Source organism: Coenobita brevimanus, chromosome 111 (genome assembly GCF_032717465.1).
Source record: "Coenobita brevimanus isolate Jiangsu-jjx chromosome 111, ASM3271746v2, whole genome shotgun sequence".
Taxonomy (NCBI): Eukaryota; Metazoa; Arthropoda; class Malacostraca; order Decapoda; family Coenobitidae; genus Coenobita; species Coenobita brevimanus.
The window spans coordinates 2,249,122-2,393,300 of NC_137064.1; the positions used below are offsets into that span (position 1 = coordinate 2,249,122).

Consider the following 144,179-nt stretch of genomic DNA (forward strand, 5'->3'; position numbering starts at 1 on the left):
CCCTTATCACCGTCTTATCACGCCTGCACATGCCTCTCGTCGCCTCGCTGGCCGAACTGGTTATGTTGGTACAATTAGAGATAAGAGTCTAATTCTCCACTTTATATATTTTTATTTAGTTGTCTATTTTAAAGTTGCTTTATTTATTTACTTTATCTCTTTATTTATTTTGCTTTTCCCTCCCCAGCGCTTGCCGATTCGAATCTGTCTATCTATCTATCTATTGCCAGACACCATAATCCCGCAAAGGGTGGCCATTTGACACTGAGTTAGTTGTTTTACAGGGAGGGGCACCAACCCTCCACCAACCCACTTGTTGACACGTAGGGAGCACGTATGGTTTGGTTATATGGTTACCACCCAGCGTTGTAAATGGTTTCTTGGCTTACAGGAAACCATTTGGCTTGTCACTCAATGTAAAGCCACCTGTAAAGGAAAGAAAAGGAATAAGAAGTGACAGGAAAGATAGGAGAAATAGGAAGAGAGGAGGGCAGGCACAGAAAAAGAACGATAAAAGCTAAGGAAGTAGGCAGCACTACATCAAGTGAGTGGATGATGGTCGCCACCACCTACCACAAATAAAGGTAATCACAAGTCTGGGATTCGATGGACTATAAATTATCAGTCCCGCTCCTCACCCACCATGCCACAGAACCAATGTATTCGAATCTGACTAATGTTTAAATTTTTCTGTTTCTCTCTTCCCCTCTGCTTGCTAATTCTCTTCAAGTGATACCGAAACTGCGTTGCTATGTAGTCGGGAAACTGTATTATCACCCAGGCATTTTGAGTTGAAACAGGACAATCATAAACACCTGAAAAATGCACTAACCCTACGCCCGTAATAAAGATACATACATAAATAAATAAATAAATAAAGTTGTGATCTTGAAATCGGGTGGGTAAAGAGACGAGAAAGGAAATTGTTCATCCCGGTATCTTACGCTGAGACTTGGTATGTTTCTCTCCCCGTATATGATTATCTTTTTTCTTTTTTTTTCTTTTTTTCGAAGTCAGTGATAAAACTTTCTTTCAGGCGATTTAAATTCAACTTAGGAGAGCCTCTCGTTGTGAAGGGGTTTAAGGCTCTACTCTCTCTCTCTCTCTCTCTCAAATCGACCTCGTAAAATCCATTATCGGCTCAGTTTTTTGTCCTCTGCTCTAATTAATGTTGATATACAAGGCGAGCTGCATTCTTACTTCCCCACAAATTATTACTCTTTCAATTTACATACGGGGTTTAATGATGCTCTTTTGTTTTGATGAGCTACGTAATTATGTATGTTATTGAAATCATCTATTGTTTAAACCTGTACTGTCTATTGTTATGAGTTACGTTGCTGTGGTACGTGGTGTGTGGTATTTATATTTGAGAGCATAAATAGATAGATAGATAGGTAGGTAGGTAGGTAGGTAGGCAGATAGATAGGTAGCAGATAGATGCACATACACATATCCGTACGTACATGCATGCATAAATACATACGTACATACACACAAACGTAAATACACAGATACCTAAAAACGTACATAAATATATACACATACACATTTACGCATTCGTACACACATATGCATCGTACATCCACACATCAATACATGCATACATACCGGCACCCATCTACACATACCCATACATCAGGGCTATTCACCTCCTGTAGACGTAGTGCCGAATTAGGAAACTCAGATTAACTAAAGGACCATACATTACTTTATCTGTATTTTCTTCCCTCTATCTACTGTAAACACATACACCGAAAGAAAAGAGAAATTCATAATATTATTTGCCTTTACGTTTTCCGCTAAATACGTATATAAAAAGAAAAACGCAAACCTTTCTGCTTTATACTGTACTTGTTTATTTGTTTATATTCATTCTTCTGAGTCGGTCAAAGGGCCAGACCAAAAAGAATCAGGGCCGGATTTGTCCCGCGGCCCGTCAGCTGAATAGCCCTGCCCTACACAAATACTAATCCACCAACACATCCAGCACACATACACAAATACCCCCAGACACAACGCACAGAATGACACATACACATCCATACACATGCATCCAACAAGCAAACACAAATAAAATGTACAGCCAGCCATTTACACACACACACACACACACACACACATGCATCCAACAAACAAACTCAAATAAAGTGTACACACTGTACAGCCAATATATATATATATATATATATATATATATATATATATATATATATATATATATATATATATATAGCAAAGTAGTGTACTCTAGGATGAAGATGCCTTTAGTCTGCAGTCCACCATCCTCCTTTGGAGGGATAGGAAGATGAGGGTAGTTTGTATTCATTTATATCGGTGGCACCACAAGAATGCATCCCTCACCAGCACACACACACATACATACATACAGAAATACACACATACATACATACATACAACTATACAGTACATACAGACATACACAGAAAAAGCTGCACAGACAAAACCACATACGCACATCGACAGGAATACGTCAACGGAATGAAGGGGCTATGGGTAAGTGACGGGTGTACCCTGCTGATGGCACAACATGAGCCAAGAATCACCAGCCGTCCATCAGTTACTCCACACCGCACCAACACAATCAAACCTTACCTCAGCCGCAGCGCAGAGGGACAGGCGCAGGATCCAACGCTTCCTATGTGTGTGTGTGTGTATGTGTTTGTGTTATGGTCACTCACACTAATTTGTTCAGCTCCGTAGTGTTAGTCATCATTAACCACTTCACTGCTATATTAACCTCACTACTGTGCTTCACCATCACAGCGACTTTTCTGTTTCATGTTGGTCACTTTCACACGGTTCCGTTTCAGTGGTTAGTGTTCAGCGGCCACTTCACTACGGTTATGGTGTATTTCGTGCCAATATTAGACGATTTTGTTTTAGTAGTAAAGCTCTATCAATCCCTCCACTTTTTCGCCTTTATTTTTTATACTGGTTTCTGTCACAAGGTTTTCTTTCAGTAGTCAATGTCAGGCGAATTATTTCACTGCGATTATTATTTTTCTTTTTCCTTCCTTCCTTCCTTCTTTCTTTCTTTATTGTATTTTATGCCGGTCACTGTCACACGATTTACTTTCAGCAGTCAATCTCAATCAACTATTTTACCTCGATTATTATTTTTCTTCATTCATTCTTTTCTTTTCTTTTCTTTTTCCTTTTTCTTTTCTAGCTGGTCACTCAGACGACTTTCTGTAGTTAGTCTTCATCAACCATTTCCCTATTTCACTGCGCACTGGACAAGAGTTTTTAACACCGTATAATATATTTTCGAACGCAAGTTAAGAAGTCGAGGTGGTGAAGGAGACGAAAGAAAGAGGATAACTGGGTGACTGGGGAGGTTGGGTGGGGGGGCGGAGGCTGGCAGGGGTGGATGGGTGAGGGGGAGGCCCGGGGGGGGGAAGGAGGCTGGGTGGTTTACTGCTTCACCCAGCACAGTGAACCAACGAGGCTCGCAGCTTCGTTAAGGTCGCTCCCTAACACCTCACCTAATCTATTCGTTTGACTCATTACGGCCTACTGTCCTCTTGTATGTTAAGTCCTTCCAACATCGCCATACTTTGCACCAATAATGTAGAACAGGATATTAACCGGCAACATCAAAAAGTAAATCACTATGAAAGAGGTATTAGGGAGCATCCGTAATCAGCGAGAATGTGGGGGAGTTGTGTGCGTCACCCTTGTTGATGTGCTTCATCCTCAGAGGCCCGGCATGAGTTCAGTGAAGCAGCGAATCACCTTTATCAAGCGTAAAGAATTCCAAACCTGGTGATGTGCGGGTTTAGGGGGCCGCTGATGTACGAGTAGTGATTAGTACGTCCATCTTGCAAAATTTGAAAGACTGCAATTTCAATTCACATACTGGTTAGATTGGTGGACTCATTCTGTTTCCCCCTTGGCCCCGTTCACACATCATGGGACTAGACGTGAGCCAGCTGCTGCGGGTCGGCTTTTGCGGGGAGCCTGAAGTTGACTACCTTACTGAGCCTCGTGTAGTCGATGATCATTATTCAAAACCATTTGCAGGACAGGACACCACTTCTTTTCCTTTTTCTTTCTTTCTTTTTTTTTTTTTTTTACTTGGCGTCTTCCATCTATCTATCTGTCCCATCTCTTCCTCTTCCCGCACACCTCCCGCCAGTAATAACACTGGAAACGAGGACGATCAGAGGGTGACATGTTTTATGGGCGAGAGTTGTATCAGTTAGCAAACTCATCTTCCCACTGTAAAGAGTTCAGCCTTTTTTACATCCCCTCATTCAGTGTCACCTATGCCATCCCCCTAAACCTTTGTTCTTATTCCTAACACCTTGTCAATAATGATGTACTGTATGTATGTATATATATATATATATATATATATATATATATATATATATATATATATATATATATATATATATATAAACAGGAGTCCCGAAGGTGACATGGTCAACAGAGCTACTGACCTTGCGACCCTGGCATCAGTAGTTCGGTTATTTTGCTTCCTCTCCCTTATTACTTCACTTCCTCCGCCTCTGCTTCCCACCCAGTTTTTATTTCCGCCCACTCCCCGCCAGTAATGAAAAACCTCGAAACAGGCGGTCCGAGTGTGACGTATGGGGTACAGTGCTACCAGGAGGCGAACTCGTCAGCCTGGTGTGTGATTTGCCGCCCTTCCCGCCATTTCCCGCCTACCTATTCCCTTATCTGCGCGAACATCTTGCCCGCCCCTCCCTTATCTCGCGTCGGGATCTCTTATTATTACCGCAGCGGCCGACATTTGGAATTCATTTGCGGAAATTAGCGAGTCCATGAGGAATGTCTCTCCCTGTCTTCCCTCCATTGGGCCCCGGGACGCCTGTAAATGATCAACCCGGCGCCGTAAATCCTCCTTCCGCGTCATCAGGGAGACCATAATGACAACACGTTCTGATTCGCCATTACCCTGACCACCTCGCGCACAGTTTTCACGCATGTAATTTTCATATATCACATACACACATATAGGTAGAAACAGACGCGGTAACTCACGCTTGTCCTTTCATTTTCACCTTCAGCGGCGCCCCTGGGATGACAAACGGCAGCCAGGTATTAATTTTTCTCCCGCCGATAAGATCAGAGACGGTATTTGTAAATTCTCCTAAACTTAAGCTGTGTCTTTTCCATAGTTTCTAGCCAACAAACATTGTACAAGAATATTAGCGAGTTTTTACGTGACAAACTAAAACGATCAATCCACTGTCATGGGGATACATTGTCGTTAAAATTGGCAAGGTTCTTTTATAAATACGCTCCTTGTACGCTGTGGCCTTCGGTATTGCACCCACCTCGACGCCTTAAGGCCCCAAAAAAGTGCTATGGGATTTTTTTTTTTTTTTTTTTGTGATTCTACCAGCTATTCGGCAGCATTCTCTATATCTGAAAGAGAATTCGTAACACCTTTTCCTCAGCGATTCATATTGTATATTAGACCTTTAACCCGTCCAATCAGGCCGTGTATTCTATTGGCTCATCCTTGGTACCTTCCAGACGATTTTATTCATCTGATAGAAAACCTTTCGTAGAGAATGAGTCGGTGAAAATTATACCCAACCCCCCAGTTCGCCCGGAAAGGCTCTCCTAAGCTGAATAAAATCGTCTGGAGGTAGCAAGAACGGAAAAACAAACATGATCAGAGTGCAAATGTTTATATTTTCTAGTATGTTATTGATACAAACTGTCGATATTTATGTGAGATGCGTGACCTAAAAGACAATACTTAAGAAGTAGTAGTTGTAGTAGTAGTAGTAGTAGCCTAGTAGTGGTAGTAGTTGTCGCATCCCGAGGTTCATTTGAACGCGAACCCGATGGACTGCATGCTGAAGTTGCCGCGTACCTGCAGTTAACTTTTTTTTTTTTTTTCGTTGCTAGGGAGGGGAATGTCGGCCTCTGTAATTTGTGTGACCGGGCTGTTCCGTTCCCCCGCCATGCTTGTGCCACCACGTGAAGACCTTCCTCTCCATCACCATATCTGAGGAAGGGTTGTTAAATGGTACTTAGATTTCGTAACGCCTCTTCGTGTGCGATTTATTTTGTACATCACTCCTCGGTATCCTCGCATGTCTTACTGAAGCAAACTTTGTCCATATTAAAAAAAAAAAAAATGTAGATAATCAAGAGACTTTTAATGTTTTAATAATAATAATAATAATAATAATAATAATAATAATAATGATAATGAGCAGCGAAGCCTCCTATACCACCCACAACACCAGCCAAGTCTCCTATACCACCCACAACACCAGCCAAGTCTCCTATACCACCCACAACACCAGCCAAGTCTCCTATACCACCCACAACACCAGCCAAGTCTCCTATACCACCCACAACACCAGCCAAGTCTCCTATACCACCCACAACACCAGCCAAGTCTCCTATACCACCCACAACGCCAACCAAGTCTCCTATACCACCCACAACACCAGCCAAGTCTCCTATACCACCCACAACACCAGCCAAGTCTCCTTTACCACCCACAACACCAGCCAAGTCTCCCATACCACCCACAACACCAGCCAAAGTCTCCTATACCACCCACAACGCAAGCCAAGTCTCCTATACATGAAATGGGCTGCTAAAGAACGAAAATTTGGGCCAAGTTAAGGCGAAAGGGATATAGCATCATATTTTAGTGCAAATCTGTAAAACTCAGCGTTCATGTGGGTGAGATGGCAGTTTTATCCCTTTTTGAAGAATGCAAGAGTGACGAGGCATGGAGAACGTTCCCATTTTTCTTGTTTTGCGTTCCGTTTCGTTTATAAAGTCTGTTCCCATGTTTCTTGTTTTGAGTTCCGTTTCGTTTCGTTTCGTTTGTAAAGCCTGGGTTACTTTTTGGCGGCTCTCCACGCTGCTCGATCTCAAGCTGCCTCTTTGTTCAGACCCTTATCCCTGCGGTCACACTGGATTACCTCGTCCCAAGTCTTTTTCGGTCTGCCTCTCGCGCCTCTACCCTCAGCGTTCTCACCTCTCACCCGCCACATCCATTTGTCATCCTTCTCCACATGTCCGTACCATCTCAGTCTACCCTTTCTCATCATATCGCAGCCTAATAAAGTTCCATCCTTTCTCTCATTCCCTCTTTCGCAACCCCCCCAAGGCATGTACAAAGATGGGCTAGAGAGAGGCGCCTTCACCTGTTGGCACTGACATGAATGGGTGAGTTCACTGCCCATTCATACAAACGTCCTTCAGTTTGGGATAAGGCGAAAAAAAAAAACGGAGATGGTGTTGTTAAAATTAATTCACTGTACTTCATTCATATAGCGAGTTTTTACTGTTTTTCACTTCGTATATCCATCTATTTGTCTATTAACTGCCTAACGCCGCATCCTATAAGGGACAGCCTCGACAAACAGAGACCTTTCAATAATTATCGTCATTCTGGGGTTCGTCCACACCTTTTCACTCTCTGTTTTAAGAAAGCGTCTCTGTCCCTAATCAGTAAAGAACTCTCTCCCTGTGACACTGCCACCCTCCCTTGCACACTTGAATCTCATCTCGTTCTCGCCCTTCCTCTCCCGGACACAACACCCTCCCTTACACACTGCTGCATCTTATATCGGCCTCCTCATTCTCGGTCTTCCTCGCCTTGTCCCATTCATCTCACGTCTGTCCTCGTCTCCATTTGCTTTACAACGGTGTGTGTGCCCCCATATCAACCTCGACATCTCATGCTCTGCCAGTGTACATGGGTACAATCAGAGCATTTTCCCATTCTGCTGGCACAGTTTTACTAATCCATGCCTTCTTACATATCTCCAACAAGCACTTCATTCCGCTCTCTCCAGTAAATCATCTCTGCCTACACCTCCACATAAATCCTTTTCATCACTACATCCATTCTCTACCATACTGTACAGAATATATGTTTCCTTGATCAACCATACCAGCTGACTCAATGTTTATCAGTGATCACATCTTCACAGGTAATACCAAACATACTTTTCAATCCTATTCAAACGGAACTGGGGATGAGATACTAAACAATTATTTGTCACAGTATTTACTTCACACAATTCAGTTATACAGTAGAAAATGTATTGCAACATATAACAACAATTTCTATGTTGATGCTCATCACACCCTGCGAGAGCAGTACCAGTATTAAATAATGGTTAGCAGAAAATCCATGTTTCTACAACCTGTCCAAAAATGCAGCATTGCTGATAATCTTGCACACCTACAGTCACAACTGTAGCTGATTAATGACTTTCTGTATTAGTGATTTTAAGTTTCCTGCACGGTCTTAAAATGGAGCCCATTAAATTGTTAAAAGCTATACTTATAGTACTAGAACCATCTAAAGAGAAACAACGAAATAGATCTGTAACGCACATCACCCCTGTATGAAAACCTGATGTATCAATCATACATCACAACAGTCACCATCCAATACAGACTGCGGCACTTTATCATCATCAATAAGTCCACAGGATCAGTACCCACTGAAGATGTAGATTTTCTGAGTCTTGGGCTACACATATGCAGGAGGGGGGAGGGGGAGGAATAAAATAAACAAATGGTTATGCCTGGGAGTCAATGCCAAGATTTTATAGGCCGAAACAATGTCTGACTGACAGGTCTGTTACACTGTGCATGGTGTTTATAGTTTTCCCATATTTCACAGTTCCTCTTTCCTTTCTACCTCATCCTATCCTTGGGTGGGAAAAAAAAAAAGGGGTCACAATTATGATGGATGATGAACACATTTTATTCTATCAACACAACTTCCACACCACATAGTTGGGTAAATGCAATTAATGCAACCAGGTAGGATGGGGGATGATAATTGGGTGAGGAAGGTGAGAAGTGTTAATATTGGGGGTGGGGTTATGAGGGGTAGACCGAGAAAGACATGGGACGAGGTCATTAAATGTGACCTTAGGGTTAAGGGACTGAACAGGGAGGCTGCAATGGATCGTGCAGCATGGAGAGCCGCCATTAGGTGACCAAGGCCGACACATGCAAGCATGTTGGAACCTTTAAAAGCGAAACGAAAACGAAACGATTCTATACTCTGTGATGTCTTAACGGGGTTCACAGCAATAATGCACAGTTTCTAATAACACACAACATCATTCACTGATACGTAGGATACAGTAACTTATCAGTAACTTTACCAAGAAAAACTTATAACTGTGTAATGCAGTTATTCCTGAAAGGAGGAAGAAAAAGATTCATAGTCCAAGGACTGATAACCTCACCCCATCCTGGTACTGGCATGGAAATGAGGCAAACACACAGCTGGGCATCTGCTGTTACCAACTCCACAGCTATGACTTGGGAAATATTTTTTTTTTACATCCTTTGATTCGAGTCAATTGGGGACACTCACTCGATGTAGTACTGCTCTTGGGTGGCTGCCCTTTCCTCTCTCCCTCCCTCTTATGTCCTTCTTTCTTTCCTTTTCTTTCTGTCTATGGGTGACTCTACATTGAGTGACAAGCCAAATGGTTTCCTGCACACCAGGAAACCATTTACTATGCTAGGTGGTAACCAAATAACCAAACTATGGCACCTGGTGGTTTAGCAGCTAATTAAGGTGCTCCAACCAGACTGAGCCTGCATCAGTTTATATACAAGGAGTGGCTGGGGTTTATTGCACACATAATGCCACTCAGGGATGAGTGAGGCTGGTCACTCTCATCTTAAATGTCAGGACCACCTTGCCTAGCCCCAGGCTCCTACGCTCCTCATGGAGCAACACAGGATTAGATGATGTATCTATGTAAGATGTCATGTCCTAGACACAAGAGACAGAGTAACCACTGTGCTACTGTGACTCAATGATTGCTGTACTGGTTTTTAAAAGCTTAGCCATTTACCAAGTTCTTACAGTATGATACATACAGTACAGTGCCATACCTCCCACAGCTGGTAACAGTAACAAGTACCCGGTACCGTATAAATTAACGTGAAACATTTTACAAAAAACTATGCAAGAATTTGAAAACCCTATCTTCTGACAACACTCTTCAATCTAATGACTTTCTATTTCTATGCCTGGTACCTTCTGACTATTCAGTTCAGGGAGACAATGATGAGTTAATGAAGACTGTAACTCTAGATTCTCTTGCCAAAGTTGAACAAATCTACCCACCACCCCACCTCACCCAAAAGAAAAATAAATAAAAATAAAAAATCATTGTACTGAAGAGGTTGTTCCATGCCATGAAGACAACCTCATGAGGAAAAATGAAGGTCTGCACAAGTCAAGCTGCAAGCATTACATGAGGTACGATTTAAAACAGCTGTAGAACAATGACTTGGGGAAGATAGCCTAAACTACCTTACAAAGAACCAGCCTGGCAGGGGTTAAGAATACAACTAATAAGAAATAATAATAAAATACTGCTTCCTTTCACCTCTCCACTTAACGAATTCTCAGATTAAGCTGCTATGCTCACAGAGCTTTTACATCTGCACAGCTTTTTCAAATGCTATATTTTTTTCACTTGTTAATTTTCCCAGTGGCAACCCATAAGTTCTCTTAGCCTTTATGGCTTGCAGCTTCAATCCCCATTTAAAGTTTAACCTCTTCAAGCAAAATGACATGCTTTATAGTTTATTCCTGCTACCACCAGATGATTTTACACATCTCAGGAGAGACTTATTGGACTGAAGAGAATATACACTGTCTTAATCTCCTCATCACAAGGTCTCCCCTTCATCTGTTTAAACAGTTGGAAAAAAAACAATAAAAGTTGACTGGAAATAAAAACAATAAAAGTTTAAAATCTGTCACTGAACAGAAGTTAGTAACTTCACTACTACGTCATCCAATGCCTCCATAGCATGTCATGAAATCATACCCTTGGCACTTTGGAAAAAAAATCTTTTCAGTTTTATATATCTCTTCACTGACTAATGCCAGAAAAAAAATTTTATTGTACTTTATGGGTGCTTACCTTTACATCTATTTCCTCCTCTTTTGTTATTGTCATCTCTGCAATTTTGTCCACTTCAATACCTATTAATATTTTCACCTCTTTTAAGTTAATTTTTGTCCATTTCATTACTCTAAGTTTACCAACAGCAACCAGTTCTAATCTACATCATCTTTACCTTTTTCACAGCCACTCCTTGTTTGCCCATACAACTCTTTGTCATCACCATGGCATGGTAATAATTTTATCTATATTCTGAATAACTTTTTAGCCATTTTAGTCATTCCCTGTTTGCACGTACAACTCTTTTATCATCCTCAAAATATGGTAATTATTTCACATATACTTTGAATTACTTTTGGCCATTTTAGTCTCCCTGTTTGCCAGTGACAGTTTTCCCCTTCTTCATTGTCTTCATCTTCTCAGTCACTCCCTGTTTGCCTAAACCATTTTTCATCTTCTTTACTTTCTTCTTCTCAGCTGCCGTCACACCCTGCTTGCCAGTATCATTTTTCCCTTTCTTCATCTTCTTCACTTTGTTTTTCTCAGTAGATCCCTGTTCACCAGCACCAGTTTTCTGTATTTTCTTTAATTTCCTTTTCTTGGCAGCTAAGGTTTTCTTACTACCAGGGCTATCTTGCTGTACTTTCTTCAGTCTGTTCTGCTCAAGTATCAACTCCAACTTCAGCTTCTTATGCGCTTTGGTCTTAGCCCTTTTCATCTTCACAATCATCTGCAACAAACAACAGGTGTGTAGTTATTATCAATCAGTCAATTAAATGATGCCAAAATTATTATCAACCACTCAATTAAATGATGCCAAAGTCTCTCTTTAGAAATCTCCAAATTGATGATGGCCATGGTACATATGATGTTTTCCATGAACTGGATAATAAAAAATGTGCCAAAATGAGCACATGACTTCCAAACTGTCGCCGGAAACTATTAGGGAAGAAAAGAAATTTCGATGAGTAGTGAGATATTTAACACTGAGAGACTCTCAGGATAGACTTGACTATTTACCTGCAGCTGAATGTTTCCTGCCTGAGAGTGATGACTGCATGGCTAGTTATCGAGCTATAGTCACATTTCACTCTTATGGTAGTACCTTCTAGGGTTACTAGTACACAACCATCTACTACCTTTCTACAGTATAATGTTTATAAGAAAGCTATAGTGGTAGGTGGTGGCAACCACCATCCACTCACTTGATGTAGTGCTGCCCACTTCTTCTTAGCCTTAATCATTCTTTTTCTGTGTCTGTCCTCCTCTCTTCCTATTTCTCCCATCTTTCATGTCACTTCTTATTGCTTTTCTTTCCTTTACAGGTGGCTTTACATTGAGTGACAAGCCAAATGGTTTCCTGTAAGCCAAAAAACCATTTACAACGCTGGGTGGTAACCATACAACCAAACCATACGTGCTCCCTACGTGTCAGCAAGTGGGTTGATGGAGGGTTAGTGCCCCTCCTCGTAAAATAAATAACTCAAAGTCAAATGGCCACCCCTTATGGGATTATGGCGTCTGGCAATAGATAGATAGATAGACAGATAGAAGAAAGCTATGCTGTTGTTGAATTTGTTGATGTCCCAGATACATTTGAATATCAACTCTGTGGACAGCAAGCTAAAGCTGCTCTCCTCTTGCAGTCTTGGGGGATATGGAAGGAGATGAGTTTGTATAATCAGGCAGAGGAGCCCCCTGGCTATACAGTACCGGCACTCAGCTACAATGTACAGTACCTAATCATTAACTCTTTGAATCTGGTGACATCACCTTTCCTTAGCTTGTTCTTGCTATTTTCAGACAGTTTTATTCAGCTTTCAGAAATGACCTCTTATACTGAAGGCTGCATCTAACCTGACCAGTTTGAACACATCTGTTCTTGAGTTAGATTAAATCAAGGGAAAAAATAAATATATTTGATGCACACTAACCTCACATTATCTTCATTATCCATACCTCCTTTCCTCTCTAAGGTTGAGATGAGGAACCTAACAAATACTTCATCAGCTTTCATGGTTTCTCATCCCATCCTTTGGCATGAAAAACAGGTCCAGATGACAATGATGATAATCAGATTAAAGAAAACATGAAACAAGCAGTTTGCACCATTCAACAGCATTTTATGCACACTTTCTATAATCCCTCCCTATTCACCTTGTCTTACACATATCCACATCCGTAAATGACAGCCAAATACAGTACCTGTACCTTACAGTTTTTAATGCAGGCGTTCTCCACTAAGTACCTTACTATGACATTTTCACTTTAACTTGGCCCAAGATTTTCTGTCTTTTACAGCTATTTCACATTGTTCAATGGCAGATACAGACAATACTACAGCTCTATGGTCTTTCCTTGTCACTTCTTCATGACTAATACCACCAATCTACGGTGTTAATCAAACATTACAACTCAGCATTTAAGATGGAGAGATGGCAATTTTAGGCCAAGCTAGAGCAAAAATGGTATATCCTTAACCTGATAGCTGCTACATACATCATATGAAGAATAGCGTGCGACTGCTATGTACGTCATATGATCAAGCTTTTTTTTTTTTTCTTTTTTTTTTTAAAGCGTGCTACATTTTTCACCCAATTGTCCATAAATAGCATACCACAGCCAAACTAAGGTAAATAATGAACTCATATTTGGTTTTCCTATTGTTTTCCATGCACTCTTTCATTTATAAGAACAAAAATTATTTTTGAGGAAAATTTTTTTTTTTTTTTTTTTTTGTGCATGGGGGGATCAACCACGAAACCTAATGCCGAAGTTAACAGGTTAAAGCAGAACTGCAATGCTCCCTCCCATTTATAGTACCAACTGCATGGAAAACATCGTGATATTCTGGAGCACATCCATGACATAATGAGAACTAACTGTATTATTAACTCCTTCAAGCCAACAGTTTTTTTCAATTTATTTCCACTAGCTATTACCTCTCTTATTATCATTATTATGATCATTCTGGAAAATCCATGACATAACGAAGACTGACAATTAACTCCTTCAATCCAACGAAGTTTTTTCCTGTCAGCTTTTCAGAAACAAGTACAGTAACCAGATTATTACGATTATCAATATTATTATTGCAGTATTATTACGGTGCTCCAATCGGATTCAGCAGCTGAAGGTTTATATCCAAGGGTTGGTTGGGGTTTATTGCTCACGTAATGCCACTCAGGGATGAGTGAGGCTGGTCACTCTCATCTTAAATGCCAGGACCAACTTGCCTAACCCCGGGCTCCTACGCTCCTCATGGGGCAACGTAGGATTGGATGATGGATACATTAGTTGGTGGTAGATGGGGTGCTCATCATCCACTCACTCGATTAGAGCTGCTCTCGGGTGTCTGCCCTCTCCTCTCCTCCATCCTTCTTTCCTTCCATCCTCTTCTGTCTTTCTTTCCTTCAAGCTTTCCTCTTCCTTCTGCCTGTGGGTGACTCTACACTGAGTGACAAGCCAGATGTTTTCCTGTACACCAGGAAACCATTTACTGTGCTGGGTGGTAATCATATATCCAAATTTTGGCACCTGGTGGTTTAGTGGGTAATTACGGCAATCCAACTGGAATGAGCCGGTGAAGGTTTATATCCAAGGGATGGTTGGGGTTAATTGCTCACGTAATGCCACTCGGGGTATTTCAGGACCAACTTGCCTAGCCCCGGGCTCCTACGCTCCTCATGGGGCAACGTAGGTTTGGATGATGAATGAAGGATGAATTATTATTATTATAATACTATTATTATCATTATATTGGGTGACTGGCCTTTTCTCTCTTCCTTCCTTCCATCCTCTTCCACCTTTATTTCCTCCACTCTTTCCCCTTCCTTCTATCCATGGGTGACTTTATGCATCCTCATCTGTCTATCTTTCCCTCATTCTTTCCTCTTCTTTCTGCCTAAGGGTGACTCTGCACAGACTGACAGGCCAAATGGTGTCCTGTACACCAAAAAACCATTTACTATGCTGGGTGGTAACCATGTAACCAAATTATGGCGCCTGGTGGTTTAGTGGGCAATTATGGCGCTCCAATTGGATTAAGCCTGTGCAGGTCTCTATCCAAGGGCTAGCTAGGGTTTACTGCTCACATAATGCCACTCAGGGATTAGCGAGGCTGGTCACTCTCACCTTTAATGTTAGGACCAACTTGCCTAGCCCCAGGCTCCTACGCTCCTCATGAGGCAACACAGATTAGGTGACGGATAGACATATTATTCCCTGCGACACTTACTCAGCTTGGGGAGGGAAATCAAACTGTGGAAGGGCTTATGGAGACAGTTTCTAACCCCATCAGTATAAATGGTTTCCCCAAAATTGATATATCACATGGAGAAAGAACAAAAATAACCTTATAAAGTATATACACACATACATACATACATATATATATATATATATACATCATCAGATTCATGGGGTCAAGAACAAAAGAAAAGTCTACTTCTCATTAATCTTACCTCGCGCTCTGAAATCCCTTGATCCTGGAGTGATGCCTTCAGCTCATCTAGTTTGCTGACCATCTCCCGCTTCACCCACACTGTGTCATATTTCGTCATGTGCTCATTTTCCTCAAAGGGTAGATTAAACAAGGCCTTCCGTGTCCCATCTTTAAGTACTTTCACACGCAGTCCATCAGCATCAGTGAGAAATTCAGCTTCAGGGAAGGACAATTTATTCTCCTTGTTCTGACTGCCTGCTTCATTGCTCCGCTCTTCCCTCAGCTTCTTTTGCTCAAGCATCAACTCTTTATGCAGCTCTTGATGGGCTTTTCTTTTTGCTCTCATCACCTGCCTTTCAATCTGTAACAAATAACAGTGTAGTCCTATCTCCTTCATAAATTCTCTACATGATACAATACAGTATCTTGACATACGCACAGGTGAAGAACGCTGTGAAGCGGATGAAAAATGGGAAAGTAGTTGGGGTTGATGAGGTGTATGAAGAGATGAGTAAGTGTACAATAAGGAGCAAAATGAAGTGCTTGTTGGAGATATGTAGGAAGGCAGGGATGAGTGAAACTGTGCCAGCAGAGTGGAAAAAGGAAGTGATTGTGCCCCTGTACAAAAATAAGGGTGAGCGAAGTGAGTGCAAGAATTATCGTGGCATAAGTTTATTGAGTGTGGCAGGGAAAGTATATGGAAGAATTATTATTGAGAAAGACAGATATCAGAAGCCCTAGCGAATGAAGAACAGGGTGGCTTTACGAATGGCAGAGAATGTCTATCTATCTATCTATTGCCAGATGCCATAATCCCATAAGGGGTGGCCATTTGACTTTGAGTTATTTGTTTTACGGGGAGGGGCATTAACCCTCCATCAACCCACTTGCTGACATGTAGGGAGCATGTATGGTATGATTACCACCCAGCATTGTAAATGGTATCTTGGCTTACAGGAAACCATTTGGCTTGTCAATCAATGTAGAGCCACCTGTAAAGGAAAGAAAAGCAATAAGAAGTGACATGAAAGATGGGAGAAAAAGGAACAGAGGAGGGCAAACACAGAAAAAGAACGATACAGGCTAAGGAAGAAGTAGGCAGCACTACATTAAGTGAGTGGATGATGGTCGTGCCACCACCTACCACAAAGCAGAGAATGTGTGGATAAAATATTTAAAAGTGAGACATAGTGGAGAACGCTTGTCAAAAGGACTATAAGGTGTTCATGCCATTTATGGATCAGGAAAAGGCATATGATAAAACAGACAGAGAAGGACTGTGGAAGACTTTGCGCATGCACAATGTTGATGGTAAGCTGCTAGGTGCTGTGAAGAGTTTTTATAATGGTAATGAGGCATGTGTAAGGGTAAATGCGCATCTAAGTGAATAGTTCACAATCAATGTAGGCGTGCAACATGGTTGCACTTGCTCCTGTGAATTTAAGACAGACTTTTGCCTCATGACACAGTGTTAGTGTTTTATAAGTATGGGCCTAGAGCACTAAGGCACAGAGCACTGAGGAGCCACAAGGTTAGTCACAGCATTACAGCAACAAGTAAGGAATGGGACGGCACAGAATAAGTCACAGCAATAGAGTTTAACCCCCTCATGGGTCACATGAACAGAACAGTATGGATACATCCTCACTGTACGGCGTCCACGAGAGAGATAGAGAGTGACAGTAAGCTTGGTGTGCCGGGTAGGCCATTCCCACAACACACTGTGATTGCATGGTGCACTGCAGGGTCTGCAAGTGCGCCAACTGGGTCCCACGTCTGACCCAGAGGGCCGATTGCTTCCCGTTTCTGAGCCGGATATTGCCTAATTTCGCCAAATGTTGTTTTAACAGAGTCAAGCAAAATGCGTCCAATATTACAAGGACGGATAATTGAGAGTTTACTGTAGTAAGGATTGGCTACTAGTTTACTTACCTCTGCCCTCTTAAGACCCTGACTCTTGAGTGATTCTTTCAGTTCATCTAGTTTGCTGACCACCTCCTTCTTCACCCACATGGCTTCATACTTGGTCATGCGTTCATTTTCCGCATACGGCAGTTCAATCCAAGCCCTTACTCTCCCATCTCTTAACACTTTCAACAGTTTTCCATTTTCATTGATGAATTCAACTTTCTTTCGACTGCCTCCATTACCCTCCTCCTCCTGCTTCAGTTTCTTTTGCTCATACGTCAACTCTTTCCTCAGCTGAAGGTGGGATTTTCTCTTAGCTCTTGTCATTTTCTTCAATATCTGCAAAAAATGACATATGCAGTCATTACCTATTCCATAAAAAAGCTATTGTATACAGTCTAATTAGGGTGACCAGTGAAAATCTAAACTCATAGTTCACTTTACACAGTAGGCCATAGTAACCAACAACATAATACTATACAGCCAAGTCTTAACATTCACACATTGTTCCATTCACAAATTATCATACAACATACAAGATGATGACAAAGGTTTTGCTAAACATATATGCGAGGCAGCGAGGATTCAAGTACTGTATTAGTTGAAAAAAAAATTGCTGGTAAAACAGATGCTGGTCACTTAAAAAGAACATATTTGTGAATAAACACTGCCAACACATTATGTACATGAGCTTATAGTGTAATAAGTGAATTACAGACCAAAGCATACTTGTAATGTCAACGAAGCATAGTACGGTATGTGTGAGAGTGTGCTGTTCTAAGCTGGAAAGAGAAAAGGGATTGCTACGGCATAGCATGTTTGTAAAGAATGACTGGAAGAAATAAAAACTGTACATGAGCTTATGTTTGAATGTGTACAGAGTTTTATAAAGCACAAAGTGAAGATACTGTACCAGAGAGGAGCACACAGTGTAGTTCTATGTCATGAATATATACCATATAATTTGATATATAAGGGAAGGAAATATCTATTCTATCTATCTATTGCCAGACGCCTTAATCTCGTAAGGGTGGCCACAAACAAATCGCCTCCGTGTCACCCTGTCCCCCACCATTTCACTGCCCTGCACCCAGCTCACACCCCCCTCCCTCATATACCTCTCCACTCCATCCCTCCATCTCATCCTTGACTTCCCCCTTCCTCTCCCCCCCTCCACCTCACTCACTTACTGTACACTCTCCTCATCAGTCTCTCACTCTCCATCCTTTCCACATGGCCAAACAACCTCAATATGTTTCTCCTAACGCTTCCTATCACATCCACATCCACATCACAATGCTCCCTCACATCCTCATTTGTCAGTCTGTCTCTCCATGTGACTCCACATGCTCCTCTCAAGTAACTCATTTCCACTGCTCTCACTCTTGACTTGTGTCCCTCCAACAAGGACCAAACTTCACTTCCATACATTAGAGTTAGTATCACATTACTATCATGTAATAACTTTTTCACTTTCATGCTCACTTCCCTGTTTCTTATCACTGCTTTCAAGGAACCAGCAACCTTTCTTCCTTGTTGTACCCTTTTAAGCACTTCCCCCTCCAAACTTCCATCCTTACTCATCACACTACCCAAATACTTAAACATACTTACATTTTCCATTTCCTCACCATCCAACCTCACTGTACATTCCTTGACTTCACTTCTCTCGAAGACCATAACTTTACTCTTCCCTACACTCACCTTTAGATTCCGTTTTTTACACACACTCCCAAACTCATCCACCAAGCATTGCAGCTCCCCTTCGTCTTCACTTAACAATACAATATCGTCTGCAAACAACAGTACAGGGAGCTTCCAAACAATGTCCCCTCTCACTAGGGCCACTCCAACACCCACTGCCCTACCTTGTATCGTTTTTATAACTCCAGTCATATACAGATTGAACAACCATGGCGATGTGACACATCCCTGTTTCAATCCAACCTTCAAAAAGAAAAACTCACTCAATTCACTATCCACACACACTGGAGCTTTAGCACCCTCACACATACTCTTCACAGCGTTCAACAACTTCTCATCTACTCCATATATTCTTAATACTTTCCACAAACCTTGTCTATCCACCCTGTCATATGCTTTCTCCAAATCCATGAAGGCCACATACAACTTCTTTCCCTTCTCTTGAAACTTTTCCACTAAAGATCTAAGAATGAATATCTGATCTACAAAACCTCTTCCCTTCCTAAAGCCTCCCTGTTCTTCTCCAACTAATTCCTCTGTTATTTCTCTAACTGTCAATAAGTATCCTACCGTACATTTTTTTCTATTACACTAAGGATATATGTGCGATTAGAATTAGTGTTTTTTACCTGACTGAACTACTGTAGGTCACCCACACAACCTGAATATGCATTAAGTTGCAGCTGCATGAAATTCAATGAGCCTAAATTGTTAAGTGATACAGTATCTACAAATGAGTCTCCTCAGTTACTATTCAATCTGATTCTCAATCTAACTGCACTTGGTCATCACCTGAGTCAAAAGGAGTTAGACATCTTCATCAGATATGAAATGAGCTTGACTGTGGTAAAAAGGGCTCTTTAGTCAAGATGCCAGAATTAAAATTACCTATACATGTGCAAATTCTATATCTGTAGTCAAGTCAAAGACCGAAATTAATGATGAGGCCAGATTGTACTGGACTGCAAAGGTGAGGCATTGAGAACTAGTTAGATTATTACAGCATTGCACTGTAGTATGTCCTGGTTAACTGTTGTCTTGTTTGACATTTTTTCCTAATAAGAAATGATGAAAAGGTGTTTAAAGTTACACCGCTACCCACTATGCTGATCTGCCAGTTTCCCCAAATTTAGTCCCAGTTGTATGTTTTTTTTGGGGGAACAGATCCCTGACCTGTAATGAGGAGTGACTTTTCTCTCACAACACACAACAATATACAGTAAAACCTCACTATAACGAAGACAATTGGGGCCCAAGCCACTGAGAGTTTCAAGCATAGGCTAGATAAGCATATGGCAAATAAGGGGTTGGTATAGAGGGGAAAAAAAAAAAAAAAAACTTATAACCAATACTAATTCATACTTTTTCCTTTTCAGGTTACACTACCATAGTCTCTATTATCCTTTCACACATTCCTATTAAATGTCCACGCCAGTTTTTCTATACTGCATGGTGTTCTTTCTGACTTTTTCCTGCCAGCTTCGGCTGGAGGGTCTGGAGGGCAGGGGAGAGCCTTCTTCTTTGCTGTCCTTATCTCATTCTAGTAGTTCAGTTACTCTTCTAGGAGCTGCCTAGCATGGGCCAACCGGCCTACTGCAGTTATCCTCTCTTCTTACGTTCTTATGTGATAAAAGCGACATCCAGACTTCCCCCTGCTAACCTGGACTTTTTCCAATATATCAGACATCAGTCCGGATAGCAGAAACAGTTTATAAACTGTTTTCACTACAGTACCATTGCAGTACTGTACTGTGTTACACTTTCACTATAATAATCAAATGGTATAATCCATCCATCCATTCATCATCCAATCCTATGTTGCCCCACGAGGAGTGTAGGAGCTCGGGGCTAGCCAGTTGGTCCTGACATTTAAGATGAGAGTGACCAACCTCACTCATCCCTGAGAGGCATTATGTGAGCAATAAACCCCAACCAACCCTTGGATACAAACCTTCACCGGCTCAATCCGACTGGAGCACAATAATTACCCACTAAACCACCAGGTGCCAAAATTTGGTTATATGGTTACCACCCAACGTAGTAAATGGTTTCCTCGTGTACAGGAAACCATTTGGCTTGTCACTCAGTGTAGAGTCACCCACAGGCAGAAGGAAGAGGAAAGAATGAAGGAATGAAAGACAGAAGAGGGAGTGTAAAGTCACCCATAGGCAGAAGGATGAGGAAAGAATGAAGGAAAGAAAGATAGAAGAAGATGGAAGGAAAGAAGGATGGAGGAGAGGACAGGGCAGACACCCAAGAGCAAGCAATACATTGAGTGAGTGGATGGTGAGCGCCCCCACCTACCACAACAAAATATGTATAATAATACCGTCCTGTGCACTGATAAACATGTCTTTCATTTACGGTACCTTATCGTGGTGAACATAGCTGAAGTAGTCAGACAGTCTGGGCTGCTTCTGGCTTTATTAGACTTTTTCCAATATACAAGAAATTAGTCCAGTAGATCTTCTATTCCAATCAAAGCGAATTCTGGTCTATTGAATCCATTATATCAAGGTTTTACTGTATATTCATAAAGACCTGTTCAACTACATACTGAATACAATGGCCCCTCGGGTTACAAGTCATTTTGTTGCATGAATGCGAGTAGTGCAGTACGTGAAAATTTGTCATCTCTGCCTTGAATACTCATTTGTAAAAAGAGATCACCTAACACTAAAATACAGAGCTAGTAATAAAAAAGAATGCAGAACTGTAGCATTATTTTGTCACTGACCAACAGGAAATTAACTGCAAAAGGATGAAAATCTGAATGAAGTTAAAGTGAAGAGAATATCATAGTTGTCAGGAGCCTTACCTCCTCCTCCCCAAGACCCTGTTCCTTGAGTCTTGCCTTCAGTTCATCTAGTTTGCTGACCGCCTCTTTCTTGACCCACAAGTGCTCGTACCTAGTCATACGCTCATTCTCCTCGAAAGGCAGACCATCCCAGATTTTTTTACACTTCTGCACTGTCTCCTCCTTAGCTTTATTTACTTTGCCCTTCTTCTTCTTTTGTTTCTTATTTATTGCTTCAGTTTTGGGAGAAGCAATGCCATTCTCTTTTTCCTCCATTTTCTTGGAAGCAGCACTGGTACCATTAACCTCACCCTTCATTTTTTTCTTTTGTTTTTTCCCTCCAGATTTACTTGCAGGGGAAGCAATACCATTCACCTTGCTCTTCTTTGTCACCATACCTTTCATCAGATTGTTCTCACTGACATTTTCCACAGTGTTCTTTTCTGTCTTCATTTTCTTTTGTCCTGATTTTTCATTTATACCTTCATCCATTTCCTTGCGCTTTCCACTTCCTTTCACTTCAGCATTAGCAGTCCCATTGTTCATCACCCCAGGTTTCTTCTTCAGTCCCTTCTTCTGTGCACCCTTAACATTCTGCTTCCTCTTGGGTGCAACATTGTCTGGCTGGGTCACCATCTTCGTTCAGCAGTCAGTTTCCTTCAAGACTCACTTGTTGTACCTGTGATGATGATGATGATTTAGCTTGTGCCAATCTCACCATGTATAACTAGAGCCTAAACTTGAGTGAAAAATTATGGTTAACATATTTGGTGAAACAGAAGCACTGCTTGTTGAAGTACAAGGCTACAATAGCAAATTAAGGAAAATAACCCCCACCTCTGGAAGGACTTCAGTTAGACAAACCTTAGAGAACAATTACAAATACAGTTCTAGGTTTATGAATACTCTTGGCCACCACCCAAAATTCTTGAACAGCTAATTATATTCTCTATAATAATATGTTATGGCTTCTTCCTACACAGGTACACAGGTACAGCTCACATGCAGCATGGCCAAAGTTAACTATACCCAGTGATAAGGCATTCTGAGCAGGGATTTTTCTCTTGGAGCAAGATTCAGCCCAGTCTCAAGTATTTCCTGAAAACGATTGGCAAAGGAGCAAACAAAGAGTGCATTTTCATTTCCTGTATCTGCTGTACCATGTAGTCACAATTCCAAAGAAATTTATTAAGTTTGTATACATCCTAAGCTTATGCTTAGTTTTAGAAAGCCTTGGAAAGGGCAAATTATAATATTTTGATTCCCAAATATCCAGTAATAAAAAAGTAATGAAGACCTGTACTGATTTACAATCTTAGAAACATAATGTTATGGGCAATGAGTAAAATTTGTTTTTGGCAAAGAATGGTACAAGTCTTGACTGCACCAAAAACTTTCTAGCAAATGAAAACCACAAAATAAATCTCATTACGATGCTGCATTATGAATGACACCACTGATGGACAATAAACAAAAAGATACAATGCTTTATATTTTATTTTCAGAGAATCAAAAGCATCCAATGTGCATCAAAACAGATAAGCACTGCACTTTTATGATATCACTCACATTTTGTAATGTCTCAAAACACTGCTAGATGGGCTATGGACATATCTGTGGTACGAGTACACAGCTAATACAAAGATGATACTGGTACATTAGAGTACTGTACCTAAATTACCCGGTCATTCCAATGACATATAGTATTATTTTACTCTTGCTATCTCACGATTTTGGTCTTTCCTATACTGAGTTAACTCATGTGGGTGTAGCAAAAGAAGGAAAAAAAGGAAAAGAGAAAAATGCATCAGTGGATTTAGGAGCTTAAATGGAGGTAAATATGGAATAGGCATGATGCTGTTAAAATTATACACAGACTGCACAAATTAAGCACCAGCATAATTTCTTGATACTGTGTGTGTGTGTGTGTGTGTGTGTGTGTGTTCAAACAGTTTTCCGAGGCCCAATGATCCTGCATGTCAAACACCATTACATGTCATCCTCCTTAATGATATTGAAAAATTACCTTCAATTCCTCCTCATACTATATTTTTGTTCACAATACTGACACTCCTTCATTTTCCTTTTCTCTACATTTTAATCTCAATAGATTCTGGTCCCTGTATTAACCTCAAAAACAGCAATATTCTGTACTGTATAATAATCTTTTCCTAGCAATACAAAACACAAGATATAAGTACAGGCATATCCCAGTTTAATGATGCAATTGGTTATGTAAAAACCCATCGCTAGGAGGGGTATCATATCTCGGGGTAGATTTAACATGAACAGTATAAAGATGCATTTTGGAGCCTTGGGTCCCCCCCCCCAACCAAGTCCAAAACCCAATAAAAATGAGTCCAAAAACAAGTTTCTAGCTCACCTAAACCCCCAAATGGCTTTAAAATAAGCTAAAATAGGCTCAAAAGCAGTTTATAACTCAACTAAACCCCCTAAAAAATCTGAAAATCATCAAAATTAAGTCTGGAAAAAAATCAAACTTAGTGAATTGTACCCCTAAATGACACTGTTCACTCCACCAATGACTAAAACACATTAATCTAAGTACCGTATAAAAACAGTTTACGAATCAACCTAAACACAAAATTTAAGTCTACGATATAAAAATCAGTTTAAAAAACAAAACCCATCGTCATACTGGAGTTTGGCCATTGTTCAGCAGGGTAGAGTGGTATTTCTACCCTCATCGCTATGCTGGGGTATCGCATCTAGGGGTCTGCCTGTACAAAAACCAGCATAAAATATCTGGGAGCTATACTCCAATCCACTGGTTGCTGGGATTCTTTTTGGCCTGAACAAGTGTCTAATGTTGACCTACTGTATATATAATTCCAAGGAGTATCACTAGCAGACAAAGAGTTAGTCAAGATAATTTTTGAAGCTTCTAACTGCTATTATGTTTCTCAACTGAACAAAATCTTCTGGTGTTGGCCTGAATAAAATACAGAGACTCAAGTGTACCACCTGCAGCATTATATATATATATATATATATATATATATATATATATATATATATATATATATATATATATATATATATATATATATATATATATATATATATATATATATATATATATATTCATCATTGGCAGACGCCACGTATCCCTAACGGGGTGGCCAAGGGCTTAGGGTTAATTGTTTTACAGGGAGGGGCACTAATCCTCCACCAACCCCACTTGACACGTAGGGATGCCAACAGCATCTGGTGTTCCCAGGGGTCACCCATCCAAGTACTAACCAGACCCAACGTTGCTTCTGTATATATATGTATGTATGTATGTATAGGTGGTAGCTGGCGGCACTCACCATTCACTCACTCAATGTAGTGCTGCTCTCAGGACACTGCCCTTTCCTCTCTCCCTTCCTTCCTCTTCTGTCTTTCTTTCCTTCATTCTTTCGTCTTCCTTCTGTCTGCAGGTGACTCTACACTCAGTGACAAGCCAAATGGTTTCCTTTAAGCCAGGAAACCATTTACTACGCTGGGTGGTAATCATATACCCAAATTACGTGCCTGGTGGCTTAGTGATTAACCCACCGTGTGCCAGCTATTTTTAACCCTATTGGTCATCCCTGTGACGGCCTTTTTTTTTTTTTTTTTTAATCGGCTAAAATGATAGATTTTGATGCGAAAATAACGAATTTCACCATTAAAATACTCACCAAAGCTCAGAAATAGGTTTTCTTGAGTTCTGCATACTCATATACAGGTATTCCCGTTCTCTCACACTCGCCACGTATGTGAGAGAAAGCCTTTTTCTGTGTAAGGTAGACTCAGGTATTTATGTTGGGAAGGTATAGCAATGTTCAGTTCACTTTTCTGATTACTTATTACTTCAACATCTGTCACAATTTGCATGTCTCTCACTGTGAATGCATTGTCTTACACTTACTTGAAGATAGGTACTGGTACAACCTGACTTCACTATGAACTTACAAGAAAATATTTACAACTTGGTTTCACTATGTATAGTCCCTTCACTTACATGATAATATTTACAACATGCCTTCACTATGTACAGCACTGCGTGAGGCACAAAGGCAGAGTGAGGCAGAGCGAGCGTGAGGGGGGGAGTGAGAGGGTGTTTGGCCTTGACCACCTGAGGCATGATAGAGGAACAGTTAACATATATACCTGCCAATTTTTACCCAGGAATCTTGAAAAATGTGGTCACAGTGAATTTTTACATTTTAAACCATTTTAAAACGGCAATGGCACTGACCGCAGATTTTTGTTAGACCGTTTTAAAACAGCACTGACACGTGGTGGGTTAAGGCGCTCCAATCAGAATGAGCTTGGGCAGGTTTATATCTAAGGGGTGGTTGAGGTTTACTGGTCAAGTAATGCCACTCAGGCATCAGTTAAGCTGGTCACTCTTATCTTGTCAGGACAAACTTGCCTAGCCCCGGGCTCCTACACTCCTCATGAGGCAGCACTGGATTAGATGATGAATGAATGAATGAATGAATGAGAGAGAGAGAGAGAGAGAGTTTGATTTTATCTGACAGAACTGAAACAGTACCACAACATAAAAAATTGTGGTTCATGAAATCTGATGTCTATGTTAAGATGTTGGATTGAGTCCCCTTAGTTATCTGTGAAACTGACCTTCCATCTGACTACACCTGGTCATCAACTAAACTGAAAGGGTCACAGGCCTTCATCAGGTGAGAACAAATGTCCTATGACAGGAGGGGGATGGGGGAGACATGCCATCTCAGTACCATACAGTAATAGCTACATATTGTACTTGTACCAGTGACTCCATAACAATGAGACCTTTTCCATCCTTTGTGTAAAAATGTCCAAAAGTAGCAAGAGTAAACTAAAATCGATATAATGAAACAGTTAATGGAGACTTATTTTAACGCAGTCAGCTATTATCAACCTTTCACTAAGCTGAATGAACTAACTGGAGGTAGCAAAATTAAGTAAAAGTGTCATCATACTGAAGTGCTTATTTAAGGAAACGTTCTTTAAATCAATGATAATCCAGTACCATATACAAAGGCTAATCCCTCCAGCTAGGAAAATGTATTTAGTACTGTATTTCATTCAGGCAAATGCTAATAATTTCATTCAGCCCAGGTAAGACATTCTCGGGCTCCAGGTATTCAGACATGATCTCATTGACACCTTCAGTCTGGGGATATCTTTCTTATTTTATTGTACTTAATGACATTATTTTACTTAGGTTAGATGTTCCCATACTGAAGGTGTTATTAACTTCAAGCATACCTTACAGTACAGTACACATTCTATTACTGCTACCACCAGACAGTTTTATTCAAAAGACTTGTTGAACCAGATAAATTAGATACAGCCTTCAACCCATTCACTACTAAAGATCAGTCCTAATATGATTAACAACATCTGCTGGTAGCAAGAATGAAATGCAAAATGCCACAAAACTGACAAGGTTATGAGTATCAGTACTTTGATGCCAGTGGAAACTCTGTGATGTACAGCACACACTGAATCTTCCTATTACACTGTATACACATGAACATCACCACCAAACTGTCATTTATCAAATGGTATACTGTATATCATATAATGAAAAACATTATTCAGAGATACAGGCACTGGTACTTGAAACCCTGTATAGTAACAAATTAACAAAATGGATACAACAGTTAATAACATACCAGTACCCTATACAGTAATCCCATTTATCCATCATAATTTAGTCAAGGGTCTGTCGGAGAATGCATTTTTTCATATACCTGTACAGTAATGCCATAAAACTCCGCCCCCCAACAACCCCACTACAGGGGATATAACACCTATAAAATCCTATCCAGTATAAGTCTACCTTGTTTTCAACAGAGATTACATTATACAATTCTTACACAACCACTCATATGTTGTGTTAATGTGATTTTAAAGAATATAAATGCGCTTCTTTTATACAGTACATATTGCACCATAGGCCTGTCTCACTCACAATGAATGCTTGTTATGACCACTAAGAATATTGTTATTTATTAAAAGCGAGTGCCAAACGTGTAGATGGAAATGAGCAAAGTCAAAAGCAAGTGACTACCTACATACTTTACGTAACACAAAGGAAAATGGCTGGTGCTGCCTGGTGAATGATTATGTAAAAATTTTAAGTGCTACAGGGACTACGCATATTACTTTATTTATAAAAAAAAGATATGTTGATTGATATGAGTAGAACCGAAAGCAGTTGACTAGCTACCTAAGATACATAACACAAGGGAGACAGTCTGGCGCTGCCTCCATGCATATTTACGTAAACAATATATTATTTTTCACAGAAGGACCTACAGGCACTAAGAGTATTTTGTTATTTCTTAAAATGATAGTAAGATGCATAAATGGATGTGAGCAGAACCAGAAGCAGGAAACTAGCTACAGTAAATCCTCGTATTTGGACGCATTTTACTTCGACGCCTCATTTTTCGTGCAAGAAAAAAGTTTCTGAGTTGTCTCACAATTCACAAATTTCCCCACAATTCGATGCTCCCAGCCGGCAGCCGACACTAAGCAGACGATGCGTACCGATACTCAGTCTAGGCACTGTCCATTTTTCTATGCAACTGTTTTCCTTGATCTTTATACAGCAGGTCCAGCAGGGCTGTAGACACACGTGAGTTGGTTATTATTTATGACCGTAACGTACAATCTTCAGCCGTGTCGTGAATACACAGCAGGTCCAGCTGGGCAGTAGAAACACGTGAGTTTGTTATTGTTTGTGATGGTAACAACAATCTTCAGCCATGTCTTGCTACTATTTCTTAAAGAATCGTTGCATGTTTCTCGTAATGCTATTTATTTTGTTTTGATGGACAAATACCTGAAATGGATGTAAAATAAAGCTTATCGATATTTAAGGAAGGAAAGAATAATAACCATCCCAATACAAAGATGGTAGACTCGGCCCACCAATTTCTGATTCTATTGACAATATTACAGCCTCTCTTCCTTGTAGCAATGAGTAAAATAATGTTATAATTTCTCCCTTCCTTTTAGTGACAAAGAGGGCACATAAAATGACCAGGGTTTAGTTGACCTACTTTGATGTCAAAAATTAAATAATCTGGTGAAAAGTGGCAGCTTTTCCTTGGTTAGTGACATCGGGAACTAGCCCATCCACTCTCAACACACCTTCACTTGCCGCTCAAGCCAGTTCTCACTTTATTTCCGGTAGGGATTTTAGGTGTTGCAGCTCTTTATAACAGTTTTAATGTCTTTTCAGGCACATGTTTATTGTGTTATGATGAGTAACAAACACTCTTCATTTAATTTTGGGTAAGGCTTGTTTGGTGTTATAGTACTTTCTGATAGGGTAGGTGCGTGTCCTACCAGAACGCTCCTCTATTTTTCCCACTGATTCTTAATACAGTAATCCCTCTAATATCCAAATGCCCAATATCCGAACATCCCCACTAACCAGACATAATCGTCCTGGGATCCAATATTCCCAAAATGGACCAAAAAACGCAAAAAATTCGAAAAAAATCTGACTTTTTTCCCACCGGTAATTTGAAATTGCCGCCTGGCGCCGAACAGCTGTTACACCATGGTCCCTTCATCCCTTCCTTCCTCCCCCCTCCCCTGTCAGGGTTGCCATTTGGTATTTTTCATCACCAAGTGGGGGCCAATTTGGTAATGAAAAATTTGTTTGGTAATGAATCAGAATAATGCATTATCAAATGGATTTTTCACATGTATGAGGATACACAGGATGGAGATGGTGGATTGTTTGCTCTGTCTGATTAATCTGCTACCCTACATAGCATGAAAATAATCAACATGGTGTTAATTATAAGGAGAGTGATTACATGTATTTCCACTTGTATATATAATTAGTGAAGAATAAATGCTGGCTTTATGAATTTGGTAATGAAAAGTTAAATTTGGCAATGAAAGTTGAGGAGACTGGTAATGTGGCCGTTGCGATCTGGCAACTCTGTTACCCCGCCATCATCAACAGTCACAGCCTAACTCCAATCGAGAGCAGATGCTCATAGCAGTGCAAGACACAGGTGCTTGTATTTTGTGGATAAACTGCAATACCTCGCCACTAGAACACACAGGAATTTACAGTGTTGTGCAGTGTTAAGAAATTAGAATTTAGAGTGCAGAGGATTAACTGTGGACTGCAAACTGGCAGTTCAAACTAATCCAGGAGCCAGGGACTTGTAAGTACCCAGAATGTTTAATATTGTATAAACTCACCTCTAAAACCTCATTTTATGGTTCTTTTGCATTTACTTCAGTCTTTTATGTCCCTTATTGGTGTGATTTGGGTCTTAAATAGGTGCAATGCATGTCCAGAGGGTGTTGTATAGGTGTTTTTCTGAGTTAGGGTCCATAAGTACAAGTCCAGGAGGCTGGGGCCCAATATCCGGACAGGATCACTATCCGGACACGCCTTTGGCTCTATTACATCGGATATTGGAGGGATTACTTTCGACGTTTCACGGTTCACGAGGTTTTGGCGGAACATCCAAGCAGTAAAAAACAAGGATTTACTGTATAAGTTATGTAATTCCATCTTGTGCAGTCTTTGTGATAAATGGGTGCACAAGAGATGTAGTGGTATTAGAGGTAGACTGTGAGATAGTGCTGATTTTATATGGGTGGCGAGTCAGGGAGAGCAGGTGGAGATTGTCAGGCGTGAAAGGGTTGAACTTCCTGATGAGTCTCTTGAGTGTGTGGAAGAGTTTTGTTATTTGGGAGTCACGTTATGTGCTGGAGGTGGGGCTGGAGCTAGCTCTGTGGCTAAGGTGAGAAGTGGTTGGAAGAAGTTCAGGAAGCTGTTGCCTCTCCTGATACTGAGAGGATTCTCCCTATGTGCTAAGGGGTCTTTGTATGCAGCATGTGTTAGGAGTGTGATGCTGTATGGTAGTGAGACCTGGGCAGTAAAGGAAGAGGATATTCACAGACTCAAATGTACAGAAATGACAATGATTAGGTGGATGTGCAGTGCATCCCTGCGTGCAAGGCCTGGGGGGGCTGGGTTTAAGATGGAAGAATTGAAAGGTAAGATGGAACTGGAGTGTATTGATGTTGTGATAAGGAGAGGTAGATTGAGTTGGTTTGGGCATGTGGAGAGGATGGGGGATGATAACTGGGTGCAGAAGGTGAGGTGAGAAGTGTTATATTGGGAATGGGGTTGCGAGGGGTACACCGAGAAAGACGTGGGACAAGGTCATTAAGTGTGACCTCAGGGTTAAGGGACTGAACAGGGAGGCTGCCACAGATCGAGCAGCATGGAGGGCCACCATTAGGTGACCAAAGCCGACGCATGCAAGCATGTTGGAGCAACAAAAACGAAATGAAACGAAACATAATATAAAGGAGAAAAGTTGGCACAGCCTGCGTTAATATTTATGCAAACAATATGTTGTTTTCCACAGAAGGAGCTACAGGCATGCAAACACATGCCAGCCAGCACAAGGGCAAGCAACATGGTCCCTGCAAAATCTCTGGTACGGTAACGAACACCACATAATCCAGGATGAACTTACTGTGCACCAATACTAGATGGCTTATTATAAGAGACTACGGTGGGGCAGGCAGTGGCTTTGGTTTTGGAATGCATTATCAGTAGCGTGCAGGTGGCAAGAGTGTTGCAGTGAGAGGCAGGCAGTTTTAAAAATTCGGTTTCCATGCATGCATGAGAGAAAAAAAAACTTGCTTTAATGTGGCCGCGTTCTTTGCTTTGTTGGATAATGACGTACAACGGGAAACGCAGCATCGGATAAATGAGGGATTACTGCATAAAGACACAAACCCTACTACAGTACACCAAAACTATTATAAATGCCAGGAAGTTATAACTTTTATGTACTGTATTCTAAACCATTTCCCTGTGGTACTGGGAGAGCTAAAGCAAGGTTCTTTGATCAAATACAGGATGTAAATTACAGAAGAAAGGAAGCCAAAGTTACAGTCAGGGACAAAAGTTCTAATATTTTAGGGCATCTGCTTCAAACTAATTATATTTCTTTCACCAGACATACTGTAATGCCATTCATGTAGAAACTGAAAAAAACTAGAGGCCCCTCCATGGTGGAAATCACACCAGCCGCACACCGATACATACCTAGCGCGGCTTGGAATATGAGTTTGACCTTGATCTACTTTCACCAATTTTGAACTCATACCGGTATGAGACTTTCATCCCTACTACACACCTATAAAATATTGTGATGATAGCTTGAGCGGCTGCGAAGTCATCATGGTAACAAACACACAGACAAACTGAAGACAATACCAGCTTCGCTATCACGGCTGGTAACAACGTCTTTCTCGTCTAAGAAACATAAGCCAACAGAGGGCAGTGAGAAATACAAAGTGGTTGATATTTGCAAACTAATGTTCCTGACTGTATAATCTTCTTCCTATGCTGTGGGAGGTAGTCAGCCTCAAAAGTTTGATGGCTATTTCCTACTGGTTGTTATGAAGAAAGGTGCTACAAGAACAATTTCTGCAATAGCAAGATGAAGTATACAATAAAAATAATATGAGAAGCAAGAATACTATCTGACATTTGGGGAAGAATGAGAAATATGAAAGGCAAGACACAATACCAACACAGGACTGTCAACAAATTTTGCTCATTATTATACAGTACAAGGATACTAGCAAATCTAGGCAGTGGGGTTCTCATATCCCTATACTATACCAAGAAACAGAGGGAGGCTTTCTACCTTTTATTTTCCCTCAATTTAGTCACGCTGCACTATGTGGTAAATGTTTATTTAGTACAGTACCCAACTTGATATCTTTAAAATTAACCCCTTCAGCCAGAGTATATAATGTTAATCTTAATATTTGATACTACCAGAAGATTTAAATCAATTTAAATAAAGACCTCTCATATAGATGGAGTTAAAGAAAGTAATGTTTAACTCCTCCATCTGGTGAATGAAACTGTCTATTTATAGCAAGAATAGAGCAGAAAATGTCACCTGATCGAAGGGGCTAACAAATACAAGAGCATCTGAAATTCTTTGGTGTTCAGTATGTGTGTACGACAGCTTGGTTGTACAGTAAGTAGAATTTGCAAAATGAGGTCCAGTACATCGTAGTACAGTATAAAATAGTTCAAGGAAATCTGATTCTCTCCTCTTGAATGTTGCCAAGAATTATCCTAAGCTAATCGATTAATAAAACTCACAGCACAAAGGAGTGGGAAATCCCCCATTTTATGACAGTCAATTTCAAGACACTCATGAGGATATGAAATGGCTACTTTGTATTCAGTTGTAATGCATGTCATGCAATCAACAATGCAGCAGAAGTGTTACACATCTCATTTTCCATCTGAAGTTGCAGTAATGATGTGAAAAGTGGTGATTTGCCTTCTTCATGACAATACAGTAATATGGACCTAAGTTTTCTTAACCTTGCCAAAGACCACAACCATTGGCTTATCATTGAGTATGTAACCATTGGTATCACTGAGTGCTTCACTGGCTTGTTTCTCAGAAGGGAATGTTACGAATGCCTGGCCCTTCATGCGACCTTCCTTCATCAACCGGATGGAGAACAGACTAACCTCTTCATCACTCTGCCAAAATATATACCGGCCATATATATGCTTTAAATCTTCTTCACTTGTTGTCTTGGCCAAGTTCTTGATATAAAGCTTGGCTGATGGTTCCCCTGGAGTGTAATTTTTGAAGACTGGTAAAATGGGCCAATCTGCTTTATTAACTCTGTTACCCAGGAGCTCTTCTTTAGTTATGTACTTGGACTTCTCCCTCCATTCCTCCATGCCTTCCTCATCCTGCTTCTTATCGGCAGTGGATGATGACTCTATCTTACCAAAGCCACCTTCCTCCAGGATTATTCCCACAGCCTCTGTTTCACGCTGTGGCAGTGTTGCTGTCTGTAGGTTCAAGCAAAGTTTCTTTGGTCCTTGATTCTCACTACCTTCAAAAATATCCTTTACTGAAGAGGGTTCAGAAGTTCTACTGGAAGATACAACTGTCTGATGAAGCTGAGATAATTTTGGCCTTTTATTAACTCTCTTTTGGGAGAAAGTCTTCCTCTTGACCGGTGTTAATTTCTTTTCTCTTTGGATACTGAAACTCTCCCCATCACTCTCTAGTTCACTTTCAGATTCAGAAGTTTCATGGAGAGATCCAACAACTCCATCTTCACTTATCCCTTGGCTAATTACACTTGTTTTTATCTGAGTCATGGTTTCTGCAGCACCACCTGACACAAATTTTTTCTTATCTTTCTCAAAATAACTCACTAATTTTAGTACTTCTTCACAGGCTGGAGAAATGTCAAATAATGGTCCAAAAGGTGTAGGGAGGTTCATTTTGTTCATTAAATGTAATACTTGGGTATAGAACTTTGGAACAGCAATGAGAGTCTGTGCAATATTTGCTATAATGGATGCTGATGGGGGAGGGTAGACATACTTTAAATTTGTTGGTAAAGGATGATTAATACCAAACTTAGCTCCCACTGCAAATAAGCGACCAATAACTTCCTGAATTTTCCTTTGTGTTTTCCCAACTTGGCTAGGTTCTTCAGAGTCAATGGGCTTTTGCAGTGTGTGAGGCTGTTCTGAGGTCAGATGGCTTGTATGATCACTATACATGGCCATAAGTCTTACTCCAAAAACTTCAAGTTGATGTAGCTTATTTAAGGCATATTCGCAATCTACATCACTCTTAAAACTTGCCAGCACAGCCATGTCTATACCTCGACGAGTGACATGCCTTACATCAACGGCTCCATAGTGCTTTACTAAATCTTCCTTGTCCTTTTTATTCAGTGCTTTTGGAAAAGACCAAATTTTAAGCTTGGCTGGCATTTTCATTTGACGGAGATTTTGTAGTGTTCATTCGATGAAAAGCAATCACAACTCAACTGTCTGGCAACTATGGTTGAAGTGAACACAAAATTCACTATCTTCTTGCTAGTATGAATTGCTTTGAGTTCTTTTTACTGTGGTAATGAACGGACACAATCAACACCACGCACCTCCGTGCCCTGCAAAATGCTGAAAGAGAAGTACAAGGTCCTAAAGTCAACTGGCTGCTTAGATTTTAAGATTTTGTATTAAGCTCAGTGAAACAAACTTAAACCACTACACTGACAAATACTATATTTTAAATCTCAAACCTCAGGAGACTTCCCAGAGTTAGTCAAACATCCATCAGAATACAATATATCAGACATTCCCTGAGGTTCAAAGGTTATATCAAGGCAGTTTCTTTACACCTTGGGGGGGATGGGAGTCAACAGGGTAGTAAGTAATGTAAGAAAATTTGGTATTTGTCTGGGTACAATATAGTATACCTTGAATTTGCACTTTTAATGTACAGTATCCATGAATTTTACAATGCAGTCAAATGTGCAAATCACAACACTGAAACCCATGTTATAGCTAACTGGTTTAGTGAAATACCAAATTTCCCCCAAAGTCCCCCTTCGGTCCTCTTCAAAAGTTTCACCTTCTCCTGATCAGACCTAATATTCACTGTGGTGCACATACATCCCCAAAGATGATCACTGGGAATAAAAAGTGTACAAAGTGGTAAGTGATAACTTGCCATTACAGGTGATGAAGCAAGGGTTGGGTGCTAGAGAATGGGAAGGGGGTATCTTCAGATGAAGACTTACTGGTATCTACCTAGACATAGGCTATGTGAAAATCTATTTTAATAACATGAAGTAATGAAAAACCTAGTTGAAAGAGTACATACACAGTGAGTGGTGGCAATGGATGAGCTTCCAAACACATTTCAGACCAACTGAGTACACGGCTATCAGTCCTTCCTCGTGTCTCACTGACTTTACCCCGCAATCATATGGGTCTCGCAGTTTAAGGGGACGAAATTGAACAAAAGTGTTTGCTAATCAGAAAAAATATAACTCATCCACATGTTCTCGTAAGTTAGCATTCAGTTTCACATTTTTCATTCTTCTCTTTCCAGACAGTCTGTTATCCGGTATTTTTCTTATGATTTCTGCGATGTAAATAAACATTGTGAAATCTGCTTCCCACTTTTTATCTGCTAAGTTCCAATGTGTCAACTAGTTTGACTTGTCAGGGTACTGGCAAAAGGACCTGTCCTAGGTGTTTAACTACACCTAACTTCACCTAACAACTGTACCTAATAATTTAATTCTAACCTAACCTAACCTAAGCTAATAGTATTAATCAATCTCTTCCCCTTCTCACAAAGCATCTGTGAGAAGAAGCCCTTCCCAGTTTGGTACTTATCAACCCTGGCCGGGTAGCCTCTTCCATGAAGGAGACTACAGAAGGGTTGGTATGCTGCAGAGGTGCTCTCTGGGAGAGAAATCGTGAGATTGGTACACCAGAGGAGCACCAGTTCCCCCCCCCCCCATTTTTTTTTTTATGTATACTGTATTCTAGTGTGATATATTGCTAAAATAATATGCTAAATCTGATAAACCACATCTCCAAATCAGTCCAAAGGTAGGATATAGTTTTAATACTTGATACATTATACTTGAGAGGGGGTCCAATGGTGGAATTTAGCGGTTTTGTTTGGTTGTTCAGTTAGGTTAGAAATACAGTAGGTTTGGTTAAATCAGGTTATCTAACAAACTTGTACACCATTCCACTTTTTATTACTGTCATCAGAAAGGTAAGCACATGATGTAAGTTATGGCCACGAGGAGGATTACGGCAGTTAGAATTTAGCGGTGACTACCATAATCCTAACCTCTGGTAGGATTACCGCAGCTACAATTTAGCGGTTTTGTTTGGTGGTTCAGTCATATTAGAAATAGGTTAGGTTAGGTCAAGTTAATTTTGGTTACCAGTAGGTTAGCTGAGGTTAGTACTGCTACAATTCAGCTTAAACCACTAAAATTTAGCAATTATGTTTGTTCTTTTCAGCTATGTTAGAAATAGGTTTGGTTAGGTTTCTTAGGTAAAGTTATGGCTACCATTAAAGGAAGTGATTTGGATTACGGCAGCCAGAATTTAGCCGCAACAGCAGTAATCCTAACCACAGCCTTAAATTATACCATGTGCTTGCCTTTTTGAAGACAGTATTGAAAAGTGGCATGGTGTACAAGTCTGTTAGATAAAGCGCTCTTGGCAATAAGCGATGAAGATGCCTTGGTCATCACAGTATGAGACATAGGTAATGTGGGAATGGTAGAAGTCAACGGGCAGTGTGGATGTAGCAGTAGTTTGATCATAAACGTGTAACACCAATCTCCTAAATATCCATAAATATAGTATCACACACCAAAAAATGGTATTTTTTTTTTTTTAATCGCAAATGCATTTCGTGAATGTTAAGGTAATAACTAGTTACATGAATATGGTACCACTATAAGACAAGCTACAAAAATATTTCCAAAGAGGTGGGTGATAGTCCTGCCTCATGTTCCAGTACTTTCAACCCAAGACAGACCCCTTCGCACACCGTATGATGAACCTCTTCACTTTAAAACTACAATTGGAGAGACAAGGAGGCTGCCTGTGGGAAGAGGTTGTTTAATACTACTAGCCCAAGCAACAAGTTAGGAGGTTGGGAAACGAAAACCACATCAAAGTACATCAAGACGGACAATCGTAGGTACGGCTTAACCCCTGGGCTCCGGGGAACAGTTATATCTGACTCAAAGTCTGTGGATCAGGGACGTCAGGTGACGGCCACAGCCACAATTGTTTGAAGTGACCACCAATTTATCTCATCACCAGAGGGTGGTGGCATACTCCCGCCTCCTTACTAACACGTGAGTCGGTCTGTCCCATGCCCTGGCCTGGTGTAGTACAATGTCTTCAGGATCCTCCTTGTCCAAATCTGTCCCCGCCACTTGCAGCCCCTTTGCATCTTCCACTCCAGCCAAACTCCTGCCTATGGATGCGAGGAAAGGGCTTAGTGACAGTGCCATAGGGTGTGTACTTAATACTGTGTCCACTCTTGCAGAGAGTGACGAAACTTCTTTAGAAAACGGAGGAAGTTATCACGCTGAGAGCGAAGTGACACATGTGCCCACCCCTGCTCCCTCAGACACGTCAGGTAAGGACCTGAAAGTGCTTCAGGAGGCTGGAGAGATGTACGAAAATGACGCATTTGTTACTGAAGATGAGAAGGATGTGTCAGGAAGTGTGGGAAGTGAAGAAGATGGTGCTGATGATGACAGCCACGTTCAGCATAAACGCTGCTGCCACAGCTCTTCATCATGCTCCGTGCAAGAAGGTTGCCTTCCCTCCCCGCCACAAACCTCATCACAACAACCTAGCACCTTAAGGGCCATTTCCCCAGAACCTGGTCCTTCATATGTGAGGAAAACCAGGTCTGCAGCTCCATCATTGACACATGGCAAGCCAGCATCACCCCAGGGAGTCCCCACTACAAGTAAGTCATCACCCGCATCCTCCCTCACCTCCACCACGACCTCTCCTTCCCCTCCTCCTCCTGCCCTTGGCCATGGGCGCACACGTGGTCATGGGCATGCTCATGGCGCAAAGAAGCACCTTATTCCTGTTAGATCACACCCTAGCAGCCCCAGCATCGACAGGCTTGACACTTTTGTGTGAGAGGAGGGTGAAGAATTTCAGCCTACCCTACCTGCCTTGATGAGACAGGGGCTGATGTTCAGAGGGAGCACCTGGGGACAGGACAACCAACAATCCTGTCCTTTTTCCCAGCCATATTTACTACCAGTATTAGGCAGCACCTGGCGGAAGAGATAAACTTTCACTACGCTATATCCATCCACTGGCTTGAGGTGTCAATGTCCCAGAGTGCAAAAATGAAACAATGAACGGTAGCGGAGGTGGGAAAAATGCATGTATGGTTCGTACTGACAATGATAATGGCACACCTAAAAAACCATGTCCTTCACGATTATTGGACTATGGATGAAATCCTTCAAGCACCTGTCTTTGGTAAGTATATGGCCCATGACACATACCTGGCCATTCTCATGTTCCTACAAATGAAAGGTTATGGAAGATCAGGCCACTTCTTAGCTCAAGGAGTCATTATCAGGCTTTTCCAGCCGTTTCAAGAAATGGTTATTGACGAGTTGCTTGTTCTATTCAAGGGGATTTTAGCATTTATTCGGTATGTGCCTTCCAAACGACATCGCTTTGGCCTAAAGTTCTTTGTCTTAAGCGAATGCAAGACTAGATATGTTCTAGACATGATAAGGTAATGTACTCGGCTACAAATGTGGATATACTCAGCGATGATCAGCACGGGTTTTCTGCTGCCGTGGTAAAAATGCTGATGGACAGATACTTCCACAAAAACCACATCTTGTACACCGACAAGTACTACCCTTCTCCGGCACTGATGCAGTATTTACTTCAAGATGGCACTGGGTCCTAATGAAAAGATCGCACCCGCAGACGGAATTTTCCATCATTCCCAGAAAAGACTGAGAAAGGTGCCCTATGAACATGGAAATGTGGTAACATGTTGCCCATTCACTGGCACAGCAAGCAAGAGCTAAAGATATTTATGACAGTTCACCATGTGGTTTTGCAGGATACATGCACAACAGATTACAGGACCAGGCACCCATTGTTGAAGCCAGATGCCATCAATGATTACAATATTAACATATAGCCCATGGATAAAACTGACATGCAGATTGGAGTGATACCACAGACTGCCTTTGGAAGTCTTGCAGATGGTATTAAAAGGCATTCCTGCACCTTCTGGATATCAGTATTGTGAACTGTTACGTACTTTACAATGAGGTTGTGGGTAAGAGTCTTTCCTTACGCAAGTACGAGAAAGAACAGGTACGGCAGCTCCTTGAAAAGTATGGTACTGTTGAGGTTGCAAGTGGAAGGGGGCAAGTGCACCAGGGCCTGTACCAACAAAATTACTAAGTACACTTGGCCCTCCACTTCCCATACCCCGATTTCCAGGATTTTGGATTTCATGGACATGGGCTGAGGCCAGACAATACTATCAAAGGCCAGACATATGCCTGCACAAGTCTGGGATTCCCACAAAAGTCCGGCATTCATATTTCCTGGGTTAGGCCCGAGTTCCCCGACAAAGTCCAGGGATGCCGCCACTATTCTTACTCTCTCTTACTAATCTTTTCACCTCTCTCTCTTCCTTTCTACATATAACTCTCTCTTCCGTCTCTGAACTTCTTACACGCCCCTATTTCTCATCCATTCATTATATGCTTTCTTCTTCTGTGCCACAGCCTGTCTCACCTCTTCATTCCACCATGCTGTTCCTTGCACCCCTTTTTGTCTTCTCTTCACCACACACACCACCTCACATGCTGCACATATTTCCTCTGTGAATAACTTGCACACACCTTCCACGGAACATCCAAGCCGTGAAAAACGAGGATTTACTGTATATATATATATATATATATATATATATATATATACACACACACACACACATACATACATTATACATATATATATATATATATATATATATATATCTATCTATCTATTGCCAGACGCCATAATCCCGTACGGGGTGGCCATTTGACTCTTGAGTTATTTGTTTTACAGGGAGGAGCACTAACCCTCCACCAACCCACTTGACACGGAGGGAGCACGTATGGTTTGGTTATATGGTTACCACCCAGCATTGTAAATGGTTTCTTGGCTTACAGGAAACCATTTGGCTTGTCACTCAATGTAAAGCTACCTGTAACAGAAAGAAAAGCATTAAGTAGTGACAGGAAAGATGGGAGAAATAGGAAGAGAGAAGGGCAGGAATAGAGAAAGAATGATAAAGGCTAAGGAAGAAGTAGGCAGCACAACATCAGGTGAGTGGATGATGGTTGCCATCACCTACCACTAATATATATATATATATACTGTATATATATATATATATATATATATATATATATATATATATATATATATATATTAGTGGAACTGTTATTTGCAGATGATACTGTGTTGCTGAGTGAAGACGAAGGGGAGCTGCAAGGCTTGGTGGATGAGTTTGGGAGAGTGTGTAAGAAACGGAATCTACAGGTGAATGTAGGGAAGAGTAAAGTGATGGTCTTTGAGAGAGGTGAAGTCAGTGAATGTACAGCGAGGTTGGATGGTGAGGAATTGGAAAATGTGAGTACGTTTAAGTATTTGGATAGTGTAATGAGTAAGGATGGAGGTTTGGAGAGTGAAGTGCTTGAAAGGGTACAGCAGGGAAGAAAGGTTGCTGGTTCTTTGAAAGCAGTGATAAGAAACAGGGAAGTGAGCATGGAAGTGAAAAAGTTACTACATGACAGTATTGTGATACCAACTCTAACGTATGGAAGTGAAGCTTGGACGTTGTTGGAAGGACACAAGTCAAGAGTGAGAGCAATGGAAATGAGTTATTTAAGAGGAGCCTGTGGAGTTACATGGAGAGACAGGCTGACAAATGAGGATATAAAGGAGCGTTGTGGTGTGGACGTGATAGGAAGTGTTATGAGGAACACACTGAGGTGGTTTGGCCATGTGGAGAAGATGGAGGGTGAGAGACTGGCAAAGAGAGTGTATGTGAGTGAGGTGGAGGGGGGAAGAGGGAGGTGGGCAAAGAGAGTGTATGTGAGTGAGGTGGAGGGGGGAAGAGGGAGGGGGAGGCTGAGGATGAGATGGAGAGATGGGGTGGAGAGGTATATGAGAGAGGGGGGTGTGAGTTGGGAGCAGGGCAGTGAAATGGCGTGGGACAGGGCGACGTGGAGGTGATTTGTTTGTGGCCACCCCAAACGGGATTGAGGCGTCTGGCAATAGATAGGTAGATATATATATATATATATATATATATATATATATATATATATAATGTATATATACTGTATATATATATATATATATATATATATATATATATATACTGTATATATAAAAAATATATATATATATATATATATATATATATATATGCGTTGGCCTTGGTCACATACGGTAATGGAAGCTCTCCATGTTACTTAATCTCCAGCGGCTTCCCTATTCAGTCCCTTATCCCTGAGATCACATTCAATTACCTTGTCTAAGGTCTTTTTAGGTTTACCTCTCGCAACCCTGCCCCTAACATTAACACTTCTCACTTTCTGCACCTAACTATCATCCCCCACCCTCTCCACAAGCCAAAACCAACTCAATCTACCTCTCCTCATCACAACACCCAATACACTCCAGTCCCACACTACAACTCAACTCTTCCATCATAAACCTAGCTCCCCCAGGCCTCAAACTCATGGACACACTGCACATCTTCCTAATCACTGTCATTTCCTGTTCGTTTATGCTTGCAAATATCCTTTACCTTTACTGCCAAAATGAAAAGCTATACAGGAACATGAATCTGTCCAATAGGCCTTTCACTCACAAAATTCAAAGTTTATGGGCTTCAAGAAACAATGGCTGTATTCGCATCTTTAACACAGACAAATACAGTGAGATCTTTGAGTGTCAAGCTCTAAAACGAATGGTGGCAAGTATTAGCCTACACCTCCAAAGCTTGAGCCTAACCAATGACCACACTGGATCCAAGTGCAAAGGGGAAAAAAAAAAAAAATCACACATGCCCCAGAAAGGAGAAGGATCCTGCTTGCAACATGCCTACCATGTGACCCATGGATTTTCACCTTGCTCTCCACAGAAGGTAAGACACTTCAAAGACTGACCAACCGACCAGTGTGAAACAAAATAAATTCCTAAAAAATCTCCTGTGACAGGCTACTCTACATGCTGCCTGGCTACCTCAAAACATGACCAAGTGAATGGACACGCATGGAATCATCGCCACTGCCAAGCAAGAACCTCATTAAAAAAAAAAAAAAAAAAATACAAAAAAAAAATACAAAACTTTCTCACATGGAGATGGCAATTCCACCTGACTTCTTATATTTTTATGGAATGTATAATATGCAACACAAATACTTGCTTCTTCATTTTGGACCATAAAACATAAACTAAACAAACAAGTTTTATTTCAAGGTATTTCAGGCGGCTGCCTGCCGCAGCTTGTTAACCAACAATCCTGCCAACCTAACCAAACTTATCCAACTTGCGGGTGAAGCCCCCAAACCCCCTATGATTTTAACCTACTAGAATTGCCACTACACCCAACTTAGCAAGCCCCCATTTCCTATCAGACCAAAACTATCCTAACCTATCCAAATCAACCTGTGAAAGACCCACTTAAATAGGGCATTTAGAAGACCAGCGCCACTGTGGTAAAGTATTAATGAAGTTTCAACTAATCCCATGGGATGAAAAACACAAATGCTGTAACTGTGGCGAAATACTTTTCACCTTGGCTAAACGAAGTATTCACTGCACTAAAAACTACACACGCACATCACCACCCGCCTGTATGCTCACCAAATGTCCAACTGACAAACCTATGCGTATTCCTTAAGTTAAGATTGCAGCTGGAAACTTAATGGACTATAAAATGAACACGTGTGTTACTGTTATTCACTAGTTACGGAAGCTTCCAACTCCAGTCCAGCAGGATCACCACGAGGCAGGCAGCGGCAGGCGACGCAGCGACAGTGAAGCAGCGCTGGTACGATCAAAGCAAAGGTTGTACTTTCCACAAAATTATTGTGTACCCCTATATAATGAAAATAGTTTTATTGTTTTTCATCATTACGAACAAATGCACTTTTTAGACATTTCTTTAAATAGTATGCTTTTCGTTCCTAACTCAATCCAAAGAAACTATACCTTGGAACTCCCAAAGAAAAAAAAAAAAAAGTCAAATTGTATCTCAGTTTTAGTCAGAATCAACAGGAAATTTAAGGGTGGTTGCAGAGACCACAAAATTATGTGTAACTTGTACTTATTGTACAAATGCTGTAATTCTATAGTTCAGTAGCCTTCCTCCTTCTTCTGTGTTCTCTCCACCGAGTTCACCGGTTTCATGCATGGTCCAAACAACCATTAGATTTTTTTATTATTATTTTTTTTTTTTTTAATCACCCTTCTCTCAGCGTTCGCTCTTTTGGCAGAAACTTCTTCGTTAATTTTACTTCTCGCACCAACACCATTCCAGACTCATTTAAACCCCCAAATTTTCTTGTATAAAGACATTATCATATCTTCCCTATATTTTTTCCTGGTTCATTTTAGGTCTCACAGTCTACCATTAATATATCAGTTGTTTCTTTACTGAGGTCTCCACTGGCACAGTTTTCACAACCACCACTGACCATTCGATCTCACCACTCTCTACTTCCTTTGATACCATCCATGTATTAACTAACCATTTTCAGGGACATCATTTATCGATAAATCTTTTGGATTCGAAGCTTATAGGGGCAGGGTGGCTCAGTGGTAGAGCGTCGGACTTGGGACAGGGAGGTCGTGAATTCGAGCCACGCCCGGTAGCTGTCATACCGGGAGGAGGAGTGCCCTCCTGACACCTAGCAGGGGCCAGGGCTATATGATTTACTAAGGTCTAGCTTGGGGGTACATTCCCTTCCTTTGAAGGTTCCATAATGACTTTCCTCATTCATTCATTCATCATCTAATCCTGTGTTTCCCCATGAGGATCGTAGGAGCCTGGGGCTAAGCAAGTTGGTCCTGACATTTAAGATGAGAGTGACCAACCTCACTCATCCCTGAGTGGCATTATGTGGGCAATAAACCCCAACCACTCCTTGGATATAAACCTGCACTGGCTCAATCCGATTGGAGAGCCATAATTACCCACTAAACCACCAGGTGCCATAATTTGGTTATATGGTTACCAACCAGCAAAGTAAATGGTTTCCCAGTGTAAAGGAAACCATTTGGTTTGTCACTCAGTGTAGAGTCACCCATAGGCAAAATGAAGAGGAAAGAATGAAGGAAAGAAAGAAGTGTAAAGTCACCCATAAGCAAAAGGAAGAGGAATGAATGAAGGAAAGAAAGACAGAAGAGGAAGAAAGAGAGGAAAGGGCAGTCACCTGATATTATAATAATAATAATAATAATAATGTTGTAATTAATAATAATGATAATCATAGAAATCTGGTTATTTGTTTCTTAAAAGCTAGCGGGAAAAAACTTTGTTGGATTGAAGGGAGACAGAAGTGGAAGGATGGAAAGAACGATGAGAGGAAGGGCAGGCACCTGAGAGCTGCATTACATTGAGTGAGTGGATGGTGAATGACTCCACCAATCACAATGACTTTCCTTGGCACCTGAGAGCAGCACTACATTGAGTGAGTGGATGGTGAATACCTCCACCAATCACAATGACTTTCCTTTTCACACAATATCCCCATTCGTGCCTCTCTTCTTTTATCTCCATTTCATTGAAAAATTCTTTTCCCCTGCAGTTGTATTTACATCTGCATGTAAAATACCGTATATATATACTGTATCCAAATCAATCCCATTTTTTTTTTTTCCATCAACATTTTTTTTTTCTTTCTTTCTTTTCATTCTTCTCCACTCTTTATCATATTACAGTAGCTACTTTTTGCACTTACTCATCCATATTCTCTTCAGCCAACATTCACCTCTCATCCCTTCCAGTCTCACTTCATATATTACTGAAGCTTGTTTGTCACCCATTCATCATTTCATCCTGTTTATCAACTAACTCATCCTTAGGTGCATATATCTGCTCTCAATCCAGTTCACCCAATTTTATTTTGGGCTGTAGGCTGTTTTTATAAGTTGTAATATCTGTATTATATGAAGGCATATGAATACATGTGGATTTTAGTTTTTATTTGGAACAGGATATACTGTAATATGAAATTACAGATGCTGCTAACTCACACTATTCCTCAATTACCATTTGCCTATTGTTTTCCATAAATGTGACGAACTCCTTTTTTTTTTTTTTTCCCCACTGAGCAGGTAGTTGACAGAATGATGCTGTCCCACTGGTGAATTTGAAATTAATCGAAAATTAAAAAGATACCAAATAGTGTGCAGAAGGTCTGAAATACTAAATGATTGTATGACTCATTTCACAGAGCATGCTAGATGATTGTTCTACTTGCTTGTTTTCCCTCTCTCATTAAGGTGTGGGTGTGATGAGTTACAGGTACAGTACTCGTATCACTGAATGATTCAGTTCAGTACCCCTTGCCTTACACTAACCTCTTTATCACTAAAGTGTTTCTTGCCTGTGAGGGCAACATAGAACAATGAATTTTATTTGCAGGCTCAAACGTACAGAAGCAGCAATGATTAGGTGGATGTACAGTGAGTCCTTGAGTGCAAGGCCTGAGGGGCAAGGCTTACAGCGAAAGAGTTGAGAGGTAGGATGGGACCTGAGTGTATGGTTGTGATGAAGAGGGGTAGATTGAGATGGTTTGGGCATGTGGAGAGGATGAGGAATGATAATTGGGTGCAGAAAGTGAGAAGTGTTAATGTTGGGGGTAGGGTAGTGAGAGGTGGATTGCAAAACACCTGGGACAAGGTCATTGAGTATGACCTCAGGGTTATGGAACTAAATAGGGAAGGTGCCAGAGATCGAGCAGCATGGAGCGCCGCTATCAGTTGACCAAGGCTGACACATGCAAGCATGTTGGAGCCTTCAAAAACAAAAACAAAAACGAGAACGACATAGCTACCTAGGGTGGGCCAGCTGGACTACAGCCGTTATCCTCTTATGCTCTGAAGTACAGTACTGTACTTACTGTGTTCAGATACAGTATATCACCCACTTTATATCACAGACTATTGAAACCATTTTAACCATATCCCACATAATATACAGTACTTTAGAAATAACTTTATTTGACCATTCTAGTGGACAGCTACCATTGACCTCAAGGCACTACCACACAAGCAAAATGTAGCTACAAGCTTGATAACTGGCCACAGTCATCACTCTTGCACAGGAAACTCAAAGTCCAAGCTGAGACTCACATTTTGCTAATCTCATCAAGCATCTTAAATTATGGTGTGGCATGAAAATGAAGTCAGGAGTAAGAGTAACAGAGATGAGATTGTCAAGGTATGTGAGTGGAGTGGGGAGAGTGAATATGATAAGGAATGTGATTCATTAATATGTGTGAAATAAGGAAGTGCGTGGACACCAGAGATGAAGACAGGATACTTAGATGGTACGGTTGTGTGGAGAGAATAGGTGTGAACAAAGTAAATGCGTATACCTGGGTGATTTCCAAAGTGGGGGTAGGCATGGTAGGCCAAGAAGGTGCATGTACTGCAACAAGTAAGAGAAGTATTGAAGCTGTTGAGGCTAAGGAACTGACAAGACATAAAGCTGGCTGGACAATTTTTTGAGGAAATGCACAATCAGGGTTTGGCACCCTGTTTTAACCCCCACCCACTTTTCTTTTTTTTAGGTGAAGCCAGGATTCTGGGGACTTGAATGGTAAATGAAGGGAGCAAACTTTGGTTTGGTTAGTCTCATTCTGTCAGGTTCTTCCTAGTTCTCTGGGCCCTGTTTCACCTAACTTTGTGGGAAGGGAGGTCTTGATGATGACATTTCTTTTCTCCCAACAAATTCTAGCAGTTGCTTAAAAGTAGTTACTACAGCTGGCTTTGGCACTTGATTTAGCTTCCAGTTCACATCAGCTGTATCATGGCTAACCTCAATATGGAGGTTCCTAAAGAAGAGTCAGAATCAGTGAATTGGAATGAAATGGATCTGGACAGCTTGTGGAATGCATATAGGGATTGCTTAGTTAGGAGTGTTAAAGCAAGAGTAACAACAAAGAAGAATGGTATGGTGTGGTAGGATGAAGAGGTTAAGAGAGCAGTGGAGGAAAAGAGGAAGAAGTGGCTAGAGTGCACACAGGACAGGGGTTCAGTAAAATTAAGAACTGAATACACTGAGAGCAAGAAGCACACAAAGAAACAACTGAAGAGGAAAAAAGAGAAGGCAAATGATGATCTAGGAAAAAAATGAATGCAAACTACCCTGAAAATAGGAAGTTATTCTGGAAAGAGGTACAGAAACGTAGAAGTAACAGTGGAAAGAATTGTGAAAGTGTGAAGGATGCAACTGGTAGATTATTTACCCAGGGGATGAAGTTTAGGCCAGATGGAAAGAATATTTTGAAAGTCTGATGAATAAGAATGAAGAGAGGAAAGAGACTGTTAATATGATTGGTTTGAGGGGTGTACAGAGAAGGAATGCAGTGCCAGGAAACGTGACACTCACAGAGGTGAAGAATGCTGTGAAGCAGTTGAAAAATGGGAATGCAGCTTGGGTTGATGAGTATATGCAGAGATGATTAAAAGTGGAGAGAGCGGAATGAAGTGCATGTTGGAGATTTGTAAGAAGGCATGGATGAGTAAAACTGTGCAAGTGGAGTGGAAAAAGGCAGTGATTGTACCCCTGTACAAAAATAAATGTGAATGAAGTGATTGCAAGAATTATTGTGGCATTAGTTTATTGAGTGTTGTAGGAAAGTACAGTAATATGAACTATTTTAGAGAAAGTATGACACCAGAAATCCTAGTGAGTGATGTACAGGGTGCCTTTAAGAGTGGCAGAGGATGTTTGGATCAAATATTTGAAGCAAGACAGATAGTGGAGAATGCTTGTGAGGACTATTGGGTGTTTTGGCATTTAAGGATCTGGAAAAAGCATACGACAAAGTAGACAGAGAAGGATTGTGGAAGGTTTTGCAAATGTATGGTGTAGATGGTAGGTTGCTAAGTGCCTTCAACAGCCTAGGTGCCTTCAAGAGTTTTTATGATGGTAGTGAGGGCATTGCTACTCCTCACCCTGCCCTAGGGTGGGAAAGGAGGTCCGGATGATGATGATGATGATGTGAGGCATGTGCAAGGGAAAATGGGCATCTATGTTAATGGTTCATGATCAATGCAGGTGTGCCACAAGGTTGTGTGATGTCCTCATGGTTGTTCAATATATATATATATGGATAATGTGATGTGAGAAGTAAAAACACAAATAATGGAGAGAGGGGTGGCATTGGTAATGAATAGTGATAGATTGAATACCTCAAATTTGTTGTATGCTGATGATGCAGTACTACTTGCAAATACTGGACAAGAGCTTCGTAGACTATTGCAGAGTTTTGTAGATATCTGTGAGCATCGTGCCTTGAGAGTAAATGTAGAAAAAAGCCATGGTTACTGAGAGAGAAGGTGACTCTCAGTGTGATGTTACAGTGAATGAGAGACTGAAATTGGTAAGAGTTCAAATACCTGGGTCGTGATGTGGGATTGAAAATGTCATTAGTAAGAGCAGAGGATATAGGATTGCTGAAGAATGTATGTAGAGTACAGCAGGGATAGGATACAGAATAATGTGATTTTTGAAAGATGCAGAGTGAGGAAGTCTGTGGACACCAGAATCGAAGAGAGTGTACCGAGATGGTATGGTCATATGGAGAGAATGGACGACAATAGAGTGATGAGAAAGGTATAACTGAGTGAATCTGAAGGAGGGAGGAGGTGAGGCAGGCCAAGAAGAAGGTGGAGGGATATGGCGGATGAATGTGTGAGGAAGAGAGGTATGCAAGTTGGTGAGGTTAAGGGACTGACGAGATCAAGCTGGCTGGATGAATTTCATGCGGAGATGTGCATGACCATGGATTTGACACCCCTTTTTAATATGAAAGCATTCAGATTGGCCAAATCAGATAGGTATATGTGAAGCTACAGAATGTGGTGACATTTTGGGGGGCATATTAGATGGAGTCAGGATTTCAAGGGCTTGAACGATGAGTGAATGGAAGTGTAGCCCACTGAACTGGGCAAACTTTGGCCATCTGGACACTGCAACTCCTCACCCAGCCCTAGGGTGGGAAAGGAGGTCCAGATGGTGATGATTATTTGACGAGTACTTTTATTTGCAATTTGTCTTAATGGTCCCTGAGTTTGAAGAAGTGAGGAGTGTGTTCACCCGCTAGGCCACTAAGCATTCACACCACCCAGCATAGTAAATGGTTTACTAAGCTACATGAAACCACTTGGATTGTCATTCAGTGTAGAGTAACCTGAAGACAGCATTACAATGAGTGAATGAATGGCTCCCAAGTTTTTTTTTTTTTTTTTTTTTTTTTTTTTTTTTTAGTGGACAACATTGGTGTTTTCAATAAATCTTTTCCGTTGGAAAATCATAAATGGGCAATGCTGCAGGCATGAAATGGCCATCTGACTTATCTGTCATTGGAGGTCTTATGGAAGAATAATTTACACATGTGGGAGGCTTTATTACAACTTTTTTTTACAATAACGTGCTCTGGTACAAAACCCTGGCAGTGATGACACAAATAATCAAAACTTGATCTTCTTCACTTTCCTCTGGCTAGTACTGGGTGATGGGTGGGGTGAAAGCTGGGTTTCAAGGGCCTCAATCTGTTTCTCATCCATCCGGTTGGCCTTTATAATCACCTTCTCCTGTTCCTCCTAGGAAACAATTTAGAAAAGGATTACAATGTTGATGATGGATATTCAGACTGAAATATGAATAACAGAGGCTGAAACATCATCCTGTACCGGCAAAGTATAACTAACTCAAACCTACCTACAATAGCCTGAAAAGTGATACAGGCAGACTCATTATAATTAAGACTTATGTTCTAAAATATTGCATCGCAATTTTTTCCATACAACTGCTACTGTGAACTGGGGGAAACTGGCATATTAGCTTCACTGGTAATTCTTCTACTGTTTTAATTAATCCCTAACAATCTAGAAGGCTTTTCCTGGGTTAACCATCGGGTAAAAAAAAAAAGTCACCCACTCCCAAAGCGTTAACTTAAAAATGAAAAGGAGCTAGAAAGCCTCATTAATTGACAAGAATACATCCCATAGTGAAGGGAAGAACAAAGCTCACCTTGAGATCAGGACAGTCTCTGGCAAGGTGCTCAACTGATCCACAACCCCGACAGGCACCACCATTAGGGTATAGACCACGTGGGTTATCAGGGCACTGCCGAGAGATGTGGCCAGACTCCCCACAAATGTAGCAAGTGGCAAGAGAGAATTCAGAACCGGGCTTCTTCAAGGTACACCCGCGTGAAGTGTGCTCCGTTGACCCACACTGCAAAACAACAATTCATTAGTACAATGTCATCATTTCAAATCATTTCACTTAAAATTGTTTGTGAATCATTATAAAGCTGTTTTCAAGTCAATTTTTTTTTTTTTTTTTTTTTTCCTCCTTAACCCCTCAACAATGAATTACAGCATGCCTCACTGTAAGGAATTTTACCTGCAAATATCTCAGACTTGGAGAGGAAATACTGACTACAGATAATCTTCATGTGTCCCTTTTTTTTAACCTCTGCTGCACTAACATATCAGTGCTTTTATACAATATTTTATTCTCACTCCTCCCAGATGATTTAATTAAATTTAGCAGAGTACCCAAGTAGTGAATGGGTTAGTGATGGTTGTATGTAACTTTTCCAGCTCAGAAGTTCATCTTCACATGAATAAAATCACCTGAAGATGGCAAAAAAATAAATGGAATGAAGGGGTTAACCTGATGACAAATGGACTGAATCTTGCAAGTTTAAGTGAAGTGCACCTATCAAGAAAATTATGTGAACATAGTTACTATCTATCTATCTATCTATTGCCAGACGCCTCAATCCCGTTTGGGGTGGCCACAAACAAATCGCCTCCAAGTCGCCCTGTCCCCCGCCATTTCACTGCCCTGCTCCCAACTCACACCCCCCTCTCTCATGTACCTCTCCACCCCATCCCTCCATCTCATCCTCGGTATCCCCCTCCCTCTTCCACCCTCCACCTTACTCATATACACTCTCTTCGTCAGTCTTTCACCCTCCATCCTCTCCACATGGCCAAACCACCTCAGTGTGTTCCTCACAACGCTTCCTATCACATCCACATCCACACCACAACGCTCCTTTATTGGTAGAAATGAACATAGTTACACTTTTATCAATATGGGAACATAGTTACACTTTTATCAATTCTGGGAGGTACCAGTACTATACTACCATGAGAGTGATGTGTGGCTACAACCTTGGTAACCAGCCACATAATCATCATTCTTCAGCTGGAAATGCACACACAAGTAAACAAAGTCCAACATGAGATTTTTACATCACTGTAATTCTTATTAAACATCTTAGAATTCATTTCTACCAATAATTTCCAGCAACTGTTGAGGTATGAGTAATTAGCTGTTTCTGACACTTGGATTTGCTTCCTATTCTTGGAAAACATTTGGTGTACCATGGCCAACCTCAATATGGGAATTCCTTAACGAGAAAGCACAGTGTCATTTATATAAGCTGATTTATTTTATTTTTTATTAACTTTTTTGTTAGGCTGAACTGCTTGGGATATATTCCCCCAGGTATATGCCATCAGTATGTGATGCATCATCATCATCTCACCACAACCCACTCCTCCATCTAGGAAAAGAGTGAAGTAAGGTCCAGAAAGCAAGAAAAAACCTGACATGAGAACCAGCAAAATTCTGCCCAATTAAATGGGCCACATTCTCATTCAAGCCTTCAGTATACTGACCCCATAATCACCATCATCATCATCTAATCCAGTGCTGCCCCATGAGAAGCACAGATGCCTGGGGCTAGGCAAGTAAGTCCTGACATTTAAGATAAGTGACCAGCCTCACTCATCCCTGAGTGGCATTACGTGAACAATAAACCCCAACCACCCCTTGGACATAAACCTGCACTGGCTCAATCCAACTGGAGCACCCTAATTACCCACCTAACTACCAGGCGCCATAATTTGGTTATATGGTTACCACCCAGCATAGTAAATGGTTTCCTGATATACAGGGAACCATTTGGCTTGTCACTCAGTGTTGAGTCACCCACAAGCAGAAGGAAGAAGAAAGAATAAAGGACAGAAAGACAAAAGAGGGAATGTAAAGTCACCCGTAGGCAGAAGGACGTAAAAAGAATGAAGTAAAGAAAGACAGACAAAAGAGGGAATGTAAAGTCACCCATAGGCAGAAGGACGTAGAAAGAATGAAGTAAAGAAAGACTGAAGAGGAAGCAAGGAATGGAGGGAGGAAAGGAAAGGGTAGACACCTGAGAGCAGCACTATACTGAGTGAGTGGATGGTGAGAGCCCCCACCTATAACACACTTCCTTTAAAAAAAAAAAAAAAAAAAAAAAAAAAAAAAAAAAGTAGTTTTCCTTTCCTGCAAGGCTCAAAACAATCGCAGTGCTAATGATCACAGATACAAACACAATTTCAACTAAAGTGTATTTGTGAAAAAAAAAAAAAATGAATGTTCAAGCTTGATCCTATACACATTTGCTCCTTACAGGACAGTGAGGACTGGATTTTGAATAGACAGATCGTACTTGCAGCACTGATCAAGTAATAACTATCCAGCAAACTAAACCATCATGCTACTCACCGTGTAGCAAATGTCCACCTGAGCACTGGAATCATTCGCTTTCAGCTCTGGACAGGCTGACACCATGTGACCTGGCTTGCGGCACTTGAGACACACCAACTGCCTCTCATTTTTCAGCAACCTCTCCTCCTTCCTACGCTCCTTCTGTATGATTATTTTCAATTCTTCCTCAGACACTCCCTCATTCCTCAACTTTTCTGTAACAAAAGCAATGACTTCAGCACATCAGATATATCTTGCATGATGTAATCATCATCACTCCTGTTCCCACCTGAAGGTGGGGTGAAGTAGGATCCAGAAACCATGAAAAGAAAATTATGAAAGTGAGAGAACTGACAAAAACATGCCCTATAATGGCCCAACCATACAAACACCATTTATGTTCCTAAAAGCCTGGCTGCACCTCACAAGCCTAACCATATGCACTTATTATTGTTGGTATTTTTTTTAATGCATGCACATCACATTAATTACCATAATCCTTCATTCCCATCAAACCATCATGAAGGACACTTTCAATATATTTTACTCTACTCCACTTCTTCTGTAGTAAGCAGTTTTGTTATGTTTAAAGTCAAAGGTTTTCTAGAATATTCCATTGGTACGCGAATAACATGTACTAATGGAGATTCAGTCAACCAAAAGAGATACACTGAGCATAAAAAATATCTATACAGAGAATGAACATCATCATCATCATCCAATCCTACGTTGCCCCACGAGGAGCATAGAAGCCCGGGGCTAGGCAAGTTGGTCCTGACATTTAAGATGAGAGTGACCAGTCTCACTCATCCCTCAGTGGAATTACATGAGCAATAAACTCCAACCACCCCTTGGATATAAACCTTCACCAGGTCAATCCTATTGGAGCTCTGTAATTACCCACTAAACCACCAGGCACCAAGAGAATGAACATTAGCTATTACTTATATGAACATCATATAATATTGGTGGGACACTCACCATCCACTCACTCAATGTAGAGCTGCTTTGGGTGTCTGCCCTTTCCTTCCTTCCTTCCTCTTCTGTCTTTCTTTCCATCGTTCTTTTCTCTTCCTTCTGCCTGCGGGTGACTTTACAATCCCTCTTCCGTCTTTCTTTCCTTCATTCTTTCCTCTTCCTTCTGCCTATGGGTGACTACACTGAGTGACAAGCTAAATGGTTTCTTGTACACTAGGAAACCATTTACTACATTGGGTGGTAACCATATAATCAAATTATGGCGCCTGGTGGTTTAGTGAATAATTAAGGTGCTCTAATTGGATTGAGCCAGTGCAGGTTTATATCCAAGGGGTGGTTGGGGTATACTACGCACATAATGCCACTCAGGGATGGGTGAGGTTGGTCACTCTCATCTTAAATGTCATAAGGATCGTAGGAGCCCCAGGCTCCTACGATCCTCAAGGGGAAACACAGGATTAGATGATGAATGAATGAATGAATGAGGAAAGTCATTATGGAACCTTCAAAGGGAAGGGAATGTTCCCCCCAGCTAGACCTTATTAGATCATATAGTCGTGCTAGGTGACAGAAGGACGCTACCCCTTCCGGCATGGCAGGTACCAGGCGTGGCTCGATCAACTGAATCGACTAGGTCATGTGTTGTCCTTGTTGTATGTCATATTAAACTAATATTATACCTGGAAGGTGGTAGTAAAGGACATTGATTTTTTTTTTTTTTTTTTTTTTTTTTTACCGTGCTCTACAACATACCTCGAAGCTTTGTAAGCCTGTCTGCAGATTCCTTCTTGACCCAAAATCCATCAAACATGACTATGTCCCCTCTGTCTGACTTGTTACTGTTGCCTCTTAGATGAGGATCTGCATGCATCTGAAATGAAAATCATCACCATCATCATCAGCAACAGCAGCAGTATCATCATCATCATCATTATGATCATCCATCATCATTATCATCCATTCATACTCGAATCCTTTACTGCCCCATCAGGAGTGTTGGTGTGGATTACGTTACTCAAATTGGATATATAAGGCGAGAGTGACCAGTTGCTCACCCCATTCTAATCCCAGTTCCTTTAATAAATAGGAAGGGTTAACAGCATTCAAAAGCTTACCATTTACACCAACAATACACAAAACTTTCCATAATCCTTCTGTTTACCTTGTCATATGCTTCTTCCAGATTCATAAATGCCAAAAATACCTTAAAGTCCTTTCAACAAGCCTTCTCTGCTATTGTCTGATTGCAAACATCCCGTACAGTGAACCTACATGGTCTGTGACCTTAGACTCTAAAGAAATAAATGACTGACCTATTGACCTAGGACACAAATTCCCTTCAAAGTAGGCCCCTTCTGACTTGACAAACATAGTCCAGCATCTTTCCACTGTCTGAAACATTTTTCAAAGTCAGTTTTTGGTATCTCCTGCAGGTGCTTTCTTTATGATCTCTTCTCTCTTCTTAAAATCAGGAACCCTTCGGAAGAGTATTGGGCTTGGTGAATGACCAAAAGTCACACAGAGCCATGTCTGATGAGCAGGGAGCCTGCTGGACCTGTGGGATGTTGTGCTTGGCCACAAAGTCCTAATCAATTGAGAAGCATGGGCAGAGGCATTGTCATGGTGCAGCTTCTAACGTGCCGCTTTCCAAAGGTCTAGTCTCTTTCGCCGAAATCTGTCACGAAGATGATGGACGACGTTGAGGTTTTTGACAGTCTGACCTTCTGGTGTGTATTCGTAATGCACAACACCACAGTAGTAAAAAAAAAAAAAAAAAAAAAAAAAAATGTCAACATGCGAGTGCATTTCACCTTGCTGCGGACCTGTCGTGCCTTTTTTGGCAGAGGCAACCCTGCATGCTTCCACTGGGACGACTGTGCTTTGGTTTCTAGGTCATACCCATACACCCAAGTCAATTCTCCAGTGATAACTGTCTTCAGAAAGTCTGGATAGCAATTTGCACACTCCAACATGTCTTGTCCAACATTCATCCAAGCGAAGTGATCATGACAAATGCCACGAAGCACCTGCAGGAGACACCAAAAACCGACTTTGAAAAATGTTTCAGGCAGTGGAAAGAATGCTGGACTATATGTGTCAAGTCAGAAGAGGCCTCCTTTGAGGGGAATTAGTGTCCTAGCTCAACAGGTTAGCTATTTATTTTCTTAGAGCCTAAGGTTGGATACTTTCTGAAACGACCTTGTATGTTCCAATACTGCAGACAGCAACTTGCCACGGCGAGATGTGGGGAAGAGCATGGAGGTTTGGTTCCTGAATGGATGCCGTATTTACGTGTATGCACTCAGTTATCATGGGTACGGTACCATAATAGGCTCCACATTATCCTGTGATCTGGCTATACCATTACCACCTGTCATTATAAAAGGTTTCTTGGGTTACAGGAAATCATTGGGCTTGTACTCTGTGTAGTGTCACCTGAAGTGGAAAGAGGGGTAATAAAAGTGAAAGGAAAGATAGCAGAAACATAAAAAAGTGAGAGCTAAATGTGAAAGAACAGGTATGCAGCTCTATATCAAGTGAATAGATGATTGCCACCACCTCCCATCTTCTTGTACAGTACATGGGTACAATCACAGCTTCTGCTGGTAAGCCTTCACTCATACATGCCTTCATACACATCTCTAACAAACACTTCATTCCACTCTCTACACAACACTAAATCATCTTTGCATACATCTCATCAACACCTGCTGCTTTCCCACTCTTCAGTTCTGCCAATGTTACATTTCCTAGCTCTATACTGCATTCTTTCTCTGTACACCACCATAACCAGTCATGTTACAGCAGCTCTATTCTCACAATTTTTATTCATCAGCCTTTCAAAATATTCTTCCCACCTGCTTCTTACTTCACTGCCACTGGTTAGTATCATATTCTTCCACCTTCATCCTCAACTCTTTCCACTGCAGGTGCCTCTACACTGAGTGACAAGCTAACTGGTTTCCAGTCACTCAGGAAATCATTTACAACACATGGTGGTAGCCATGTAACCAAATAACTGGGTGTGTGGAGCCTTCTATGGTGCCCGTTAACTTGGTTAAGATGCAAGTTCAGCATCCATCCGTGAGCCAAGCCTCCACACTTTTCCCCACACCCAACTGTGGCAAGGCTCTGTCTATTGCAAGGGAAAATATGTTCACTGCATGGGATGTCCCTACAATGGAGGTTGCTTGCCTGTGATTAATGGGTCTGCTTGGCCAGACTAGGGTTACTCAAAAACAAAAATATCACACATTTACCTTCTGCTTAATTCCTTTTCTCTTCTGCTGACTCTTCCCACCAGCTTGCTTCATCAGTTCCCTGATTAACTTCCTATGTTCAAAGCGCTTCTCCTTTTTCATGGCTCGCTGAAATGCTATGTTTTCTTCTCTTGTCAAGTCTCCGGCAGTTGAGCCATTAATCCGGCTGTCCAGTATGGCTTGCAGTTTTTGCTCCCTTGCTGAATTTAATCGCTCTGCCCCCTCCCTCATCACCCAATACCCCTCATAATTAGTCATTAAATCATCCTCCTGAAAATCGAAAGAAATCATGTCTTTATTACTTTTTAAGTTCTTATCTCGTTCTGTAAAAAGAGAATGTCCTTTGGAAGAAAACAGACATTTGTCATGGGTGCTGTTATTTATATCTTGTTCTTTTTCATACTGTTCTTGTTCTTCTACTTCATGATGGTTATGTCCTTGTACAACAGACTTCTCAATAGCCATTACATATTTTTTGTCAGTATCATTTAATTCATCAACAACATCATTCACTCCCTGAATGACAGAACCACATTTCTTTTTCTTTTCTTTTCTTTTCTTGTCCATTACCTTAGCCAATGTTTCCTCTTGACTGACCATTTCAGTTCTCTCATTATCATTACATTTACCCTCAGCAACCCAATTCAATCCCTGTTCAATGGAATTTTTCTTTTTCTTGTCCACCTTTTTCTCACTCATTGTCTCCTCCAGTCTGGACATTTCACTAATCATTTCACTTCTGTCAGTACCATTAACTTCATCTAAGTCCATTTCACTCACTTCCTGTTTGGCAGAACCACTTTCCCTTTTCTTTTCCTTCTTTTTCTTGACTACTGTTTCCAGCTGGCTGGGCATTCTGCTTATCATTTCAGTTCCATCAGTATCACTTACTTCATCTACATCCATCTCACTCACTTCCTGTCTGGTAGAACTCTTTTTTTTCTCCTTCTTTTTCTTGTCCTTCTTCTTAGCTGTTGTTTCCTGCAGGGTGGCCATCTCCATAATATTTCCTCCATTCTGCTGCTCATTCACCAGCCTCTTCTGCTCATAGATTAACTCGATCCTCAGCTCTCGGTGTGCTTTTCTCTTAGCTTTCATCATTTGCCTCATTACCTGCAAGAAACAAATACAGTAATAAATAAAACAGCGATAGATGGGGGAGCTCACCGTCCACTCACTCAATGTAGTGCTGCTCTCGGGTGACTGCACTTTCCTCTCTCCCTTCCTTCCTCTTCTGTCTTTCTTTCCTTCTTTCTTCCCTCTCTCTTCTGTCTATGGGTGACTCTACACTGACTGACAAGCCAAATGGTTTCCTGTACACTAGGAAACCATTTATTGCACTGGGTGGTAACCATATAACCAAACCATGACACCCGGTGATTTTGTGGGTAATTAAGGCGCTCCAAACCAATTGAGCTCCCCATGAGAAGCATAAGAGCCTGGGGCTAGGCAAGTTGGTCCTGACATTTAAGATGAGAGTGACCTGCCTCACTCATCCCTGAGAGGCATTATGTGTGCAATAAACCCCAACCACCCATTGGATAAAAATCTGCACCAGCTCAATCAGATTAGAGCGCCTCAAGTACCGGAACCCACTAAATCACCAGATCCCAAATTTGGTTATTTGTTGGGGGCGCTCATCATCCACTCACTTGATGTAGTGCTGCTCTCGGGTGACTACCCTTTCCTTTCCTCCATCCTTCTTACCTTCTATCCTCTTCTTTCTTTCCTTCAAGCTTTCCTTGTCCTTCTGCCTACGGGTGACTTTATACTCCCTCATCTGTCTTTCTTTCCTTCATTCTTTCCTCTTCCTTCTGCCTGTGGGTGACTCTACACTGAGTGACATGCCAAATGGTTTCCTGTACACAAGGAAACCATTTACTATGCTGGGTGGTAACCATATAACCAAATTTTCGTGCCTGGTGGTTTAGTGGGTAATTACGGCGCTCCAATCAGATTGAGCAGGTGAAGGTTTATTTCCAAGGGGTGGTTGGGGTTTACTGCTCACATAATGCCACTCAAGGATGAGTGAGGCTGGTCACTCTCATCTTAAATGTCAGGACCAACTTGCCTAGTCTCATGGGGCAATGTAGGACTGGATGATGATGATGATGGTTACCACCATGTGTAGTGAATGGTTTCCTGGTGTACAGGAAACCATTTGGCTTGTCACTCAGTGTAGAGTCACCCATAGACAGAAGGAAGAGGAAAGTATGAAAGAAAGAAAGATGGAAGAGGAAGGAAGGAAGGAAAGAAGGAAGAGAGGAAACAACAGGCACCCATGGGCAGCACTACATTGAGTGAGTGGATGGTGAGTGCCCCCACCTACCACTATTATTTTACTCAACTTAGAAAACACTTCTTGCACTGAAGGAGTTTATTCAGATCATATCTAAGCCCTCCAGTCAGAAAATCCTTAGCTGAATAAAACTGTCAGGAGATGGCAGGAACATGGTTTAAAAAAAAAAAAAAAAAAAAAAAAAAAAAAAAAAAGACATACCAAGATTCAGTGGGTTCAAGGTGCTTGGAAAAATGTTCTGATCAGAAGGTAATCTACCTGTCCTGAATCTTACCTCCTTCTCCCCAAGACCCTGATCCTTGAGTGTTCCCTTCAGTTCATCTAGTTTGTTGACCATCTCCTTCTTTACCCACATGTTGTCATACCGTGTCATGCGCTCATTCTCTTCATAAGGCAGATCAAACCAGGTTCTTTCTGTCCCATCTTTAAACACTTTCACCCGCTGTCCTTTGGCGTTGATGACAAACTCAACCTTGGGGGAAGCTGAAGTATTCTCCTTCTTCTTCTTCTTTTGTTTTTCCTTTTCTCCTGAATTCTCTTCTGACTGTAATGTACCAGTATGCTGATCAGAGTCCATATACTCTATACTTTGTTTAATTTCATTTATTTTCTCCTGCTTTTTATGAGATTTGCTTTTACCTATTTTAACATTAACCTCTTGTCCATCCACCATCTTACACCTTTTCTTCTTCTTTTTCAGCTCCACTACATCTGCATCCTTTGTATCCTGCTTCCTCTTCTTACTGGCATGCACATGTGTGACATCACCATGCTGGGCCACCATCTCAGCCCAAGGAGTTGGTTCCTCCAACACTCGCTTGTTGCATCCCAGCGATCCCTCAGCTCGAGCAAATCGCACCATCTTCAACCAGTGTCTGAAATTAAGCAAAATTATTAAGACATCTGCCGAAACAGTTTATAAACTTTAATGGATTCTGGAAAGTGCATAAAATTACACAATGCTTCATGGATTCTGTAAAGAGACTCCATGATAACAATAAGGGTACTACAGTACATACTGTGTAGTGTTTTATAACTGACTATTATATGAAATATACTGCTCAAGCAAATAAATTATATACTGGTATATATATATATACACACACAGTGTGATCTCCCATCTAACGAGATCACATCTCAAGAATTCGCATCTAATGACACTACTGGACCTCTACCCATATTCGTATCTGACGAGGAAGTTTCAAACCTAATGAAAAAAATCCCAGGTGCGCTGTTCAAATCTGCTGCCACCTTGGCTGAGTGCATAACATCATTGGCATCCACCCTCCCCTCACACCGCCTTGGTATCCCCTTCTCCCTGACTTGGTACCACCCATCTCAGGTAAATGGCAGCGCAAGGCTAAACTTGTCCGTGAGGCAGTTGAGGCAGCCAGGAATATCCCAGTACCAGGTTTTGATCAAGTTGATGAGGCCCTTATAGTGAAATTGTTGTAACCAAAGGAAATAAAAAATGCTGAAGAGATGGTGGAAGATGAAGAGCTTGAGGTGATGACAGAAGAGGAAAGCAAAGAAGAAAACAAAAAAAGAAAACAAAGTTACGGCTGGTTACCTGTCTAGGATGATTACCAATCTGGCACAAATGGAAGAGTTTCTGCGTGGTACCAGCACATCAGAGTCTCTGTGGGTGGGAAAGGTGTTACCTTTGCTACAGAAACTAAACCTGCTCAGTGAAACCTATGAAAAGAAAGTGAATGAAAGCAGACAAACAGTTCATCGAATATTTAAACAAATGTTGTGAGGTTGGGGAAGTTGTGGCAAATCTCAATGGAAATGAAGGACAACAGACTGTGAGTGATGATGATGATGAGAACATAGAGAATCTTCTTGGTGACATTCCTGATGACTTTTCTAGATTTGCTGGGGAGGAAAAGAATGCAGACGAAAAGATAACAAAACTCAGGGTGGCATCGCGAGAGGCGGTGGAGAGCGAGAGGAGGGAGGAGGGTGGTGGTGGTGGTGGTGGTGGTGGTGGTGGTGGTGGTGGTGGTGGTGGTGGCATAGGTGAGGAGGAGGGAGAAGGAGCGGCTGAGTGGCCTCCCTTCCTGCCTCAGATACCACCTTCTGTCTTTCCCATGCACCTCATTCATCACTCACAGGTGAGTTATCCACATTATTTCTTCTTTATTTTATATTTTATATCACTATGAATGATTATATGGCTTAAATTAACACCAATAACTTACATAATGAGTGAAAATAGGGTCAAAATAGGGTATGTCTATTTTTTTTTTTACCTATTATGAAGAATGTAAATGCATTCAAGTACTTGGGTAGTGTGATGAGTAAGGATGGAACTTCTGGGGATGAACTGCTTGAAAGGGTACAGCAGGGACGGAAGGTTGTTGGTTCACTGAAAGCAGTGATGAGAAATAGGGAGGTGAGTATGGAAGTTAAGAAGACGCTGCATGAGAGTATTGTGATCCCTACCCTGACATATGGAAGTGAGGCATGGACCTTGCTAGTGGGGAACAAGTCAAGAGTGAGGGCAGTGGAAATGAGTTACTTGAGAGGAGCATGTGGAGTGACATGGAGGGATAGGTTGACGAATGAAGACGTGAAGGAATGTTGTGGGGTGGATGTAGATGTGGTTGAGAAAATTAGCAAAAATACACTGAGGTGGTTAGGACATGTGGAGAGAATGGAGAATGAAAGACTGACTAAGAGGGTATATGTAGGTGAAGTGGAGGAAGGGAGAGGGAGGGGAAGACCGAAGATGAGGTGGAGAGATGGAGTTGAGAGGTATATGAGGGAGGGGGGAGGGCAGTCAAATGGTGGGTGACAGAGCGACTTGGAGGCATTCTGTCTGCGGCCACCCTTTGTGGGATTAGGGCGTCGGGCTATAGATAGATAGATAGATAATTTTCTCCATGTTTATGTATTTGCATCTAATGAATTCGCATCTAACAAGTGTTTTTTGGCACCTATTACCGGCACTTGTTAGATGCGAGATCTTACTGTCTATAGCAGCCTGTATACAATATATCATACGTCATCATCATCATCATCAGGATCTCCTTTCCCCCCCTTGGGCAGGGTGAGGAGCAGTAATGTCCACCTCGCCTATGTTTGCCCAATTCAATGGGCCATGTGCCTCCATTCACTCATCACTCAAGCCCACGGAATCCTTGCTCCATTAGATGAGCCAAAAAACTTTCACCACATTCTGTAGCTTCACATATACCTATCTGACATATATACCGTATACTGTACTTGCATACAGTACAGTATATGTTTTCTAAAAATTACGTTGGAGTTGAGAGGTATATGAGGGAGGGGGGGATGAGTTGGGGGGAGGGGAGTCAAATGGTGGGTGACAGAGTGACTTGGAGGCGTTTTGTCTGCGGCCACCCTTTGCAGGATTAGGGCGTCGGGCTATAGATAGATACACGTTGAGTATGTATCATTTTTGAGAGTATAATGCTAGTTCTTCATTATCAGTATAATGTTTTGGATGTGAAGGAGCACTGTGGTGTGAATGTGGATATTACAGAAAGCATTAGGAGAAATACAATGAGGTGGTTTGCCCATGTGGAGAGGATGGACAGCAAGAGACTAACTAGGAGAGTGTATGCAACTGATGTGGAGTGGGGGAGAGGGAGGGGGAGACCAAGGATTAGGTGGAGGGATTGAGTGAAGAGGTACACTCGCTCCAGGAAGTATCGGTGCAGAAAATGTGTTAAATGTTATGACACACGGAACAAAGGAAACTGGAATTTGTGGTTCTGTCCTCCGACACGCAGGCATCCCTGACGACAGAAGACAGCTATATCAGATACCTCTTGTGTCCTTCATAATGAGTATGGAATGGCCGTAAATGTTATAATATATACATGTATTAACGGGCTGTAACTGCCACAAGGTCGAATCATTCCGGATGGCATCGGACCCACAGTGCACCGATACTTTCTGGAGCGAGTGTACATGAGAGGAGGGTGTGAGCTAGGAGCGGGGGAGTGAAATGGCAGGGGACAAGGCGACAAGGAGGCGATCTGTCTGTGGCCACCCCTTACAGGATTAAGGCGTCTGGCAATAGATATATAGATAGATATTTATCAATGACATGATAAAAACATGGTACTGTAACAGCCAATCCAATTTTATCCTGCTCCAAGTTACTGGCCCTAAGGCTAGGCTACCAGTCTGGTACATTTAAGGGTGGATGACCAACCTACTTCCCTTGATGGCATTACATGACTGAAAAGACTCCAGTCACCCCTGGGAGATCAAACCTATAACATAAGGCCTTTGCTCAAATGTGTGGTGGTAGATGGTAGCAACAATTGTCCACTCACTTGATGTAATGCTGCCTACTTCTTTCTTCACCTTTACTATTCTTTTATTGTGTATGCCCTCCCCTCTTCCTATTTCTCCCTCTCTTCCTGTCACTTAGCCTTTCTTTTCACTTCAGGTAGTTCTACACTGAGTGACAAGCCTAATAGTTTCTGTAACCTAAGAAACAATTTACAACACTGGGTGGTAATCATGTAACCAAACAATAGGGTGTTGCTGAGCCTACTATGGTGCCCCTTTTAAATTGGTGGAGACCCAAATGTGGTATGCATCCAGAACCAAACCTCTACACTCTTCCCCATGCCTTGTTCTTGCCAGGCACTGTCTATTGCAATGGAATACCAGTTCGCTGAATGGAACGGCCCTATGGAGGCAGTTTGCTTGCCAGCATGATGGGTATGCTTGGACAAAGATTGTGGTTACTCAACAATAACAACACAGACTGGTGTACTGTGACTACTATGCAAGGCTAACATGCTATTTCTCAACTTTGGCACTATAATAAACTTATCGACTCATGACCTGGCCAAACACAACCATACACTGTTTTTATTTGAATTGAAAGACTTGTCTTAAAATAAAAATATAAGAAAATTCCTTCAAGGGCATACAAATGACCTATCACTTGAAACGTGACCTACACCACCTTGGGCCTACACTTCAGCCACTGGTGTAGGTGCCTTGCAAATATGTAGCACACGAAGGCAAGAACAAAACAGCTGCTAAGGGGCTGCGCTGCAACGGCCCATCACTCGGGAGTTACATCCAGCATCTCGGACTCTACACCTGTACGATAATTAGCAATATCAACTCCCTTCCATACTCTCCTTTCTGTCATTGCAACTCAGTACCCTGAAATATAAATTCACATACCCACGAGGCTTCCTTCACACGACCACGTAACACACAGAATTTGTTATGATTAATAGCATTCAATATCACTTTTCATATTATCAAAATAGGAATGAACATCCAGTATCAATTCCAGTTTTTCCGATTTAATTACATTAATACAAAATCTATTCTTGTTTTAGATTTCTGCCTAATCACAATTTATCACTAATTTCGGTCATTAATGAACGTGTAATCCACGTCTGTCTTTTTTTTTTTTTTTTTTTTGCTAGATCTAGAGAGATAATATGACAATTTTTTATGTCGAGCGACAAGAAATCTATCAGTGTTCTTGAGATTTCCAAAACGTTTTAATAATTCCAGATAGTATGGCCATTTTACTATTTTCTGAAAATTTTGTATTTTGCTACATTCTAGCTCTGTTAGAGCAAATTTAGCTACACGCTGGGAAGTCCGTGAGGTGATGGAGTTGTTGCTGTGGGTGGCAGCCTGACACTGCAAGGTGAGGATGTGATATGACAGTGATGGGCCAATTTTATTTGTACCTTGATCATATAGGCCAGTCATTTTCTGTGTCTGGTGCTAGGATTAAGTTGTTGATACAGTTTATGGAGTATATTATGTGCCTTTTATCCAAAGACAGTAGCCTGAAAAACCTTTCGGTATTTTTTTTTTAATCCTTTGAAGTGTTTGAGAAGCTAATACCAACATTCACACAGTTGCAAGTGCAGTGAATGTAGATATTGGTAAGATATTTTAAAAGTTATTTGGTATGGGTATACATTTTGGGGATGTGGGACCACTGAAATATTAATAATTTTACCTAGCCACGTTAGGGTCTTCCATAATTTTAGTAAATTTGTCCTACCATTACAAGAATAAGAGTTTACAATATAAGGTGTCATGCTTCATCATCCTGTTAGGTTTGATTTGGAAGAGAGGTCAGCTAGCCTTAAAGTACAGTAAACTCTCAATTAACCATCGTCACAGTATTCAGCACTGCTGGCTCGGCTCAATTAAAGCATTATCCGGTGAAATTATGCAACATATGTCACCAAAATGGGACGTAACCTGCAGTTCTCGACAATTTTCGGCATGGAGACTTATCAACTGGCTCATAAGCAGCAGCCAACCGGGGTGTGGGAAAACCCCAAAATGCACTAGCCAATCAGAATCCATCAGGGGAGCAGCTCACCCAGCGCGCTGAGCATACCACCATGCGCTCATTCTCACCTATGGATCTCGTAGAGCAAAGATGTTTCTGTGCACTCCACTCTTGACCGCATGGTCACAAAACCTTGGTGCCGTGATTAACTCAGGCATCTTGTTCTCATTGTTGCAGAGCTTATGGTCTGTCAGTACTCATGCCCTTGTGCTGTATTGTGATTCTGAAAATACAGCTGCATGTGGTGCAGTACAGTACTGTACTGCATGGTGTACAACTCTACTCTCCATCGATTGCAATGCTTGGTGTGTGCATACAGTAGTACATTATGTACTGTATAACTGTACTGTATCATTACTGTATTGTATTTTATGCTTAGTTTTCATCTTTTACTCATGGGAAAGTTTTTAAGATAGAGGGTTGAGACAGATAGTAACACAGTATCTGGCTTGACACCGAATGTTGAGCCAATGGGGCGGGTTCTGTGCAATGTCCGGCATTTCACTTCATTTGGCGCCCGGTTTGGCTGAATTACAATGGATAATTGAGAGTTTACCATAGAGAATATACTTAGGGATAGTGTACTTTACCAGCTCTCACATATGAGTGTAAATGTCAACAGTGAGTGAGGGAAGAGTGCCAAAGATAAATTTGGTTGAGATGAGCATCTTGGGGGTAGCATTAAGGGTATCAGTGTGAATTATAGGTGGAGTAAGCAGTGGTGTACAGTGTATTCAAGTCTTGATTAGGATCCAAGAGCCAAAGAACAGATGGTATGCAATATGACAATCAAAGAATGAAGCAAAAATGCATTGAGTTAGTAAGGATATGGGACCCTTCTGCCAGGATACTATGTGACAAGGAATGTTTGAAAAGCAGTAGATTGTTGGTGTTGTTCTATTCTATCTATCTATTGCCAGACGCCTCAATCCCGTTTGGGGTGGCCACAAACAAATCGCCTCCAAGTCGCCCTGTCCACCGCCATTTCACTCCCCTGCTCCCAACTCACACCCCCCTCTCTCATATACCTCTCCACCCCATCTCTCCATCTCATCCTCGGCCTCCCCCTCCCTCTTTCCCCCTCCACCTCACTCACATACACTCTCTTCGTCAGTCTTTGACCCTCCATCCTCTCCACATGGCCAAACCACCTCAGTGTGTTCCTCATAACGCTTCCTATCACATCCACATCAACACCACAACGCTTCTTTATATCCTCATTCATCAGCCTGTCTCTCCATGTGACTCCACAGGCTCCTCTTAAATAACTCATTTCCACGGCTCTCACTCTTGACTTGTGTCCTTCCAACAACGTCCAAGCTTCACTTCCGTACGTTAGAGTTGGTATCACAATACTGTCATGTAGTAACTTTTTCACTTCCATGCTCACTTCCCTGTTTCTTATCACTGCTTTCAAAGAACCAGCAACCTTTCTTCCCTGCTGTACCCTTTCAAGCACTTCACCCTCCAAACCTCCATCCTTACTCATCACACTACCCAAGTACTTAAACGTACTCACATTTTCCAATTCCTCACCATCCAACCTCGCTGTACATTCACTGACTTCACCTCTCTCAAAGACCATCACTTTACTCTTCCCTACATTCACCTTTAGATTCCGTTTCTTACACACACTCTCAAACTCATCCACCAAGCCTTGCAGCTCCCCTTCGTCTTCACTCAACAACACGGTATCATCTGCAAACAACAGTACAGGGAGTTTCCAAACACTATCCTCTCTCACCAGGGCCACTCCAACATCCACTACCCTACCTTGTACCTCTTTTATTACCCCATCCATGTACAGATTGAACAACCATGGAGACATGACACATCCCTGTTTCAACCCAACTTTCAAAGAGAAAAATTCACTTAGTTCACCATCCACACGCACTGCAGGCTTTGCACCATCGTACATACTCTTCACAGCATTCAACAACTTCCCATCTATTCCATATATTCTTAACACTTTCCACAATCCTAGTCTATCCACCCTGTCATATGCTTTCTCCAAATCCATGAAAGCCGCATACAACTTCTTTCCCTTCTCTAGAAACTTTTCCACTAAAGATCTGAGAATGAATATCTGATCTACACAACCTCTTCCCTTCCTAAAGCCTCCCTGTTCTTCTCCAACTAATTTCTCTATTCTTTCTCTAACTCTGTTGTTGCAGGCAGAAAACCTCCAGCAACATGAAGTAAAATAATTGAACAAGTTAAAAGTGAGAAAGGTAGCAATGCAAAAAGAATGGTTGAGAGGGCAAAAGAGAAGTGTAAAAACAAACTGAGACTTTTTTTTTTTTTTTTTTTTTTTTTTTTTTCCCCTCCATGGGAGGGATGAGGAACAATGTGTTAGTAAGTAGGTATACAGTACTGATAAACAGTCTTGGTTATAGATTTCTTTTTACTTCATTTACCATATATTGTTCAGAACCCTTCCTGTCCATTTGGAATGGTGGGTAATTAATTTAGGAAAATGTTGGATGATGATTTTTTTTTAAGTGGTGTATTATAACCGGTGTATTGTTTGTTGTTGCAGGGACCGAGTGTATGATAGTTGAATGTTCCGGCTAGCAACGTCCCTGCTGCCAGAGCAGGCAGTTCAAACTCTTACAGCTGCTTATTTCAGAGGTACTGGAACAGTCCTGCACACTGCCCTCAGACATAAAGATATCCACCATAAGCCTTATATTCAGTTACAGTGTACTGTAGGTCCTAGCACAGTTGTATGTAAAAGTTCCTAATATATAGTACATAGGAACATCTGTGCCCTGTCATATACTTGATGATTTTGTACTAGATTATTGAAACAAATATAAACCATTTATTGCATAAATTATCAGTTACATACCGTGTAAATGGCAGTAAAATGTGGGTAGTGAGTGTTTCATCATGTTACATTCCTAAGCCCTGACAGCAGTGTGAATGGGAATCATCTTGCCATTTTGGCCAGCTTCACAAAAAAGCATTGACAGTGCCAGTGGGAGCATGTGGTCCAGTATGATGTGGAAGAAATTGCAGTAGCCAGCTTAAAATTTGTGTCCCTGGGAAGTGGTTCAGTTGTTGGGTTTTGATATCCAGCTTTGTTGTTGTTATGGTTCCAGGCTCATTTGGACATAAACTCAGTGGAGTACAGGCAGAAATTGCCCTTCTGCAGACATCATCATCCCTTTAAAGTATAGGGACGGAATTGAGGGACTGTGGTATACAGTACCATGAAAACTATTTATGTATTGAACATTCCTGAACACATTTCCATTCCAATCTAATAGTCAGAGAAAAGAACTAGGTTTGTTCATATTCCACACATGCTGCTGCCCTTGCACACACATACATACTATTGTATATACAACATTCGTCGTTTCCTGATCTCTTCCACTTACCTGTATTCTCAGCATCTGAGAGGAATGAAGCCGTGGAATGCAAAGTGAGACTAAATGGTCAAGATTTGGGGAATATGAGCAACATGTGATATCTAGGTACTGTACTGTGAAAAGCAAGATAGGAGTTTGGAGGATAAATTGTAAGAAAGAGCAAGAAAGGGTGCAGTGAGGAAGGAGAGTTGCATGTATCTTGAGGGCAGTGATAGGGACTAGGGCAAAAATGACCTCCATAATTCACCTACAAGGTCATCATAGCTCCATAATTGCTAAGACTTCAACATTCAGGAGTGTAATGCTGTGTGATAGACTTGGGCAGTAAAAGAGGAGGATATTCATAGGCTTAAATGTATGAAGATGAGAACGAGCAGATAGATGCATAGTATGTCCTTGAATAACAGGCTTGGGGGGGTTTAGGACTGTGCATGAAGAGTTGAGAGGAAGGATGGTAATTGAATATATTAGTGTTGTGATGAGAAAGGGTAGATTGAGATGGTTTGGGCATGTGGAGAGGAAGGAGGATGACAGCTGGGGATGAATATATCAGTGTTGTGATGAGAAGGGGTAGACTGAGATGATTTGAGCATGTGGGGAGGATGGAGGATGACAACTGGGGACAGAGGGCGAGAGGTACGAACATTGATGGTGGATTTGCAAGAGACAGATTTGATGAGGTCATACAGTTTGACCTCATGGGTGGATAAGAGACTGAGTATAGAGGCTGGTAGAGGTTGAGCAGCATGGATAGCTGCCATTATATGACCAAGGCTGACACTTGCAAGCCTGTTGGGGCCTCAATAAAAGAAACAAAAATTCAGAACTAAGCTAAGCTATAACTGCAAGTTCTTGTACATTTCCTGGATTGTCTGTGTATGTCATTGGACTGAAGGAATTAACTGTGGCATTTTCCCCACAGCCAACGCGTGGTACAACGTGGGTGCAGGTCAGTTCCACAGCAGTCAGAGCACAGTGAATCACAACAACATGAAGGTCAAGATCCTGCCAGCACTCTCAGACAACTACATGTACCTTGTAAGTTACATTTAGGATATAAAGTCAGTCTGCTTTGAAAGTTGCTTCATTATTAAGTCATTGATGAACTGTGTGGTGGATGGGGGCACCCATCATCCACTCACACAATGTAGAGTGATGCCATATGAGCCCTACACTGAGTGACAAGCCAAATGGTTTCCTGTACCCAGGAAACCATTTACTACACTGGGTGTTAACCATATACCTGGGGTTTCTGGCAGGATTAAGTGTTCCCAGATACCCTATCCAAAATCACTTAATCATGGCAGTCGTTTCAGAGAGCTTTGGAGGGCCCAATACCTGCCCAGGGCCCCAACCAAATGGGCAGATTTGCATGGCCATGTGGAATGTGAGAAGTATGAATGAGGAGAGCAAGAGGGTGGAAGTGGTGAATGTGTTCAAGAGTGCGAGATATGCTGTGATGGCATTGTGTGAAACAAAAATTAATAGGGTACGAAGTGGAGGAGTGGGAGAGTGTAAAATGTGTAAGATCGGGAATGAATGGGCGAGGAAGATGCAAGGAAGGAGTTGCTTTGTTGATGATTGAGTTGTGGCAGAGTGGAATGAGAGACTACAAATGTGTCAGCTCAAGGTGTATGTATGTCAAGTTCAAGCTTGAGAAGGTGAAAGTGGCAGTGATTGTAGCATATGCACTGTGTGAGGACAGGAGTGAGAGAGAGAAAGACCGATTTTGGGATGAGCTGGATGAAGCAGTGGGGGAAATGCCCAGGAGCTATAAAGTGATTGTAATGGGGGATATGAATGGAAGAGTAGGCACTGGTCCTGAGGATGACATAATGGGCTGTTATGGAGTACCAGGAGAAAATTATAATGGGAAGCGACTAAAAGATTCGTGTCAGGAGAGGAGGTTGTGCATTTGTAACTTGTATTTCAAACACAAAGATGCACATAAATATACATGGTATAGAGGAAATGGGGATCGTGTTGAAAGAAGCTTGATTGATTACGAGCTCGTAGAGAGGTTGATGATGGGAATGGTTGCTGATACGAGGGCCGTGAGAGGACGTTGTGGAGGTCTGTAAGATCATATGATTGTGGAATGCAAGATCAAGCTGAGAAGAGTGAGGTGGATCAGGAGAGAGAGGAGCAGTCAGAGAGAAAGACTGAAAGTTGAGAAACTGAGGATCAAAGAAATGGCAGATGATCACAGGACCAAAGTAGAGGAGGAATTAGAATCAGTGAACTGGAATGAAATGGATCTGGACAGCCTGTGGAATGCATATAGGGATTGCATAGTTAGGAATGCTAAAGTGGTGTGTGGTGTGGAAAGAGTAACAACAAAGAAGAAAGGTACAGCATGGTGGGATGAGGAGGTTAAGACAGTGGTGGAGGAAAAGAGGAAGAAGTGGCTAAAGTGGTTACAGGATAGGGGTTCAGTTGAAATAAGAACTGAGTATATTGAGAGCAAGAAGCACATAAAGAGACTGGTGAAGAGGAGAAAGGAGGAGGTAAATGATGAACTAGGAAGAAAAATGAATGCGAACTACTCTGAAAATAGGAAGTTATTCTGGAAAGAGGTACGAAAATGTAGAAGTGAAAGCGGAAAGAAATGTGATAGTGTGAAGGATGCAGGTGGTAGATTGTTAACCCATGGAGATAAGTAAGGACCAGATGGAAAGTATATTTTTAAAGACTGATGAATGGGAATAGAAAGAGCAGAGCAGCTGTAAGCATGATTGGTTTTGGGGGTGTGCAGGGAAGGAATGCAGTGCCAGGAGACATGACACTCACACAGGTGAAGAGTGCTGTGAAGTGGCTAAAAAATGGGAAAGTAGCTGGGGTTGATGAGGTGAATGCAGAAATGCTTAAGTGTAGTGGAGAGAGTGGAATGAAGTGCTTGTTGGAGATATGTAAGAAGGCTGTGATTGTACCCCTGTACATAAATAAAGGTGAGTGAAGTGAGTGCAAGAAATATCGTGGCATAAGTTTACTGAATGTGGTAGGGAAGGTATATGGAAGAATTATTATAGAGAAAGTAAGAGAGATATCATAAGTCCTAGTGAGTGATGATCAGGGTGGCTTTAGGAGTGGCAGAGGATGTGTGGATCAAATATTTGCAGTGAGACAGATAGCAGAGAAGGCTTGTGAGAAGGACCATAAGGTGTTTATGGCATTCATGGATCTGGCAATAGCATACGACAAAGTAGACAGAGAGGGATTGTGGAAAGTTTTGCGCATGTACGGTGTACATGGTAAGCTGCTAGGTGCTGTCAAGAGTTTTTATGATGATAGCGAAACATGTCTAAGGGTTAATGGGCATCCAAGTGAATGGTTCACGATCGATGTAGGCGTGCAACAGGGGTGTGTGATGTCCCCACGGTTGTTCAATATATATGTGGATGAGGTGATGAGAGAAGTGAAAACACGAGTAATGGAGAGAGGGATGGCGTTGGTAATGAATGGTGATGGATGGAATATTTCAAATGTGTTGTATGCTGATGATGCAGTACTGCTTGCAAGTACCGGACAAGAACTTGGTAGGCTAGCGCAGAGTTTTGCTGATGTCTGTGAGCGTCGTACCTTGAGAGTAAATGTAGAAAAGAGTAAAGTGATGGTTATTGAGAGAGAAGGTGACTCCCAGTGTGATGTTACAGCGAATGGAGAGAGACTGGAATTGGTGAGAGAGTTCAAATACCTGGGTACAGTGATGGAAAAGAGAGGAAAATGTGCAAAAGAAGTTGAACATAAAGTGACACAAGGAAGAAAAGTAGCTGGTGCAATGAAGGCCTTGATAAGAAACAGAGGATTGAGTGTTGCAGCTGCACGAGGCTTACATGAGGGAGTGTCAGTGCCAGCTTTAACATATGGATGTGAGACTATGGTGTGGCGTGAAAATGAAAAGTCAGGAGTGAGAGCAATGGAGATGGGACTGCTGAGGAATGTATGTGGAGTATAGAGGGTGGATAGGATACGAAATAATGTGATTCGTGAAAGATGCGGAGTGAGGAAGTTGGTGGACACCAGAATCGAAGAGAGTGTACTGAGATGGTATGGTCATGTGGAGAGATTGGATAACAATAGAGTGGTGAAAAAGGTATATCTGAGTGAATTTGAAGGAGGGAGGAGGCGAGGTAGGCCAAGGAGAAGGTGGAGAGATGTGGTGGATGAGTGTGTGAGGAAGGGAGCTTTGGAAGTCAGTGAGGCTAGGGAACTGACAAGTGATTGAGCTGGCTGGATGAATGTTGTGAGGAGAAGTGCATGATCAGGGATTTTGGCACCCCTTTTTAACGTGGCAGCGTCTGGATTGACTCAGTCGGATACGTTTATGTGAAGCTACAGAACGTGGTGAATGTTTTTTGGCGTATCCGATAGGGCCAGGAATCTGGGGGCTTGCATGATGAGTGAATGGAAGCGTGACCCATTGGATTGGGCATATTTGGGTTGTCTGGACATTGCTACTTGTCACCCTGCCCTTGGGTGGGAAAGGAGGTCCAGATGATGATGATGAACTAACACCTTCTCTTTACATGATGCTGCTTGTGATTCATTATATGGATAGTTCTAGGTTGAACTTTTCTGTTGAAGTACAAATGATTTAGATTAAGGAAGTTAATGGTAAATGTGGCTCTGCAGGTGGTGGATGAGAAGAGTAAGGAGGCAGCAATAGTGGATCCAGTGGAGCCTAAGACAGTGTTAGCAGCTGTAGCAGAGGCAGGAGCTTCACTCACAACTGTTCTCACAACACATCACCACTGGTATGTACAGTGAGGTACTGTAGTCTGTTTGCCACTCCCACCTCTCATTCATTGTGGAATTTATAGGCACTTAATGTGATATAATGGATTACAGTGCTTTTTATTCGAATAATGGATTACAGTGCTTATTATTCATCTGTGGGTGATATGTACCTTTGTCCACTGTGTCAGTCAAGCATCTGTTAAGCTAGCAATGAGAAAGAGGCAGGAGAGGCCAATGGTCTTTTGTGTGTGCTGTACAGTACTTTCTTGATGATTACAGCCAGTTCCATATTATCCCGTTTAACCCCCTGATGCCGGTTCACATCTGAGGACGTTTGGTTGACAGGTGCTGGTTCATATCTAAGAACATTTTCATATTTCGCAGGCATGTTTCAACTTAAAAGTTCGCCAGACCCACTGAGAGTGGTGTGGCAGGCTCTCTTGTGTGCCTGAGGGTGGAGGGAGAGGCAAGCTGGGACAGAGGTGGGGTGGGTTGGGGGGGGTTGAGAGAGAGACGCCTAGGGGCAGAGTACACGTGTACTGATTGCAGTCAACCACCCACACGCTAGTAGAGATATACACCAACAAAGGGTAAGTACATGTTTCATGTGTGTGTTTGCATCATTTGTTATTGATTTGTAAGGGGAAAAAAAAAAAAGGAAAATACAAATTACAAAAATAAGCCTGGTTTTGGGATAGGGGAAGGGTGCAGGGAGCCTAGCATCAGGGGGTTTAGGTACAATTCCCAAAGGCTGGCCACCATAGCCCAGAATAGCAGGAGACCAGCCAGTGCCTCTGGTAGCAGTAAGTGATTGAAAAACCTCCAGTCACCTTAGTAAGATTCCAGCCCATACATGCAAGGCAAGGTGCTCACCATCCACTCACTCGATGTAGTGCAGCTCTTGGGTGTCAGCCCTCTCCTCCCTCCTTTCTTTCCTTCCTCTTCACTCTTCCTTTACTTTATTTTTTTCTCATCCTTCTACCTAAGGGTGATTTTATGCTCCTTCTTTTATCTTTCTTTCCTTCATTCTTTCCTGTTCTTTCTGTCTATGGGTGACTCTACACTGAGTGACAAGCTAAATGGTTTCCTGTACACTGGGAAACCATTTACTATGCTGGGTGGTAACCATATAACCAAATTATGGCGCCTGGTGGTTTAGTGGATAATTGCAGTGCTCCAATCGGATTGAGCTGGTGAAGGTTTATATCCAAGGGTGGTTGGAGTTATTGCTCACTTAATGCTACTTAGGGATGAGTGAGGCTGGTCACTCTCATCTTACATGTCAGGACCAACTTGCCTAGCCCCGGGCTCCTACACTCCTCATGGGACAACGTAGGATTGGATGATGGATGGATGGATAGACCATAGGCATATACTTCCACTGTGACATTTAGCATTTTGTGTTTATCCCTCAAAGAACCTTCAGTCATTAAATATTTGGTCACTGTGTACTTAAGTTGAAATTTAGGATAAAAATAAAGCAGCACAGTTAGGTTAATAGATTAACTATGTCATGGATATCATAAGTGAATGTGTGAGAAAGTAAGCTGTGGAATTTGAAGAAGCAATAGCATTTAAAGAGAAATTGATGGATGAAATTGTAGATGCACTTGACAGAGGCTACAGTCAAATTCTAATGTGGTGGTCAGTGGATAGTTTTTGTTCTTAAGGCATTTGTGCATTGTATCAAAAGATAAAAAAGAACAAAAAAATATATGAATAGGTTGTTTGTGAGGTGAAGCCAAGAATGTCAAAGACCTGAATGATGTTCTGGTATGAAGGAATGTGTGACCTATTTCTCTGGACACTTTATTGATAGATTGCCTTCTTTTATGCATCCCTGCTGCTGTTTTGGAATCATTCCCACCCAACTTATTTTAACCAACTTATCTGGTTTGGAAATGAATTAGGGTGATGCAAGTTGGAAGGAGGCTAGCTTGATGGTGGAGGACAGGACGACGTGAGGACAATTTGTTTGTGGCCACCCATTCCATGATTAAGGCATTTGACCCTAGATAGATAGATGGGTTCTTATACATCATCATAGTGAACAGATTAATGCTATTGTTATTGTCCTGCAGGGACCATGCTGGGGGAAACAAGGAACTAGTAGAGACATTTGGCAAGCCATTGAAGGTGGTGGGTGGTGATGACCGAATTCCCGCCCTGACACAGCAGGTGAGCCATGGGGACACCTTCACCCTGGGAGGTCTACAGGTGACGTGCCTCTTCACACCCTGCCACACCAAAGGACACATATGCTACAACATTACTTCTGATGACCCAAACCACAAGCCAGCTGTATTTACTGGTGAGAGAATTCTTCATATACAGGCATGCTAGACCAAGAAGGTGGAAAGATGTGGTAAATGAGTGGGAGAAAGTAAAGTGTGAAGATTTAGAAGGGGCTGGTTGATTGATTGAACTATGGTATGTAAGGAGGAGACAACAGGGGTTTGGCACCCCTTTGATTGATTGATTTAATCTGATAGTCAGTGGAGTGACTCTGTTTCATAGATAGTATGAAGTGCACCTATAGAGGAATACAGGTATATGAAAAATGCACCGTATGTGCTGTGCCATTGAAATGGAGTCAGGATATTGGAGGCTTTAACAGTGAATGAGTATGACCTCTTTTACTATGCATGCAGATGATAAGTTCTCCCATTGCTGTGCTTTTCTCACTCTTCTCTTCTCAGGACTTTGCCTCACCCCATCCGTATTGGGGGAAAGGAAGTTGGAATGATAATGATATATGTTTATAGGCCATCAGCATTATAAGTCAAGGATGTGTCAAAAAATGTCGCAGCTTTCTCCATATAGTTTGTATTGTAAATCGGGGGAAGCTGACAGGTCACCTCAGTGGGTGTCAGTGGAAATCCAGTTGGCCTGTTTTCTGTTATTTACCACAGAGTTAATAGTTAACAATTTTTTTATATTACTTTTATTTTTGAAGGTAACATTATGAGGACTCTGTACTATGAAGGGGTTGATCAAATAATTATTTTTCTTCCAAGCACCTGACTATAGTAGCCTCCTATTATGGACAAAAGTTTGCCAAACATATGATCGCTCATTACTTTCCTGTGGTGACTGATACTGTACTGTATTATGAAACTGAAAGAGACCTGATATGTTTTTGGCCAGAGCTGATTCTCCTTGATATTATGCATCAAAGAGGAAAGTGATGGACATGTCATAAGTGTGAAGCAAATTCATTGTGTTGGTAGGTGAGTGTTTGTCCCAGACTGAGCTGTTAAACAGCTAAATTCCCATCACATCAGCTGCTTTTCTCCATGTGGACTTTGAAGTTTAGTTTGCTGAATCTGAAGTGAACAGCGCTGATGGCCAACATGTATGGCTGGATAGTCATCATTATTGGTTGCAGAGGATTTATAAGGCTAATTGTCAAAGTCCCTGGAGAAACGAGCATGAGGCAAGTGGAATTTTGTTGCTGATTCCACCTCATCCCATCTTTTGGTGGAAAAAAGGTCAGGATGAGGATGATGCTCTTTCCAGCATTGTGCTTTGCATTTTAAATTATTCCTTCTCAAACATCAGAATAATCCATCCTTCCTATACTTTTTTGTTCTGCATCATATTCCTGTTGCAAAAATTTTTCATGCAGTGCCTTCCATTGCCATAGCCGGCATGGAAGTGTCAGCAAACTTTTAATCAGGGTAGTATGTAGTATAATTTTTGTGGAGATGATAATGACAGTATTGTGATACCAACTTTAGGATATAGAAGTGAAACTTGGACGTTGGTGGAAGGACACAAGTCAAGAGTGAGAGCAGTGGAAATGAGTTATTTAAGAGGAGCCTGTGGAGTCACATGGAGAGACAGGCTGACAAATGAGGATATAAAGGAGCGTTGTGGTGTGGATGTAGATGTGATAGGAAGCGTTAGGAGGAATACACTGAGGTGGTTTGGCTATGTGGAGAGGATGGAGGGTGAAAGACTGACGAAGAGAGTGTATGTGAGTGAGGTGGAGGGGGGAAGAGGGAGGGGGAGGGGGAGGCCGAGGATGAGATGGAGGGATGGGGTGGAGAGGTATATGAGAGAGGGAGGTGTGAGTTGGGAGCTGGGCAGTGAAATGGCGGGGGACAGAGCGACGTGGAGGCAGTTTGTTTGTGGCCACCCCGAACGGGATTGAGGCATCTGGCAATAGATAAATAGATAGATAGATAATGACATTTATGTAAGCAAACCTGAGTAAGACTTATATTGCAGGAGACACACTCTTCCTTGGAGGCTGTGGTAAATTCTTTGAAGGAAATGCAACTGAGATGCACAGGGCCTTGATAGAGATTCTTGGAAACCTGCCAGACCACACAGTAAGTTTTGATGTGTATTTTCCGTCTGTTAACATTTTTGGACTGAAAGTAAATTTTTTACTTAGCTAATTATATCTTCTTTACCATCATTGTCATCATTGTGATCAGTCATCATCAATCATAATCATCATCATCATCATCATCATCAGTCAGCCAATCAATCCATCAATCAGTCAGTCACCATCAGTCATAATCATCGTCATCATCATCATCATCATCATCATGACATTTTTCCCACCCAAGGATGGGAGGAGGTAGGTTCCAGAGAAAAGAAAGGAGTCTGGGAGAAAATGTAAAAGTAGGAGTGCTGTCAATAGCATGCTCATTACAGTGGCTCATAGAATCATTCACATACCACTCAAGCTCCCAGAATTGTTGCTTCACTTCACAGACGTAACAGTCTGCTTATATTTGGGGGGTTGTTTATTATAAATGTGCTTCATATATACCTGCTCCATGGTATCATTATGTTGTGTGCATCTCCATATATATATTTCATCCAACCAACTCAGCTGCTTGATAATCCCTTAGCCTCCTTAACTTCCAGAGCTCTCTTTCTCACACTCATTTACCTGTCCATCCACTGTTTTGGTTTACCATGCTTCTTTCCACCTTCAAACTTACTGTTCTACGGTATATTTATCTCTTTTTCATCTCCCTTTCTTTGTTCATTCTTTCTGTGTGTCTGTACCATCCAAGTAGGCCACCATACACTCTTTTACTGTCAGGCTTCCTCTCTCCGTCTTTCATGAATCACATAATTTCTTAACCTGTTGACTCTTTGCACTCAACGCACTATTCTTAATAATCCTGTTTCCACTGTTCTTACTGTAGACTTAAGTCTTTACTCAGGGTAATATCTCGGACTTCATAATACCAGCCACCATCTGACCCTGTGCCATGTCCCTTGCACAATTACCTCTTTTTCTGTTACTGCATTGAGGTACAAAGATAAATGTTGTAATTAAGTTGTAGACGTGTATGTCATGCTCCCATTACACAATATTTCAAAGTGGTAGTTGCAGTTTTACGGTGTTGGCAAACATTTGTAGTGCACAGTGCTGTCTAGCATTCACTGGTCCAAAATTTGTTTGTTTGTTGGATGCCAAATTGCATCCAGTTATCAGATGCATACTACGGGACGGTCCAGAATTCCAAGATCATATTGCACCATGGCAGTGGTCCAACTGGCAACATCTGCAATGGGCTGTGATGCAGTGTTGAGGTTTTCTGCAAGTATGTCACATATAAAACAAGACTTCATTCAGCTCAGACACTAACTACCTGTTGTACTGGAGTATGTGAGTGTAAATAAAAGAAAGTACACCATCAGAGTCAAATGGCCACCCCGTACGGGATTATGGCGTCTGGCAATAGATAGATAGCTAGACTGTATAGTGATATGAGAATTGTCAACCACAACAACAGTTAGTAACCTTTGATTCCAGTGTTATAGACAACCATACAACAAAAAGCAGTGGCCTATGGTTCGAAAATTATGGAACACAAAAGATTTTCGTAAATAGCTTGTGATTTTAAAATTGTAGACCACAACAAAAATCAGCAACAATTTATGGTGCTAGAGGTATGGATCACCCTGTACTGTACTGTGTAATGTATTCTTTGGTGCACATGCTATGATATCCTAATATTTGCTCTTACCCTCAGCTGGTGTACTGTGGCCATGAATATGCACTCCAGAACCTCAACTTTGGAGCAACCATCGAGCCCAACAATAACGCCATCCAGGCAAAAATCAAAGACATCAAAGAGCTTCGGGAAAAGGGACAGCCATCTGTACCCTCCACAATTGGTAATCTTTTGAGTCACATTCTTGTTGGCTTTGGAGGCACGATAGCACCTCTTCTCATTCATTTTCTCATTTCTTTTAAGTTTTGCATCTGTTTTCCATGTAGAGTTGGTCAGATGAGTTCACTTGTCAGCTCTCCTCCACCCTCTTCTGTTCTGCAACGATTCTTTGTTGAGTCATCTAGATCTTAGGTCTCAATATCCCAACTCATCCCATGTTGTCCTAAGGCTGCCTCTGTATCAACAACCTGGTACCCCTATACAGTACCGTATATGCTCAATGATACACTCCAGTTTAGTGAACAACCCATTTGACGCAAAAACTTTTCTGTTATCACTGCCCAGTTTAACAATGAAAACATAGGTAAATTCCATTTGTTTGCAGTGGATGAGCATTACCCTCTCTCTTTCATACATTACCTGTTTGTAAATATACATGCTATAATAAGATTTTGTTGTTTAGAAAAGGCTGTTCCATTAACTAACATTATCTTGCATGCTACATAGCGACAAAAATGCATAAAATAAGAAGCAGAGTGCCCAATATATATCCTCAATTTAGCACACAGGGTAGTGACTGAATTAGTGCATCAAATCGAGGACATACTGTGCTTCTACACCTCCTCACTGAGCACCACTAGTCTGTCCTCCTTTCTGCATTTCCTGATGCATGCCACAGCCAGCCAGTTTATTTTTGCATATGGCACTTTCCTTTTTTCCTATTACTGTAATACAAACTGTGTCGATGTTGAAAATATACAAATAACACACAAGGTAATACTAATGTTCATTATAGAATATATGTCATGAAGGAAAGAATCAATCAAATTAGCTAATATTAAACTGACAAAGCACAAAAAACAAAACAATCTGTAATATTAGTTAAATGTTAAGACTTGTTTATTGTGTAAATTAGTTAAGATCCTTCATAAATACTCCCCCAGGTGAGGAGAAGCAAATCAACCCCTTCATGCGCGTGTGTGAGGCATCAGTCCAGCAGCACACGGGCACATCCGACCCTGTACAGACAATGGCTGCCGTACGCACTGAGAAAGACAACTGGAAAGCACCCAGGCTGTAAGGTCTTCAGTTGCCATGTAGATAATGCAGTTATTGGTCCCTTGAACTTGGGTAGTCTCTTTTAATTTGTTCTTATTCTTACCAGATTATCTTACTGAGTTTAGGAAAGACAGAACGTGGCTACATTTCACCTCGGCTATTTGACAAGTCTGCTCTAAGCTAAATAACATTATCAAAAGGTGGAAAAAATTCAGTGAAAAAAATCCTCAAGGTCATTGGGTTGATACTCATCTGTATTCCAAGGAACCAAGTGTTTGCTCCTATGTATACCTTTATACTGTATTATTTAGATTTAGTTTAGCCTTTTGGTGAAAAGTGAATGACTGTGACTGTCTGTAATACATTTTCGAGAATGGTTGTGTGCAAGTGAGAGAGCTCCAGTAAAACTCTCAGCAGTAGCAATAACTTCCATGTATGGGATGAGCAGTGGTACATTAAGGGAACTGCATGTTGTAGAAAGCTAAGCAAAGTGCATTACAGGTTACAAATGCCTCACAGTTGCATTCTCACAACCAGGTTTTAGCTGTAAGCTTGTCCTGTTACCTGAATTGATGTGCTATATGTACTGGTTTTAAATATTAATCACTGAGATGTCTGGATAGGACACAGGAAGCATCATACAGGAAGACTGTGCGGGATGTCTATTGATGTGTGCTGATGTCTGTTAAGATTGGAGTAGTATGATGCAAACCACTTTTAATGGACTAAGCTTCCAAATCACTGTTGTGGGAGTTACAACCAGAATGAAAATTCAAGTTCTTTCAGTTTATTAATATTTCCTATCAGCATTGTAGTAGTTAGAAGGTTGATGCTTGAAGCATCAGATACATAGAAATTTAAAACAGCCTAAACCACCAAGTGGTCATGGGTTATGTAACCTATTTAGGTTGAACTGACTTGCTGAACAATTCAGCACATATGCACATCACATTAATAATGATGCTTTTGTGTATTATATATATATATATATATATATATATATATATATATATATATATATATATATATATATATATATAAAACAAACTTGCAGCTTTGGTGTTTTAGTTTGATAGTTGTATATAGGTTTGTAGGTCTAAAATGCACTGTATCCAAGTATATATACACTGTACTATACTAAGTCAGCTATACCTGTATTCCAGTGGTTATAACATTACCCCAGAATGTAGTATGGTTCTGTGTAAAAGTAATGGCAAGGAGAGTATCAGTATGTTGTACAGTGATAGTACTGTACCTTTTTTTATTTATACATTTTTTTAAATTTATTTTTGTTAAGCTTGACAGAAAATACTCTATACTGTATTTAGTACACCGATTATGTGCGAGTGTTTAAAAAGGCATACTGTACTTGTCCAGTACTGCAGTACTGAAAGTAGGGAACCACTGTGGCTTGGTAGTGTGTCCATCGTATGGTCTACTTATACCTAGAGTTACGGGGTCAAAAGGCAAGCCAAGCTGGATATTCAAAGTGGATGCTGATAGTATACCATTTCATGTGCATGTATATCCATATTGACCCACATGGGCCAAATCCAGTTGGAGCACCTTAACCCAGTAGACCACCAGGCATCCATATTTTAGGTGCATGGTTACCATCCACTGAGTAATTGGTTTCCTGGGTTACAAGAAATCATTAGTGAGTGGATGGTGAGTGCCTCCACCTACCACCACGTAGAAATAATGTTATATTTAAGATTGCCAGAGCTCTTTGTCAATAATGAAATATTTGGCAGTGGTACAGTACTATACTACACTGTGCCTTATTCCCTAAGTGATTGACATAGATGCCTCCTCTCGGTTCCGTAGACCTGCGTTGTCCATTTGCACTCGAGGTCACACTTATACGAGTGGTCTTTATTATCCGTCATTGTAAGAGCTGCCTGTTGTGAACCAGCCATCCTACTGCAGTTATTCGCTCCTTATATTGTTTTGTATTATTCCCCTTGGAAGTTATTTTTTGAAACAAAGATTTCCTTGTCAAAGACATCTGACAGTTTTTTTTTTTTTTTTTTTAAATACATACTGTATATATATAAAAATAATACGGTATGTTATATTTTACTGTGCTGAATGAAGCAGTGACCAGTTAAGATCATACCACTTAACCCGTTAACTGCTCTATACAGCCTGGGCTGTTCCGAGTGCAACTGCTCAATACAGTCCTGGCTGCACAGGTGAATTTCGAATATAGTGCCACGGTGACCAAGGCCGACCCATGCAAGCATGTTTGAGCCTTCAAAACTGAAACCAAAACCGGAAAAAAAAAAAAAACATACATTCCAATAGAGAATCAGACACTTCGATGTTCATCCGTGGCTTTACCAAGGTAAATATTGAGCTAATATTTCGTTACTATATACTTTTGCATGTGTTCTCTCAATTCCTAAGACAAAATTTGGCCTTTGGGAAATTTCATTTTTACCCCTATGTCTGCGCACCACAGACACCCCCAAAAAACCGCCATTGCAGTTAACAGGTTAAGTAATTAACTGAGGAAAGTAATCCAGGATAGGATTACCGAATCAAGTCTCCATTCATGTATCCATCATCCAATCCATTGCCCCATGAGGAGCATAGGAGCCCAGGGCTAGGCAAGTTGATCCTGACTTTTAAGATGAGAGTGACTGGCCTCACTCATTCCTGAGTGGCATTACTTGAGCAATAAATCCCAACAAGTCTTAACACTGAAAAACAACTGAAACGTATTGTGCATATGCCTTTTTGTTTGTTGAGACTGCCTGGTGTATTGCTTTCCAATGTTCCTTTGGACCTGCAACCACCAATCAACAGACAAATGACAGCTCTTGGCCAAACTAAGTAGAGGTGATGTAACAACACACTTGGTTTCCCTGGTTTCATAGACAGGAATCATGACAGTCCCAGCCTGAGCTTGTGGAGCCTTATGTTGGCGGAGCATGCAGCCCTCTGCAAAGCTGGATTTCAGGTTCTACTGTGATGGCATCTTAACTCCTGATGGGGCATTAACCCTTTCACTTCATCTCTCTCTCTCTCTTTTCCTGGATGTCCTACATGCGAGGTTTTTGAGATACATAAAGAGAAATGTTTTGATAAAATACTCCACACCAAAAAATAGACCATAATGTTCTGAGTAAAATGATGTAACATAATGTAAAAATAATAATAATTACCTATGTGGTGAGCTCAGAAACATGTGAGGTTGGAGCTCCTCCACTGCCAGACATATGCCATTTGGTATAATGGTAAACTCAAAGCTTTTGTAGTCTTTTTTTTTTTTTTCTTCTTCTTGTCTTTTATAATAGCACCTTCATTTTCACTTGCACGTGACAGCACAATTTGAGACATCAAACCTTGCTTCCATCAGACACAGGTAGGCTGCTGCGGGAGCAGAACTTCTCATACCGCACGCCTTGATGTACTGCTGGTATGTGATGAAAATAGACAATAAAATAGTCCACCCGTGATGGCAGCACTTTAGTCTTGCCGCCACCTGATACTGAACCACTATTGGGCCCCCAGTACTGGCATGCAAATTATAAAAAGCCCAGAACACATACACGTGCCACCCAATGGCTGCAGACATTTGCTTAGTGGCACATCAATGTGTCACCTGATGTGAAAGGGCTAATTGATTAGATAATGGATGGATGGACAAACTTCAGGTAACAGTCGTAGTTTTCCTTTGTGCATTTTGCATAATATGGGCTGCATTTTGCTTTTGTAATGTAAAATTGTGTAATACTTTTGCCAACTTTTAAAGTATTTACTATGTTCAGCCATAATGTTACCTAATAATTACGTCAAGCAAGTGAGAAATACTGGAGAAAATACGTGAAACTTCAAGGCACAGTATGCTATATATGATTATGAATCTAGAAAAAGTATTGCAGTCCTCGAGAAGAAGAGAGAGCAGCAGGTACAGGAGCAAAACTGAAGCCAAATGGCAATGTTTGGAGTTTTGTAACCTCCCAATATGCTGATGAGGCTGTTTGCATGAGGGAAGGGGGAATCCAAAAAGCACTCAATGAGTTTGAGTTTGCACTCCCCCTATCCCCCATAAAGACCCCAGTATGCTTGCTGCTTGCATGCACCAGCCTTGATCACCCAACAGCAGCCCCACTACTCAGTTCCTTATCCCTTAGGTCATGCTGACATTTATTTTCCCCCAACTCAACTCCCTGTGCTCACATTCCACCCTCTACACCCAGTTGTCATCCTCCATTGTGAAAAATGAGATTACAGTATGCGAAATGAAAGAATATGAGACTTTGGCAGACAGTACAAAGTTGAAAGAAAAAACAGTGAATTGCAACATCATGATGGGAGGTGAAATGCTTGAGGTTACTGGTAATACTGTAGTTTCGAGTATGTGGGAGCTATCTGTCTACAGTATTTATTGCTAGATGCCTCAATCCCATGAGGGGTGGCCACAAACACATCATCTCCATGTTGCACTGTCCAATACCATTTTACTGCCCTCCTAGCTCACATCCCCTCTCTCTCATATACCTCTCCACTCCATCCCTCCACCTCATCCTTAGCCTCCCCCTCCAAGCCAGCTACCCCAAACATCGAGAGAACACCCTATGGACATTGCAGTTACCCAGCTCCTACGACTGTGCCAAGCCTGATCTGTGGTGTCTGGTACAAAGCTTCACTTCCATACATTAAGAGTTGGTATCACAATACTGTCATGCAGTAACTTTTTCACTTCCTTGCTCACTTCCCCGTTTCTTATCACTGCTTTCAAGGAAACAGCAATCTTTCTTCCTTGTTGTATCCTTCCAAGTACTTCACCCTCAAAACTTCCATCTTTACTCATCATACTACCCAAGTACTTAATGCACTCGCATTTTCCATTTCTTCCTAATCCAGTCTCACCATACATTCAGTGGCTTCATTTCTCTTGAAGACCACAACTTTACTCTTCCCTACATTCACCTTTAGATTCAGTTTCTTACACACTTCCAAACTTATTCACCAAGCCTTGCAGCTCCCCTTCGTCTTCACGTAACAGTACAGTATCATTTGCAAACAACAGTACTGGGTTTCCAAACACTGCCTATTATGTCATTAGGGTTGCTCCAACATCCATTGCCCTATTTTGTACCTCTTTTATAACCCCATCCATATACAGACTGAACATCCATAGGGACATGACACATCCCTGTTTCAATCTAACATTGAAATAAAAAAAATCAGTAATTTCACTCTCTACATGCACTGCAGCCTTAGCCCCCTCACGCATACTTTTCATGGCATTCAACAACTTCCCTGTTACTCCATATATTCTTAATACTTTCCACACTCCTTGTCTATCCACCCTGGGAGTTACTGTATGGCAAAGTGGAGGGTGAGGTTAAGGAGCAATCATTTCGAAGAAGAAGAGTAATTGGAGAGCTCAGTTGTATTTTGAAGGATTGAAGAGTTAATATGAAGGTAAGAAAGTCCTCCATGGAAGTGTGGGTGGCAGTGAGTGAGAGTTGTCTGGGCTGCAAGCTGTAGAAGTGACCTTTCATTGAACAGGTGCAGGCATGGGAAGGATGGAAGATGTTAATGAAATTTATGGGCATTATGGTATGAAAGAGCTATAAGAGTGGGTTGTGTAATTGCTGTGTGGAGGAAGAGGAATACACTGAGATGGTACGGACATGTACAGAATGCACATACATAGGGTACAATGAGTGATTGTAAAAGTGAGACCGAAAGCAGCTGGTAGAGGGAGATCTTACGTGGTATGAAAGAAAAAGTGATGAACAGTACACTGGTAAAAGGGAAAACGAGTATTTAAGAGAATGAGTAAAAACGAGTATTTAAGAGAATGAGTAATGTGCAAGGATAAGATAAAGGCATTTCTGTTACAGCCAGTCCCTGTTCAGAGGTTTCCAGGAGGAAGCAAGACATTGGAGACAATGATGATGGTGATGAAAAAGTACAGGACAAGATGAACTAGGAGGGATTATGGAAGGTTTTACATATTGATGGTGAGGTTGAAAAATTGCTGATTTTTTTTTTTTCTACAGCACTGCAGACAAAAATGAGGCACAATGATCTGCATAGGCCACACTGCAAGCCTCACATGAGGTACAATTTGCATTGGTTAAAAAATGACTTAGGGGAGGTAAACTGCCTTATAAAGAATCAGCATGGCAGGGGTTATTGAGGTTGGCCATGGCACAGCCAATATATATCCTATGGACTGGAAGTTCATCCAAGTACCAAAACTTGCTAATTAATTCCCAACAGTTGCTGGAAACTTGAGAAATCCAAGAGGTGTAACATGATTTGCATCCATGTTTGAGTCTCAGCTTGGACTTGATATCCATAAAATGATCAAGTTTGCAGTCAATAACTTAGTGCCAACGACTAATACTTACGTTCCACCATACTCCAGTGTAGAGTGACAATTACCATATTTCCAGTGATGATCCATTTTTACAGAAATTACAAAATGACAGGTAGGTACGTAGGTTGGTAGAAGGCAACTCCCAGTGTGATGTTACAGTGAATGAAGAGAGACTGGAATTGGTGAGGAGTTCAAATACCTTGGTACAATGACAGGAGAGAGGAAAATGTGCAAAAGAGGTGGAAAGTAGAGTGACACAAGGAAAGAAAGTAGGTGATGCTATGAAGGCCCTGATAAGAGACAGGCTTGCATGTTGCAGCTGCTCAAGGCTTACATGGAATGTTAGTGCCAACTTTAACATATGGATGCGAGACTATGGTATGGCATGAAAATGAAAAGTCAAAAGTAAGAGCAGTGGAGATGGGAATGCTGAGGAATGTATGTGGAGTACAGGGAGTGGAGAGGATATGATATAATGTGATACGTGAGATGCGGAGTGAGGAAGTCTTTGGACACCAGAATCGAAGAGTGCACTGAGATAGTATGGTCATGTGGAGAGAATGGATAACAGTGGTTAAAAAGGTATATCTGAATGAATTTGAAGGAGGGAGGAGGCGAGGTAGGCCAAGAAGGTGGAGGGATATTGCGGATAAGTGTGTGAGGAAGAGAGGTATGGGAGTCTGTGAGGCTAGGGGACTGACAAAAGATCGAGCTGGCTAGATGTTTTGAGAAGAAATGCATGATCAGGGATATGGCACCCCTTTTTAACATGACAGAGTTTGGACTGACCCCATCAGATACATTTATGTGAAGCTTCAGAACGTGGTGAAAGTTTTCGGAATATTTATCAGACAGAGCCAGGATTCCGGGGTCTTGAACGATGAGTGAATGGAAGTGTAGCCCATTGAAATGGGCAAACTTGTGCTGTCTGGACATTGCTACTCCTACCCCTGCCCTAGGGTAGGAAAGGAGGTCTGGATGATGATATGATGATGATTGCAAAATGACTAATTCACCACCTCAATATACACTACAGCTCAAGAAAAATATATCATCCAATCCTTTTCTGCCTCACCAGAAACATTGCTGCCTGGGGCTTGACCAATCAGTCCCAACATTTAAGGTAAAGATGATCAGCCACATTCACTCCCAAATGGCATAATGAGAGCAACAAAAAACCACCCCTCTGATGCAAACTCTTATGGGCTTAATCTGGTTGCAGTATCATATTACACTATACTGGCCAGGCAAACATAAAGTTACCACCCAACACAGATAAAGAACTTGGTGACCCAATAGGCCACTTAGCACTTGCCCCAGACACATGCACCAACACCAAACTTGACAGACCTGCTGCAACAGACTAGGCATGCCCATGTGAAATTTCAGCTCATTCCATCCTGCAGTATGAGCTGTTGAGGGTTCTCAATGTTTTATCAAAAAATCGGGCACAAAAGTGTTCGCATTCAACTGGCTGCACACAGTTATAATTTGCACCATTAACCTCTAAACGCCGGGTGATTTATAGCACAATCATCCTCTCACTACGGGCGATTTTCCCAAAATAGCCTGTTTTCAAACCTTCGTATCATGTAATGTATAGCAATTACGAAAACAAATTCAAGACCATATTACTTGCCAACTCTTCTACTTGTGGATGAAACCATCCCTAGGTCTGCAGGTGCTTACGTCGATAAGCAAGGATGTGAAGATGGGTAACTTTCAGCGCTTGAAGCAGGAAGTCTTCATGCATGTGGGCGTGGCCCCGACTTTGGCTTCGCTCTCAACGAGATATCTTCACTACTAGATAAAAGACACAGTGGCATCCAAGGAATGCCCTATGGCACTATCACTGAGGCCTTTCCTAGTATCTTTGGGCAGAGGCTTGGCAGGGGTGGAAGAGTCAAGGGGTCTGCATAATGTGGGAACAGATTCAGGCAAAAAGGTTTCAGAAAACATCATTGAAACCCTGGCAAAGTCACGGGAGAGACTGAAGCATGCTTGCGTATGCTAGCAGGAGTCTCTCCTCACCTTTGGTGACGAAATCAAACATGAGCCAGTTCAAACTACGGCGGGAATGTACATGTGGCATATGCCGACATCCGGCGGCCTCCGTCTACCTAAATTGCAATGGCATAGCACATAACCCGGTGGGTAGGAGTTAATGTCAGCTCATCATTCCGCATCTCCTGATGTATGGAACACCAAAATCCGAGGGGGTCAAATGTGGACTGACACACACAAACAATGCTTATTCATATCATTAACTAGGTTACACAAAGCCACTTGGCTTGTCACTCACTGGAGAGTCACTTGATGGTTGCATTACATAGAGTAAGTGGTTCGTGGGTGCCCCCATCTTGAAAAAATACTGTAATAAATAAACACGTAAACTCAGAGGTAAAAGGAAACGTAATTCCCTGCATATTGTAAAAGGTTACTGAGGGGCACTTCCATACATCATGTGATATGTGAAATTGGGTTAGGATTAGCCTATGTTTCCAATTAAAAAAAAAAAAAAAAAAAAAAAAAAAAAAAAAAAAAACTAAATTCAGTTTTCAATTTATTATATAATACTGGAAATACCTACTCATTTACTGGAGACATTCAGTTATTATAGTTTGAATATTTTACTGAATAAACAGGAACATTACTTATTACTAATGTATAAATAATTCTTGCAAGTGTAAATAACCCTAAACTGAATAAGAACATTCCATTAAACAATTATTCCAGCTGAAAAAAAAAAAAAAGTAACAATCACAAGACATTTAGCATCTGCCACAATACAACATGCAACAAAAAATACATACAACTCATATGACCATAGTTCCCTATAATATTTTGTAAATAAAGAGACTAGGATGCTGTAGCCTCCCCCCCTAATGTTTGTACGGTTCAGTTCTCAGCCTGGAAGTATTCCTTGCTGCCAGAGGGGTCTGCCTTCATGGTCTTGGCTCCAGGCTTCCACCCAGCAGGACACACTGCAATAAATGTTAAGTGCTTTCAAGGTTATGGACTTAAAAGATAAATGTTACAATATACAGTACAAATAACATATCAGATGTGTTTTTGTTGTGTGAAAGGCAGTATTTAATAGGGTGCAGGACAGGGTGACGACAATACAGTCCTTTCACCTTAACCTGGCCCAGATTTTTGTCCTCTTGTGGCTTACTTCAGAAAGCTTAATGACAAAATATTTTAAAATGGGTGCACTGAATGAATGTGAAATGAATGATGATAAATGGGGTGTTTCATGAATGAATGCTGCAATGCACGGCTGGATGTATGTGGTGTACATGTAAAGTGGATTATAAGGTATTATGGTGTGGCAGGGAGATAGGTGATAGAGTTAGATCTGAAAGAGTCCAGCATAATGGCAAGAAAGATTTTTGCCCACAGTATATCAGTGAGCGTTCTGAACCTGAAACTTTACCTATATTTTCCTGAATCATTGCTATAGTTTGTTCACTCTAAGGGCTGGGTTTTGTCCTTTTGCAGTTATTTACCATGGCTCGATGACAAAAGGAAGTACACGCTAAAACATTTGGAACCCACGTGGTGTGATACAATATGACACACCAACCAAACATTCTGGATTACCAATTGTACATAATAAACACTCACTTCTGTGAATCATTTCAAAGTTCACAGTACCATGCAGTGCTGAGTAATGTTTTTATTGGCTGTACATCCTTTCCATAACAATTCATGACCAACCCCACATTCTAGGATTAATCTCTTGCTATAACTCTGCAGTCTTAGCTGAAGAGATGCAATTTCATACCTAGTTAAAGAGAAGAGTAAAGTTTGCCATGGTATTATGCAGACAGCTGAGTATGTATAGGAAATACTGAAAGCCACTACTAGTACAGACATCAATACAAATAATTAAATCTGCCAAAGATGATGAAATATCCTCCTAATGTTTGTATATAATTGGCATGAAATTAAATCTAGGTCATCTCCTCCTAAGTAAAACCTTCAGTCAGAACATTTTTTTTTCTTCTTCCAACCTATGCTTGGTATATACTGAAGTTAACAAGATTGCATATTGAATAGCAGGCTTATGTTTTTCATGAAACTACGCTATGATTGACACATGCATATGGATAATGAATAATCTCAATCATACCATGCTCATTCTTGGGGACTACAACAAGCACAGTCATGACAAAAGTCTCCATATTGCTCTGATCCTCTGCCACTGACAAACCCTTCCTCTCAACCATGGTTTTGCCAACCCTCTATCACCAACAAATTGACAGTCTCTCCTCCCACACGGCATTCAATGATCTAACCAATTAAATTGCTATGGTACCAAACTGGTGATAAATATTAATGACAAAGGCAAAATTCCTCCAATCCTCGACAGAAATAATAATTACTGTATTATTAGGGTCCATTATTTCCTCCACTTAATTTCCCCCATTATTTTCCCAAGTATTCTTTCAAATGGGTGAGGAGTGACTATGAATGACATTACCTGCAACCCCTTATGATGAGTAATCAGTACTTTTAGCTAATATTATTTCTTCATTTTTCCTTCAGTCTCCCATGAATACTTTGAACTTAACCTTAAACCACATACCTTCACCATGTTCATCCACAAACTGGAAGGCCTGGACAAGACGCAGGGTCTCGTCTACATCACGACCAACAGGAAGGTCATTGATGGTTACCTGTAAAACAGTTTATCATCATTTATCTTATTATTTGGAGCTACATGAAAATGAAAGTCAAGAGTAAAAGCAGTGGAGATGGGACTGCTGAGGAATGTATGTGGAGTACAGAGAGTGGACAGGATATGAAATACTGTAATGTGATTCGTGAAAGATGTGGAATGAGGAAGTCTGTCGACACCAGAATCGAAGAGAGAGTACGGAGAAGGTATGGTCATGTGGAAAGAATAGCTTACAACAGAATGGTGAAGATGGTATATCTGAGCGAGTCTGAGGGAGAAAGGAGGTGCGGCAGGCCAAGGAGAAGGTCGAAGGATATGGTGGATGAGTGTGTGAGGAAGAGAGGCATGGATGTTAGTGGGGCTAGGGGACTGACAAGAAATTGAGCTGGCTGGATATCATATCGTGAGGAAAAGTGCATGATCAGGGATTTGGCATCCCTTTTTAATGTGACAGCATCTGGACTGACTATGGGATACGTTTATGTGAAGCTACAGAATGTGGTGAATGTTTTTGGCATATCAGAGAGAGCCAGGATCCCGTGGGCTTGAATGATGAGTGAATGGAAGCATGGCCCATTGAACTGGGCAAACTTGGGCTGTCTGGACACTGCTACTCCTCACCCTGCCCTACGGTGGGAAAGGAGGTCCAGATGACGATGATGATTTATTTCAACCGAGCCCCTGTCCTGTAACCACTCTAGCCACTTCTTCCTATTTTCCTCCACTCCTTTCTTAACCTCTTCATCCCACCATGATGCACCTTTCTTCTTTGTTGTTACTCTTGCCCCACCACACACCACTTTAGCATTCCTAACTAAGCAATCCCTATATGCATTCCACAGGCTTTCCAGATCCATTTCATTCCAATTCACTGATTGTAATTCCTCCCATACTTTGGTCCTGTTTTCATCTGCCATTTCTTTGATCCTCAATGTCTCAACTTTCAGTCTTTCTCCCTGACTGCTCCTCTCTTTCCTGGTCCACCTCACTCCTCTTCACTTGGGTGTTGCAGTGTGCATAAAGCTGCATTTAGGTAATCAAGTGTAATAGATGTTTTAACACCCTCGATGGAATACAAACAAAACTGGGCATGTGTTGCATCATGGTGTGATGAAAGGTGGGCTGCAGCGAGATGTCAATGCATGGTTCTCTGTCATGGTGGAATTTGAGTACAGCTGTCAAGGGGTCAGTCTTAGCTGTGGCACATAGTCTGCTATAAATACAGCTGGAGCTCTGACTCATTCCACAGGTTAACTATAATCATTTACAGAATCATCACCCCTCCTGGAAACACCTAACAGAGGATGACCATGATCGACCCATGCTACCTTCAAATAGTCAGTCCTCAAAGTCTAGGATGTGTGGAGACAAAATAATACTTTACATTAAGGAAGTTTGGGTGAACACACAATTGATACTCTTAACAGGAAAGGCATCATACACATAGGATTTAGTTGGATCTAACCCACCAGTTCCAAGAGTCTATCCTTTAATGAACTGAAGTCAGACTACAAAAATTTTAAGACAGCCCTAGGCTGAATGCAGTAACCCCACAATAACGTACCTGTATTTGCATTCTACTCTTCCTCTCTCCAGACATCTTTATTCAGCTTATGAGAGTGCACAGGAGGGGGTTGGATACAGCATTCATTAACCCTATCATTACTAATGTGCTCTTGTAAACTGCATAAAATCACATGGTGTCTGCAAGAATATAATTTATAATACATCCTAAGAAGGCACAGGTTAATATATGAATTACTCACCTGGCGGAGGACTTGCTTGCCGTCAATGATAAAGAGACCACGGAAGGTTAGACCTTCATCCTCCTTCAGAACTCCATAGGCCCGGGATGTCTCCATCGATTTGTCTGCCAACAGGGGAATGTTCATAGTTCCCAAACCACCTTGCTTGCGGGGTGTGTTGGTCCTGACAAAAAAGCAACAAATGTTAATGCTTTTCATGACAATAGCAAATGTTTACTTTACCTGACAGAGTAGCAGTATATGTTAACACTTCCATTCTTGGGAGGGGAGTGTTTGTCCTGATGGAAAAATGGCCAATGTTAACCGCTTCCCTTCTTCATGAAGTTTATTGGTTCTGACAAAAAAGAAGGAAACATTAACAAGGGAGGACTTTGTGGAATGTGATTGTCCTAGCTAAAGTGGCAAATGTTAACATTTTCCTTCCACTGGGAATGTACTGGTTCTGAGAGAAAAGTGGCAAGCTGCCAAGCATTTACACGGTATTATACAGGTACTCCATCAAGCTAAAGAACACATTCTAAAGTATCATCCTTTTTCATACAACTGCCACTGTACATGGGGAGAACTGTAAAATCAACTACAATGGGAATGTAACTGCAACAAGAGATTGTTTCTAATTTTACTAAGGACTTAATGTAAAAAAAAAAAAAAAAAAGGGGGGGGGGGGTTGCTTATAAAAGAACTGCCTTTATAATACTGTACCAATCTGCAGGGTAATACCAAACCTTTCCCTGGTGCCATAAGGACACTTATTCACCTGGATATGAACCTCATGGACTGCAATAACAAAACTTTCATCAGGGCCCACCCAGAGGTTTGTAGAGATTACAGTACTTTTTGTAACAGTTTTGAACACTTCTCCTGTCTTTTGGTTCTGCAAAACATAGTAAATTACCAGTAACTGCCTGCTGCTAGCACAAATAAATACAGTAATCCCTTTATTATCCAGTCACCCACTATCTGGACTCCCAAATACCCGGACATTTTGGGCCCAGGCCTTTGGGGGGGTGGGCGGAATTTTCAACCATACTTTGAAATTGGTGCGCAGCGCCGAACAGCTGTGTTTACAAGCGCCCCTTGCTTCCCTCTCCTCAGTTACGACCTAACTACTATCCTGACTAGATGCTCATCGCAATGGATGCCGCACGTGCTCGTTTTTGTTAATAAACTGCAATACCTCGCCACTAGACCACATAGGAATTTACAGTATTGAGCAGTGTTATGAAATTAGAATTCAGAGTGCAAAGATTAAATACAGAGTGCAAACTGGTTGTGGTAGGTGGGGGCACTCACCATCCACTCACTTGATGTAGTGCTGCTCTCAGGTGTCTGCCCTTTCCTCATCTCCATCCTTCTTTCCATCCATCCTCTTCTGTCTTTCTTTCCTTCATTCTTTCCTCTTTCTTCTGCCTGCGGGTGACTTTACACTCCCTCTTCTGTCTTTCTTTCCTTCATTCTTTCCTCTTCCTTCTGCCTGTGGGTGACTCTACACTGAGTGACAAGCCAAATGGTTTCCTGTACACCAGGAAACCATTTACTATGCTGGGTGGTAACCATATAACCAAATTTTGGCGCCTGGAGGTTTAGTGGGTAATAACGGTGTTCCAATCGGACTAAGCCGGTGAAGGTTTATATCCAAGGGATGGTTGGGGTTTATTGCTCACGCAATGCCACTCAGGCATGAGTGAGGCTGGTCACTCTCATCTTAAATGCCAGGACCAACTTGCCTAGCCCCGGGCTCCTCCTCTTCTCATGGGGCAACTAGGATTGGATGATGGATGGATGGATGGAAACTGGTGGTAGAAACTGGCGTGGTGCAATTAAGAACAGAATGTGCAGTGTTAAACAATTATAACACGTAGTGCAAAGGATTAAGGGCAGCACAACAATGGATTACTATATGTGCTTCAAGAGCATTTTCAGCACTGCCAGAGCCTTAGAGGAGGCAGGTTAACCAACGAACGGTCACGGACGTGTTGCAAGTACCCTGTACACTGCTAAATATTTTCCATACTCACTTCTAATTCCCCATTCTCTGGTTCCTTTTCATTTATTTCATGCTTTCTGTTCCTTATTTGTGTGAACAGGGTCTTAAATAGGTGCTGTGCAGGTCCGGTAGGGAGTCAGTTAGTTGGTTTTCAAAGTTAGGCTGGGTTGGGGTCAATAAGTCCCAGTCCAGGAGGCAGGGGTCCAAAATCCGGACAGATCCACTTTCTGGACATGCCTTTGGCTGTATTATATCAGATAATGGGAAGATTGCTGTATAACATACATCATTCAGTCATAAATCTAGACAGACCCACTTTCCGGACATGCCTTTGGCTGTATTATATCGGATAACGTGAAGATTGCTGTATAACATATATCATTCAGTCATATGATGAAAAAGTACACGAAGTGGATAGCAAGTTTTATTTTGCTCTGGAATTTAAGCACTGGCCACATAAACCTGGCAAAGTAAACTAAGTAGATAATTAGGTTACTTTGCCACACTTTGTTGGGAGATTATCCTCCTAAAACAAATTGTTATACTGTACTGTACTGTACAGTAAAGCTGCAACTTCTTTAACATACGATATTTACACTCATACACAAGACAACCCTGTGGGGGAGGTTGCTTGTCTGCTCAGCCAGACAGACCAGGGTGACTCAACATTCATGCACTCACAGTAACAGTTAAAAATCCATGCAGACTAACTACTATACCTGTATTCACAATTAGTATATTCTATAATATTCAATAAACAGTCACGCTTTGAATGTGATAGTGTTAAGTCAAGTGAAAACTCCTAGCATAATGATTTATCATAAACTGAAGTCGATATAACATGGGTACAGTAGGACGGGGGGGGGGGGGGCTTCCCCTCAGTGCCCTCCACAGCACCATGCTTTCCACTAGGAGTAGCATCCTTGCTGGTCGTGATTTCAAGTTACCGTAAGTGTCAGTATTTCACACAAAAAAAGTTATTACTCCAATTATTTGGGAATAGCAATGGTATTTCAATGGCCTTGCACACACAATTTGGAATGAATGAGAGATCACAGCAAATTTAAACAATGGGCAGCCACCTTGGCTCAAGCGCCTGACTGTCAGCATGTGCACCAGGCACCATGTGTGAAGAAGACTGCCATACAGAGCCACCACAATTACTGTATAAGAGAATTCCATGATCGTTACTGTGAAAATGGGTGCAATATAACTTTTAGTTCATCATTCTATCACATACCAAACTGACGTATACAGTCACTTCTCATTTTACAATAGGGTAACGTCAGGTCATACCTTATTGTATACCGATTTTATCGTAAATTAGTGCATTGAAACCCATTATAAAAGGGGGGTTATGTCAACTCAACTTCCCAAAGTCACCTAACCAAGACTGAACCATAAATGACAACCCACCTTCATTCCTTCCTGTGTTGGTCCAAGTCGTCCCCCCCAGGCTGGGGGACAGCCTGTGCTTACAGGCACTAGTGGTCAGCCTCTGAGTCAGACAGGAACAGGTTAGGGGGAGGGGAATCCAGCCCATACCTGCACCAACCTTAGCACTGGGACCCATACCTGCACCAACCATAGCACTGGGACCTACACTGGCACTGACCTTATCACTGGGCACACAAATCCACATTAATCCCTTAATTCACGCAAACTTTTTTCCACACGATTTCGGTTATCCATGAATTTTTCGTACAATAATTAAAACAAAATTATGGTATTCAAATAAATAATTTTAATATGAGAGAAATAAATAATATATAAAAATGCCTACCCACTGCCAGTGCGCATACATGTGGGGTGTGTGTGTGGAAGGTCGTTCTACCATGCACCACAGTCAGTTTGACTCCAACGGTCGAACCGTGCGTGACTGGCGAATCGTTATTTGTGGCTTATTTTTCTGCCTTCCAGCGATTGCCTGCCTTGTTTGTCAACACGAGGCCTAAGTATGGTGCTAGTAATGCATGTGGTAACACACCAAAGCGGGCTTGTAAGGTGATGTTGCTGACAAAGAAAGTTAAAGTGCTGGACAAAGTAGGGAAGGAATGTCGGCGACAATTCGCTGTCAGGACGATTCCCCATCATTTATTTACAGACCAGTTTATTTAGCAAGCACAGTACACTAGTTTTTTACTTATATGAGTTATAAAATCCCCCTGAAAATTAGTTATCAAAGTATTAGTTAATCAATAATAAGTATATTTATAGAATAACGGGGAATCGTTCAGGGTGCGAATTGTCCTGATGGGGAATCATCCATGTTTTGACGGTGAATTGACTTTATGGGGAATTGTCTCAGAACCGTATGTTTGGGGTGAATGAATCAACTGTTTGTACAATAAAGAAGGCAGAACGTAGCATACAGCTCTTCTCAATTGGGTGGAGTCAAAGGCTCTTTGTCTTACAGACCAGTTTATTTAGCAAGCACAGTACACTAGTTTTTTACTTATATGAGTTATAAAATCCCCCTGAAAATTAGTTATCAAAGTATTAGTTAATCAATAATAAGTATATTTATAGAATAACGGGGAATCGTTCAGGGTGCGAATTGTCCTGATGGGGAATCATCCATGTTTTGACGGTGAATTGACTTTATGGGGAATTGTCTCAGAACCGTATGTTTGGGGTGAATGAATCAACTGTTTGTACAATAAAGAAGGCAGAACGTAGCATACAGCTCTTCTCAATTGGGTGGAGTCAAAGGCTCTTTGTCTCTAACTCTCCTCCTCTTACTGACTCCCTTCAACCTCTGTCTCTTCACTGCACTGTTGCATCTTTATCACTTTTCTATCGCTACTTTAATGGTCACTGCTCCTCTGAACTGTCTGCATGCATTCCTCCACCTCTACGACGAGCACGTAGCAACCATCTAGCAGCAAACTCTCATCCCTTTCCTGTCCAACTCTCTAATGCAAGAGTTAACTGTTACTCCTAGACCTTCATTTATGCAACAGGTCAACTCTGGAACTGTCTCCCTCTGTCTGTATTTCCTGCTGCCTATGATCTCCAGTCTTTCACACGCAGTGTGTCTAGGCATCTCTTAATGATCGGATCTTGAATTTGGCTCTCTATTGTATTCTGTTCTTCTCTTGGAGGGAACAGTTACTGCGGGCTCATGGTCTTTGGCTCCTTCTTCCTCGCATTAAAAAAAAAAAAAAAAAAAAAAAAAAAAAAAAAAAATACAGGAGGCAGTGATGGCTAGTTCACCAGACTGTACTAAAGTGTCTCCACCTACACCTGTGCTTGTCAGTTTTCAGTAAGTGTTAGGGATTACTGTACTGTAGTACGATGCTGGCTGACAGGTGACGATAACACAGGGGCACACATGAACAAGTTGAAAAGACAGGGCTTTAAAGGGGTGGCAGGACCTGAACCATAACAATTTCTGCACGCCGGGGCCGCCACCTTGCCTGAGAAAATGACGGTCACCTTGTGTGTGCCTGGCGCTTCCCGATGGCAAAATCGTTATAGCGGGAAATTTATCATAAATCAAATTTTGGGGTGGAACTTTTCTATTATCGTTGTAGCGAAATATCGTAAACCAAATCAACGTAAAGTGACTGTATCAAATGCTTTCAGTTTATATAATATTGCTACTTACAAATTTGCATTTAGACATTACCTGTGACCCTCCAAAATCAGAACAGCACACCAATACAGTACTGCTGCTGCATGATTAGCAAGTTCTGAACAGCAGTTAAGTCTGTGTACATGAGGCCATAGAAAAAGATAAAGGTGGTCCCCTACTTACGAATGTGTTACATTACGAGAAACTGATCATGTCAAAAATGCATTTAATACACCTAACCAACTGAACATCAGTCTAGCCGAGCCTACCAAGCATTTTAAATGTGCTTAGAAGACTTGCATTAGCCTACAGCTGGGCAAAATCATTAACAGAAAGCCTATTTTATAATAAAGTGTTGAATATCTCATGTAATACAATGAATATTGTACTGAAAGCACAAATTCCTAAAGCTGAAAATTCCAAAGTCAATTGTTCAAATGCAGGGGACCACCTGTATTTAACAACTAATGTACCATGATGTGACGTACCATGCAAGGTGAGAGTACTGCGAGTCAGTGGAACAAGCAACCACCTCACATCCCAACTTGCGGAACTCCTCAACACGGTCTGAGAAGGCGATGATCTCAGTGGGGCAGACAAATGTGAAGTCCAGTGGATAGAAGAACAGCACCAGATACTTGCCCTTGTAGTCATCCAGAGAGATCTCCTTGAACTGACCATCCACCACTGCAATGCCCTTAAAGGCTGGTGCAGGGCGGGCAAGGGCAGGCACTTGGTTGCTGCTCATGGTTAATGTAGAGGAGTCCTGTGGGGTACAGTGGCAAGGTGTTTATTTCATCAACACTATTTCTGACCTCTGCCTGCACCAAAGCACTGCAGTATATGATGAATGTAGTGTATATAATTTTCTTTGTTTAGAGGTTAATGACCAAAACCAGTACCTGTTTGTTTAAAGACCTAAACCAGTACATGTGTCAAAAATTAAGCAATGTTAGAATTTTGCAAAAGCCAGTGCACAGGTTGGCAATTACAGAATAAATACTGCCGATCTAGAAAAAAAATAATGGAAGTAAGACCAATCTATGTCTGGATAAGGATAGTGAATAAAAATGCTGCTAAATTAACTTTATGTAGCCTTAGTCTTCAAGAGATGGGATGGAAACCTGAACAGCTACAGCAATGTACAGTATCCACACTGTGTATAACCATATCTAACAAGGAACAAATTTTTAGCCAAGGCATTGTGTGGCAATGAAAATTAAGGATCTGAAGTGTTTGTTTTGATCATAATGGTTCCAACAAGCTTGCATGCATTGGCCTTGGTCACGTATGACAGCTCTCCACACTGCTCGATCTCTAGCAGCCTCTCTATTCAGTCCCTTATCCCTAAGGTCACACCATATGACTTCGTCCCGAGTCTCTGTGTGCCAAGATTATAAAAGCTGCAACAACAGGAAGGATACAACTATGCAGATTAAAGTATTACACATAGGCATGGTAAATGTAAGTGTGTGCACCATGGAGTACTTCCTTGAAAATTCATTCATAATACACAATCACCTTTCTGCAGCAGAAGATATGGAAGAAATGTTAGTATTCTGTAGAGATATTTTTTACAGTATGTGAAGGCACCTGTTTGAATAGAAATTATATGCAGTATAATGAAGCACAGGGGCTATCAAGAAAATATGCTGCAATAAAGACAGACTTATGAAAGACTTGTGGCCACTGCTCCAGTTGAGTGTAAAAGGACTCAACAAGGAAATACAGTGCAATAGATGGCATTTTGGACGACTGTCCTCCATTTATAGTTTTGGGAGCTGGAATGCCTGAAAATAAGAGCTCAAGGTAAAGCATTAGTTACCCTTCAACTTCATTTGCACAAAGCAAATGCTGTGCAGATATGCCTTACTATTCCACACCTTTATTACCCAATACTGTACCTTATCTGCATTCATAAAATTAGTCCCTGGTAAATTTACCACCAAAGCCAATCCTTCCAACCAAACCAAGGCGAATCATTCACTGCTGTTCACATCAGAAGCAAATATCAGAAAGCATAGGCCATTCATCCCTCACACAACATACAGTACTCCGGTATATAGTATACAATGTATCTAGAAGTCTACAACATAATCCCTGATCAATCTTCATGCACAGATGGCTGATGAAAATCCAAGGGTTGCTTAAGCAGTTCCCTATTCTTAAACACTTTCAGAACAACACCTGCACCAGTAATCCTTAAATTTCTAAAATCCTCAAAGCTAAGCTCATAAGCTAATCCTGCTTGGAAGACCAGTGAAAGCCCTGCAAAGACACTTAAAGCAGACTTGTGATTTACTGTAGTATGTGATGGCAGAAGCAGTTTGACAAGAGCAATTACACAGAAAATATTGTAATATTTCATACCAGCACTCTTCTAAGCAGAGGTGTAGTGTTGGAGTTGGTGTTTGGAGTATGTATAATGTATGCATTACTTCTTAATGGCTACATTATAAAGTTCATCTATTATATGCTTTTTTTTTTTTTTTTTTTTTTTTTGCCATAGACTTTCAGGGCTTATTGTTTATATGAACTTTATTTTCTTATCTAACAATCTCTCTTATGCAGCAAAAATTTATGGAAAATATGTAGTTCACAAGTAATATAAGCAAACTATGTACAACGAACTGACCCCTTATTACATTATTTAATATTATTTTTAGTGCCAATTATGCAAAGTACAATGACTGATGCATGCTGACACATCCACACCTCCTACAGTAATATCAAATTACTGCAAAATACTGGTTATGCTAAACACTGCTCGGGTGAACACTAGAGACTGTAGATAAGAGACCCGACATTGCTGCTGGTTTCCAAGTGGCTGGTGAATTGAATACCATGTTGGGTCTACCAGTAGCAGTCCATCTTGGATCTCTGACTCCATACTATATAGTCACTGTTTAAGTATTACAACTCTGTTGTAAAAAATTGCAGTACCTATGTCAGATAGGTGGTAGATGGTGGTGACCATCATCCACTCGCCTGTTGTAGTGCTGCCTACTTCTTCCTTCCCCATCATTCTTTATCAGTGTCCCTCCTCTCTATTTCTCCCATCTTTCCTGTCATTTTCTATTACTTTTCCTTCCTTTTCCAGTGGCTTTACACCTAGTGACAAACCCAATGGTTTCCTGTAAGCCTGGAAACCACTTACAGTGCTGAGTGGTAACCACATAACCAACCCATACGTGTTCCCTACGTGTCAATAAGTGAGTTGACAGAAAGTTAGTGCCCCTCCCCATAAAACAACTAACTCAAAGACAAACAATTACCCCTTACAGGCCTGTAGCATCTGGCTACAGATAACACAGATTGATAAATGCGGAAATCTTGTAAATGAAGTACTGTAGTATAATTTATATCTTACGGCCTTTTGGCTACATATTCCACAAGATTTACTGGGTAGATGTGGTGACTGCTGAACCAAGTACAGGTAACTAACTTTACATTAGCATATTTTCTTAATACAGTAGATGCTATCTTCCACTCTTCCCTATCAACAGTGCTGATTAACAAACAGTAACTGAGTCTGAAATAATATCCAGGCTGAATATAAGCACACAAAAATGATGGGAACTTTTTTGTGGCATTGTTGTACTCCTGGCCACCACCTAATGCTACATTTATTTAGTCCTAGTGTCCTTTAAGGCACTGTTAGATTTGGCATGCCTGGTGATGGATCAGCAAGCAATGGAGACAACTGTATTGGAAGATGAAACAAGCAGTATAACGTTTCGTAAATCAGGCCACCACAACAACGTAGTTGCCAGATCACTATATAGTAATGACTAAATTATTGACTTTTTGTGTTCTGTGACTACCCAGGGTTCACCAGCACATACAAAGTATGTGTTTAACAATCTGCATATGGATTTAAATAAAAAAATATAAAAATAAAAAATTATGAAATGAAAATATTTATTCTGATAGGTCATGTTGTCAAAACACCAATTAGCCTATATGAATAATTTTAAAGGACTATGAGCAGACTTCATTAAAAAATGCCCCAAGAGATGCAAATGAGACAAATGATACATCCCAAATTACCATTTTGGAGAAGTCTGCATTTGCAGAAGCAATGGCAGAGCCCTGTGGGTCCAGAACGTAGATGTCAGGTCTTCCTATCTAAAGGGTCTCTAGTGAACATTATTTTATCCACCCTACTGTATAAGGCTGGGTAAACAAAACTACAGTAATTTCAATTTTTCATGTCATCAATGATCAACAGACAGTTCAATTTATGTAGAAGGTGAGCATTATCATTTAGGTACTAAAATTACAGACACTAAACTCAATATGCATCAGTTAAGAATACAGTATTAATTACTGTTTCATCATTCTGGAGAAGAGCTTTGTAAGAGAAACTTTTCTTTTTTTCATTATTTTTTTTACCTTAGCTCCTTGATGGTATGATGTACGGCTTGAAGAGCAAGCTGACATTGGGTCATCGCTGTGAGAATCCTTTGAATTGAAATATGAAACAGCATGTATTCAAATACAGCATAACATACTGATATATAAATATACTGTATAATGGCCAATGATGAATGTCCCCTTATGTGAAAATTCAGCCATGACATCAGATTATGAATACAGCAAAAGTCCTCTCATTCGGTGTCTGTTCTTACGGTATTTCCGGTCTTTCGGCGTTTTTCATAAATCGTCCCATTACGAAAGTTCTCTGCTCTTCCAGTCCACACGCTGAGATAATCGGCACCTGCAACAGGGTCACCAGCTCACCGCTGGTACCTGTGCGACCGTAGTTGCCAATTTGGTGTTGTTGGCGCTAGATCTAGCACTTTTCATAATTTTGCCCTTTTCATAATATTTTAGCACCAATAAATATTAGATTTTCTTCTATATCTAGCGCATTTTGAAGTCCAATTTAGCATGAAAATTTGAACAGTTTACCTATAGATTAGAGCATTTTAAAGTTTAGCTCATTGCTTTTGAAGATCTCTGCTTGCCAACACTGCATGCACTGTTGGCCATCATGACTTGTGAGTGTCTGATTTTGTGAGTGGAACCTTTCAAGTCATGCTATTTTAAGGTATACATATGTAAATACACCTAGGTTATGGTAAGTTCATGTGAACTGTATCATTAAATACATTAAATATAAGTTGTTTATTAAATATTTAATGCTTAGGGTTGACCAATAATACTTGCTAGACACTGCGATTGCACTGGGGTGACTGACCATGATTGCTAGAAACTTTTCGGAGGGTTTTTCCGGTCATTCAAGAGCTTCTGCTCTTTCAGCACCTGCTTGGTCCCGAAGATGCCGAATGAGAAGACTTTTACTGTAAAAAATATTTTCATGCAACAATCTGCTCATGCACCCCTTCTTGACTTATATGTTCTTAATTCTGACACACTGTGAATTAACAAACTTTGAAATCAGGCAAATCATTAAATGATTCTAACAGTTAAAAAAATAAAATAAATAAAAAAATAAAATAAAAATAACATACAACACTGACAAGATAATCACAACGATGAATTCAAATCCAATACCTTTCTTGCTCTTTTTGGCAATTCGTCACTTCTCTCCGCGGCTGCACTTCTTTTTTTGGATAATGGCATTGTTATTCACTGACATGCATCACTGGATTCCTAAAATATAGAATGAACATCTTCAATTTACAATTAAGATAAAGACTCTTACTCTTGGAGCAGTATATCAGAGAGGCTTACTCTTTCAGCAGTTTTCAAAACTTACTGTAGTGTAAAAATGGTAGTCCCATACATTAAGACAAAACAAGAGGTACAGTAATTACAGGTATCATCACCTTGGGAAGTGCAAAATTCTACATGACATTTCAGGAACTTCACCTCATTTGATGCAGTGGTTTCAAAGGCAATTCATTCTGGTAAACAACTTTGATAAACTACACCATGGATTCAATTAAAAGACACTTTGTTTATGGGACGTATCCTACAATAAACTGAAAAGCCGTCTCAGCTCTTTCACCACTACGATCTCATCTAGTTCTACTCTTCCTAGCGCTAGACAATTTTGGTCAGTTATAAGAGCGTGAACAGTCAAAGGGTTGATACCAATTCTCTGGTTAGCATAACACATTTTCCAACTCAAACCAACAATGATAATTACACTGCAAGTACTGTACTGTCAATGAAAATTCTTCACAGAATAATGTATTTTTGAGTTGTAGCATAGTATTGTATGAGTATGATATAATCACCACTTGAATTATGACATCTGTAGCTACAAGTGTATCTTGTTGCAAAATTAAACTAAATGATTACTAACGTTCTAACAAATCATGTTTTCTGGAAAAGCAATTCAGAGACATCTACCTGACAAAAAGGTAGTACAGCTGTACTGTATTTTTTTTTTTTATAATTCTTGTTATACACATCTGCAACAGTTTTTTGCTTAAAGCACAAACACCCACAAACAATGCTGCCAATTAATTACTAACACCATTATATCACACACCCTCAAGACACTGGCTTCAAGATCACAAAAGCCCCACCTTACTGTATTCATTCATATAATTAGCAGCACCCTGTACCAGTACACATCAACAAGGAACCAGTGTTGATAACTTGTAAATGGTCTGGCTGCTTCTGCTAACAGTACTGTACAGTATAAAAAAAGATGTACATATGTACTACACTATCATGCAAAGTAAAGACTAAATGTAACCATTACTGCGATACATTACTTGAACAATGTAGCTACTCTACCTTACTGTAGTGATTTTAAAACTGGCATAATCCTGGGATAATGTAGTACACTCACAGTAGCTATGGCATTTTAAAACTCTACCATCAATGAAAGTACTCAACATATAAATTCCCTGGTCTTTACATACCATGCTTAAACAATTACAATGCAGGCTATTAATACAAGCTGAAGTCACGTCAATGATCCAATTTCTTCTGGAATCGCCGACCAATATGCACACATTCTTTCTGGCTAACCCTCACATGATCTCTACATTTAAACTACTTTATTCCAGAATGCCAGACTATTTTATTCACCCAAGAGCTAATCATAGGAACCAGTTTTAATACTGATACCATTAACCCTCTCATGTTTGGAACAACTTAGCATTTTATTCCATTAGCTCATATGAACTGCAACCAGATGATACCTCTAGGTTACAGTTTTAAGAACTCTGGATCAGAAATTTTACTACCCTGAAGATCATTCAATAACATAACATAAATGCCTAATGCTTCACCACACAAAAATCAAGCGATGGTAACCACACATTTAAAGCAATCATACATAACACTGTAGTTTTAAATTAGCACTGTAATATGAAAGTACATGCAATCCTACACTGCCCTATGAGAAGAGTAGGAGCCCAGGGCTAGGCAGTTGGTCCCAACATTTAAGATGAGAGTGATCAGCCTCACTCATCCCTGAGTGGCATTACATGAGCAATCAACCCCAACCACCCCATGGATATGAACTTTCACCAGCTCAATCCGAATGGAGCGCAATAATTACCCACTAAATCATCAGGTGCCAAAATTTGGTTATATGGTTACCACCCAGTGTAGTAAATGGTTTCCTGGTGTAAGGGAACCATTTGGCTTGTCACTCAGTGTAGAGTCACCCACAGGCAGAAGGAAGAGGAAAGAACGGAAAGAAAGACAGAAGAGGGAGTGTAAAGTTACCTGTAGGCAGAAGGACAAGGAAAGAATGAAGGAAAGGAAGACAGAAGAGGATGGAAGGAAAGAAGGATGGAGAGGTAAGGGCAGACACCCGAAAGCAGCACTACATCGAGTGAGTGGATGGTGAGCGCCCCCACTTACCACAATATGAAAGTACACTAGCTACTAACTTCCCCATTAAGCTCACACAAAACCATTAAAGGTATTGCACTTAGTGATTACAATGATGCTTCATCTTGCTGAAATAAAAAAGTAAGGGAATAAAAAGGATATAAATATACTACCAACAGATTTTTTAAATGCACAGAATATTCTAAAAACAAAATGATGCAATCCATCAGACCACACTGACAAAGTACTGTACTTAAACTTACAGCAAATCCTTTTTTTTTTTTTCTTTTCTTCCCTGCTGTAAAGGTCAATGGTTAACCTACTGTGGCCTAGTACTGTATATTCACAGCCAAATGACCAGTCTACTCCCTCTGGTGGCATTACATTATCAAAACTTTAATCTCTCGGCAATCAAACCTACTGTACACAGGACCATCACTCCAACTTTCTACCCAACAGATCACCAGGCACCTGTAAGGTACCGTATTGCAGAACTTGTAATATAAAACCTACCCTAGTAGCTGATAAACACTGGTTCCGAGGCTTCTCAAATCTGCCTCTATCTTCCTCTATCCTTGTCACCACAAACTTTACAGGCACTCGCTTGGTTACAATTGTTGTTTTACTTTCTTCATCCTTGTCCTCTTCATTATCAGGGATAGTAAATGAGACTGTTCGTGCTCGTTTTCTCCCTTCCAACACAGGGGTTCGATCAGGCTTCAGCAGTATGCCTTTGACATTACTCTCTAAAGGCGGTGATGGCAGTTGTTTCTGTTGTGGCCCCAGGTTTGTTTGCATGCACTCTCTCTCTACTGGTACAGGTAGGTTTTGACTTTGTTCCCCTTTTGTGCTCGATATTTCCCTCTCACGCCCAATGATAGACGTGTAGCTTGCTGGAACAATGGAGAATTCTTCTGAATCCTCTTCACTGATATATCCCTTGTTGTCTTTTCCACTGGATTTCTTTTCACCTTTCTTTTTCTTTTTCCCACAGCACAGCATGTCATCTTACTATCAACCTCTAACATGTAAGGCGTGGAACTTATGAGGAAAGCCGAGAGAATTTAGAATACCGTACTTATGTCTGATTAGATAACCTGATATACTTGATCCTATCGACATGGATTATCTACTCAGCTATATCTAAAGTGCTTTATAACCCTGGAAAAGCTCTTCTTCATCCAGTACAGCACAGTGATAAGTGACCCGATAATCCTTTAAAAGCCCTTCTCTTCAACCTCTGACATAAATCCTTTCACTACAATTTTTCTAAGGTACTCTTCCTTTGGCCAGACTATCTTATTCAATCTATAAAAATTTCCCACAGTTTAAAGGTCAGAAACCATTATCCTCTCATGGTCAAGTCTTGTAACACAGTACAAATTCAAATCCAAAATGCCTGGGTCTAAATGAATAATGAGAAAAGGGATAATTTTTGAGAAAAAAAAAAAGAAGCCTACAATACCATGAACTGTACATTCAATGAAGTACCTTGTACTGTATTAGTATTTTATGTTATACTAGTCCACAAGTAAATATGGTCTTCAAATATGTACTGGTTGTGAGGATATACAAGCAATGCCATATTGCATGAAAAAGTACAGTACTTTGAAAACTCGAGGTTTTTGGAATTGAGAGAGAGAGAGAGAGAGAGGGCAATGTTCTGAAAAGTACAACTACTAGTATTGTACTTCCCATTCTAGTAGTAAGCCAGTACCTGTACCTCAACTGTCAATTTTTACGGAACACTTTTAAAGGCCGTATCCATTTCCCAGAATGGGGCAAAACGGTTAACATGGGATATCGGGGAAACTTAAGACTTTGGGTATGCTTCACCAGACCTCTTCATACCTGTTTTGAGGGAAGTGGGCAGTCAATATTTTTCTACTACTATTGACATCAGCAGAACCAGGACTGCTCCCCTTGTTACACAGGAAACACCTCTTTTTTTACACCAAGATTAGAATTCTTTAAATAATGAACTGTATCTTTTCCTGAATACTACCTGGTACCAGTAAGTGTGTTTATACACCAACATGATACAATCCAACCTTGACAAACTATAGGTTTCATACTCATAGTAACTTCTTGTTCTAGTAGTAAAAAATACAGTACAGTACCATATACAGTATCAAAATACTCTCATCCCTAACCTAATCCATTATCAACTGTTAAAATGAACAAACAATTCACTCTGCTCTACATTAACCTGAACTTAATGTAGAAATGATAGCAGGCAGAGCTTGGAGCATGATCATGTCCCCCCCCCTCATTCTAAGCACTAAAGTGGGAAAAGCAATTTTAAAGTAGTAACAGATTATGGGCAGACCTTTGAATACCAAGATATATACAGTAATCTCAAATAAATCTGGCTGGCCATTTGTTCAGCCACCATCCAAATGTGCATTGCCCTATCAAGAACATGGGGGCCTGAGGCCAGACATTCATGGCCAAGGTGGCCAGTTCCTTGTAACAAACCTTCACATAAAGACCTTCAGTCACTTACAACCAAGTACCATTACACATGCAGCTGAGTACATTACTGCATAAAATAGGTGCATGCTTTTTCTTGTACTGCATAATATTCTTGCATGCATTTTCCTGGAGTGTCTCAACTGCAAAGGATGACTGAATTAAGAAACAGCAAAATATATACATGGCTTAACATCAAAACAATAATTAAATATGGCAAATACATGGCCTACCTACTTTACTACATGCATCTTAAGTCTGGCAATACTTCAGGAATCAATACAACTTCAGCCAATATCACAGGCTCAATCAATAATAAGTGCAACAGGACATGACATGGTATTGTAACTACTCATGGTAATTCACTTCATACTTTCACAGTAATTTTACTTTATTCATTTACTAGGATATTTAACACCAATCACAACCCACAAGGATGTAAAGCATTTAAAATTTTCTTTAGCTTTTTACCCACACATCCAAGGTATTGAAGAGTGGTTTACCTGATACCTCCTGATCAACTTTATACTGTAACTTGATTTTTACTCAGTGACATTCATACGTGCCCATAAAGCAGGCAACAGAACACTCCTGAGGGCTTAATTTTCTAATATTGCACAACAAACTACTTCCTATATATCAGCACCTGTGAAAAATGCAGTAACTACCTAGTAGATGCACTTTGAAATATAAAATTCAGACTTATGACTTACTTCACACCAGTTATTCAGTACTCAAGCCATGTTCCGTAACTTTTCACAATCACATTATAAAGTTCTATGCCCTCAGAACTTTAACTATGTACATAACATTAACTTAAAAACTACTTTACTGTATTACCGGTCGATTATGAAGCACTGCAGCAGATCCTAACTTCCAGGCAGACACGACAGTAGAAGTGAGCGAGTTCCCTTCTTTCAACCACCACGAGGCATTTCCCGGGTCTTTTGTAACTAATGCCTGAGGCTTGTCTCCCCCCATAAGCCTCCCTCCTTTCCGCCGTCCTCCCCTCCTCTAATCCTCCGTCCATTTCCCTTACCTTACCTCCCCGGGCCCATTGCTGGAGAGTTCTTCCTCCCGACCACGCTGCTTTCATCTCCTTACGAAAATCACTATTGAATTTCATCACTAGTTTTCCTTCCCTGATTTTATTACTCTTTCATTTTTTAACTTTTCGCCCTTCTCCCCTCCAACTCTTTTTTTTTCTTCACCCCTACTCACCTCACCCGAATTCCCTCCTCTCCTCTCTCCACCCTTTGGCACCTTCCACGTCCCTCCTTACCGTGCCTAATGCCTATATGCCCCTCTACCAGTATCCATTTCTAACGTTCCTTCCCCTTCCAGAACTTTCTATCTACCGCGTTAGATTGTCATGCTTCGTCACTGCCTGTTACCATTACGTTATAGTTTTTTCGTACATTTCTTTCAGCAAAAACCCACCAAGATCATGATGACATCTCTTTAAAACCCAAGCACGTAGGCGAACAACATACTTAAAAACATAACTGATAAGATTAAATCAGTGTCTTTAATTCTGGGACAATAAAATGCAGTCACTGCTATTGAGCTTGCCGGTACCAGGCTTGACAAGGCAGACATTCACACATCCGATTATACAAACAAAATTACTCACTACCACTAAATGAACCAGCGCCATACTTGACCCGGATATTCACAACTACTATCTTGTCATGGTCGAGAAAGGCTTACCTTCGAACAGATATGAGAAATGATACAAGCCTGAGAAGTGGCGGGGAGAGACTGAGAAGGCAGCCTGGCAGGGAAGGCGGGAGTTGCTATGGTGGGGTCTAGGGCGGCTGGCAGTACGGGTGCCAGATTCGCCTTTTAGCCTCCAATTATCTTTTTTCCTTTAATTCTTTTAATATAACGATTGTCTCGGAACTAATGAGAGCTTTTAATTCTTATGATTGAAATATATGGTACGATGCAATACTTTCAATAATCAGTACTTTTTTTACAGTTGTAAAAACCAACTAGTTGCTGTCATGCCGGCGGCACATTTATGCGTGAACATTACGTAAATTTATCCTGGAATGATTTGTTTAATTGCGGGTTTATTCGTCTCCAGTCACGCTCGCTTCATAATAATATTTTCTACACTAAATTTAATGTGTGTGTGTGTGTGTGTGTGTGTGTGTGTGTGTGTGTAGACGTCCCAGATTCGTTCACGCACACGAATCTCCAAAAGTGTGACTGTTATATTTTCTTCCTCTGTTGTTACCCTGTATTTCTCAAGACACATCATGACGTTATCAGAAAACGAGTGTGATGTTACGGTTGTGTTGTGCCGACTAGACCGGATATTCGTAATAGAGTGCGTGTGTTTGTTCATCCATGCTTGTGTGACTGCCTAAGTGTGTGGAGCGGGATGAGGAATGTAAAGACGGTTGAGAGGTGTGCTTTACGTAAATGATGTGTGCTGCAGATGTCCTGGCCTGAATAAAAGATGCATGTGCGAGTAAGAGCATATTAAAGACGTTCATGAGAGCATTCAGGAATTGCATAACGTGCAATGATTGAATGTGTGTATACTTATATAAGGCTAGGCCTATTTATTTTCATAAGTATGGGCGTTGCGTGTGTCCATGAATTAATACACTATAATTCCTCTTGACTTTACCGAAGATTTGCTTTGTCTTGTGGTTTAGGCCGTTTCCCACAGATCAGTAGACAGGCATACAGCATTGTGGCCGCAGTACTTTTTTTTTTTTTTTTTTTTTTTTAACCGGCGCTGTGTTCTGAGGTCAGTCTTTTCATTCTTGCAATTCAGTATTCAAGGTAAAGAGACATTGACTTTAGCTCAAGCTGAAGTAGAAAAAGGGTACCGTAATGTGTTGGCAGTGTCTACGAACACTGAGTGTTGTACACAACGGTACATTGTACTTATATGTTGCACAGTACTTTTACAGACCTTCGTTCATTAGCGCATATATTACGATGTGCAGTAGCATTTTTTTTATAGGAATGGGGCAGGTTCAAAATGGCTTCCTGTACTATAGGATATAGGAGCATTCGCGCGAAAACGGTCGCAAAACCCAGTTCTAATTAAGCTTATGAACCGAAAGACCTTCTCTATTCAAGTGCACTCGCAAAGTCTCGCTAACCTTCGAATGAGTAAATTCGAACTGCAAAAATATTGGTTTTGTTCTTCCTTTCTTACTTCTTCATCAGTCATAACTCCAAAACAAAAAGGCGTACGTGAACGTACTGTACGCCAAAACGCTGCTATAACCTAAGTACGCCAAGCCCGGAACACTTGAGAGAGAGAGAGAGAGAGAGAGAGAGAGAGAGAGAGAGAGAGAGAGAGATTGTACATTACATTATTTCGTGATGTTGTAAAAGAAGGGGTAATGAACAAATTATGCATTCGTGTGAGTTTATTTATAGAAACTAATACGTGTACTCGTAGTGCATGAACATGTTAAGTACTTTTAGTATGGTAGACGGAAATCAAGAGGACGATCATCTGAAAGGGTGAAGTGAAGAGAAGACACAAGTGAGGACAATGTGAGGTAGGGAGAAAGGGAAGGAGGATGAGGGAAGAGAGAGGAGGAACGTTAGGGTTAGAGCATCACATGACATTCCAGCTCCCCCACCGCCACCTACACCCAAAAACTCACGGCCAATTTCACTTTCACGCTCAGCGTTTTAACACGATACAGTACAGTCACAGTTCCTTTATTACTGTCATTCGTTTCTCTGTACTCTTGTCATCCCACTGTTTCACGCCTACGGGTTAATGAGGGTATAAACACACCTTCAGTAGTCCATGCAACCTCTGATGAATATTAAGTCTTGCGAAACAGGATGGTATCATTTTCGACAACTCGCCCTAGCCTATGCCACCGTGCGAGATTCAGGCTGTGTGTGTGTGTGTGTGTGTGTGTGTGTGTGTGCTTTAACTCCTCCAAGGCTATTTGATGGATCTGAATGAGCTTCCAAGGTGAGTTCATCTTGTTGCTTTGATGGTCTTCCAGTATATAGTTTTCCAGCCACGATTTTTAGGGGGTCACCTTTCTCCCCCCCCACCCCACCCCCCAAAAAAAAACATAGTAAAAGGAGGGAAGAGAAGGCTTTGATATCTTAGAAGATGTTGTATAATAGACTTTCATCCATGCGATATTTGGGAAGCGTGACCCCTCCCCTCTCCAGTGATTCATGGGGGGTCAGCCCACCACCCAAAAATAAAAACGATCGGAAATAGAAGGATTTGAATGAAACTTCTCAGGTGAGTTCGTCTGGTTACTCCGAAGGTCTTCCTTTATGTACAATTTTCCAGCCATTATAAAGGGGGGGCCAACCTCTTCACTAAATCAAAAATTCTCAGAAATAAAGGACAGATATGGCTTGCTATCTAATTGCGTGTACAATGGACTCTCATCCTTAGTGCATTATTTGTGGAGTGTGATCACCCCTCCCCCCTCCTAAAATAAAAAGAATCAGAAATAGGGCAACTGAGCACATGGATTTTAGTGAAACCTACAGTACATACATGTCGCTTGAAAGGGTAGGCAGCGTCCCTGTTTTCTGTGAAGGCTTGGGAAGAAACAGCACACCTACTTTGTTATTATTATTATTATTGTTGTTGTTGTTGTAGTTGTTGTTGCTGTTGTAATGCTAAAATGGTAAATAGGAGATGGGGTTGGTAAAAGGGGTTTAGTATGTGAAATAAACCTGACCGAGTATGGCTGCAAGGTGTGGGTTACATTTTATTAGTGTTGGGGATGAGTGTTATTTTCTCTATAGTCTATTCATCCCCCTTCTCCACATTACGAGGCCTTGTAACTTCATATATATAGTTGTTTACGAAGTTCTGGTGCAATGAATGGGTAACACTAAGAGGTAAAGGCAGTACTGTATTAAGTTTCACTGGGCTAAATAGGGTTAAGTGAGGCTTGTTACGTAAAATTAACGCTGTTTTAAGCAGACTCAGCAGTGTGGTTCAGCTGGGACGCAAAATGAATAAGAATCGATTTGGGTGCTTTTATAAATTCGCAGAAGTGAACATTAATTTACTTCTTCAATCATGTATTTATTCATTTTTGTTCGGCTGGGACGTAATATTCACTTTGTCGTGATATTTGAAATGGAGTTGTGTGCATTTACCTATTCACAAAGTAAACATTTAGTATATTTTATGAAAAGTGTGTCCGTGTAATTTGTAAAAGAGAGAGAGAGAGAGAGAGAGAGAGAGAGAGAATAACGTAACGTAAGGTTAAAGTGACGAAATTTCTACAAACTACTGTCATGGGGCCGTGATTGTGACTGAAAATTTCGTAACACTTATACTCCGTACCTATTTATTCTTCACATTTTCACTTCACTGTTCTCTTGTATGTTTTTGATGTATACTATATCGATATTAAAATTACATAACGTAAAGAGATTAGCAAGATATAATATGCAAAACTAATATTGTTAAGGTTCGTATCGTATCATTTATAAAAGCTCCAGTATGCTTCCATGCGTAGGCCTTGGTCATAATAGAGGTTCTCCACGCTGCTCTATCTCTGGCAGCCTCCCTGTTCAGGTGTTTATCCCTGAGGCTATACTCTATGACCTTGTCCCAGCGTCTTTTTTGGTCTGCCTCTCGCAAGCCTACCCCTGACTTTCACACTTTTCACCTTCCTTACCCAACTGACATTCTCCATCCTCTCAACATGCCCAAACCATCTCAATCTACCCCTCCTCATCACAACACAAATACACTCCAGTCCCATCCTTCCTCTCAACTCTTCATTCGTAATCCTATAGTCCCCCCACGCCTCGCATTCAAGGACGCACAACACATCCATCCAATCGCTGTCGTTTCTGTACGTCTGAGCCTGCGAATATCCCCTTCCTTTATTGCCCAGCTCTCACTACCATACAGCATTACACTCCTAACGCAAGCAGCTCTTAGCACGGAGGGAGAGGCAACAGCTTCCTGATCTACCTCCAACCACTCCTCACCTCTAGCCATAGCTCCGGCCCCACCTCCAGCACATAACACGTCCCCCAAATTACAAAACTTCACACACTCGAGAGCCTAAATCGCTAAGGAAGAGGCATTACGAAGCCTCCTATGGCACTTAGATTATGCCTACGCTCCTAAATCTCAAGATAGTGACTGCCATAATCTGAGACATGTAGCCCGGACAAAAAATAATTAAAGGTTCATATTAACCGCTGAGAAATCTCCCTCGAAATCCCGTAGCTTACACCAAGGTCCAGTGAGCAGAGTATCTCACTAGACTTTGGCCTATCTTATCGTGTAATGAGTTTGATCGTAGTCCAAATGCTTTCGGAGATTCGGTAAAACATCTACAGTACTGCAGTGATTTATTCTTCATCTATACACGGCATTATCTACTTGTAAGTTACTATTGCAAATTATGTCTATTTTTAAAGATGTAAATACAAGAGGAAGTAGGCGTAAGTTGCAACGGTACATCAGTTAGGAGGAAACAGTACGAAGTCTTCTATGTCAGAGGGAAAACGAACACACAATCTCCCGGAAGCCAGGGATTGTGATAGGGGATAATTATTGTGAAGGTATGGACAGCCTACTGATAGCAGATAGTGTTGTACTGGGAGAGTTGATAGTGACAGATGGTGATGAAAGTGACATTACCAACACGGAAATAATATGGAAAAATTACTCATATCCCACTGGAGGCTTGATTACAAAGGCTGATAACTCCTCTAACTTTAGTACATTACTCACTATGTAATTTAATTCCCTTCAACAAAAATACTTATTATGCACATTTAATAATGAGGTACTGTATACGGAACACATCAGACCCCTACGAACTTTCTTGAGTATAGGGTCTTGTGAACAGATCTACCTGTAAACTCAAAGTGCGAGGGATAGCTAGCTAACTAACTAGATAAGTGAATAAAAATAAGTAAATAAATAAAAAGAAAGAACAAGACAAGGGACACCATTCATAGCCGGTCCCACCCCTGCAATACTGTAAGAGGAAATTATTTTCTTGGGTGTCGGAGGGGCGAATTTCAGGGGTCCCACCCTCTGTAGACTCTGGTCCGGGTAAAAGTCCACTACATTGTAAAGTTTCGTGTGCCTATGTTAGAACTATGACGTTGTCACTTCTGGGGGCATTCCCTCCCCCCGTGGGGGTAGCCATCTGGGGTTCCACCTTGCCTAAAACGTGGCCGGGGGAGACGCCTACCAATATGCAAAATTTCGTGTTCCTAGGCTAAAAAAATGGCTGTGCATAATGGCCTTGCCAGTACCCCTTAAGGTCGCCCCCTCCCCTTTGAGATGCGATCCTCGGTAAATCTACCCTCCCAAAACGTGGCCAGGGAGAACCTCTATCAGTTTGCAAAGAGTTATGTTTTTTAGTCAAATGCTCGGGCAGTGCTTCACGACTTCGGGCGAGACCACAGCCTCCCCCCACCCCCCCACCCGACCCCTGCGTTGGCCGGCCATCCTGGATCACACCACACTTCCACCATGGCGCCAGTGAAGCTCTACCAATGAGCAAAAGTTCGTGTACCGTGGTAAAAACCGGCCATTTCTAACGGTTTTGAATGGGACAGCCGGGGGATGCCGCTCCTGTGGTGGGTGGCCCTCGCGGGTCCCACCCTGGCTGACACCTGGCCTGGGAGGGTGTGTACCACTGTGCAGAATTTCGCTTTCCTAACACTCCTACCATAATGCCTGGACCACATTGTTCAGGAAAGTACAGTAAGTCAGTGAGGGAGGAAGGGAGGGAGGGAGGAAGTGTTACATTTAGGAATAATCACTATATTTGGCAGCCCCTGTGGGTCCGCAAAAAAGAAAAGAAAAAAGGAAAAGGAAGCAAGAAAGAAAGCTCTCTCTCTCTCTCTCTCTCTGACAAGCATCGATAACATGAGAGTGCTTCATTGCTGTTATGCAAGCCTTGTCACTCATAACCCCACTTGTTGTTGTGGACTTCGGCTCGTCGTCTTCTTTTTCTATCCAATTAGTTTGACGTATTGCACCTTAATCTCTTCTATGCTATTTATACTTTTTTTAAATTATCGATATACTCTCCACCATGAAAGTTAATATTAATATGTATTACGCAAAATAAAATCGTTTAGGAAGAGGTGTCGAAAGCTCCCAAGCGAATCAGAATACTATACTCTTCATCATGACCAGCAGTTCTTTACGTCAGAAAAAGAAAGAAAAAAAAAAAAAGTACGTCCCCCACACTCAGCTTTTCATAATATATTTTTACTTACTGATTTATTTATTTATTTATTTATTTATTTATTTTATTTTTACCTCCACTAAAAGGAATCCTACAATATGTTTAATCTCGTCTATCAAAGATCCCTAACCTCATTCAGCTCAGTTTATGGCAAGATGTAGTAGAGGCTATTTTGACTAGTAACCAAGGAGATGTAGTCAGACTGGAGGATAAATCTGAGTCGTAACCAAGAAGAGGCAGCCAGATTGAAGAATAAATTTGACTGGTAACCAAAGAGATGCAGTAGAATTGGAGGGTAATTTGACTAGTAACCAAGGAGATGTAGTCAGACTGGAGGATAAATCTGACTAGTAACCAAGGAGACTCATTCCTACCGCATAACTAAGACATCACATTCCACACCATAATGACTAAGTATTTAAGTTGTCTGAGTGGTATAGTACCCTCAAAAAAAAAAAAAAAAAAAAAGAAAGAAAGAAAAACATTTGATTATTGGACCGGTCAGACTCTTAGACCAAGTTTGTTTCCGCCTTTTTTTATTTCTTTTTTTTTCTTTTTTTTTTCTGCAATAGGTGACAAATGGGGACCTGAGTGTACCATCATCGTCGCGCGTAGTATTTCAAGAGGCGATTTAGGCAGCAAAACTGGAATATCTGTCAGCTCGTGTAGTTGATAGGCCCTGATCGAAGGCCTGCATTTCTAGTTGCCTTCGGAGCTTGCGTAACACCTCTTCCTGGGCGAATTGTTTATCTATTTTTTATTCATTTTATTTATTTGTTTATTTTACTTACTTATTCGGAAAGGCAGGAATAGAATATGGGAGAATATTAAGGTGTACCATGCAAAATAAATCGCTTAGTAAGAGGGGTCACGAACTCTACTGAGCCACTTGGAATATGACCTTTTTTTTTTTTTTTTTTTTTAAATTAGAATACCCAGTGCGAGACGTCAAGTATATGAGTGTCGCGCGCTTACTTTCCTCTTCTTGGAGAAAACTTTCCGCTCCGCCTTCAATGAACTAATCAAACCCCACTTATTGAATCTATCTATCTATCTATCTATCTATCTATCTATCTCCAAGTCAAATAAATTCGTCTGGAGAGAGCAGGAATGAACGATAAGATGCGTCATCGTAGTGAAGGGGTTAAACACTTCACTCCGGTGGTTTTCATCATCATCATCATCATCATCATCATCCAATTCTGTATCGCCCCATGAGGAGCGTAGGAGCCCGGGGCTAGGCAAGTTGGTCCTGACATTTAAGATGAGGGTGGCCGGCCTCACTCATCCCTGAGTGGCATTACGTGAGCAATAAACCCCAACCATCCCTTAGATATACACCTTCACCGGCTCAATCTGATTAGAGCGCCATAATTACTCACTAAACCACCAGGCGCCAAAATTTGGTTATATGGTTACCACCCATCGTAGTAAATGGTTTCCTGGTGTAGAGGAAACCATTTAGCTTGTCACTCAGTGCAGAGTCACCCACAGGCAGAAGGAAGAGGAAAGATGAGGGAGTTCTTCATTATTATTACTATTATTATTATTATTATTATTATTATTATTATTACTATTATCATTATCATTATCATCATCATCATCATCATCATCATCATCGCTACTTTCAGACTCTTTTATCCACCAAAGGACACTTTTCGAACTAGACCTTTCCCCAGCTGAGTAAAACCGTCTGAGAGTAGCAGAAATAAAGAAAACTAATGCGTGCACGTGGTGAAGGGGTTAGGGAGGAACACATGCTCTGCCTGTGGCCACCATAACAAAGAACAGCTGATCCCGAAACACCTGTGGTCTTGGTTTGCTGCTGTAATCACCTGCAGCATGAGGATGTGCATTGCCTTTACTGCTTCGACTACTGCTACTGCTGCTACTACTACTACTACTACTACTACTATTAATAATAATAATAATAATAATAATGGTAGTCCAATAACTGCTACAACAACAGTAACAATAATTTTTCTACTACTACCACTGTTACTTCTACTACTACTGCTACTACTACTACTACTACTACTACTACTATTACCATTATTATTATTATTATTATTATTATTATTATTATTTGTTGTTGTTGTTGTTGTTTTTGTTACATCGTGGCATCATAAATTTCTAGTTTACTTCAGCTGGGGGCTCCTTAGCACCATTGTCTTTGTGACTTATCCTGAATATTATACGTAATTAACCTTATATGGAATGATGTCATTTTACGCCAAGTCAGAGTGAACAGTGTATATAATTGTAGTCTTGCTTAACCCCCGTGCATGCCTCTATCGACCACGCATGCATTCTCTCACGCTATCGATCTCCTTGCTGTCGTCTCTCTCTCTCTCTCTCTCTCTCTCTCTCTCTCTCTCTCTCTCTCTCTCTCAAATTACGGTGATTTTTGTAAGCTGATCACAATAGAAGAACACCGGGACAGAGAATGAGTTAAAGACGGCTCCAGATAACCCCCTCCCGTTCCAAAAATCTCTCCTTATCTGAATCAGGGCGTCTGGAGATAACTGGAGATAACGAAGGGAAGGAACGCAAACAGAAGGTCAAAGAATAATTTTTTTGAATGATTTTCAGACCATGGGCGGGTGGGTAGCTATCATAGTGCTTTCAGATTTCACTCTTATAGCGGGTTTGGGTGAGCGAGGCACAAATTATTTCCTTATTCTGTAAAAGCGAGAGAGAGAGAGAGAGAGAGAGAGAGAGAGAGTCAAGCTCATAAAGTAAATACAACTAAGGAAGGTTTAAGAAAATTCAAAGTCCTTTATTTTAGTCCGTTAAGGAAGCTCCCTAGCACCTCTTCCTTAGCGATTCATTTTTGGATATGGCTGGTTAATATGCTTTTGTATGTTATCGATCAGAAGTATGACATTATTAGAATGATTTATGTAACACGAAGGAGGGTGAGGTTTAAGCAAAATAAATCGCATAGTAAGAGGTGTTAGGGATAGAAAATACAGGAGAAAATGTTTATGTTAAGAAGAGAATAAACTCCAATAATAAAGTAAAATATTCTCAGATGGACTTAGAGAATTATACGGTGGCTGGATTGTGCTGCATCATTGTCCTTTGATCTTATGAGTAATTTCCTGCGTTACTGCCTCTGCTAAGATCTGGGGACTACTACTACTACTACTACTACTACTACTACTACTATAACTAATAATAATAATATAATAATAATGCTAATAATAATAATAATAATAATAATAATAATAATAATAACAATAATAATAATAATAATAATAATAATAATAATAATAATAATGTGCCATTGGAATGCATACTACTTTTAGGTCTATCTGACATTCACAACAATAAGTCTCTCTTAAAATTAAACTGTTTCGCAGTACTAAGACCAAAATATACAACGTCAGTGTATTAAAATATTCAAGCACAAAAGACGTGAGAAAAATCTAAAATCGAAATCGTATCAGTATGTACTGTTTTTACTCTCACATGACCTAAAACTACCAGAAAAACGAGTTGTTGCAATACACTAATACTAGATGCAACAGGTCAACCCTGGAACTGTCTTCTTCTGTCTGTATTTCCTACTGCCTATGGCCTCCAGTCTTTTAAACGGAATGTGTCCAGGCATCTCGAAATGAACGGATCTTGAATTTGCCTCTCTGTTAATTTGTTTTTGTTGTTTGTTTTTTTGGAAGGAACAATCATGCGGATTATTGGCCTTTGATTCCTTCTTCCTTGCATAAAATAAAAAGCACATGAAGCTAGTCACGAAGAAGTGCTACGAATAGGATGTGGAGCCGAGGTGATACTGTCTTTACTTGCCACGAAGGAAGATAATTTGGGCCAAGTTAAAGTGACAAGGATACAGTTACAAAAAGAAAAGGCTTGTGAAATCGAAATCTTGAGTGGGTTAGCGTTCAGTACCGGAGCCGAAGTAACTTAATGGCCGAACTTGCCGTGTTGCTGTTGGCCAGTATTGAGCGTGTGCTGATGGGAGAGATGGTGATGCTGTGTTTAATGTGTGGAATGGAAATGACGGTGGCTGGGGTGTGATAAAAGACAGAGTAATCTTGTATTCATATCCATGTGTCTGTCTGCCTATCTGTACATCAAGAGGTCTGCCTATATTTATCAATCTTAGAGGTCTGCCTATATTTATCAATCTTATCTTTAACTATCTACCTGTCTATCGGTTGGTCGGTCTGTTTACGTACCTACTTACTTATCTATTTATTTATCTGTCTATCTACCTATCTATCTATGTACCTGTCTGTCTGTCCGTCTATCTATCTGTCAGTCTGTCTACCTGCCTACGTACTTACCTACATTTCTATCTTTGTATTTATCTATTTATTTATCTGTCTATATCTATCAATATATCTATCTTTTTTGCACTATCAGGAGCGTAGGGGCCCTGGGCTAGGCAACATAATCCCGATGTTTAAGGCAATTGATAATCCTTAAAATATAGTAGCAATAGACGCAAAGACAAATACAAAACTGCATTGATCTATGTTTATCTATCTGTCTGTCTATCCACCTATCTATCTATCGGTCTGTCTGTCTGTCTACCTATCTATCCCTCTATCTATCTATTGCCAGACGCCTTAATCCCGTAAGGGGTGGCCACAGACATACCGCCTCCACGTTGCCTTGTCCACTGTCACGTCGCTCGTATATCTCTCCACTCCCTACCTCCACCTCATCTTTGCTCTCCCTCTCCTTCCCTCCCCCTCCACTTCACTTATACACACTCTCCTACTCACTCTCTCATTCCTGTCCTCTCATTTATTATATTTATTGTAATTTTCGTTAGTTTTTTCGCATCAAAATGGGATGAGAGTGAAGAATATGGCTGGATGTAGTAAGTGCATTGAGAGAGAGAGAGAGAGAGAGAGAGAGAGAGAGAGAGAGTTGATTTGCCTCTTCCTCTCCGTTCTTCCTTCCTCATTTCCTCCCCTACCTGTCTTCTCCCCCACCTACTCCTTTACCCATCTTCTTCCTCCCCATCACCCCCCCATTCCCCACACTCTCCTTTCTCTCTCTCTCTCTCTCTCTCTCTCTCTCTCTCTCTCTCTCTCTCTCTCTCTCTCTCTCTCTCTCTCTCTCTCTCTCTCTCTCTCTCTCTCTCTCTCTCTCTCTCTCTCTCTCTCTCTCTCTCTCTCTCTCTCTCAAGGCAAAGCACAGGTTTTTTGGCAGCCTCTGTTCAACCATCGCTGCTACGTGACCCGTTTTTAACATCACTGGATTAAAGTGCATCCATTCCCTCTCTCGCCACTACCTCCTTAGCACCGTTCTCTTTGCGATTTCGTCTGTCTCTTTTAATGGTGATATTCTGCTTGGCTTAATTACATGCATAGGGATAAGTAGGGATACTGTGGAAAATAAATCACTCAGGAAAAACTGCTACGTACTCTTTAAAGAACATAAGAACATAAGAAGAGAGGATAACTGCAGTAGGCCGGTTGGCCCATGCTAGGCAGCTCCTAGAAGAGTAACTGAACTACTAGACTGAGATAAGGATAGCAAAGAAGAAGGCTCTCCCCCGCCCTCCAAACCCTCCAGCCGAAGCCGGCAGGAAAAAGTCAGAAAGAACACCACGCCGTATAGAAAAACTGGCGTGGACATTTTACAGGAAAGTGTGAAAGGAGAATAGAGACTATCATAGTGTAACCTGAAAAGAAAATTTAATTTTGAATTAGTATTGGTTATAATATTTTCTTTATTCTATATCCACCCCTTATTTGTCATATGCTTATCTAGCCTATGCTTGAAACTCTCAATGGAAGAGGCAGCAACTACTTTACTAGGTAGCTTATTCCATTCGTCTACTACTCTGTTACCAAACCAATTTCTACCGATTTCCTTTCTGAAACGGAATTTTTCTAGTTTGAAACCATTATTTCTAGTTCTATCCTGTATGCTCACTTTAAGTACCTTGCTAATATCTCCCTTATTTATACCATTCATCCACTTAAAAACCTCAATTAAGTCTCCCCTTACTCTACGCCTCTCTAGCGAATGCAGACTTAGTCTTTTCAGTCTGTCTTCATATGACAGGTTCCGGACGTCATGTATCATTTTAGTCATTCTTCTCTGTACATTTTCTAACGAATTAATATCCATTCTATAGTAAGGACACCAAAATTGTACTGCGTAGTCTAAATGTGGCCTTACTAATGCTAGATAAAGTTTCAGTATTACTTTAGATGATCTATTGCTCACGCTTCTCGAAATAAATCCTAGGACCCTATTTGCTTTATTTCTCGCATTAATACACTGTTGCCTAGGTTTAAGGTCGTTACTAATCATAACTCCTAGATCTCTCTCGCATTCAGATTTGCTAATTTCTTTGTTATCTAAGCTGTATTTAGTATCTCCAATGGTCTTACCTACGTTAAGTACTTTACATTTTTCAACGTTAAATTCCATTTGCCAAGTTTTAGACCATTTGGACAATGTATCGAGGTCTTTTTGTAAGTAATGGCAATCGTCAGTCGAGTTAATGATACGCCCTATTTTTGTATCGTCGGCAAATTTGCTGATTCTGCTATTGACTCCTAAGTCTAGATCATTTATATATATGATAAATAATAAGGGACCGAGTACTGAACCCTGTGGTACACCGCTAGTTACTAATCCCCAGTCCGACTTAGTTCCATTTATTAATACTCTCTGCTTTCGTCCTTTCAGCCAGGATTCTATCCATTTTAAGATATCGCCGTCTATACCGTGTGCTCGAACCTTTCTAACTAACCTTTCGTGTGGGACCCTATCAAAAGCTTTACTAAAGTCCAGATAAATAACATCGTAAGCTTTATTGCTATCTACTGCCTCATAGACCTCCGAGTAGAATGACAACAAATTTGTGAGGCAGGATCGTCCTTGCCTGAATCCGTGCTGACTTTCGTTTATAAGATTAAATCTTTCTAAGTGTTCTCTAATCCTATTTGCCAAAATTGACTCTAACATTTTTCCTACTATTGACGTTAGACTTATCGGACGATAATTCGACGCAGCTGATTTATCGCCCTTTTTAAAGATGGGCACTACGTTTGCGGTTTTCCACGCCTCTGGAACTTCTCCTGAACTTAAAGAGTCATTAAATAACGTTAAAAGTGGCTGACATAATTCTTCTTTGGTTTCTTTTATAATTTTTGCATATATATCGTCCGGACCTGGCGATTTTTGAGGTTTTAACTTGTTAATTTCTTTCAATACGTCCTCCTTACTAATGGTTATTTTACTAAGAATATTTTCCGTATTCTCATGGTAAATATTTGCTGCTTGAGGAACCAGGCTTAGATTTTCCTTGGTGAATACTGATATGAAATAATTATTTAGGATGGAGCACATTTCTTTATCTTCACTGGTAATGTCACCTGATTCTGTTCTGAGTGGTCCTATCCTATCTTTATTTTTCGTTCGGTACATTTGATAAAAACCCTTGGGGTTTACTTTTGATTCACTTGCAACCTTAATTTCATAACTTCTCTTTGCTTTTCTTATCTCCCTCTTTACTTCTCTATTTAAAATTGTGTACCGGTTACGTAAGTGTTCCTCTCCACGTTTTATTTTTCTATATATTCCTTTCCTTTGGCCTATGAGAGATTTTAATTTGTTGTTTAACCATCTTGGTTCTGAATTGTTAGTTCTAAACGGTTTTGAAGGAATATATCTATCTTGGCCTCCGTATATTATATTTATTAACTCGTTATACTTCTCACTGGTCGAACGTCTGTTTGGTACTGGAGCCGAGTTAATTTCCGTCACCTGGACTACATTCCTATCTACCACCTCCCTCCTCACAGACACCTGACGGACGTCCCCACGTGCTTCCTGCGCCTGACCTATGACCTGGGGATCCCCACTAACCTGACATTCCCTCAAATAGCTAATCTCCCTGTGGAATACCGTTCGAAAATAAGCTCTTAAGCCATCGAAATCTCCTAGACGAAAATTAGGAACGGTGGAGGTATTTTCAGTGGAACAGACATCCCAAATAAATTTGAACTTAATTTCTTCATGATCGCTATTACCAAGTCGTCCACCAACCTCTATATCGCTAATGATATTTTCTTTATTAGCTAAAACCAAATCTAGTATATTATTACCTCTGGTGGGCTCCCTGATATACTGATAAAGGAAATTATCCTGTACTACCTCTAGAAATTCCTCTGACTCTGCATCTCCTGTCTGATTTCTCCAATCTATCCTTGGCAGATTAAGGTCCCCAACAATTATTACTAAGCTGGACTGTGATGCTTTCCTAATTTCCTCCCAGCGGTATTTACTATCAGCTCTACTTAATTTTGGAGATCTGTAAATTGCTCCTAAGACTAATTTCTCCCTATTGTTACTAATTTCAACCCAGACACTTTCTGTGTCCCTATTTACTTTAATGTCTGCTTTATTGTAACAGTTTAATGAATCCTTTACATAAATAGCTACCCCTCCCCCCTTTCTTCCCTGACGGTTTGACACAAAAATATTATAGCCTTTTATCTGATATTCTGCTAAAAATTCTCGAGTGTCTGTATTCATCCAAGTTTCACTAATAACGGCAATGTCTATTTTCTCTGTACAAATTAAAGCCCTCAGTTCATCCATTTTATTACGTAAACTCCGGCTGTTTGTGTAGTACACTTTCAGATTATTACGAGTAGTTATGCCTTTACCTTGGCATTTACTGTTATTTATTTTATTACTAACTGGGAAACTCTTTACTTTACTAATATAACAATTTTTTGTACTATCGCTTATCGCCCTTCTATCATCGCTTGTTCTATCATCTATCATCGCCTGCTCAATTTGAGGTGCCTGAGTGGATGTCTCTACACTATTGGTTGAACTTTTGTTCTTAATTTTGCAAGTATCGATGCATCTATCCAAACATGGTAATAATGATTTCTGACTGTAGTTGCTGCATCTTCCTGTACACCTACTTCTCAATCTCGAAAAATCCCTCCAACTCCCTATCTATCATTCCAGCTAAAACAGTAACTCCTTGCCTGCTAAGATGAGTCCCATCCCAACTATACAAGGCACTTCGTCCATAAAACCGGTCCCAGCTGTCTATGAAAGGTATTGCATTATCTTTGCAATACCTTTCAAGGCGGCAATTAAACCCTATTGCCCTGCTCAACCATTCCCTTCCAACCCGCCACCTTGGTAAAACACCAAGCACTACAGGGGTTCCTCCCCTCTCCCTAACCTTTTCTAACATCAACTTGTATCTTTTCCACAGTACCTCACTCTTACGGCTACTAATATCATTGCCTCCTACACTGAGGCACACAGTGGGTTTGTCACCACTTTCCTTTACGATATTTGAAATTTTATCTACCACATTAGCCACCCTGGCCCCTGGAAGACACACATGTTTAGCGAGTGGAGTATACATGGCCCTGTTCAGATATCTCACCTGGGAGTCTCCAACAACAACAACATTTTTCTTACCTTTCTTGTTCTGTTTATACTTACCTGTACTGGAAGTTCCCTCACCGTCCTTCTCCTCTACTTCCCTCTCTGCCTTCCCTTCACATTCGTCCCGTAGTGTGTCGAATGTATTAGTTGTCTTAATTTCCGTTTGCTTTTTAAGAGTGAACTTCGTTGCACCCTTGTTAACCAGTGTCCAACCTTCAGCCTTTTTCTCTTTCTCCTCCAACATCTCCTCCAACAATTCCCTCATCTGTGCCTTCTCCTGCCTGAGAATTTGTACCTCCCGCTTCAGTTCGAGAAGTTCCTCCTTTAATTCAAGGTAGTCCTTTTCAGTACCTGCAGTGGGGACACAGCTCTCTGCCGAGGAAGCCATTACGCACTAGTTCACACAAGGTAGCACACACTATCACGGGTCACTACGGGTCACCACAACACACACACTCACGGATCACTAGCACAGCACTATCGCTGATCACTACAACACACTAACACAACCACTAACACAACCACTATCACAGATCACTAAAGCACACTAGCACAACACTACCACAGGTCTCTAGCACGTCTGAGCTGACTGGAATAAGGTCACTATGCTACTGAGACGAAGAAAACGACGTTCGCTACAAATGTTGCTATCATCACCACTCCTACCACCACCACCACCACTACCACAACTATCATCACCACTACTGCTACCACAACAGCAACAACACCGACTACTACTACTGCTGCTGCTACTACTACTACTACTACTACCACTACTACTACTGTGCTACCATATTACAGTTCAAAACAACTTATATTTTTCTTCAGCTGAATAAAATCGTCTGGAGGTAGTGGGAGGAAAGCAAGTAATTGTACTTATGGATAAAAGGCTTGAGAAATTAAATCTCTCTCTCTCTCTCTCTCTCTCTCTCTCTAATTTTGTATTCCTTCTGACTGTACCCTCTCCCTTTCTGTAGCCGATCTGGGAAGCCCGTGGACGAGATAAGAATGAGAGAGAGAGAGAGAGAGAGAGAGAGAGAGAGAGAGATTGTGTGTGTGTGTGTGTGTGTGTGTGTGTGATAAGCAAGAGTGACTAAACTACACTTACCTCACCTTCACCAGTATCACCATCACCTTCCCTCACCATCACCATCAGCACCATTACTTTCCCTATCACCATTTCTTTCCTATATTCACTATCACACAATTTCTCGCCACAAATCTCGCTCACTTTCACCATTTTCACCATCACCTTCCTTCACGGTCACCATCCATTCCTACATTCATTCTCACCTTTCTCACAAATACTTAGAATAAAGGGCAGGTATAGAAAAAAGAAATCTTATAACCAGTACTAATTCATTCTTTTTCCTTTTCAGGTTACACTGTGATAGTCTCTTTTTTTCCTTTCACACTTTCCTGTAAAATGTCCACGCCAGTTTTTCAATGCTGCGTGGTGTTCTTTCTGACTTTTTCCTGCCGGCTTCAGCTTGAGGGTTTGGAGGGCGGGGGAGATCCTTCTTCTTTGCTGTCCTGATCTCATTCTAGTAGTTCATTTACTCTTCTAGGAGCTGCTACATTTGTCCTTTCTTCTTATGTTCTTACGTATACTCACTTTCATCTATCATCCGTATTCACTGTCATTCGCCATGACGTCAGGAACCTGCAAGAAGAGCTCACACACACACACACACACACACACACACACACACACACACACACACACACACACACATTATGAGCATGACTCAATCCTGTAAAAACATAATTAGGCAAGGTAAGAACACACACACACACACACACACACACACACACACACACACACACACACACACACACACACACACACACGCGCACACACACACACACACACACACACACACACACACACACACACACACACATTGATTTAAACTAACGCAATAACGCCAGAAAATGTTGAAATAGTAAGCGTGAGTGTGAGGGAGTGCAAGAGTGTGTGTGTAAGGGTGAGTGTCAAAGACTGTGAAGGAGTGTGTGAAAGTGTGAAAAAGAGTGTGAAAGTGTGAGAGATGTGAAGGAGTGTGAGGGTGGTGTGAAAAGTGTGAGGGGTGTGTGAGAGATGTGAGGGAGCGAGATAGTGTGAGTGTGTGTGAGTGAGAAGGGTGAGATAGGGATGCATGATATTGAGGTGAGGGGCATAAGGTACGATGGGCATAAAGTGAGGTGAGTTTTGTGTGTGTGTGTGTGTGTGTGTGTGTGTGTGTGTACATGACAGTCACGAAACACCTCACACGACATGCATGATTTGTGTGTGTGTGTGTGTGTGTGTGTGTGTGTGTGTACATGACAGTCACCAAACACCCCACACGACATGCATGATCGAGGTAATAAAGAGGTACTTGCTGCATCATCCTCACGCTGCCTCTGCCATTCACCACACACACACACACACACACACACACGAGCACCTCATGTTTAGTTACTTATAGTTGCATGATACACCTTCCAATGTTATTTATACACTGTTTCAACGATAGAGATTGTATAGATAACATACAGTATACACTTGGCCACACGTGAACCTGGGACAGTGGCTGTGCGAAATGGAGGTCTAGCTACAATCCCCGCCTGACGTGTGTTAAGGATAATTCTTCTTGTTCTACCACACAGGGCAATATAAGCACTCGATTCTGAAGCAGTATTTTTTTTTTTTTTTTTTACAGATAACCAGAGGAAGGAAAAACAATTTTAAAAAAAATCCATACACCATATTACAACATGCATCATATTTAATTACCTGGTCACACCTTGTCACACCTGTCGATGCATTTCCTCATCAGACGCAGGTGTAATTAGCCAGCGAGAAGGAAATCCCAGGAGCACTGACAGGTGTGACGAGGTTGGATGGTGATTAGGCCTACAGGTGAGTAGATGAATAGGTAAGGATATAGTGAATAGAGGAATAGGTAAGGATAGAGTGAATAGGGGAATAGGTATGAGTAGAGTGAACAGATGAATAGGTAAGGGCAGAGTGAATAGAAAAATAGGTAATGGTAGAGTGAATAGAGGAATAGGTAAGGGTAGAGTGAATAGAGGAATAGGTAAGGGTAGAGTGAATAGAGGAATAGGTAAGGGTAGAGTGAATAGAGGAATAGGTAATGGTAGAGTGAATAGAGGAATAGGTAAGGATAGAGTGAAGAGAGGAATAGGTAAGGATAGAGTGAAGAGAGGAATAGGTAAGGGCAGGGTGACTATATAGTAGTCGTGGTGGTAGTAGTCATGGTGGTAATAGTAGTAGCAGTAGTAGTAGTAGCAGATAAGTGTTGGTGGTCGTGGTAATAGTAGTAGATGTTCTATTTTTGGTTGTTGTTGATTGTCGATGTTTTGGTTGCTGAAAATTGCTGTTGTTTTTAGGTCAGGAACATCAGCCCATTAGCTACGAGGTGACGTGGATGATGTAGCTCTTCTAGAAGCTGCCTAGCATGGACCAACCTGCAGTTATCCTCTCTCCTACTGTTCTTATGTGCTATTTATCATTTTTTACTGCACAGGTTTACCTTAAAAATAGAATAGATTGTCCTTTAAAAAACCATGTAAAGCTCATTCTCTTTGATAAGGTTGTTTTCTATGCCAGCGTTGTGTCCAACTGAAGCAAAGAGTATAGTCTACTTCTGCTGCTATTATTACTATTACTACTGCTACTACTACTGCTGCTGCTACTACTACTACTACTACTTCTTAGTCATCATCATCACCATCACCAACTTCGTCATCATCATCACCAACTTCATCGTCGTCGTCATTATCATCATCATCATCACCAACTTCTTATTCTCCTTCATCATGATCATCACTATAATCATGATCATAATCATCATCACAGTCTCCTTAGCAACATACTGGCACTCAACTATGGTGCTAGCCACGATGAAGTGCTATGGAAAGGGAAGTCGTGGCATCATCCTTTTTCTGCCACTGAGCTACGAAATAAGCCGCAAAAGGACGAAAATCTGTGCCCAGTTAAGATGAAAACATTATAAATTCCCTTGATGTGAATAGAGCTTATTGAATAATGCAGATGTGTAGTTTCTTCCTGTGCATTCAGAGAAAACATGGAAACTGCATTAGCAATCCTGCGATATGTTTGCCGATTTCGTTGAAACAGGGGAAATCACTTTCCTCTATTCCTGATCGTTTTTGTATTTGAGGTGGGCAGACCCCTCCATGAATGTCTGAGGGGTCACTCTCCCTTAATATTGCATTATGGTTGAAAGTCCATTGTACAACATGTACTGAGATACTGAAGCCGTATATCTGCCTTCTTTTCGTTATGTCTGAGAATTTTTAAGTTGGTGAGGGGACTGACCCCCTAAAAATCATGGTTGGGAAATTGTACCCATGGACGACCTTCGGGGTAACCAGACGAACTTATCTGGAAAGTTTCACACAAATCCATCATAATTAGCCTAGGAGGAAGTACACACACACACACACACACACACACACACACACACACACACACACACACACACACACACACTGGCTCAGTGGTAGCGTTCTCGCTTGCCTTCTGGCAGACGGGAGTTCGCGCCCCGCTCAGGATGCGAAAAGTTTCACTGACGAAGTGGGTGGTTACTGTCCCCCCTGAGCAAGGGGATGGGTGTGTGCGTGTGTGAAGGTCACAGCCTTGCTCTTAGATCGGACTATATGAGCTCTCAGCTCCCTTCCGGGAGGGTAAAAGCTGACGATCACGACCATCAAGTGATCCTGACCGACCCGGTGAATTACACACACACAGGCTGAATCTCGTGGAAGTTTATAGAGCGAATTGTCAAAAATGGTAACATCCTGGTTTGTAGAATTAATAAAGAATCTAAAAAAAAAAAAAAATGCTGGAAGCCTCCGAGAGAACTATAATGCTGATATGGTGCTGACATTACCAATCGCGCGAAAACATGAAGGAAATAAAGACAACGCAGGCTGCAGGAACCCCCCCCCTTCCTCCCTCTCTCTCTCTCTCTCTCTCTCTCTCTCTCTCTCTCTCTCCCTGTCTTTGTGTATCCCCCTTTAGAGTTACGACACGGAATTGATCGTAAGAGTTTGCGTACGACCTTAAGATGAGGTATAGACGTCTCTCTTAAGGTGATCATAATTGACTTTTACCAGCCAAGAATGAACTAAAAAGGACGTCAAACATATTCTAATTTCCGCGCTTATCCAGGAAAGTGTAGGTTAAGTTAGATTGTTTTTTTGGGGGGATTAGGTTGTTAGTTTGTTAGGCATCTAGGCGTAAGAGAGAGAGAGAGAGAGAGAGAGAGAGAGAGAGAGAGAGATGGAAGAATGGTCAACTTTGGAAACTAAAACTACGCGCCGAGTTTCATTCTCCCGGAATTATCAGTTTTCCACTTTTTTTCCTCTCTCTCTAACTTAACCGAGCCTAACCCAGTCTAACCTAACCTAACCTAGACAAACCTAACCTAACCTAATCTAACAGATCAATCTAAATGCCTAACAAACTAATCTAACCCGATACTAAGAAAACAAACCTAACCTGACCCACATTTTCCTGGACGAAAGAAAGGCGCGAAAATGGTGCACAGAAGGAGAACCGAATATAAGAAGTTTTTAAGTGGCAAGTCTGAGTAAACTTTCTAAGGTATTTTAAGATATTTCAAGGCATTTTCCTCTTGAATTCATAGACATTTTGAGTTGCTTTCTATGCCGTGATATACACCAAAATAGTTTGCGGTTAGCCGGAAACACCAGGTCAAGTGAGAAACCTCATTATCCCCACGAGGGTTAACCTGACCCATGAGGTTAAGTCGGGTACCCTGCCCACGGATTAGCTGTTTGGCAACTCTCTTGAGGATGCTCAGGGTTTAGTCGTGACAATTTCTTCATATACAGTACATCTTGATTTGGGAAAAGACGTGTTTTCATTGTTTTTCATTGTCAGACTGAACAAGATTTATTTAACCTTTTAGGAGACGGCGGTGTCCATCGACATATTCGAATAAACTCGCCGCAACACAATTATTAAGTGGTTAATCTGGTGGTAGAGAGGGACGCGATCTGGTGGTGGAGAGGCATGAGATCTGGTGGTGGAGGGACGAGATCTGGTGGTGGAGAGGCATGAGATCTGGTGGTGGAGGGACGAGATCTGGTGGTGGAGAGGCATGAGATCTGGTGGTGGAGAGGCATGAGATCTGGTGGTGGAGAGGGACGCGTTTGTGGCACCGATATATCCGGACGGCTCTGTTGTTTGGTTATAGAAACATCCCTTAGCTTCCTATACCCTTAAGAAAAAAAAAAAAAAATAGTGGACTGCAAGAGAAAGAGAACCAGTCTGCAGTCTACCGGGTCGCACTCAGATGGTCCAAGGGCAACAAAAACAAAAGCAGCAACAGTAGGTTAATTTACATACAAACTCAGATATATATATTTTTTTTTCATATGTTGCCTACGAGTATATCACTTTCCAATGCAACAAATATTTTACCTCTCTCTCTCTCTCTCTCTCTCTCTCTCTCTCTCTCTCTCTCTCTCTCTCTCAGCCAATTAAGTTACATTTGATATTTTAATACTGTTGAAGACTACTGAACCGTGATTCATATAGTCCTTCAACCAAGGATGGATTGGTGGATTGTGTTGGAGAAGTATGATCGAAAAAGATGCAGTCTCTGTAAGATACGCTATAGTTCTGTTACCTTAACCTGTCCAAGATTTTCGTTCTTTCGTAGCTAATTTCAAGTAGCTCCGTGGCGAAAAAGAGACGATGCTACGGCTCAAAATCCTCTTCATAGCACTTCTTCGTGACGAGCACCCTATTCTCAATGTTAATCAGTTGTTATAGCTTAGCAGTCAAGATGGAGAAGGTAAATTGAGTGGGATATTAAGGGGCTAGAGAGATAACATTCTCCTACCTTCCTTTGAGACGACAGGCGTTTCCTCTTGCTAAACACAGTCAGAAGCAAAAGTTCGCCTTCACTTCTCCATCAGTTGTGAGAGTGGAAAATGTTACATGAGTTAAATTTTTTGTGGCAGCGGTATGAGGCACCCAGCAAAACAGCAAGTGAAAAAGGATGCTCTTTATCGTCTGGGGAGGAAAGAGAGAAATGGAAGGGTACAGTGCTTATTTGTTTATGGCTGTGCATTCATCGGTGTGTGTGTGTGTGTGTGTGTGTGTGTGTGCTACATAAGATGAATAACCATGCAAATTTCAGTGCAATTTACCTACGAATTCACATTAATTTTGAGCATTATGTGCATATGAGAAAAAAAAAAATGTGTTGGCTATTCTGGAAAATTTCTTGGTTTTCCTTCCCGAACCGAAGATATCCAGGTCGACTTATAACTAAGAGTTTAAGTAGATTATTCACAGTTCAAATTTATGTCCGAGATAATTTTTCGAGCCCAAGGAAACTTCCAGACGCCTTCCTCACGAACCGAAGCAATTCAAGTCGATTTCAATTTATCTCGATCTACAAATTATTTAGGCGAAATTTGTGGGCTTATCCAATGGCTCGTTTGAGCTGGCAAATATTCTCTTGAGGTGAAACAGTACACATTGAGAGTGCTTGGAAAATATCACGGGAAATCATCGCGGTTCGAGATATTTGCAGAGGTGAAATTTCCCAGTGCTGGCTCACTCTGGTATTTTGTAGCCTAGTTGCGTCAGTTAAACTCTAGTATTTGCTCCACTTTCACTACTGGTTCACACTCTTGTCTCAATACAGTTATTAACCTATCGTGTGTTGTAAACGATATGATCTTTATTGATCTGAAGTTCTTCTGTGATACCCGTGGATGCAGTCAGCATAATGACGAACTGGCATCCCACATGTAAACACTGGCAATTTCGCTTGTAATCTAAATGAAAGCCCTCCTAACTAGACCACAGACATTTTCAGTTGCCGCATACATCGTCGAAAATTGTCAAAATGAAAAATGTATCGTAGGTCTTACTGTAGAATTAAATGTAGTGAACGTTACCTCAAAAGTAACTGTTCATTTTGGCAAGTTTCGCGCTTGCTGAATAAAAAAGCTCAATAACTGGCACTGTTTTCTGGAGTTTAAAAGGCTAGCTTGGTTTTAAATATCTCGCAGGGAGCTTTAAGCCATAGAAATAAAAGTTTCATTATGGGAAAATGGCTGAATAAGTAGATACGCAACTGGATAGATGAGTTATGTTGCAAACTGTGGGAACTATACCTCCCCCGCTCTTCCTTCCCCTGGCTCTCTCTCTCCTCTCCTCCTTCACCCCCTCCCTGTACCTTCCCGCAATTCCCCCTTCCTCCCTCCCGCCCTTCCTTCCTCCATCCCTCTCGCCAGTCACGTGACCGCTCATTCAGCCAGCCGCCGCTCTCTGCTCAGCTGCTCCAGTTATAAACAAACATGGCAGTCGTGAGCATGTGTGAGCCTTACGCGCTTGGAAAACGTTAATTATATGTGATACCGAGCAATCGATGGTGGTGTATTGTGATCCTGGCTGTAGTGGAGTGATTCAGGAGTGATCTGTGAGCCACGGAGACGGAGGTAACGCAGCATCAGCCAGAATATTGGGAATTTTCTGGCAGGCCGATTTCTCCTGCTTTCCAAGATGCGCGAATGACAAGAATATTACCTCCCGTTCGCTGCCACTTTTATTCCCGTGAAAACGAAGGTCAGGTGCTTTTTTTAGACCTCTTACAGCAGCGACTTGGCATACGTGACCAGTGCAGGCAGCTAGAGGCGAGGTGAAGCCAGGAATAGGGGAAGGAGCAGCAGCCTGGACGAAGGGGAGGCAGGCAGGCAGGTTATTTTGAGTGTCGAGTTGGGAGGTGTGTGTGTGAGTGTGTGTGAAGTGAGGCAGGCAAGGCAGTTCCGTGGTGCTTCTCCTCTCACCAGCACACAACACACAAGCTCGTGATTTGAGTGCAGTGGGGATATTTTGAGTGCAGGGGTGGTGGTAGAACTTAACGCAAAACAACTCACTCCGTCCATACTCAAGCAGGGAAACTGAGTGTGTGAGTGAAGCGTATTGTTATTGTATGTGTGCGTGTGCTAAGGTGATGCACAAGATCACACACTGCATAAGAAAGTGATCTGGTAGTGCCTCAGTGGATGACACGGTGTAAATAGTTACTCAAGAAGGTGACATCCAAAGAATTACGAAGAAGTGACATCGAAATAGCCCTAGGAAGGGAAGTGACCATTACTGGGAGAGGTACTAAGATGTCAGTCTTGTAGAAAGTGACATCGTGTGTAGGACAGAGTATGACATCAACTGGATAGCCTGCTGAGTGACTTCGTGAAAGATCAGTATCACAACTATAGGTGTCAAAGTGATGTCAGTTGAAGGTGGCGGGAACTGTCATCAAAAGTATATTCTTACTAGAAAATTTACAGGTATAGACAAATTATAGGAGTGAAAGAACAGTAAAAAAAAAAATAAAGTTTGTATGTGACATCGAGAGACTATAATTTGACAACGAAAGTACCGAAGTGGTGATAACGACGAAGGGAGATATCAAGGCAGAGGGAGAGAGGAAAGTGATAGAGGTGCTGCGGAAGGAATTAATAGTAGATAAACATTGTCCTGCGGTATTAGTTGTTCTAGGGTACAGTTATCCTAGAGTAGAACCGTCTAAGAGGTGCCGTAGAAGAGAGTTGTTCTAGAAGAGAAAATCTAGAATCAAAGTGCCCTATCCTGGAGACATCCTGGGAGAAAGGAACCTCACAAAAGGCCCTAGAATAAAAGGACCTAAGGATATAAGAGTATTAAGTGTTTTAGAATGAAGGAGGTGGCCTAGAAGAGATGTAATCTAGAGCAGAGGAGTCCAAGAAGAAAGGAAATCTAACAATCTAAGTGTCTAAGCCTAGAGACATTTTAGAAACCTCATAAGCAAGGAGCCACACAGAGAACGAACGTAGAACAACGGTATAGTGCCAGTTGAGGTGCCTACAGCGGTACGGTGCAATCTATAGGTGAACTGGAGGTCGCATGTAGAGGCAGGTAGTGTCGCCCATGTGTCCGTCGGGCGGCCATGTTGCCACTCCTGCCGCCGCGCCAGTTGTAAACAATGAAAAAGGGCGAGAGTCCACCACCCCGGGGATCAAGCCGCCCCGTGTCCTGGTGCATCGGGGCCAACTCGAGGGTTCCCCTGGCCCTGCGGGAGCCCCGGGACCCCCAGGATGCACGGACTGAGGGGCAAGGGCGGGGGCTGGCCAGGTCTACATCGTACCAGGCCCTCCACTCCGCCCTCGCCCGTCTCTACCGCATCGATGACTTTAATATGGAGCGCATCGGGGCAGGCTTCTTCTCTGAGGTCTTTAAGGTCAGTAGACATGTCAACCCTTCAGTCCGATCATCAATTTTTCTCCATTTTATTATTTTTTTTTTTCGGAGATCTTTAAGGACAAGTAGAAATTTAGCAACTTTATTCCAGTCATTTAGTTTTTCTGTTTTAATTGTTTTTTTCTCGGAGATCTTTAAGTTTAGTAGAAATTTAACATTCCAATTGGATCACTTTTTTTTTTTTTAAATTACCATTCCCATTATTTTATTCAGGACAGACTTCTAGTAGTGGAGAGGCCAACGAAGACTATCTGACCCCTCTAGTTCAGAAGCTGTTTCCTAAACCGAACTAAACCATCTAATAGTAACAAGATTTAAAAAAATACGAGATTGAAAGGTTAATTACAGGTGTCTTATTTTGGTGACAGATTTCCATTAAGTATATTTTTCCCTAGGATGATCATTCTTTAATTATTATCCTAACTTCTAACTTCAGCCTAACTTATCCTGTCCCAACCTCACCTCACCAACAGATTAACCTAAATAACAAACTAACCTAACCTGATACTAAGAAAAAACTGAACCTAGACTTTTCTGGGTAAGGAAAAGTAAAGAAAAAAAATGGTACTCAGAACGGAAATCAGTATCCGGTTGGCATTCATAGGGGGAGTGTTCTTGCTGTCACCAAACGATTTTATGCCAGTATGAAAAAAATATCCCTCTAACTCTCTAAGGATGTAATTCTAACCCCTTCAGTCCAAAAGTATATTAAACTGAATAAAATCGTGTTAAAGACGTTGCTGGACTCAGTCAGTTAATTTTAAGTCATTTTGTCAAACTCTATATAAGCTCAGTATGGATCTAGCCTAATTGAGAGAGAGAGAGAGAGAGAGAGAGAGAGAGAGAGAGAGAGAGAGAGAGGGAGTGAGAGAGAGAGAGAGAGAGAGAGAGAGAGAGGGAGGGAGGGAGAGAGAGAGAGAGAGAGAGAGAGAGAGAGAGAGAGAATATGACTGTGCCCTAAATGCTCACGAAAAATTGAATGATATTAAAAAGTAATTATATCCTAATTGCTTTCGAAAGTTACCTTATATATGACTCTTCATTATTGTAAGTTATGCCGTAAATGCTTTCCAAGACTTGATTGATAGGTATATGTAGGTGTAACCCAGTAAACTTCACTCGGTGGAAAAAAAATCAAAACCCTGAATTAATTGTTATCCTTCACTAGGGACACTTTTGGTAGTTGTAAATAAGCTTTCCTACTTTTGTGCCCCCCTTCCAGTACGCTTTAGAGAGGCCTTTCGAACCGGGATTACTTTTTGCATCACTGTACCTCTTTCTACTCATGTATCCTCCCTGCTTGACCTTGAGCGACAACATCAAGAGTTAATGGTAAATAAGGAATCTAAACACGGTAGATAAATAATTAATGTTTTTACTACTGGAGGTCTGTCCTGAGCTGAATAAAATTGTTGTAAAAATAAAACAAATACGGCCTCGAAGGGTATTATTGTTATTATTATTATTAGCTAGTAGTAGTAGTAGTAGTAGTAGTAGCAGCAGCAGCAGCATTGTTATTATTTTTACCGGGTCCTCCTCTTTCTTCACTCTGGTAATGATGGTGTTAAGTGAAACGTTCGTTAAAAGTTGTCAGGATGTAACAAGCTTATTGTGTGTGTGTGTGTGTGTGTGTGTGTGTGTGTGTGAGAGAGAGAGAGAGAGAGAGAGAGAGAGAGAGAGAGAGAGAGAGAGAGAGAGACCTGGAATAAAATACCAGTTGAAGCAAGATAAGGTTAGCTGCTTTAATGACTTTTATTACTCTTTATACTTTATTATTTGCCCCAGACGATTTTTTATTGAATTTAGATCTTTATTAGCTGGTAAATAGGTCATGAAGGCTGTAACTAACCCCTCCATTTAGTAAAGTCTCTCCTATGCTGAATAAAATTCTGATGGTAGCAAATAATAGGATACAATATACATCGTCGGAGTGAAGGGGTTGAAGATGCTGGAGGGTGGGTTAAGATGAAGGATTAACGTTGGATTAGGATAAACTTAATCCCTTTATTATTATTATTATTATTATTATTATTACCGGTATTATTATTATTATTATTATTATTATTATTATATTATCATCATTATCATATATTATTATTTTTTTATTCATTGTGGGAGTGACTTAGATCTGGAAGGGTTAGGTGTACCATAGGCTAAATGTAGATAGCCTAGATAGGTAGTTAGGTAGATAGGTAGGTAGGTAGATAGATAGATAGGTAGATAGATAGATAGAATGTAATAGGTTTGTAAGGCCGATAGAAATGAATAGTTAGGAGAATGACTTCTTCATGTGGCGCAGATGAAGATGTATAGGCTAGATAAATAGGTAAAGAGATAGATACAATGTACGGTAATAGATTTTAAGGCCAATAGGAATGCGTAGTTACGAGAAAGAATGTTACATATGGCACATAATGATAGATAGAAAGATAGACAGACTGTAAAAGGTTTGTGAGGAGGACAGGTATGTGTTTGAGAGGCCTAATAATGACGTAGGCAGACAGACAGGTAGGTAGGTGAATAGGTAGACAGATAGATTACGCAGATAGACAGACAGATTACGCAGATAGGTAGACAGACAAATAGATAGATAGGAGTGTTTGGGATGCGTGGCAAGGATTGGAGGTAAATATGTTTTTTCTTCATGGTCGAATCCGGGACATTGCCCAGGAGTTTCCCAGAGAAAGAGAGAGAGAGGATGGATTGAGTCTAACAGAAAATATAGACACACTCACACATACACGAGAGAGAGAGAGAGAGAGAGAGAGAGAGAGAGAGAGAGAGAGAGAGAGAGAGAGAGAGAGAGAGAGAGAGAGAGCAAATACGACGAGGCACGTATCGTGTGTTCGGCCTTGAGAGAAACTTCAGCAAGAACCAAAAGCAAAAATAAAAGTTACGTTTCAGAGGAACTTCGTGAAAGAATAAAGGTTAGAGAGAGAGAGAGAGAGAGACTACCTGATGCTGATGAATAGGCCTAAGATGACTGATAATATATGTGAAGATAACGATGTAAACAGTCTGCTCGGGAATGGCGATATGGTGCCAGATTGGTGATGATAAGGATGATTGATAATGTAGACAGTAGTATTAGGTAACTTGATTGTAGAGATGATGCTGATGGAGACAGTAGATAAATTAGTGTCTGATAACTATAAGAGAGGGTCATAATAGGTACAGTGATAGTGACTACGAAACCTTAAATGCGATTGAGATTAACGAATGGTATTAGTGATGACTGAAAATGATGATGATGATGATGACTAATTATGCGATAGAGTACCTTACATGTATATACCGTTGGTTAGTATCATCAAAAGTGGATTACACTGAAAATAATGTATACATCTATTTATAGCCAGACGCCATAGTTCCGTAGGGGATGGCCATGTCATTTAGTTGTTTTGCGGGGAGGAGCACTAACACTCCCACAGGTTGACACATAGGGAAATAATAATAATAATAATAATGAAAATAAATAATACTCTTCCGTATCGTTACAAGTATTAATGTACAGTAGAAATATTAGTAGTTAAAGAAGAGTTTTAAATAGAGAAGGAGATAAAAGTTACTGTAACTCTCAGTAAGTTTTTCGCTACGCTCGGGAGAAAAAATGACTGGCTCCCATGTCGCCGCTCATCTGAGAGAGAGAGAGAGAGAGAGAGAGAGAGAGAGAGATTACTGTGGACATATTCTACTTAATTGTATCACACATTAATTTTGCTTCGTTCAGACTTCCACTCTCTCTCTCTCTCTCTCTCTCTCTCTCTCGCAGGCGGTGCGTCAACATTTAATTACGTAGCAGCAAAGGTGTCATCCAGGTGGAGTTTTCCCGCGCGAGAACCATAACAGTCTCGGTTTCGGCTCCGCTCACCACATCTCTCGGCTCCCTGGCTTTCTCTTATTCGTTTTATTTTTATGTCATGATCTGTGGAGGCCGTAATGGTGGGGGGTTGTCGAATTTACAATGCCGAATTGGAAGGAAAACGGTAAATTTGTAACCCCCGTTTTTTTTCGGTTCCCCCAATTCTCCCAAGTGTAATGTTTTGGTCGTGACTTGATTTCTGAGATTTTTATTCCCGGCATTGTGGGTGGTCGCTCTCTCTCTCTCTCTCTCTCTCTCTCTCTCTCTCTCAGTTTCACAATATTTCCTTTAAGTTTACTTTTTGTTGTTGGTTTTCGTTCTTAGTATCTTAGAAGGTTGAACACAAGGTAAGGTAGGCGCACGTCTCTCTCTCTCTCTCTCTCTCTCTCTGTATGGTTCTGGGAAATGTGTTCTGATTTAACCCTTTTGCGTCATTTTTTCTTTCCCTTTTTTTTTTTTTTTTTTACTGGTATCCCCAAACGATTTTTTTTTTTTTTAAGCCGTGGACAGACCTGGAGCGTTTTTACTACGATTACGGTCTCAGTCTTATTTTAATACCTGGTAGTGTGACGCAAGTTGTGATTAATTAAAGACACTCGGACTGAAGTGGTCGTGCCATATATACAGACGGGTCATAAATCTTTCCGGGTTTGTAAGACGGGAGGGAATATGATTAATTAATGGGTAAATATGTATCACTACTTTATCTGTATTTATGCAACTTATTCTGTGTTGTAAAAAAACATTCCGGGATAGGCCTGTTCAGTAGCTAACCTAAGTTTGGTGTAGGATCGCAATTCGTATTTTGTAACGAATGGTAAAGTTAACGAAATTGTGTGCAGGTGGTAAGAGTAATGTTATGCAAAATACGTCTGAGACCTGAGAGGGTAAGCTACGGTACCGGTAATGAATGTTAGGAGGCCAAGAGTGAGGAACTGTGATTCGCGACTGTACTGCATGCCTCTCTCTCTCTCTCTCTCTCTCTGTGGGGGGAGGGGTAGGTTAACACGTATACAGGTAAATAGTGCAGTTTCACGACCTTTTTCTCGTTGACTGCATGGATTTCGAGACACACACACACACACACACACACACACACACACACACACACACACACACACACACGAGACAGTTGCAGAAGCTTTTGAGTGTTAGAATTTCTCTCTGTTGAATAAAACCTTTTTATATATGTTGCCTGAGTAATACACGCTAGGCTGCTCAACTGAACCAGCCGCAGGGAAAGGTTCAGTCCTGGTATTTTCAGTAAACCACCTCTATTTCTATACCGTACTCTATGCACTCAAATTCTAGCGAGTTTACTAATGTCATCGTTAATAATGAACTCAAAATTCGTACCGGTATCTAGATGTCATTCGTAACTTAGATATCATTTATAAATCATAATCTGTACCGCTTTTACTCTTAACTTGGCCCAGATTTTCATTTTGCAGAATATTTCACGTTCGTCAGGAGCAGAATAGGACAGTACTACGGCTGCATATCCATTGCACGTCCTTTTTTTTTTTTATGGCACTATATTCAAGTGTTAATCCAATGTCAGCTCAGTTTTCACGTTGGATAGATGGCTGTTTTAGGCCAAGTTAGAATAAAAGGAGCATAGTGACGTGAGACTTACTGTTGATAGCTAAGAGATATACAAATAGAATCAGTACCCGGTACCGTGATTTAAAATTTGGCGCGTATAGTGAACTAGGTAAATGGTTGTATCTAATGCCTTTCATAACTTGTAAACTAGTGATGTAAGATTTATTTATTGTTGATAGTTAATTGATGTACGAATAGAAACGTCTTCGTAATTACTTGGAGATTTGTTCATATATTTGCTAATTAACCGTTGGCTGTGTTGTAAGGCCTCATACACATTATGCTAACTGGCAGTGGTTGTAGAAGTTAGTACCGGTAGTAGTTGTGGTGGTGGTGGTGGTGGTATTATTATTTTTGTTATTATTACTATTATTATTATTACTATTATTATTATTATTATTATATTATTATTATTAGTGGTGGTGGTGGTGGTGGTTGTAGTTTTAGTAGCTGCAGTAGTAGTAGTTGTTGCTGCTGTTGTTTTAGCATCAGCACCTGCCTCTGCTGATTTGAAAATGTAGCACTTAATTATACTCTCATTAACCTGATTGCCCCAAGAAATTTCCCCCAAGCTGATGAAAATCGTCTGATGATGTGGAGGCAGTGATGAATGAGAGACTGACTTGGAGAGTGTGTGTGAGTAAGGTGGAGGGGGGAAGGGAGACCGAGGATGAGATGGAGGGATGGGGTGGAAAGGTATAAGAGGGAAGGGTGCCAGACAGCGAAGGAGAAGGTGACATGGAGGCGATTTGTTCCTGGCCACCCCTTCCGGAATTAAGGCGTCTGGGAATAGGCTAGATGGCTACGATAGAAAGAAACATTGATCACATGAAAAAAGAAAAAATAAGTTTGGTTTAGCAGGAAGAAGGAGAAATATGGAAAAATTGTACTTTCCTTTTCTTGTCTAGCCTACAGAAAGAAATCCAACTTAAACGTTAATTTTTCTCTAATACTTA

At 41.1% G+C, this 144,179-nt stretch overlaps 6 protein-coding genes across 9 annotated transcripts in view; 2 read left to right on the forward strand and 4 right to left on the reverse strand.

Moving 5' to 3' along the window:
• Window positions 1-8,040: 8,040 nt before the first annotated feature.
• LOC145417784 (uncharacterized) lies at window positions 8,041-110,782 on the reverse strand. 2 transcript variants are annotated; one of them, XM_080286391.1, is made up of 5 exons: window positions 110,661-110,782; window positions 21,806-22,463; window positions 17,308-17,622; window positions 15,395-15,736; window positions 8,041-11,661 (listed from the first exon to the last, which is right to left on the reverse strand). In XM_080286391.1, exons 2-5 carry the CDS (start codon window positions 22,418-22,420, stop codon window positions 11,296-11,298), a joined length of 1,638 nt encoding a protein of 545 aa, XP_080142517.1. In that variant the 5' UTR covers window positions 22,421-22,463; window positions 110,661-110,782; the 3' UTR covers window positions 8,041-11,295. The 2 variants fall into 2 exon arrangements, with proteins under 2 accessions (XP_080142517.1, XP_080142516.1); XM_080286390.1 differs by lacking the exon at window positions 110,661-110,782 and adding an exon at window positions 43,219-43,230 and having other exon boundaries at window positions 21,806-22,523.
• LOC145417796 (RNA-binding region-containing protein 3-like) lies at window positions 33,180-34,622 on the reverse strand. Its single transcript, XM_080286409.1, has one exon. The coding sequence runs from the start codon at window positions 34,620-34,622 to the stop codon at window positions 33,180-33,182; it is 1,443 nt and encodes a 480-aa protein (XP_080142535.1).
• On the reverse strand, window positions 49,892-64,784 carry LOC145417808 (uncharacterized). The gene is made up of 7 exons (XM_080286429.1): window positions 64,762-64,784; window positions 59,852-60,452; window positions 57,279-58,391; window positions 54,772-54,889; window positions 53,059-53,255; window positions 50,524-50,730; window positions 49,892-50,093 (listed from the first exon to the last, which is right to left on the reverse strand). The coding sequence occupies exons 2-7, from the start codon at window positions 60,437-60,439 to the stop codon at window positions 49,962-49,964; spliced, it is 2,355 nt and encodes a 784-aa protein (XP_080142555.1). The 5' UTR covers window positions 60,440-60,452; window positions 64,762-64,784; the 3' UTR covers window positions 49,892-49,961.
• Window positions 65,186-83,228, forward strand: tzn (hydroxyacylglutathione hydrolase tenzing norgay). The gene is made up of 8 exons (XM_080286431.1): window positions 65,186-65,242; window positions 68,445-68,536; window positions 70,202-70,317; window positions 73,912-74,033; window positions 76,098-76,327; window positions 78,250-78,353; window positions 80,022-80,166; window positions 81,107-83,228. The coding sequence occupies exons 2-8, from the start codon at window positions 68,467-68,469 to the stop codon at window positions 81,241-81,243; spliced, it is 924 nt and encodes a 307-aa protein (XP_080142557.1). The 5' UTR covers window positions 65,186-65,242; window positions 68,445-68,466; the 3' UTR covers window positions 81,244-83,228.
• Prx2 (Peroxiredoxin 2) lies at window positions 90,109-111,619 on the reverse strand. 3 transcript variants are annotated; one of them, XM_080286392.1, is made up of 7 exons: window positions 111,531-111,619; window positions 105,102-105,200; window positions 103,977-104,045; window positions 100,070-100,347; window positions 94,018-94,180; window positions 92,159-92,249; window positions 90,109-90,551 (listed from the first exon to the last, which is right to left on the reverse strand). In XM_080286392.1, the coding sequence occupies exons 2-7, from the start codon at window positions 105,168-105,170 to the stop codon at window positions 90,466-90,468; spliced, it is 756 nt and encodes a 251-aa protein (XP_080142518.1). In that variant the 5' UTR covers window positions 105,171-105,200; window positions 111,531-111,619; the 3' UTR covers window positions 90,109-90,465. The 3 variants fall into 3 exon arrangements, with proteins under 3 accessions (XP_080142518.1, XP_080142520.1, XP_080142521.1); XM_080286394.1 differs by lacking the exon at window positions 103,977-104,045 and having other exon boundaries at window positions 90,110-90,551; XM_080286395.1 differs by lacking the exons at window positions 103,977-104,045; window positions 105,102-105,200 and having other exon boundaries at window positions 90,111-90,551; window positions 111,531-111,610.
• A 24,201-nt stretch (window positions 111,620-135,820) lies between these two features.
• The window catches only part of LOC145417880 (uncharacterized), a 142,038-nt gene continuing 133,679 nt past the window's right edge, over window positions 135,821-144,179 (forward strand). Inside the window, exons 1-2 of the mRNA XM_080286496.1 lie at window positions 135,821-135,833; window positions 136,808-137,736. Coding sequence (XP_080142622.1) covers window positions 137,482-137,736 — 255 coding nt within the window. The 5' untranslated portion in view covers window positions 135,821-135,833; window positions 136,808-137,481. The remainder of the gene's footprint in view (window positions 135,834-136,807; window positions 137,737-144,179) is intronic.

Coding starts and splice junctions, on each gene's coding strand:
- tzn (XM_080286431.1), top strand. CDS start 68,467: ATGTTCCGGCTAGCAACGTCCCTGCTGCCAGAGCAGGCAGTTCAAACT. Junction 78,354..80,021: donor GAAACCTGCCAGACCACACA/GTAAGTTTTGAT, acceptor TCTTACCCTCAG/CTGGTGTACTGTGGCCATGA. Junction 80,167..81,106: donor ATCTGTACCCTCCACAATTG/GTAATCTTTTGA, acceptor ATACTCCCCCAG/GTGAGGAGAAGCAAATCAAC.
- LOC145417784 (XM_080286391.1), bottom strand. CDS start 22,420: ATGGTGACCCAGCCAGACAATGTTGCACCCAAGAGGAAGCAGAATGTT. Junction 15,737..17,307: donor AGGGTCTTAAGAGGGCAGAG/GTAAGTAAACTA, acceptor TATTTGTTACAG/ATTGAAAGGCAGGTGATGAG. Junction 11,662..15,394: donor AAGGGATTTCAGAGCGCGAG/GTAAGATTAATG, acceptor TGTTTGTTGCAG/ATGATTGTGAAGATGAAAAG.
- LOC145417808 (XM_080286429.1), bottom strand. CDS start 60,439: ATGGTGCGATTTGCTCGAGCTGAGGGATCGCTGGGATGCAACAAGCGA. Junction 58,392..59,851: donor AGGGTCTTGGGGAGAAGGAG/GTAAGATTCAGG, acceptor TGTTTCTTGCAG/GTAATGAGGCAAATGATGAA. Junction 53,256..54,771: donor CAGGCTTACAAAGCTTCGAG/GTATGTTGTAGA, acceptor CTTTTGTTACAG/AAAAGTTGAGGAATGAGGGA.
- Prx2 (XM_080286392.1), bottom strand. CDS start 105,170: ATGCCATTATCCAAAAAAAGAAGTGCAGCCGCGGAGAGAAGTGACGAA. Junction 92,250..94,017: donor GCAAGCAAGTCCTCCGCCAG/GTGAGTAATTCA, acceptor ACTGTTTTACAG/GTAACCATCAATGACCTTCC. Junction 90,552..92,158: donor TGTGGATGAACATGGTGAAG/GTATGTGGTTTA, acceptor CATTTATTGCAG/TGTGTCCTGCTGGGTGGAAG.
- LOC145417796 (XM_080286409.1), bottom strand. CDS start 34,622: ATGCCAGCCAAGCTTAAAATTTGGTCTTTTCCAAAAGCACTGAATAAA.